Below are 139,326 nucleotides of genomic sequence, written 5' to 3'. Positions count from 1 at the left end.
ATATGGCAAAGTAGTTCTTTGTCTAGAAAAGTGTAGTTGATTGGAAAATCTGTGGGGATAAAGAAAAGAAAAGAAAAATAAACTTGTGCATCTGGACAAGACATGAAGAGACATGTCACATACTGCAAAACTGCACAGCTCTTAGATGACATTACTCTTAAGTGCAGACTGTGGATCAACTTAATAACCCCTTCACAACCTCAATAGCCTGTAAGGAAACATTAAAACTGGCTCAGGATCTGCTGTTAGGAAAAATGCTTCTCTGCACTGGGCCCCAGTGTTCACACCATCACATGACCACTCGGGCCAGCTAGTGGTTAGTGGGCTCTACTGCTTGGTAATTATGGGGTTGCAGTCCCCCGAGTGTATGCAAGAGAAAGACAGAGAGAAAGGAAGAAAAGACAGTAAGGGTGTGTTAATGTCTCTTACTCCAACTATGTTTGAGTATATTATTGTGTCATACAGTCTTTTTATATGCGTGTGTGTGTGTGTGTGTGTGACTGTGAGGAGCACATATGTGTAAGGTCTTAGGAAAAGTCTTGTGATTAGTCAGCTGGTGTGTCTACAAGATTTGTCCAGGCTGATCTTGTAGCAATTTTTGTGCATGCTGAACCTTTATAATCAAGGTCAGTATTAATCTAGAAATGAAAGAAAACATAAGCAACGCAGTCAACACTATTTTTGAAAAGTTATCTTTCAATAGTTGTGTCAGATATATCAAAATGCTGCTGTGTAAGATTGATAATCACATCCTTCCTGATGTTATTGTTGCTTAATAGAACATACAATGCCTACAACTTCTGTACAAACATGTGCTAAATATTATGCCAACATGCTGACATTACAGGTATGAGCTGAACAAGGACCATGAAACCGGACAAAGGAAAAGCAGATTAATGAAATTAGGGCTATGTCTAACAACACAAAGGTCTAACAAGCCCAAATGTCTGAGTCTGAGGCCTCAGTGCAGTCAGCGGCTTAATAAAACCATATAACCACAGCATGTATTGCACATACTGGCGGTCTGTCCAGGGTAAGCCATGCCTCTCATCCAGTGTCAGCTGGGATTGGCATCAGCGCCCTTCGACGGATGGATGGATGGATAGCCTTCTGGCCTCATTCTTGGGCTCAACATATAAAAATCTAAGGAGTAGTAATTGTCCAAGAGCTTGTCTACTAATCGTTTATCCAATCAACAGTTTTGTTGTCGGGTGTAATGGCCATTACGGCCTTGTCATGCTGTCAACATGGCTATAGATTTTATATCATGTAAAAATAGTAGCAAACAAATAGGTATAGTCAGAAGCCAATGCAAAAAGTGTTAAAAGTTATTTGTAAGACATTTTATGGCATGACATCTTGGAACACATAATCTCCTTTTTAAAACCTTTTTTATAGTCAACTCACACAAACAGACACTCACAGTGTGATGCTATAGCCAGAAATAGCACTAGAGTGGCTGCAGTCCCTCTGGCTATTAATACTCCACTTTTCTGAGGTCAGTGGCAACACACACCACCCTGCCCAAACTCTTCCTGACGTGTACTCTAACTCTTTTCTGCTTTGTCTGTGTGAGAGAATCCACATGAGGTTCAGGAGTGAGACTTTTAGTGGGAAACTAGTGAAAATAAAAGAATCACTAAAATCAGAATTATTTGAACGAATGGGCTCTAAATATTGGGGTTGGCTGTTTCCTGTGGTTTGTCTGTCTGGCCCCTAGGTGGACAGCTACACCTTGTGGGAGTGTGCGTGTGTGGTCTGGAAAAGAAAAGAGCTGCAAATGGATTTGAACTTGTGCTGGCATTTTACTACAGACTGACCTCCTATGGAACGACAGGTCACAGTGATATTTAAACAGGAAAGCACTCTGGTGTTGGTAAAGCCTTTGATCATACAAGCGACAACTTACAGCCTCCAAAGGTGAGGGAGAATGACCGAGCTAAGATCCTGTGGGACTTCCAGATACAGACCGACAAACTGGTGATGGCTAACCAACCGGACATAACAGTGGTGGACAAACAGCAGAAGAAAGCCGTAGTGGTAGATGTAGCAATCCCAAGTGACAGCAACATCAGAAAGAAGGAACATGAGAAGCTGGAGAAATACCAAGGGCTTAAAGAAGAGCTAGAAAAGATGTGGAAGGTGAAGGCAACAGTGGTTCCCGTGGTAATCGGCACCCTTGGGGCTGTGACCCCCAAACTGGGAGAGTGGCTCCAACAGATCCCAGGAACAACATCAGAGATCTCAGTCCAGAAGAGCGCAGTGCTAGGAACAGCTAAGATACTGCGAAGAACCCTCAAACTCCCAGGCCTCTGGTAGAGGACCCGAGATTGAGGAAGACACACACACACCACCCATAGGGGTGAGAAGGGGAATTGTTTTTATTTATATAAAAATCTGAACATGCATGGTAACTAAAGCTGTCAGATATGTCTAGTGGAGTAAAAACTACAATATTTCTTTTTGAATGTAGTATAAGTCATTAGTATACAGCAGTACTTCCACCAAACTGCACCTCTGCTCTACAAGTCTATTCCTTTAACTTCTTTTTCTTTCCACTTTTCCTTTCCTTTCCTCCTCTCTCTGTTTATCCATCCCAGTATCTCTTTCTCCATCCCTCCTGTCCAGAGCTCTGTAAAGTTAGCTACAGACAGACATGACAGGAAATACAGTGTGGCTCAGTTTGTCCCTAAAATAAAGTGTCTAGACAGACCCCCGTGAAAAGTCGCTTTATTGTGAAAATACCCACAGGAAGCGCTTTATGTTGACATTGCGTTGTCTCTGCCCCCGGTTTCCAGTGTGGATTTACATACCCTGATTTCCGTGGGACTGGGAAGCGAAAGAGGAGTGTGGTGAGTCTTTCAGGAACTGAGGAAACAGCGAAACACAACAAATTACCAACTTGTGGTCCCGTAGCGCCTCCTGGGCTCGGTCGGAGGGACGTGGACGCTGCTTTTCTGCGGCTCTGGATTATTTTTCTGCTCCGGAGCAGGGCTGGGACTTTTTCTCGGAGAAGCCGCTTGAGTTGAACCCGGTTGGAAGGGCTGTGGCCATGGCCGGGGGAGGTGCCGGCGGGGGGCTTTCTCCGTTGGGGCCCGCACCGCCGATGTGGTATCACCGGGACCTGAGTCGAGCGGCGGCCGAGGAGCTATTGGCCCGGGCCGGGAGAGACGGCAGCTTCCTGGTGCGGGATAGTGAGAGCGTCAACGGGGCTTACGCTCTGTGCGTACTGTAAGTAACTTCATGGCAGAAAAGACAAACTGTGAGCGGACTCATGCGTGTACAGCCTCGTTTTGCTTTGTTTAAATGCGCACATGTCCATTGGGAATATGGTTTTATCCTAAACTCACCCCCGGGTCTGTTATTATTCTGCCAAAATATATAAACTTAAAATTTGCACGTAGGCCTGAACTTTCCTGCAGCAGCGGTCGTGTTGTGCAGTGTGTGATTAAATGGTGCTGGTTGAAGCCTGCGTGCGCCAGTGTGTTAAACAAGGTTTCAGCCATTTGTTTACTTTCTCCTGGTCGGCAGAGACTGGGAGAGAGACGGTCTGTCTGTCCAGCACTGAAACTGCAGCATGGCACACAACTTTAGGGCTGTCCCTGCCTGCCTTGTGTCTGATGTGGTCGCCTGCAGCTCTGCTTTTACAGTCAGCCTGCGGGCTGTGAGCATAGGCATTACACTGAAGGCTGGTGGGGGTGAAATATAAGCATCTATGTGCTGGTGTGCTTTATTTAAGGCTCAGAAAAGATCAGCAGCTGGTTAGACATTATACCATGAAATGTTAATGTGTATGTCAGGGCAGCACAGGCCTTGTGTGTGTGTGTGTAGTCTGAGGACATGACATCCTTTAATGATGATGCACACTCCACTGACCTTTCCACCAACCATCCCTGTATTCATCAGGCATCAAACAGCCACACTATTTGTTGAGTTAGATAAATTAAACTACAATGTTTGATGGTCTGCTTGAGGAACAGATAATCCACCTTTAACACAGAGACAGCACTGCCAGCGTACACTTGACCACGACTACATCAAGTAAAATGAACCATGTTCAAGTTGAAAACAAAGGACCCTAATGACTCACATCCTCTACACAAAGTTAAACTAACGCATAGTTACTGATGTGCATATGCAGGAAATAAAAGGCCACGTGACACAGTTATGACATTGACTTATAACCTACAGTACATCCCTCATCTGATAGTTTATCCCATGCTGAGTTCAGTGTGTGCATGTAGACATGCACAGTCACAATACATATTTTATGTATTTGTGTAAATGTGCAAATACATCACTTTAAACTTTAGACCGTTGGCTACCAAAGCTGAAATTACTAGACAATGAACTGATTAGACGAAGCAACAGAAAATGTTTTATTATTTAAATGTACTTTTTTTTTTGTAATCACCCAGTTAAACCTTTACTAAAATATCCATCATTTGTTGCCCTTATGCCTGAACTGTGCTATAGTCTAAACTCCATATCATGCAAAAATTATACTGCTCTTCTCATGCACACTGTGAAATAAACATAAAGAGATTCATAAACACTGGTGACATTATCCACTTCTCATTCTTTGCTGGATGCACTAGTCATTCACTCTATGACCAACAACATTCCTCACATCCGTGCATCATCCGTTTCCGGATTTGTGTTCCCTGCCACCACCTCCCCCTTCCTCTACCGTTTTACCGCTCACATCATAGACTTTGTTTCATCTCAGAAAGTTTTTTTGTCATGACATCTCTAATTTGTTGTGAACAGATTTTACCCACTCTGCTTTACAAACACTGGTACTGCCTTTTACCCAGAGGTTTTTGCTGCCACATTGTAAACAGTATCTTAATAACATAACATGACATGAAAAATTGACTATTGACTGTTGCTTTGTTTTAAAAATCAATTGACACTGGATTATCTGTTTACTTTGTAATAATCATGGAGCAGGATTATGGCACTAACATGGACTCCAACTGCTATTAGTCTGTCTTTTAAAGACAAATATATTTATTTTATTATTATTTTTCTCTTGCACACCCATCATTTCCTGTTAGTGATTATACAGTAGTGGTGGTAGGATTCATGTAAAAATGTAGATTAAGACGAACGAAGACAAAATAAAATGCAAGCCCATTGTCAACTATTAGTTTTTTCTCTGCTGTTTAACGGGAAACATTTCAAAACAGAAATATAGTTTTTTTTTTTTTTTCAGTTCATAAAGTATATTTTATTATACCAATATCAGCAACAGAAAGAAGTAACATAATTTACCCATACACTTGCAGCCTATACATAACTCAATTTATGTGATTTTTAGAGTTGTTTATAGGGTAGTTGTTCAGCACCAAGATTTGTTCAGGGCACGTCTATAGTTATTCAATACTCTGTAATGCTCAGCAATCTAGGCTAAAGTCAGTGATTTGTGGGTTGTTAATAATCTATGCTGATTACTTTAAAAGAGGACACGTATGTGCATTGGTGAAGTGAAGGCTGTGACCGACTTTCCTGTACATTGTTCCATTTGCTGTGTTTTTCATAAAACCTTTGACTTTCTCTGGCCAGAGAGCCATACCTGTCATTAAAATAACATAAAATATCTGCAAAGGCTTTCAGAGTCACATATCAGGTTGTCTAGTTGAAGTTCATCACCCAAAGTCAAACCTTAACTGAAGGATTGAGCTTCACTGTTGTGAGTGTAACAGTTGGCACTTTTTGTAATTCAGAAATCTTTTTAGATATTTGACTAACACCATGTCTTCTAGTTTTATGCATCATGGGTCACAGTATAAAAAAATTGAAATACAATCAAAATTAGTAAAGAAATATCAAATGTATTGCCCAATATCACTGACCTATCATAGGTCATGTGAAACAATGTCCTGTCAGTTTGACAGAAACAAGCTGTCTTTCCTATTTGTACTGGTTCTTTAAGAACAGAGATGACACAGTATTTCCCAGCAACCATCAAGCAAAATATTGTATTATCAGACATCATATTCATTTTTCACCTTTGTGGGTTAAAAAAAAAAAAGAACACATGTTTCTGGGAAGTAAAATGTGAACCACCAGAGGCTTAAAATGGTTTCAGACAGCTGAATGGCAATAGTTTGTGATCATGGCCAAGTGCGACATCCTGGAGACTCAGGGTGTTTCTGTACAGCACGTCTTCTTGGTGTTGAATATTACGTCCTTTATCAGGGGAGGCCTTTTGCTTCCCCACTACACTATGAACTGAATCAAACAAACCTAAGAAATATCACCGTAAGTGTTTTCTAAAGGTTTTAAAGTATTTTCAAAACCCTTTTGAACGTTAGAAACGTTAAAAATGGGCATTTTTCATTTTGCAGTAAAAAGGGAAAATATTTGTTTAGGTAATTTCTAGTGAATGCACCTAGACTGTCTTTGTCCAGAGAAGAACTAACACACATACATCAACTTGGTGACTTAACATAGAAACTAGCTCATTTTAACTGCTCTACCAGATGACATCTTTTAGGTCTCTGCCCACAAAACTCATACAAGGCAGTATTGTATGTTTTTTTTTTTTTGTTTTTTTTTTAACCTGAACTTTGCAGATAAACTTTTTTGCTCTGGTAATTTACATACACGGTTACATGCACTTCCTTTTTTAAGGGGTTTTGGAGGCAGCAGTGTGTTTAGGAAGTGTTTCCACTCTGCTGTTGTCTGAGAATAGACTAATGTGACTTTACGGAAGCTGTAACAGCAGTGGGACTGTCTCCCTGGACATTTTATCTCAAAGCTTTTGCTTTTCACTTCCTCTTTCTGTACATTTTGGTCTGTGGACTTAGTGTTTTGTGTGCAGGTATAGAAATTATGAGGTAATAAGTCTGGTAGGAAGCAACCACTTTAAGCTGCTGACAATTTTGCAATGAATTGATGAGTGCTGTAAGTTTCTGCTGTTTTTGTTAATATGTAGCATGTTGCAGTATTGGAAAAACATCTTGCCAGCTAAAATGACAGCAGTCAGCACATTTCAAATGTTTTCAGCTGTAATGCCAGATTTTTATACCCTGATGAGAGAGATGCAAACCATCAGGGGAGGCCACATGCTAATAGACATTTGTATATGCATCTCTGGGCCACTGAGACACTGAATTGGTTTTTGTTTTTATTGTCAAGAAGATATACTGTAGTGTCAGTGCAGCACGTCTTAACATGTCAGGATTCAGGCCCCTCTGTGTTTATGTGTGTGTGTTTGAAACCTGAACGTTTCTGTGAAAACATTCCTCACCATCAAGGTGTGTGTGTGAGAGTGTATATATTGAATTGTGGAGGTTTTTTTTGTTTGTTTTGTTTTTACAATTTTTGCTTTTTTTTAAATGTAAAAACTGTCAAAATTTATTTGATTTTCTGGTTTGTTTTTTGTACTGGCATAATACACACAAAGATGATTTGCAGTATTATAGAAACATAATGTAGAAAGTGTTAGGATATAGAACCACATCCTCTTTCAGATTACACTTATGCCATCTATCATCAGTCTAAAAACCCTTCTGAAAATGACTACCGCTTCTCTTCTTCTTTAGATTTATTATCTCTGAATGGTAGTGTACTCACCTCATTAGAGATTTTTATAAAATGAGTTTAACCAATGTTTTGTGATTTTACTCTAATCTATACTTCATATTTAGACCCCCTTGCACTTTGATCAGTGGAGTAATGTGATGATCAGGACTGGACAACAGAGCTGGGCTTTAAGGAGGGGAGTTTACCTGTTGGTTGCTACCAGGTCAAGGTTTTGCAAATACAAACCACTAGGTGATCTTTGAAGAAGGAAATACTGTGTATGTGTATTACTGATTAGGTAGAAAAAGACAAAGTGATGGGGGACAGAAGGCATCAGTGGGGCAGTCATTATTCACAGCCCAGGCTATTGTTGACAGCACACACACACTCACACACAGTTTGAATCAATGTCTATCCTATAGACTGTATGGTCTATTCAGTAACAAACCCCTCTCCTTCTCTGTCATCCACCCCTTTTGCTGCTACTGAAACAATAGTATTTACTTGATGGGGCTGCAGAGAATCTCATCAGCTGCCAACAAGAACACACACTACTGTACACTGCAGTGAATCCTGTGTATGAATTATGCGCCACTGGGCATACTCACTGCACTGCGATTATAAGGTGACAGGATTAAATATGAATATTGTTATATAGACTTTACTGCTGGAGCTCTAGAGCCAGGAGGAAATATTTATCTGCTTTATATTGTTTGTGTGACCAATTGATGATACATGGAAGTTATCAATGAAAATGGTGTCTATACATCAGTTTAACATGGGAACTTCTGTTCTGTGTGTCCTGGGGGTTTAGCTTCAACAAGTCTCATATCATTTAACTTGGACACTCCATGTGCAGTCAGATAAAGAAAACAATGCCGAATAAAGAAACATGCAAAAACGCATATCTGATTTGCCCATTTTGGCAACAGAACTACGACAGCAGGCATTTGTGATAAGCAGCCTTTAAAAACATGATTGCCCTAAATTGAAAATAGTCTAAGGGTTTAAACACAGTGAGAACAAATTGTATGAAAACATACCATAATTAATTTCCAGTTGCACTAGAAACACTTTTAAATTGCCTGCCAGGCATTGACACAATTTTGTGGTGTACAAAAGTCCACATCAAATCTAGACAAATGTTAATTTCATTTTGTGATGTCATGCACAATTTAAAAGTGTTGGCCCACCCATAATGGAGGCTATGCAGGTTTATTCTATGCAACTGTGCATGACCAAAACACAAACTTGAATAATTTCTTATAATGCAGATTCAGACCAACTGAATAAAGTATGTCTAGTGCAGTTGTACCAGTATTTAGTATTTGGAAGAATAAAAATTAATCATGTTGTTTGTTATGGAAACGCGTTCATATTTTATTTCAGTTTTTGTCTTTGTTCCTGTGTGACACTGACCTAGAAAGACTGGAAAAACAGCTGAGTGGACAGAGCACAATGAATTCCCAACATGGATTTATCCTCATTATGTTTGTATAGTCCACATGCACTCGTACTGTAAAGAAGCACGGTATATGAGCAGAAGTAAGAACATTACTGAAGTGTTTTGCATAAGCTCCCAAAACCCTAACATCTGAACAGAAGCATCACCATGACACACACATAAATACACCAACAGACAACAACCACAACATTTGGTTGGCAAATTGAACATTTTGTATTCGGTCCACTGAGCAGACATGAAAATCATTCACCTCCAGCTTGTGGCTGTGACTGCAGTCACAATGTCATAGCATTGATCGACGATTGGCTTGAAAACAACACTCGCAGTTGAATAAAAAATGCAAGTCTTACTGTGAAGTTTGACACACAGTTGACTGAAATATACACATCACTAGGAGGATGTGAAAAAATGACTAGACCATTTTCTTTAATCTACATCCTATCTCTTAAATGTTTTTTTTTGTTTCATCATTTTGTAAGTATCACTGTAGCTTCACATTGTAAAAAAAACTTGCTACTGTAAGGATAAAGCCTGTTCACCATTGTGACAGACAGCAACAGGTTGAAGCTCTGTACAGCGGGTAACCCCCCTCACCAATACATACACACACCCCTGTCCACTGAGGTCAAGTGTGTATGTGTGAATGCCAGACATGAAATGTGTTTTTTGTTAAATCAAACAGTCTAAACATCTGTTTCTCATTATATTTTGTTCATGTTTCTGACCATCTTCTTATTTTTTCCCTTTGCTCTCTCATCATCTCCCCTTTATCTCTGTCTCTGCAGTTTTCAGAAGCATGTCCACACATACAGAATCCTCCCAGATGATGAAGGATTTCTGGCTGTACAGGTACAGAAAAGACAATAAGCACACATGCTACTGAGGTTAAGTGTGTGTGCAGCAAAAACTGTATTCACTTTAGTAGCAGCTGGCAGGCAGAGATGCTTTTGTTGGCGCTGAGCTATCTGAGTTACACACACACACACACACACACACACACACACTTATGCATACACATATATGCTCCAGCAGCAGTCTCTTTGTGCCTTGTGCCCAACAGCTGTGAAGTGCCCACCACCCCCAGCCAGACATACACACTCTGTCTCAGACTCACACACGACAACATGGTGCGTCAGGCGGTCGGTGTGGCCATAGCCCAGACATCTGTCTCTTTGCTGTTTGGTTTATTTGGAGGTCATAGCTGTGACATTGAAGAGAGTCTAAAGGTCTAATTTAGCTTCCCAGAACCAATTTGTTTGCAAGCAGCATTTACCAAAATACTTCTTCCTGATTTGATTTATATTTAGACTACTGGCTCATATTTGCTTACACAACATTAAATGTAGAACAATAGGGGCCAAGGAGTTTCAATGTAATTGTTATGTTCATACCATGTAGAAAATAACTTTCCTTCTCTTCCTGTGTCTCTCGGTGCATCCCTCCCTGTTTCCCTTCCTCCCCGTCTGCCTCAGACGTCCCAGGGTGTGCAGCCAAAGCGGTTTAAAACATTGCCAGAGTTGGTGTCATTGTACCTACAGCCCAGCCAGGGTCTGGTCACCACCCTGCTTTACCCTGTGGACAGAGAGGATACAGCTGTCAGTGATGACAGAGACTATTCAGGTATCTATAGAGTCACACACAGGCACACTTGCATGGTGGCATGTTTCAGTTGCCTGAATTGTATTCACGTTTTCCTCGCTTGTGTCTACTGTATGCTTGAAAATATTTAAGCAATTTTATGTATTTACAATGTGCTCAGATCAGACAAACTGTGTACAGTAAATGTACTTTGTACACAGGGATGAGTCACTCCTCACATGACTAAATGGAAATGATGCTAGAAACACAATTAATATGTGTGTCCCTTGGATGCTAAAATTATTCATGACACAGATTATAAGGAGAAACTGCATGCAGAAGAGAGCATTATTTCTAATGAAATACATTTTTTTTCTCTGGTATACAGATCCAGTATTTCTAACCAGATGGTGAATATCAAATAAAATTGACATGCTTTATTGATTCTCCTGAGTTGGTTCTGCTGTTTGTTCACCCTAGGATAAAAATGTAGTGGTGATGTGATGCGATTTCAGATTCAAACAATGAGCTGCAGCTTCCAATCAGATTTCCAATAAAAGGGCGTGTTAGACTGCTAAAATATTTCAGTGGAGGGTGATCTTATGTATCCTTTCAAGGCCTGTTCCTCAGACCAGGAACGAGAGTTTTAGGACAGGTGTCAATATCAAGGACCATAACAATTTATGGGTCATTTGAGAAACAATCAAAGAAGAGAATTGGGAAGTACCTACAGGAACAGTGGTTGTGTCACATGTTAACTGTTCTTTTCTGTGATTGGTAGATGGGGAGGACGAGAAGCCACCACTCCCTCCGCGCTCTTCCTCCACCTCCACTCCCCCTGGACCAGACATACCCACAGACAGGTGAGCACATTTTATTGTTTACATTTAAGTGCTGAGAATCCCATCACCAACTATGTACTGGCTGTCTTAACCAACGTGTTAACCATGTAACACGTTGGTTATGTGTGCATGTTGTTGCACACATAGACAAACACAGAAATGATCACATGCTTCACTGTGAACACACATATCTAAAACATAGTAAGTAGAAGAGTTACTAATGCTATGAACAAACACATCCAGGCACATTACATTTAAATATTGAATATAACAAACACTCATGTTCATTAGCAGGCAAAATACAGTAATACCCTCCCTTGCGTGCCCCTCTGTGGCTGAATAAAGGAGGAAAGCCACATCCTGTTGAAACCCACATTGTTCACAGATGATGCAAAGCTTTAGTGAAGTGGGGGTGTAGTTTGTGTGTGCATGTAGATGTGTGTGGATTCATACAAAGCCAGGTTCTATGCTCAGACTGCTGCACGCTCATTTTGAAGAAATCATTTTATTCATTATATTTCTCTTGCAGATCAAAGTAACTTTTTTTAAAAAAATACTTTTAGTTTGGGTTTTCCATGTTGCACCAAGCTGCCTAGCAGAATTTGATCAAACTGATGTAACTGTAACTTTTGTCACAGTGTTGACTGAAGGTGAAATCACTGAAGTAACATCCTCTTTTTGGTTTCTGAAGTTCACAGTTCTCACACTGATACTTTCTGGATGAGATTAATTTACTTTTTTTAAAACACAACATGAGCTCAAAATGCATCATATATTTTATCGGTCTCCTGGTGTGCAGACTTTGCATGTTAAAAATAAAGCACGGCAGGAAAATTTTCTTACTTGGCCTACTTGAAAGCCACAGTGTGGACCATATTAAATGATTGTAAAAGCAGATTTATGCAGATGCAGAAGTAATAGTTGCAGCACTTAAGACCAGAAGGTGTGTTTTATTTGGCCATATCAACAGTGTGTGCTGTCAGGAAAACAAAAATCTGCAAGCACTTGAATTGTCTGTCACCAGTGTTTCCCCTGAGGAAAGAGCAGTGTGGGATGTGTTGTGTAGTGGGTTTGTAAATTAAACAAGGTAGCAGCATTCCCTTCTGAGCTTAAACCATTTATAATTTTCAGGTCAGAATGAAATAGTGTTCTTAAAGCCATAATTCTGTGACAGCCACTCTGGTAGCTGACTTGGTGAGCGGAGTAAATGTGTTTTGTGTGTGTGAGACATAAATCAGCCTTCTGGTCTAAAGGAAGTGTGTGATTCTAAAAATCTTGACTGCACAGACACATATATACTTAACAGCAACTTTACACATATGGCTACTATGAAATTCTTCCAATAAAAGACCATGTATTTGTAATTTAAATTTTTAGCCAGTTGAAACAAAGATCCATGTATGGTTTTTGCTAGTAATAAAGTAGAAGTATTGAAGTATAGTAAATGAGAAAAATGTATGTAGGACTTAACAAATTTCCAGAGTCAAGTTATAGATGGTTATACCTTAAATGCTTATCACTTTGTTTGGATTAGTTGTAGCGCTCCAGCAGCTAATGGCCTGAGCACCATCTCCCATGAGTACCTAAAGGGCAGCTATGCTCTGGACCTGGAGGCCGTCAAACAGGGAGCCTGCTCCTTGCCTCACCTCAACAAGACACTAGTGGCCTCGTGCAAACGCCTCAATGGGTAAGACAGACTCTCCAGTTCACCTATGCCCCTTTTCCATTAACACAGTTTTAGCACTACTCGACTCGGTTTTGGTCATTTTCCACTACACTACAGTTGAGTACCACCTCAACGTGGGTGGGTCCGTCATGGCACAGCGGCACCAAGCTGCCGTGACACCACCAAGCACAGAAACATCCGCACCTCCTCTAGGACCACGGTGTTGTTTTGTGAGTAACGTCAGTCCTAACCTCGCTAAAGACATTAAAAATGGAAAAACAAGTAGTCGCTGTTGACGGTTTTTAAAAATGGCGGGTTTTTGATTCTCGTCGGACGTCGCGCTTATGACTCCTCTAGTGACGTCACTCCCTGTCCAATCAGTGGCCCGCAGCTTGTTGACGTCACATTTTAGTGTCGGACGGCGCGGTTCGCTTGGGACTGAAAAAAAGCTAAAGCTAGCTAAAAAAAAAAAAAAAAAAGATTACCAGCTACTCGAGCCGAGTAGAGCCGGGTAGTACTAGTGCAAAAAACCTACTACAGACACAAAATATAGACTCACAGTGGTATTCTTCGATGTATCTGCTCTTTTACAATATATGTTTGCAAGGATTTGTTTGGCAGCACATGAAGGGCTGCCAGTTGTCAAAAATGCAACAAACGATAACTGAATCATCTGTTGTTCACTGTGAAGCCATAAAAGTAGTAAAAAATCTGTTAGATCTGAATGAATGAAGAAGTCATTACTTAGACGAGGACTGTGAAGCTTGGGATGTCTTTGTTTTTTCTAATAGGGAGGTAGATAAGGTCCTGTCTGGTCTAGAGATCCTGTCCAAAGTCTTTGATCAGCAGAGTGCCTTCATGGTCTCCAGGATGATCCAACAGGTACAGCTCCTCATCTGTCTCTGTGTGTGGTCCTGCTGTATGTTGACCCCTCAGCATTACTCAAAAATGTCAAATGTAAATATATGTGGTCTGGATTAATGTCTAAGCTGTGAATTTGTCATTTTAAGTTTAAGTAAGAAAATGCACCTTCAAGGCCAAACCTGACCATGTAACACGTTGTTTACCATGTTTACTCTCAAAACAGCCCTGTCTCCTGTTCTCTAACAAGTGCACAATCTGTTGTAGTTGTTGTAAAGTTTTCCAGCATTTTTATTGCTCATTTTTATTGTTATGAATGTCACACATTAACTTTAATTCAGTCCAGGGTACTTTGTGTTTGTGTAGTAGAGGACGGCTTATTTGTAATGTTTCGTCATAATTGTGTGATGTGGTCGTACACGTTTGTTCTTAAAGAGACAAGAGTTTCATTCCTTAACAAACACAAATGGGTTGACCACTGCATTTTTAAAACATAACATTTCATCTTGCTGTCTTAGGGACATCCTATTCTTCTTTTCAAACTGCATCACTTACGTGAGTGTTTTTTTTTTTTTTTTTTTTCGCCATCAGTCAGTGAATCAAGGTGGAGACCAGGAACTGGAAAACCTCGTGACCAAGCTGGCAGTTCTCAAAGACCTGTTGTCCTCCATAGAGAAGAAGGTACACACATTTTCTGTAGTCAGTCATGTGTAGGTCTGCTGTCTTTCCATCCGTCTCTCCTTTCTGTGCATGTGTGGGTGTGTTTTTCTTGTTTTTTTTTTCTTTCCCTACTTGGTCACACAGCTCTTAGTTTAGATAACCCTCTCTGTATAACAAATTATCCACCCAGAAGCCCTACTGGCTGCATGTGTATGTGTAGCCCAGCATGAAGCCTCCAGCCTTGGGTGTATTTGAGAGGGGGAGAGAGGGCCCCTTCTCTTGACGGGGCCTTGACACACAACACATAAAAACAGACACGTGGAGTGGGATAGGGGGGATTTTGTGACTTTTCTGGACACAAAAGCCATTCATCTATTAACCCCTTAAAGGTCTATGCATGTGTAATACCCACAAAGCAAGAGAGGAAGGACAAAGTTACATTTTATTGTTGTGATTTTCTAACACAATAAACCTTGCCAATGAGATTCTATCCCTGACTTGTAAGTACAGTCTGAGCAGCTCTGTCATGGTAATAGGTGAGATTGTTTCTTCCTGGACTTTATTTGTAAAGAAGAGCTTCAGCTGGCTGGCAAGGAAATGGCTTCAGTCTAGTCAAGCTGCAGTATGTCTTGACTCGTGATGTCATGGGCTCCACCTTCTCCTTCTCCTGCTCCTGTTAGATCACATTCAGGAAATGGGAAACTGCTTCCTTGTTGACACCAACACTAATGTGGAAAACAATATAGTTTATCTCTCTCATTCTGTGTGGCTTTGTTTTACGTCCATGTCGCTTCCCCACTTTATCATCTTATTTATACTAATTGTTCCATGCCCACCCTCTCCTTCTCGCTTTTTCTCCCCTCAGGCTCTGAAAGCCCTCCAGGATATGAGTTCGACCTCTCCATGCTCCCCTCCTCCTCTCTCCATGCGTCACAGCAAATCTATCCCTGTGCAGGCCTTCGAGGTATGCATGCACACACGTGTACATACAGACACATACCACCCACACAGCTACACAGTGATTGTCTTTCTGGGAGTAAGTATTATTATATAAAAACATATATTTTTACCTGTAATTTAATCAGAGAAAGATGACATGAGAAATGTTGTATTTTAACAATCATCATGACATCAAGACCTGGTACATTCAAGCTCTAATTTATTATCAATTTAGGTATGAATGTTATTGTCAAAATCCTACATCTACCATCTTTCTTGTTTTATCACATGACAAGGAAACTCAGGAGCAGATAATTTTTCCTGATGTGATTTTAGGCAGGCCAACCTGAGATCTGTTTGATTTATTATATGTTACTATGAGGAAAATGTGGTTTTATTCTACAGAGGACAGACTAAACAGTAAAACAGACTGAGGTTGTGTATTCCTTAACATACTGCCAGAGGTTTGTCAGTAGAGCAGAGGCGATACCAAAGGAATGTTTGTTATGCACTTCTTGTAGCATCATCAGTGGCTTTGTCATACTGTGGTATTTATCACTTCTTATCATCATGTACTTCTAAGCACAACTTGTGTAGTGATTGTAAGATTAAAGTTGTTTACTTTTAGGGGTTTAATATGAATTTGGTGGAGAGCAGGGATCAACATTAATATGTCGGTGGAAGCAGACAGGGAAGGGAGCTGAGTCAGAAAGGGAAGAAGAAATGGATGATTTGAAATATTTGTTCTCAGCCTAGTCTGCATTTTCTGAGGTGATGTCCTCTCAGCAGCTTCCTGTTGCACAGGAACAAAAACGTTAGTACAATGAGGGGATAAGTTTAAGATGTGGTACCTGATGAACCGACTGACATACAGTCTCCCTTTATTGATGTTTTCCTGTATGTGTATGACTCAGAATGAGAGTTCATTTGTCTTTTGGTTAAACAGTTTTTCTGTGACGTTTTAAGTCTCACATTTCTTGGTGCAAGTCCTAGAGATTAAAAGAAAACGGACCCCTTTGTCAAAGAACTACTGACAACATGATTTAAATTCCTGCTTTTTATTTTTCTGATTCTGCTGTCTGTATATACCTGATGTAAATATAACTCTGTTAGTGCCAAACAACAGAGGGAGTGTTCAGGTCACCAGTTCTTTTACTTTGGAGACCCCTGGTGGCTTGAAGATTTTACATGCTGTATATATGTGTATTTAATTCTTCTCTGATCCTACAGGTAAAGCTGGATGTCTACCTAGCAGAGCTGACAAAGATAGGAAAGAGTCAGAAGTACACTCTGTCTGTTGATGTGGAGGGAGGACGACTGGTCGTGATGAAGAAAGTGAAGGACAGCCAGGAGGACTGGACCACATTCACGCATGATAAAAGTGAGAAATACACACAGACACACAGCATACACAATAAGCTCAGTATTTTCTAAATTGCGAGATGAGCAGAAATATGTGTGACAGAGGTAGTAAGGCACCCGGATTATGACTCATCTTGTGATCATTTTAGTTAGAGGATGGCTGTCCAAATAAGAGACTCATTCATTAAATAAATGGCTTTTTTATGGTCTGTATTTTTATGATGTTAGTGGGGGTCTTTAGTTGAGGGGGCTGTTTGCTTCAACACACTACAGGTAACCTTTAGCTGCATCCCAGCATGAAAATTGTTTTAAAGGATCTGGACTATTGTGATCAAATATATTTAATATAGAAGTATTTAGTAACTTAATACTTATCACAGTGTTTATTTGAAACACAGATTGAGACAAAAAATATAATATTGGAACTTGTCTTGTCTTGTCTTTGTTGTTCCTTGACTTTCTTTAATTCTCTCAATCTGTTCCTTGACCTTGTGATTCCTCCCTGCCTTTATCTCTAACCCTCTGTCTCCTGTCTGTCTATTTGTTCTGTCTGTTTCTCTCAGTCCGTCAGCTGATCAAGTCACAGAGGGTGCAGAATAAGTTGGGTATTGTTTTTGAGAAGGAGAAGGACAAGAGCCAGAGGAAAGACTTCATCTTTGCAAGTGCCAAGGTCTGCACAGACACACACAGACACACACACTCTTGCTGGTAATAGATTTTAGATGTATGAAAGCATAACCTTTTACAGTTTCTCCTTCATTTGAACATATAAACACCTACAGCTGAATACACTGCAGGTAGTATATGTATCCAAATTCAAACTAACGAATTGTTCTCCTATGTTGCATTTATTTGTCTATTCAGAATCAACTGAAGGAAACTAACAGGGTCACAAACTTGTGGCACAGACCCATACACAAATTTCTTTTTCTATGAATTCAATTTTTGCTTTTCCACTTAGGAACACAGTGCCCTTTTGTGGCAGCTTCCATTCACTGATGTTTGTGTGTTTCAGAAGCGGGAGGCATTTTGCCAGCTGCTGCAGCTGATGAAGAACAAGCATTCCAATCAAGACGAGCCAGACATGATTTCCATCTTCATAGGCACCTGGAATATGGGTTAGTCATATACATTATTCAGTATTTTCATATGTTACAGAGGAACACATATATATTTATATAGCAAGACATTAAAGTTTTTGATGTGCATGCACCATTTTGGGTTTTGTTTACAGGCTCAGTACCTTCACCCAAGTCTGTGGCCTCATGGGTGTTGTGTCGTGGCCTTGGGAAGACCCTGGACGAGATGACAGTCACCATCCCTCATGACCTTTATGTTTTTGGGACACAAGAAAACTCTGTGTGTGATCGGGAGTGGGTGGAGTCACTACGTGCCATGTTGAAAGAACAGACAGAGCTGGATTATAAACCGGTGAGGAAAGCAGGTGGAAACCATGACTTTAGCAAAATGTTTTAATTTCAAGGCAAAACTGAAGATGCTATTGAAAGGCTATTTTTGTTCAAAGTGAGTGCAGAAGTGATTATAAGGTTCTCATTGTGTGTTACTGTTCCTGTTTATAGATTGCAGTACAGACTTTGTGGAACATAAAGATTGCTGTGTTGGTGAAACCTGAACATGAGAACCGAATCAGCCATGTGGGAATGTCCAGTGTCAAGACAGGCATTGCCAACACACTGGGTAAAAACTGTGCTCTGTCTTCCTTCACACACTTTACTTCCTGGTCAAAATCTAGAGGAAAACTTTTTTTTTTTTTTTTTTTTTTTTTTTTGGAAAAACAAATAGCCAATTAAAGATGGTACTTGTATTTTATTACTTTATATCTTGATGAAAAATGTGATTTAAATTAAGAAGAAAGCATGTTGTATCTATATGATAAAATACTAAAAACACAAATTTAAACTCTTTAAAAAATGACCTTAAGAAGTAATGCTTTTCATCATTAGTTGCTATTAATTTCTGTGATATATTAATTTTGCAAATTTGTTTTGATGATTTTCTAGGTAACAAAGGAGCTGTGGGTGTGTCATTCATGTTTAATGGGACATCTTTTGGTTTTGTGAATTGTCACTTGACATCAGGGAATGAGAAGATTGCCAGGTACTAAAATCCTGTTTGAACATCATGTTCTGTACTTCAGAGGATGTTTATTTTGTTTTATTTTATTTTCACAGCCCTGTAGAAACTCATTTGAATTTCCTTTCCTTTTGGTTTTGGTGATATACTTTAATGTGCGTCAGAAAATATCACAAACACACACTAAACGCCTAACTCCTTTTTACCTCTGATTACCTATAATGCATTTAACCTCTGACTCCTGTAGGAGGAACCAGAACTACCTTGATATCCTGCGGCTGCTGTCACTAGGAGACAAACAGCTGAGCTCCTTTGACATCTCACTGCGCTTCACACACCTTTTCTGGCTGGGAGACCTCAACTACAGGCTGGATATGGACATACAGGTGAAGCAGAAATACACAGACATGAACAGGATGATGACATTTTGGAAACATAGCAAATCTGTGTGGCACCTCAATTGTGTAATCATGGCTTTTGTTGTGTCTGTTATCTAGGAGATTTTAAACTACATTAACAGAAAGGAGTTTGATCCGCTGCTGAAGGTGGACCAGCTCAACCTGGAGAGGGAGAAGAACAAAGTCTTTCTACGCTTTGGTCAGTATGACTGAACCAGTACTCATTGCTTCCTCCTGTTTTGTACAAGGACATACTTCTGAGATGTTCATGAGTGAGGGCAAGATAAAAAAGGATCATAGTATAAGACATTATTAACAGAAAGATGCAGTTCAGCCATTGTTTCTCCACATCCTTTCTTAGACCTTGTTTTATTTACAGGCAACACGTAAGACAGTGGTGACCCTCTGTTTCATTTCATTTGTATTTTTTTTATACTCGTAGCTCAAACACACAGGATGTGGCTGTTTGTCCAGATTCACCCTTTCTGTGTGGTTTTGCCATTTTTTTGCGTTGAGAAGGATTCGAAAACTCAAAATCAGCATTTTGGTGTCTCACCTTTTGCCATTTTGAGAAACTGGGAGCTTCCTCCTGTGTTGTCGCCATGTGAAGTTTAGTTTTAATACAACCAGCAGTCTAGAAAAATCTACAGTATGTTCATGTTTTAATACAACCATCTCAATAAATCAGATGTATTGATATTAAACAACGCTGCGTTTTTTGATTTTATACTTTCCTTCAAGAAGTTTTAAGAATATGTGTCTTTCTACAGCGGAGGAGGAGATCTCGTTCCCACCCACCTACCGTTATGAACGGGGCTCAAGAGACACATACGTCTGGCAGAAGCAGAAAGCCACGGGGGTATGTTTGATAACAATAATAAACAATATTCTAAATTATTCCCATCTTTATTTTGTCTTTTCCTTTTGTGTGAGTTGTCCTGGTAATGCTGCCGTGTCTTTTTCTGTCCCAGATGAGGACTAATGTTCCATCATGGTGTGACAGGATCCTGTGGAAGTCATACCCAGAAACACACATTGTCTGCAACTCCTATGGTGTGACCATCAGTGAAAAACAATCATTCAACACACATTTATTTCAATTCAGTCTCCAGTTCAGATGTTCTTTTTAGCAGTGTTACACAATTTGGCAGTGGTGATTTATGTGGTAATTTTGATTGATCAGCAAAGTGATTAAACAGTTTTTTTGTATGATAGGCTGTACAGACGATATAGTGACCAGTGATCATTCCCCTGTGTTTGCTACCTTCGAGGTGGGGGTGACCTCACAGTTTGTCTCCAAGAAAGGTACAGGTGGATTTACTTCTTCAGAAGATAAAATTTTAAATCTTTGTTTCTTTTGTTTGTTTCATTCTCTTGCCAAACTCTCCCTCCTCGTCTGACTTGCTTCTCTGCAGTAGCTTTGTGGCACATGTTTTCACATGGTATGAGCTTTGGATGTAGTTTGTACTTGTCAAGAAGAGCAAACGCAACAACTGAACACCACTTGTCAAAATGCACAATGTTTCACTTCTTCACATTCATGACCTGTAACATTTTTCTGGCTCACTCCTTGTGTTTTTTCGTTCACTGAGCAAAATGTCACAGTATGTTATGACTTATGTCCCTTCACCCTCCTACACCCCGACTCCCTCCTGTCCACCTGTTTCTCTCTAGGTCTGCCAAAGTCTTCAGAGCAGGCCTATATTGAGTTTGAGAGCATAGAGGCCATAGTGAAGACGGCGAGCAGAACCAAATTCTTTATTGAATTCTACTCCACATGTCTGGAAGGTGAGATCAACATGTCTGCATCCTTGGAGTGACTCATTCACACACATACAGCTTTTCCACAGTCTGAAAGGATTTCTCTAACACTAGCTGGATGTAATATCTGTTAATATACGTTTCCTGTTTTTGTGTTTTCCTCCCTCCTTCCCTACCTCAGGCAGTCAGTATACATTTAAACTAGAATCCATTTTGACTTGTGCAGCATGCTCACCTCCTGTCTGCTCTGTACTTTTGAATGAAATGCAATAGAAACATCTCCCTCTTCTTTCCTTGCCACCTCTTTCCCTTTGTCCTTTCTCCTATCCGCCCTGCCCTGTGTTTCTCTCTCTTACTCTCATCTGCAGAGTTTAAGAAGAGTTATGAGAACGACAGTCAGAGCAGCGACAATGTCAACTTTCTTCGTGTGGGGTGGTCCAACAAGCAGCTAACAACACTCAAACCTCTTCTCTCAGAGATCGAGTACCTGCAGGACCAACATCTGCTGCTAACAGTGAAATCACTGGATGGATATGAGTCCTATGGTACAAAAAGACTGTTCATGCTTATAGTGTGGCCATGCAACTCTTTGCTGTCGACAAACTGACCTTGTTTCTACAACCATGTGTTTTTGTACTCCTAGGAGAATGTGTGTTGGCTCTGAAGTCAATGATTGGCAGCACACCACAGCAGTTCCACACCTACCTGTCCCACCGTGGCGAGGAAACAGGAAATATCAGGGGGTCCATGAGAGTCAGAGTCCCCTCAGAAAGGATGGGAACCAGGGAGAGACTCTACGGTGAAGCTCTGCATATGAAACTGTGTGATGATAGCCTTGTAAACTACGCAGATAAATTAGATTACTATCAATGAAGTGGTTGAGAGTAATGAAACGCCTTTTTAAGTTTTAGGAATTTAAAGACATGAATTATCCCGATGATGCAGTTTGACGTAGAACATGCTTTAAGCGTCTCATGCAACTCTTTTTATTGTTGCATTTCAGAGTGGATCAGTGTGGACAAGGATGAGACAGGAGGACCTAAAGGGAAATTCTCAATGGTATCCAGAGTGGGACATGAATATGTCAAGTCAGTATACTTTTAATTTTACAGTTGATGTATTTTTATAGTAAAATGCTAAAAACTAAATATTTTATTAAAATGTGCTCATATTTTTCAGATGAAATTCTTTAATATATAGCATTTACCTGCTCTATATTCATATACAATACACTTGAGATCCCTATAAATTAAAATAAGATTAAAAAAATATTGTTGACCAGTTTAGCGATTTTGCTCGAGTGATGTTAACTTTACTCATATTCTGTTGTGCCCCCTTGCAGGCCGTCTGCTGTTCGTAAACCGCTAGGAGATCTGGGGAAGGTCAGTGAAGAGGGAGAAAGGTTGAGTAAGGAGGAAACTGCTGCGAGGTACGGACACCCTCATGAACATCACATACAGTAACCAGCAAACACACCCTCAGATCACACATGGACATTTGTGATATATGAACAGCTGGGAATGCAAATGCAACATAAAAACGTAAGAAATCAATTATTTTTTTCTGTTCCTATGTGTGTTGTGAAGACCTAAGCAGGACGCATCAGAGAGTGATCCATCCATCAGCAAGAACAGCTACAATAATCCCGCCTACTACATCCTGGAAGGTGTTCCCAACCAGTCGGCAGCTGCTCTTTCACCTGAGCTTCTCCCTTCTTCTACCTCCACAAACTCCCAGGCAGCTAAAGCCCATCCTCCCGCAGCTGGAGCTCGAACCAAACCTCCCTGTGCGACCTCAGGGCCATCTCACACGCGCAGACCTATGGTGGGACACCCAGTCCGTGCCATTAATGAGGAGGGATCCTCAGAAGATGATGGAGGTGTTTGTGTGTCAGGGGCTCAGGGAGGTACAGTTGGAAGCACCCTGAATCGTCCCCCTCCTGACTTCCCCCCTCCACCTCTCCCTAAGGGAGCCCTGGAGATGGTTGCAGAGCCCCCTTTCCACAAACCTCGGCCTCTTTACCCAGACCTGGCTGAGGTCAGAATCCCAGCAACCACTCCTGGTGCCCCGCTGGCCCTCGGAGAGGGTTTTAGGCGAGCAGGAGCAGGAGCAGGAGCAGGAGCAGGAGCAGGAGCAGGAGCAGGAGCAGGAGGGGCGCTGGACGACCAGTCGTGTTCTGTGCTGCAGATGGCAAAGACACTGAGTGAGAGTGAGTTTCCTGGACAGCCTCCACGTGCTCCCTCTGCACCGCCACCTATTAGAGGTCAGCCGATAGGTTTAGGCCTGGACGCTTGCCGCACCTTCCCACCCAGAAATCCCATAACAGAGAGCATCGCAGAGGACATGCCTGAAGAGGTATTTAAATTCTCAATGTGTCTTTTTACTATTCAGTGACGTTGTTAACATCAGTTCTGTAGCAGCTGTAGGGAGCTCCGACATTCCTGCAGCAGGTTTTGGATGATCTTGCATTATGCTTCTTCCATAAAGGCACTTTGGGGCAGCAGTAGTTCGTCTTTATCTGTCGGGGATTCTTCAGTGGGTGAGTGGCTGCAGAGACTTGGACTGGAGAGGTATGAGCAGGGTCTTCTACACAACGGCTGGGATGACCTGGAGTTCCTCAGGTATATACACTCACACATTTAGACATATTTAACTGCTGTGCCATTAGTGGGCAATATAAGAGAAAGGTTGGGCTAGTAAAATGTGATTTGAAGGTTCAATGTGTAATATTTAGAGCAATCTATCAGCAGAAATGGAGTATGGTATTCATAAAAATATTGTCATTAGTGTGTAATCACTAGAAAATACCAGTCGTTGCATTTTCTTAATCTTAGAATGAGCCTTTTAAATCTACTTAGGGAGCAGGTGTCCTTTCATGGAGGCAGCTGTGTTGTACCCCGAGTAGTCCAGAACGGACAAGCCAAACACTAGCTCTAGACAGGGAAAGGTTTTAAATGTTAGAGCCACTATATAATCTCTCACGCCTGGAAGTGGGGGGTGTGGTGTGAGGGCTGTTTAGAAGGTTGCATTCTGCAATCTCACCACTACAGGTTGCTAAATCTTTCACATTTTACACATTGTTTTTCCAGTGATATAACTGAGGAGGACCTGGAGGAGGCGGGAGTGCTCGACCCCACTCATAAGCGAATCCTGCTGGAGAGCCTCAGGCAGCAACAGCAACAGAAATGAACTGTACCAAACTGGTTAATGACTGGTCCAAAGTGACCTGGTACCACACCAGGTCCCTAGAGGCCAAATCTGAACTGAGCTGGAACGTGCCAGTTGATGCCAGACTGTGCCTTCTTAGGGAAATTGCACTCCATTTGTACTTTCTAAACACTTGTTGAACCAACGTCCTTTTTTACATGTACTGTATGTGTGTCATTGTCATAGAGGTGATCTTATTTAATGATAAACATTTCAGTCTTTCAAGCATCACTACATAACCCTCAGCTTTATATCTAGTGAGAAGATGCAGGATGAGATAATGTCATTTTTCTGGCCAGAGTTGGAGAGCAGCAGATGTATTAATGTTGATTCATCAGTTCTGACCTGCAACTTTGAGCTGGAGTTAAAGGTAAAGTTAAAAGTTACTTTCTCCTGAGAAAACTTAACTGAGGAGTGGCAGAGTTTCCTGTGAAGTGGAAAATTTCAGGCTTTTTAGTTTAAAGTTAGATGAGGGTTTTAGTGGGAATCCAGAGCCTTGAAAACACACTGCCTGTGTTGAGACTTTTTTAACAATGCTGTATTCCACTCACGGTCTCAGGTTTTCCCCCAATTAATGCTCACATTTAGGAAAGTATATGGGGAATTTTTACAGCACACTTTGAGTATTGTCAGCCCACCATCTTGGGCAGAGGAAGCCCCTCACTTCTGTGATGGAGGTTGACAGGTGGCAACAGGAGAGGAACTAGTCCTGAGACATGTCAGGCTGAAGTGACCTGTTTTTTTTTTTTTAACTGTTGTGATGATATCTGGGCCACTGTTATGGAAATAGTGGCATTTAATGTCTCAGTGTCTCTGCACATATTTATGTTTTTATGTATTTTACTGATAAAGGGAATATTGAACAAACCAACCAGACAAGTCCTGTTAGAGCTGGAAGTGCACATTTCACATTGGTACAGCATTTGACATCAACTGGCCCTGCTTGTGTGACTTGCACACATTCAACCTTTAAATTTCAGCTCATGTTCTGACTCTTGGGAAGGTAATTACAATAATAGACGGTAATTTATTTGCAGAAGCCTGTAGATATCCCTTAACATAAGTTGGAAGATGACACATATCTCCTTGGCACAGTCAGCATTTAGACAGTCTATAAAATCAATTAGATAAGGTAGTAAAATGTAAAGTATACAAGGGGTAGAAGATGCTGTACCAAAGTGAAATATGGCTTTAAAGATGTATGCATTATATTTATTATTCTCTCACATTAATTGTTTTAGATGGTAAAATTCAATTCACAAAAGACAATAAATCTTATAATATCATGATGTGACCCAGGCTTCATGTCACATCTTTTACTGATTTCATTTTAACCCGTAAATGTAGCAGTGGAAATTGGTTAACACAGCCGAATAGATTAACTCATGGTTATTCTCATGAAGGTTTACCAAGCTATGTTTTTTTTTTTTTTTTTTTTTGGAGGAACCATTTGTCACCAAACATTTAATTTTTTACTTGTAGTACTGAGATTTTTGTGATTATATTTGGTTGTTTCTTTTTAAGACGCAGCGTCTAGTTTAGGAAAGAGGTGCCACTTGTCATAGTACATTAAAATAGAAAAAGGGTTTCTGCAGGACACAGATGGTTTGAGGGCACTTTTTTGCTGATGTACCAGCAGGTGGTGCTGTTACACCATAAAACCTCATTAGTAGGCACTGACAGTGGAAAACAAGATGCAACTGGGCCACCTTCAGGAGTTGTTCTCTGCTCTCTGGTTTGTTTCTATGTTTTAAAATCTGAGTGTTAACTTACCTGTTAGTGCTCAGATGATCTTTTCTTGTTCTTAATTTAAATCCTGCCTGATACTAGAAGGGAAACTGAAAAGTCAACTTATTGTCAATTTAAAATGAGGATTTATTGCAACATACATGACCTTCATCAGGATGTATTGCTCCCAAGTATTTTTGTAACTTTGCTACTAATAATTTGTATTTAATAATATTTTGCCATGTCAAGGTCTCAAAAGTAGAACTAAATGAACTCACTGTTGCATAATTGGAACTAAATATAATGATGTTGTTAAGGATGTGAGTCTTAGTTTTTTTTAGTTTTATTCATGTCTGATTCACCTGTCGCCTTTTCTTTGTCACCCAAATACACATTTGAATTGTTTCCCTTATACAACTCAGCTATTCGCCTGTGTTATGTGTCGTATATAGTGTCTACATTTTTAACAGCCACACCACAATAATGCCATTGAGATGTGTTGAATCTTATGTCTTTTTAAATCTTTGGTCTTTCAATGTTCCCAGTGTGTGTGCGTGCCCGTGTGTGTGTGTGCGCACTGTTGAAAAAGAGACTTGCCTTTGTCGTTTTCTTCAACACACTCCATTTTATCTTGTTCCTTCATGTAGTCTTCTCTTTTGTTTGTGTTAAGTTAATGTAAGTTGTTCTCTCGTCTTTTTTTTTTTTTTGTTCAATTAAAATCTAATATCTTGCCTTATTTTATAGATTCACTCATTTTCTTGTTTTTTGTTGTCTACAGGGAAAGCTGAAAAGATGAAACAGCTATGGTCCGTGAGCCGTAGACCTGCTTCAGAAAGGGAAAGAGTAAAATGGTAAAATGGAAATAAGTGATTGACTTTAATTTTTTATTTAAGCTCAGACTTCAGTGTCTGAAAACAGCTTTGTGAGCTATTCTCACATAACACACAGCACTCATTTTGTCACACACAAGAACACAAATCATTAAGCTCATAAGGTAGTGCTTCCATAATGTAGATTTATTAGAATATTCAGAGTAGTGCTATAACTTCTCATTCACTAGAGCATCTGTCGATTCATAGTTTTCATGGTCATGTTGGTCTGTGAGGCAGATGCTCTGATGGTCAAATAAATCTGTAAAGCAATGTGAGAGAAATAAACCAAAGTCTACCTAATATTTATATTACTACTTACAGAATTTACAGTCACAAAAGTTCTTGGAGCATTTCAAAGACCTGTGGGGTTCTCACAGACAAAATAAAAAATATTAATAAATACATGTTTTTTTTTTCCCTCTTTTTCAGATTTCTGGAGGAAACGTTCCCAAAACAAAAAATCCACTCTGAAATCAGTCTTTTAGTGATTTGCAACAAAATTAGGAACAGGAACAAAGTCAGGGTATTAATGGACGTAGAGTAGAAAACTCCCTCTTGCAGAATATTGTTTGGCCAGCTTGCATTGTGTTTCTCTAAAAGAGCATGCCACATTTGTTTGCCATGGGTGACCTAAAGAAACTGATTAGAGTTGACGTGTGGTGAGTTTCAAGTCTGCTATAGTTCATACCACCAATTGAAGCACCGCCTGCACAACAAACTCATTTGTTTCCTTCTATTCAGCAGGAGAATCATCTGTCACTGTTCAGTCAGTGACAGAAGTGAGAACCCAGTTGTAGTATCATGACTGTAGTTATCAGACTGATAGATTTATAGCTACACTATAGCTACTGCTCTGGGTATAACTACAACTCCTCACCTCCCTCTACCCAGAAGAAGAGACCAGAAAACTGGAGCAAACACTTTAAACTCTCTTCTTACCCTTGCTGAATTTTAACAAAGTACCCACTGTTTGTTGGAGAAAGGCATGATGGGATAAAGAGAGGGAAGGAATAGAAACATAAAGCTTGGTGGGGTGGGGGTGGAGGTCACATTAAGGATGAGAATGTGGGAGTCGAGACTCAATACAGTAATGGAGGAGGAGGGGATGAATTGAACTGGGGAGGTGTCTGGTCTGGACCCAGCTGCTCTAATTGGATTTCTGGGTGCCCTGCTCTGCTCGGAAAAGAGATTTTGGGGGACCTTGTTTTTTCTGTTGGGAGTGTATGACTAAATGGGGGGGCTTAGAGGAAGTTGTGCTTGATGGTTGAAGTTTGTTTAGTTTCTTCAGCAGAGATTGGAGCGTGATGTTTAAATTTCTGCTTTAAATTCGTACCTGACTGCAATGCTCATCAGAGGTGCTGCTGCGGCTGTCTGCCTGTAACAGTGTGTGTTTGTGCGGTGTGAGTGTGTCTGTATGTGTATGTATATCAGATGTGTGTATGAATGAAAGAAAATACAGTGAAATGTCCTGTTGACATTGTGAAGGTTTAGTCAAGTAAGTAAAGAGAGTTTATTATTTAATAGAGCTAACAACACTGGAAGGTAAAATGTGCACCCTTGCACAATATTTTGGGGAGAGAGACGTGACCAGACCTTTTTTGAATCAGTTTGTCAGAACAGCTTTTTAGAGAAGAGGGCCTCATTGAGCTAGAGCAGACTACATCAGTAAATTCAGCATTAATATGGAAGGGAAAGTCCTGCCCTCAAAGCTAGAAACTCCTGGCTGTTCCAGTGGACCACATAATGTCTGTCTCTTCCTCTGTGCTTCAGAACAGGTTCGTCTTGATGGTGGGGTTGGGTTTTCTGTGGAAAGAGGACAGGACTCCCGCAAAAGGCCCGGTCATACTGTCTGCTGGCTGCCAGGCCTTCAGAATCTCCTGAGTCTGGGCAGCGGGCTGGGCCACAGCTGGGTTGGATGGACCCAGGCTGGACCAGCTTGGCGGCTTCAGACCCTGGAGAACCGGAGAACTGGAGGTGTTGGCGTAGACGCTGTTGGCAGGAGCAGGGCTGGGGCTCAGGCTGGCAGGGCTGCCTAAGTTTCCATTGGCTGAGCCCGGCAGGGAGGCCGTGCTGTCAGGTGTGGGGCTGCAGGTGGACTCTTTGGACTCATCATCATCTGATGAAGATCTCGGCTCTCCGCCCTTCTTCCCTCCAGAGCTGCTGCTGGTGGTGCTGCCTGTGGTGCCACCAGAGCTGTTGGCTTTGGCGTTGGCTGCACGCTCCTGCTTACGGAACTTGGCACGCCTGTTCTGAAACCACACCTGTTAGACACAGACAGAGATACAGGTAATAATTATAAATACGTAGGATGTCGATACAAACTGTAGCATTTCAAATAGATTTGATAGAATATTTAAAACTTGCTGACATTGTCTTCTTAATTATGTAGCTCTGTGTTATTATTTAGCACCATGATCTGAGAGGAAATTTGTGTATACACGGTTAAAATCACCATTAAAACACACCAAACAGCCGAGTTACTAATGACTCGGGTGTTTAGTGTGTGTACTTTATGTGACAAAGTCAAGCAAAAAGAAACAGGAGACCGTTGCTCTCACCTGTACCCGGGCTTCGGTCAGGTCTATCTTCAGTGCCAGCTCCTCTCGGGTGTAGATGTCTGGATAGTGTGTCTCCGCGAAGACTCGCTCCAGCTCCTTCAGCTGGGAGCTGGTGAAGGTGGTCCTGATGCGCCGCTGCTTCCTCTTCTCGTTCAGACCGGAGGGGTCCGAGAAAAATTTGTAAGGAACTGAAAGGAAAATGATATTATATTTACATATATTTATATTTGACGCACAGTTAGGCTAAAAGCGCATAATGTCCTCGCGTAAAAGGAGGATACAATTTAATAGTCTGATTTTTACATTAAATACGATATTGCCATGAAATCTGTTACGTGTCGTTAAATGATAATCAGATGTGAAGCAACAAGCGGTTATTTTTACACACTAGCTGCTGATTTATTTAAAGCAGGTTAATTGGTCGATGCACTGACTCCAGCATGTTCTTGACCAATTATTGACAGCGAGATGAGGAAATACGACCAAACCAGATGTAACACATGTCGGATTTTACAACAGGCTAAAGGCCTCAAAGGCCAAATTTATCACTAAATGTTGCATAAGCCTGCTCTAATCCATTCTCAGCTCATTAATAACTCTGTATTTCATCTGGAGTTTTATTATGGCGTTTTGTTTCATAACACTCAGCAAGAGCTCCTGGCCCTCTGTCATACATTATGGAAATAAAAATAGTTATAGTCTTAAAGGCAATGCCATTAGGGTATTTGTTTATCGAATTTGTAAAATGTTTTGCAATAAAAGTCCAGCCATTTTCACATGTACTTTAATCAATAGGAAGATTATTTAAACGTCTGCAACGAAATTTTATTTTGAAAAAACATAGACAAACCATATATGCAATCTTGTCAAAATCTACAGGACCTCAATTTAAAAGGAACAAAATTTCACATTTTAACAAAGTTTAACAAAAGAAAATTAATCAAATAAATATTGATCTTAAAATCTTGAATTTTATCCCAGTGTAGGAATAGGACAGCATTATGGTAACAGGTAAATAAAGAATGACCGCAGACCCAGGTAGGCCTAGATATGGACGTGTGTGTGTTGTGATTACGGCAAGATGCCAAACCTACATTGTTATTATTATAATAATTATTATTGCTTTAAAATAACAGTCTATTGATTTGTTAGCCTATTCATTTATAGACAAACTTGTCATTTAAAACACTTTCGGCCTGTATTCGTCGATAATGAAAAATACAGTTGAAATACTTCATTTTTCTCCTGTTTCCTTTCTGTTTATAGAAGCTGCAGAAGCGCCGTATGACAAGTTATGTAGCTTTTATAACTTTTTCTTTCCTCGCTTTTTAATAATAAAATGTAAATTCTTGCAGTACCTGAGGAGTAAGGTGTGGGCTGGTGCTCCCGCAGGGCTCCCAGGGTGCAGCTGGCCGTGCTGAGGGGAGTGCAGCCCGGGTTGGAGAAAGGGCCGCTCCGGATCGGGTTGTACTGGAATGAGCTGGCCTGGCTGCAGGAGCTGAAGTCCGCGTAGGCCGACGCTTCCATGGCCGCCATGCAGGAGTCATAGGAGTTCAGGTAGGAGTAATCCATCTTATACATGAAGGTCAGCCGGTGCAAACACCGGTCTGCAAACAGGGCGAGGGGGACTCAGAGAGACCTTAGATGTGTCTGGAGCTGCCTTTTATTTGAGGAGGTAGGGTGGAGGCTGTACACACTAGTCGAAGATGTTCAGAGTTGCGCTGCCTCTCCTGTATCTCCAAGAGCTGCTGGTTCGTCCGTCCGAGCCTCCTGACAGCTGCGTGGTTTGTATCTCACTCTCACGCGGCTGTTGTTCGTTTCTCGCGGTAAATAATCCAGATGTTTGTTATTTTTGAACTGTCTCTCTGTTTTCTCTCTCTCCTCCTCCTCTTTCTCCTGGTTTCCTCTCTGTGTGTCCGTTTCTTCGCGTTTTCTCCCCGCACTGCAGCTCACTCTGCGCTCGCGCTCCGTTTGACAGGGCGCTGCGGCTCGCGCGGTGTTTATAATAAACTTGGTAGAAGCGCGAGACAATAGCGAGGCGGTGGTCTAGTTTCCATGACAATGCCGCCAGTGAGTGAGCGTGGACACGGACGGCCCCCTCCCACCGCCCACTGCACCGCCCACGCGCTCCAGTGCTTCACGAGCACGCAGGTGGCATCAGACTTAAATTTTAAAAAAGCTCTTTTCATTTAAAACAGATGTAATGTCGGTGTTTCCTTTATCGGACGCTTGTAGAGCTGGTGAGCCCAACCTTCCCTCTGAGTTCAAATACGACCAGAACTGAGTGTTAGTGTCTTTTAGACACAAACACCATCAAACAGAGTTGAATCTGTTTAAGACAGGTGCTTTGCTTCTCCCTTTTCTTTTATTCTCCGCACTTTGAAGAAATGCTGAGCTATGACTCAAGCCAGGACTGAAACTTGGCCTAATAGAAACGTAAACCATTTTTTCCTCTTGGTTGTTTGTGCTGTTGAACCAGTTTTTGCATTGAGGCATGGAGCGTTGGGCTTTGCCTTTCAGGCAAAATGTCTCAAGACAGGCCTACAGCCTAAGGAGTTGTGTTTAAAAGCTGTCCCTCATCGCAAAAAATAGATTGATGTATTTGGGGTAAACGCTATGTAGTTTTTCTGTTAATATATGGCTAAGACGAGCAGGTGCAGGTTAAACACCAAATGCTGATATAAGTGTCGCTTCACTGCCCGTCAAATCACTGCAGCCGGGCCTCAGAAGTCTTTATGTGGGGGGAAACGTCCAGATGTGACGGTGATTGCTGAGATTAAAAGCTTTGATTTGATTCCGATCACTTTTACGGAGATGTCACCAGAGTGAGCGTCACTTTGATATATAGGACTAGAGAGGGAATTGGCTGCGGAGACAACTGAGGAACCGCGACAGGCTAACCATAAACGCATTGACGCTTCATAAATTGGTTTAAGTTTATTGTTCGGTGTCATACAATGTGATAAGTCATATCCCACACGGCCCCTAACACACACACACACACACACACACACACACACACACACACACACACACACACACACACACACACACACACACACATAGAGAGAGGGCTCGAGACAGACAGGCGCGCGCTCCAGGACGTTTCCAAACATGACGGCTGCCGTCGCTCCTATATTTCAGGCTCTGTTCAGGAAATTAACAGGCTTTTTATTAGTGGATAAATTCCACCAAATAATATAATCCACAAGCCAAAATTAGGTTGCACGCGAGAAATTAATTACGTTTGGCTCCTACGCGCGCGCATAAGATGTACATAAGTGCGCGCTCATATCTCTTCTGGACCAGAGGCTGTGTGATGATGCTCCTTAATGCCATTAACCCGCCACACAAGCGGGCGCATGCGTGCATTTGCTGCGGTGTACTCTCTTAAACTACAAATAGTATTAATGAGATTTGTTTCAAGCGTTTCTGTGTGCTGCTCGGGGTGGTACAGCTGTTTTTATCTTGTGTTTGGCTGTGACTGTCTCGGTTGATCTCGGTCATGTCTGTCCCTCCGCTGTAGAAAACACAGAGATGTGTATTCAAGAGTTAGAACATTTGGATCGCATAGTGTTAGCGCTCATGACGCGCCAGCAGCTGCTGTATGGATCTGAATTTGTTACCTGAGAAAGACTCCAGCCCCTGAAAGACTTTTACTTTGATGCTGCAGACTTCATGCTCCTGTCTTATCATTAATACGATTTTAATTCTGGCTTGATGTCGAGTTACCGTGTTTTAGAGGTTATATAATTATTTTTATGTGCAGCCAGGTGTTATGCTCTAAATTAGAAACATTGGTTTCATAGAATAACATAAAGATTGTGTCCCTTAAGACTATGACAGGGCCTATACTGTAGTGTTAATGAATTGACTGTATATTTTGATGCTTTAGGCCCAGAGAAAACCAGAATTTCTGCTGTCATTGTAATTTACAGACTCAGGATTTCAATTAGGTTCCTCCCTTAAAGACCTTTAAATTACCTTTGCGGTTGTGAAACATGCAAAACACGTTTTGTCCTTAGCTCGACTAATAAAAACTGCACACACATGAGTAGCCTGTATGTCAAACATTAAAATACCGCTCTGCTCTGTGTGGTTGTGATCGCACTGTATTCTCTAGGCCCCTTAAAATAAATATAGTTTATGGTTTTTAAACAACTTTTGATTTTATTGATTTCTTATTGCGTCCACGTTAACCGGTCAGCTGCCATGAAGGCCATAGCGTCTGTTGTGTGTCCAAGTCCCGTCTGGAGGGTTCAGAGGTGAGTTTACAGAGAAACTTAAACGGTTTCAAAGTTAAACTCTCCGGGTCGTTTCTGCTTCCTAAAAAGAGCAGCAAGGAGCGACCCTAGCTCTCCCGCTTTAAAGCATTTAAACTTTAATCCCTTCAAAGGGGGTCCGGTCTCTTCCAGGCCACTAATCCGCCCTATAGTGCTCCAGCGCAGGGGGAGACTTCTCATCTGCGGAGGCTTTAACTTTGGACTTTTACATTCATAGGGCGATTTGACGGAAACAGTAACGGGGTGCTTTGGCATTCATGACGTCTGAGTCAACAGAGGGGGGCACAATGGTCCCCTAGAGGCTCCTGAGGGCCCCTGAGAGAGGGACCCCGACTATAGGGATTATAGGCCTATGTAGAGGACTGGGTTATTAGGGAAAATTTATGGACGCTCAACATATGGCTGCCCCTGTCCGATCAGACTTGTAATTGAGTCAGCATGAATGGATCAATTCAGTCGTTTTGCGCCCATGATTAAAAAGCTATAGCAGCATGATCCGGTATCAAACCATTAGGTTGTGATGGCAGGAGACAAAACCTAAAAATTAAGGTAATTAGGCAATTAACCACGAGTTCATACAGTAGGAAAACACAGGCTTCTACAGCAGGTATGAAGCAAAAGTATAAAATCTGTAGTAAATATATTTTTAAATAAAACTAATATGAAACGTAATTTTATGTCCCTATTCAGAGTTAACGAATAAATATCCTTTCTATTAATAAGTGTAAAACGTAACCTAATACATAAACATTTTTGCTTAAAGACTTTCCATTTTTTTCCTGCGTTGTCATCTCAAAATATTTTATGTTAGGGGAAAAAACTGCACTGGGTCCTGCGTTTCTGCCATAACTCATTTCATACACGAACGGGGCAAGTTCTTTGGAGAAATCCTAATTAAATCCCCGATTCTTGTTTCTTCTCTGCTCACACAGACTAATTCCTGCTACTGTAATTATTTCTGAGAGACACTGACAGAGGCTGCATGCAGATTGGCCCTAACGAAGGAAGCGGTGGGAGAAGTTGTGTGTGGTGCAGTGAGGGGGGGGGGGGGGGGGGGGGGAGGGTGGAGAGACTGCTCTGTATGATAGATGGCTGGATGGTCTTGATAGAGAGATGGAGATGTGTATGGATAGAGACAAGGGATAAGGGATAACTAAAGGATGGGACAGTGGCGACACTGGTCTGAAGAAAAGCCACGCGGGAGGCCCAGCCCGGTATCTGTCCCGCGACACGCGGTGGTGGTCTGAAAATCCAAGTGAAGCTGTCAGTCAGAGAGAGGGCCAGGCAGGTCCATCCATCATGAAAACTCAAAGAACAGCATGTCATATGTGCCTCAAGTCGTTTTTCTGCTTCAGACTGAGGCAGCTATTGATTCACAATCCTTAATGAGTAATATCCTTTTTTGCAAAAGGCAAATTTCTTATTTCTTTTTTATTTCTTCTATTAAGAGTTAATTGCCACTAAAGTCATGCTGATTTTACGCACAGGTGATGGCTGATATAATCTAATTTAGCCTGTGAGACAAACAAACAACCCAGGCACATGCTTAGTGTAGAGTCTCCCGGTAATTAACCATCCACATTTTAGGTAAAGTCATTTTAACGAACAACCCACAGTCCAGCGTTTCAAAAATGCTTCTAATCCAGTAAAATTAGTTCTTAATAAGTAAAAATAGAACTTTATTAATGCAGCTACTGCTAATTATTTTTACTATATGAATATTATATTAATTAATTCTAATCTATAAATTAATGGTTTCAGTTGATTGTATTTGTAAAAATTAAAGGGTACGTGTGTGTATTTTCTCTATAGACCAACAGTACAGGATGCAGATAAAAAAACGTAGAAGTCAGTTGTGTTTTTTTTTTTTTTGGACTGCAACACATTATAAACAACTCCTCTAATGCTGATTTAACTGGCACCTTTGCGTCTATTGCTTGTGCGTAACATGCGCAGAAGCTGATTGAATTCTCTCTCCGTCTCTCTGACTGACTGACACACACCAATGTCTCAATAGATATTCCCTGCAAAGTGATATTATTCCTCGTATTAACATGAGTCCATAATTTACTGTGATGTTTTTAATGAAAATTGTGATTTCCTATAAATATTTTATTAACTAACCAGCTCTGCTTTTATAAACTTAGTATCGTTATAATTTAATAGGATACTTCTTTCATTTTTTGCAGCTTCAGCTCTGCCTAGTGTTTTAAAGTCAGCAGTGTGTTATCTCACACAGCTCTGCAGTGTCACTAAAATGTGTCGTGTCATCGCCCTTCTTACGAGCTGGATTTTATTGCGCATAAAAAAAAAAAATCACGATTCCTGCCGTTAACATCGGCCTGCGTCCCTTACAGCAGCTGTGGCAGGCCGAGTGCATTTGATTTGCCCCGTGATGGATGAGAGACGGTGCAGGAGGGAGAGGGTGACGGGGGGTCCCGTCGGTGCGCCTGTCCCCGCATTTCAATCCCCAATTACCGGAATGTACCATGACGCTTCGGCTCGAGACGATTGTGCGCATGTGACGGCGTTAGAGACGGAAACAACAGCACCAAGTGTTTTGTTCTGTAGGAGCCTTTAGTCAGGGAGTAATGATACATGATCAAAATCAGGCTGCACTGACTCTGCACTTTATGTCTCTAAGAAGAAAGCCAAATAAACAACCTACATATATATATATATATATATATATATATATGGAGAGCTAACGTTATTTTCTAATACTTTGGAGAAGGCAAGCATCCCCAAAACCTCAGAACATTAACAAGAATGCTTGAAATAAAATGAGCCTACTCTTTCATGCCTTTTAATATATTTCCATCGCACTGCCCCACTTTTGAGGGAAAAATGTTGACGTGTGTAAACAATATCCTCAAAATGATCTATCATCACTGGGACTTTTAAAACCGCCGAGCATTATATTTGATTCAACGCAGCTTAACGACTTAGCTCAATGTAAGTGTTGTCAAGAAATCCACAAATTGTACTCAGATGGGATCGACACCGTCAAAGGAGAGAAAATATTTGTCAAGCACAAAGGCTCATCAGGCTGACGTTTTGTCAAAGCTGCCTCAAAATGTAGCCATTCATTTTAACTCATCAAATCGCACTCATCCTAATTTAAGTCCACTCTAACATCAATTCAACATGCATTCATCAGCCAGAAAATGACGCAGGGCAGCTGCGGTTATTCACATGCTGCATACATCACTCCACTGCGGCACCAGACCTGTATTATACTAATGGACAACGGCATGTTACTTTAAAAAGAAGCTTTTTAGGATAAAAACCAGGTCCCGAGAGACCACAGCACACACACACACACACACACACACACACACACTAACACAAGCACACACACGCACACACACGCACACACGCACACCACAGCTGGAGCGGCGAGGGCTGGCCGCGCGCAGGAGAGCTTCTCCAAACACGCTAATTAGATCTCGAGCTCTGGCCCCGCGCTCTGAAAGCAGCCCAGCGGCGGGGCGCGCGGAGCTGTGGAAAGTTAATTGAATTAAATTCCCTCTAAACTAATTAGGCTGCAATCTGCCACGCGAGCTGTCCCTGAGCAAGGTTCGAATTAGGCGGAATGGATTTGTTCCTTTTCTGTAAAAGAAAAGAGGACAGACTGGTGTGTTCTTGGTGGGGTCCTTTATTTGTCTTTTATGCTAATTCTCCCAGGGGACTGTCACGTGATTGCCTTGCGGTAACCGGACGGCATCCGGTGTATCCGCCGGTCCATCCCCAAACCGCAACCAAAGCCAGTTCACTTAACTTCAGGCGTTAACGCAAAGTGCGAAGAGTCTCACTTTAACAAAGGTGCAAAACAAATATGAAATCCTAGTGGAGGCTGCTGTACGGCTGCATGAATGAGGGGCATCTTTAAACTAAGAGCGGAGTGGACTGAGATAATGGAGGTGAAATCGATCGCTTTCCTGGGGGAGTACAATGAGAGAAAGGGAGGGAGGGAGGGGGGAGCGGGGAAGGAAGGAGAGATGAGAGGAGTGCAGAGGGACACGGATGAAAATCCCCTGTTAAGAGCGGGGACAGATATGATAATGGGAGAGCCTCTAGTAGTCGTTCATCATTCAGCACCTTCACCTGGATGCTGCATCTCCCTGAGCTGCTGCTGCTGCTGCGTGAGCTGCACAGCAACTCTACAGAAATTAAACACACCCCAAAAGTCTTTTACCCAGGTATCTATTGAGAAACAGCAGGGCACCTGAGCCACATCTCAGGTACCCCAAAGTCTGGGGAGCGTGCAGTTCTGGACCCTGGGTGCTTTGTAGGTTTGCTTGTATCAAGAGGGTCTGGTCAAAGAAGCAGTTTTACTGTTAGACCTGGATAAACATATCACTGCCCTTCATCTGGGCTGTTTCTCTCTGTCATCATCCACATCCCGTAATAAATCCACTACTTGCAACTGAGTAGGAATATCTGTATTTATCTACACGGTCAGAGCTCCACTTGCCTTCAAGGAAAATATGTAATACAAAGTTGTCGTCTTTAATACAGATGTTTATGTGCTAATCACATCTGTGTGTAGACTCGCTTTCTCCAGTCTTCCGTGCACTCCTTCATCCCTTGTTTGACCTTTTACCCTTTTGCTCACTTCTGTTTTGCCTCTCACTTGTACCTTGAACTCTCTTCCATTTGTATGACAGGCAGAAGGTGGGAGAGAGCCATCAGGACAGAGACAGATGGACAGCAGAGGAAGAGGGACGAACTGAGAGAAAAAGGTAAAGCAGAGAGTGGAAGGGAGAGTGAACAGGAGGGAGAGAGGATGGGTAGATGGGGGGGGTGAGTGAACAAAATGCAGCGAGATAGAGGGAGAGGGAGGTTAGGACGATGGAGGGCCAGGTTTCTGTTTCTCCATAATCTAATCAGAGAAATGGCAGCAGTCAGAAATAGCCTGACGGACAGACTAAGAGCCTCTTCTCTTTCTCCTCCTCCTCTTATTCTTGTTTTCCTCCTCGGGAAGGGTAAATGGATACACACACACACACACACATACACACACACACACGCGCACACACACACATACACACATACACACATACACACACACAGTCATGCCAGCACGACTTCCTAAAACTATAAAGTGTAGACGTGTTTGAGGGTTATAGGAGATGGGAAAAGCCTCAAGGTATTACAGCAAAACCTGATCTACTGTCCAGATGCAGCCACTTCAAGAGTCCCACTTTTAAAAAGGTCTGCTGGTCTGTTGCTTCTTTCTCTGTGGGGAGTTTCCTCATCAGCTTCACATTTCAAGGATATGTCTGTGTTTCACAGTGGAAAACTACAAGCAATACAACCACAGAATTCTCAGATTCCTGAGTAGTTGGCAGATGAATATTTCCCTCTCTGGACTGATGAATGATAGGGAGGTGGGTGGTAAAGAAGAGAGAATATACAAGAATAACTGAGAATAACTGCACTTTCTCTGTTTTCATTTCCATAAAGCCCAACTAATGATCAGGCAAACTTTTTAGGTTTGCTGCATATTAAACAAACCACAGTGGCTGTTGTGCACTATTTTGCTGAGGTACACTGATGGAAGTGAACCTAGGTAGAAGCCACCACACCTTATTAATTTCAACTATTAAAACTATGCAAATCATGGCTGAGATCAAGAATTAAGGATTTTTCAGCTTTGATTCATTTGACTATTTCGCCAGATGTCTTCATTTTTTATGCAATGTTTAGAAAAGTGTAACTGGCAGAAAATCCGGGCTGCAACTACCTTTGATTTTTCTGTGTATCAAGTAATCGATTGACTAATTGTTTCAGCCCTCAAGAAGATTATTGCAGTGTTTTACTATACAAATACTGCAACAGGGAATGATTTATAGACACTACAGAGACACTTCCTCCCCCTACTCCCAGGAGACAACTGTGAATAAAATGGCCTGATTTGTTTGTGTTGTTTGGCGGGGGGGGGGGGGTCCAGGCAGAGACCAGCAAGAGTGAATGTGTCTTTTTTCTTGCATGCTAATTCTTCCCCTAGACATTCTTGTAGGACGTGAGAGAGAGAGAGAGATGCTTGATGCATCTTTACTGCACTGTTTTCCCTCCCACTGTCTGGCACAGAGCCCCACACAGAGCAGAATTCCAAGGAAATTCCTCTGTCATGTTGTTTCACAAGGTGGACAAGCATTATTGTTGCAGAATTCCCACCCAGGCACTGGTCTCTCTCTCTCTCTCTCTCTCTCTGTCTCACACACACACACACACACGCACACACACACACACTGTCCATCCATCAGGAGTGTCACAGCAGCACAAACAGAACAAAAAAACAGAGGAATTCCCTTTTTGTCAGGGTGACTTTATTTACACAGTGGAGGCTGGGATACAAGAGTGAAAAATGTCGCTCGATTACATTTGGCTCCTTGTCAGCATACTGTTCAAACATTTATGATACAACACTTGGAATATCGTTTCTTTATGACGCTAAATTTCTCTGTTAGACAGACTTGCCTGTACAGGCACGTACTGTCCTGTCATGACCGATGAGACTTCTTCACATTAACATGCATCAACAGAAGCAATTCACGTGGCAGTTATATTACCCATAAGTCAAACAGAGCGCTACACATTTCTAACATATTCTTTACTAAAATGAAATGAGTAAGCAGGTTGTGTTGACATACATTTATTAATGTTGTTCTGCTGGTGAGACTTTCTCAATAAGTGTGCCTTAAAGCGAAGACAGATAATGTCTGAACCATCTTTGGTCACTGAAGTTTTCTTTTCCTTCACAGCAACTGGACCAACAGTTGGCTACTTCAAACATAATGCAAGGAGTGTCACAGCTTCAACCACCAATCACCTGACGAGGTGTTTGATGTTCATGATGATGTCGAAGCACGCAGGCACATTGCTACTTGTACAGCCACATCTTAAACACATTTATTTGTCCAGTCCTAAATGATCTGTGCAGGGCTCTTGAATGGTCCAGAACAATGACTTACTCTATGTTGTTGTTTCCTGTACATGGCTGACAGAGACTGCATGTGTGTGATGTGTGTGTACTGAAACAAAGAGGCAGTGATGTTGTGTTTATCAGAGGTATGTTTATTAGGAATAACTATGAAGACCTATCCACTCTCCCGACACTCGATGATGATGATGATATAGTAGAAGATATTGTATGTCTGTGGTAAGTATACATACACATCTGTATATATCTTCTGTGCTTCCTCTTTGTTTTGCTCTTTCTTTGTTAGTGGTCAGGGTTGAGCGGTGGACGGATGTCTAGCATTCTTCGTGAGCTGTCCTCTCCTACCACCTCGAGGCGCAGGCTGGGCATGCTCCCCTCCTCCTGGCCCTCTGACTGGACAGACAGACGCAGGGTGCAGCCTTTGGGGAGCAGCTCCTGCTCGTATGCCGCGGCTAACTGGTTGACGACCCGACGTTCAACCTGGTGGATCAGTGGCAAGGTCAGTAGGAAGCCAGAGTCCAGTTTTGTAATTCCTCAAGAAATAGATTTTACCCACCACATTGATTGCTGAGATCTAGTGCAGTAATATGCAGTAATCCTACTACAAAAAACAGTTAATCACTATTACAGTCAGACACTAGTTTTACTATTTTATCTCAAACACATATGTGGAAGTTAAAATGAAAGCAAACATGCCTGTTGTAAACATGAACATAGTATGAACATTTCCAGCTTGTGGAAACTGTGTAGCTGCTTTTCTGATGATCTTTCAAAGCAAGTTAAAAAATAGTGGATAAAACTACAAAAACTGATCTGAGATATTGGAAAAAAAGAGGAATTTTCCTTTAATCATATTCAATAGCTTTTAGAGCTTAAAGAACAAATATGAATAATACAATTTCAAGCCTTTTAAACTTTTCAAACATCCTGGTGTGGCAGTATGTGTGTTGCAGAATCTGCATACCTCGTGTTTGATGGAGCGTGCTCCATAATGCATGTTATACCCGCCCGCTAACAGGTCCAGCACTGGGCGATCCCACTCAAGGGTGATGTCATGCCGCTGCTTAGCCTGTCGACAGGAAGAAGGGAGAAACAGAGATAAAGACGAGGAGGGGGAAAAAAAGGACAAGGATGAGAACTGCAGTATAAAAAGTTATCATTCACAGTCAAATCAGAAACAGAGGAAGGTGGTGGAGATAAAGCAGAGTAATGAGATGGAAAGAAAGAGACAAATACAGCTGCAGAGAGAAGATACTGTCAAGCAACATGTCTTCCAGCGCTAATCAACAAGCCCTTAATGTATTTTAATCAAACACCAGTCGATAACAGTGATCAGAGCTGCTCATTTAGCTCCTCATATTAACACTCCATGCAGTAAATGCAACACCATATTTTACTCCAGAGATATAAACATACCATATTACAAATAACAACACAATATCATTAAACATTTAATTTAATATAAGTGAGTGACAAACAGCTCATGAGGATTAGTAATAATGACATTTATGCTGTTAGTATCACTGCCACATACAGAGTCGAAGTTTTTACAAGAGAGGCACATGTTAAAACAAAACAAAACAGATACAAACACAAGAAAGTGCACACACAAACACACAAATATTTAAAAGACAGACAAATGGACAGTGAGTCCGGAGTCAGGACCCCATCAGCTGCCTGCAGGGCCCATGCTGGCTGCCAGGACACCAGCTGTAATATTAATAATTAAATATTGATGAAGGCTCCACATGTTAAACACTGTAATCACATTATAGTGAGTAGCACTGGCACATAATATTGATCTGCGCGTGTTCCTGCACAGCTCAGTGGCCGCAGGACCAAGTGACTGAGATCTTGCAGTCCCACTGGAGGACCCCCATGTTATAAAAGTAAGGGTGATGAGAAGACAGGCCTCTAAATGGCAAAACCTCCTTTTTGCTGTTACATACCTTCTTGGCCCAGAAGTTGAGCTCTTTGCTGACCAGCTGTAGCAGTTCTGAGTGACAGAAGGGTAAGAAGTATACAATTTCATTGATCCGACCGAGAAATTCATCCCTCCGGAAATGAGCCTGTAAAGGAACCAAAGAATTAACAATGACAGCTACAGGCCAGGACTCTCAGGTCAGCTACAGTAAAATGTAGTTAAAAAGCAGTTAAACAAGCGTTCTACCTTCAGGATTGGTCGAATCACAGATTCTTTAAAGTGTCTGGAGATTTCGATGTCATCGCTTTTCTGTACATCCTCTGAGAAAAGCACAGTATTAACAGTAATTTGACCTCTATTTTACTCACATGACATCCGGTGATCTCAGGGCTACAGTGGCAAAATGTGGGAACTTAATAAAAATTAATGTTGATGTTGTACATCAATGTGTTCACAAATGCGTAAACATGTTAGTGCGTTTCTCCTACCAAGGTTGTCGGCCAGCTTTCTGCGGCTGACCTCCTCAGCTTCCTGACGGAGCTGCAGTGCATGCTGGGCAATTTCCTCACTTGCAACATTAGATGTCATGATAAAGATGGCGTCTTTACATTCGATGGTCTTCCCCTTACCGTCTGTCAGACGACCCTGAGAGCAGAACAGCAGGAATGACAGTGTTACAAATGCAAATATGTTATCAAACAAAAACACAGAATGAATGTTAAGTCTGCTAAGGTGCGCCGTCATTCCTGTGGGTCTGTGTTTGTACACACACCTCATCAAAGAGCTGCAGCATGATAGTAAGAACATCTGGGTGGGCCTTATCCACTTCATCAAACAGGACGACAGCATTAGGACACGCCTTCAACAATTTGGTCAGCTGACCTCCTTCCTCATGACCCACATACCCAGGTGGTGAGCCAATGAACTTTGCCACCTGACAGTAAAGTAGAGAGAGGGAGCACAGTCAAAACGAGTTGAACAATGTAATGCAAAGAGACTGACCAGAGCAATGCAAAGAGACTGACCAGAGCAATGCAAATGTCTTTTTTCTGCAAACTACAAAAATGCCAAGAATAAATAATAAAACACTGAGCTGGAACGATTAGAACGTTCTTTAATGTCATCATGATGCAACTCTGATTCACAAATTAAAGGAATTCATCACTAAAACGTCACAAAGACGCAAAATGGCAAAAACAACATTAATTTTGGTTTATGCAGCCATTTTAAGTACATGCACAGAATTAATCCAACAAATCACTACCATGAATCTGCAACAGACCGATACAAGTCTAACAGGCTTACTCTTGTCTGAAATGAAAACAATCACACACTGGTAATGTTTATCCAGTGTATTTGTAATAGGTATTAATTATCTTACCTCATGTTTCTCCTGGAACTCAGACATGTCCATTCGGATGAAGCCCTGCAATCACATGAGGGATTAACCACACTCAAGACACTACTGCTGTGATACTGATGTGACTGTTCTTGGCTCTGGGATCCAACATTTTAATAAAGAGTAAGTAGCACTGCACTGGTGCACTGTATAAAGCCATAATGTATCAACAGAGTACACATGGTACTACAAAAATCCCCAGTGCCCCAACAAGCATTTGTCCCTTTAAACCACCAGTGTTACAGACATATGTAAAGTCGACACCCTGACATGGTCAGTTCTGATCGTTCCATTTTGTATTATGAATTTTTGAATCGATGGAGGATTTAAAACTGTCCCAGAACCCAAAGGTGAATTTTATTTTTGTGAGGCCAGCAGAGGAAACACTAATGTGCATTATGAAGTGTTGCATCTTTCTCCAAGCAGCTTGATGTTCCTGTAACCTTTCTGTGCTAATGTTAAGAAAGTTTTAAAGAGAAACATAAAAAACTAACTGGAGTTTGGTAAAATGCATGTTGACAAGTCACAGTGTTTCCTGGAGAATGTCCATTTGACAGATGAAACAAAATTGCCCTGTCTGTTTTACTTTATGTCTATGAGAAGAACCGTTTTCCACTTGAATCACAGGTGTGTAGTGCATGCAAAGGTGTGTGTATCTGAGGCTACATCACATACCTTTTTAATGTCCTTGTGCATGTAGCGAGCAACCTGTTTGGCCAACTCTGTCTTTCCTGTGACACACACCATCAAACCAGTCGGACAAAACAGAGATGTAATTTAATTAGTCAGTTTCAGACAAGAACAGCCCCTTGCCCCCATTTAATTATTATTATTTTTATTTAAAAACAATCCCTGCACTTTTTGAAGTACATCAGTATGCAGAGATTTCAGGAAGTCAGGAACACAAATTTACTAATTTCCGACTGAAAGACAATCTCCCCCCTCTCTAAGTGCTGGCCTAAATCCCAGTGCCTCCCCCTACGAAGCTTTCAATCATACCCAGCTCTCCAGAAGCACGCATTATGTTAGTCAGTAAAATATTCTGCATACAAATGCTCATATATGATATTGATGTCTTGTGTTTGGTATGCATATAGTTGTGATGATTTTGTGCATGCATGTGTGTGCATGTGTCTTGTTGCTGTGTTTAATATTGATGTCTCATGGCCACTGTTTGTCGCTGAAGGCAACAGAGAATATGAACACCGTCTCTCCTTCATCTATCTCTCTGGCCTGTCATTTCACTATCTCCCTCTTTTTCAGCCATCTATCTGGCCCATAATATCCCTCTGTCTCCCTGCTGCCCTGACTTTTAACACACAGACACACGCGCACACACACATACACAGACACTATTTCTTGCTGCTTGAGAACATCCAAGCTTTTTTGTAAAACAGAGATGTCCCAGTCGAGTTTTGGCCTTTAATATATTTTGACAGCTCAAAAGCTCATTAAAATACACCCCGTGTCTCAACTTTTCTTTAATATTTTGTATTGTGTCCTACTGGATATTTTATGATATCCATGAATAAAGGAGTGTCATTGTAGATTTGTTGCAGTAGAAAAGTCCAGAGTGGATTAAGACAGTCTCAATTCATCCTCACTCTCCCCAGTGGGTATCATTAATTGAAACTGCTAGCTGTCGTTGTTTTGTTAGCATTGCTCTAAGGTTTGTTCCCTCACAATGCTGTGTAGTAAGCTAGAAATTGGTTCCAGGGCTTTAAAGGGCAGCCAGAGGATTTTGAAATGAATGGGGGCTTTATAATTCAGATGGTGATCAATTAAAATACAATCTTGCAGACCCTCTCAAATCTAAACAATAATCCATTAGCATCTTTTTTCATAAATGTGTTTGTTTTTTTGACATTGCTCTTACTTAACATCCTGTACCCCTGCTGATGGCTGTGAGTCATGTAATAGTACTGTATGCGATAATATGCACATTAGTACCAGTTCTGTTTCAGACCTGTTCCAGACCTGTGTATCACAGCCTGCATCTGAGCTTTGGCATTGCTTTGGAGTTGCTCTGGTCAGTCTGTTTTCACAGTTGGACACAGACTGATTAACTTTGTTTTCTCTTGAGGGAAACTAAGAAATTAGTATATATAAGTAAGAATAATAAATTATGACTCTTTGGAGACAAAACTATTTATTGAATAGGATGTAGGATTCTTAATTTTGTATTTACATTTTAAAGTGTGACGTCCTTTTGCTGCTTTGTCCAGTTAGTTTCTTCTGACTTCAATAGTTTGACATCAGAAAAACACATGCACTCAACATACTTGGTTTTAATTGAATGTTCTGTTCATTTTGGCAGCTGCTTTTAGAGGACTGATGAGGATTTTTTGCCATCACTTCATGAGCTTAAAACACAGAAAACGAAAGATGAGAGAGATTTACCGATTCCTGATGAGCCAAGGAAGAGAAATACGAGAGGATGCTCTTCATCGTACCAACCATTCTCCTTCCTCCTGATGGCTAAACAGTGCACACAGAGGGAGAGAGAAAAGGAGGCTGTTATTTCAGTCATCTGCATTTGTTGCTTCTGTAAGTAAGTTTCATCCAACTGAACTGAGTTGACCTGAGGACAATGGGTATCCCAGAATGATTATGATTAAGGATTAGGATTAAGAATCAATTAACTATGATTAAGGAGTTAGAAATGAGAAAGTGGTCAGACATTTTGGTTGAAAAAAGGAGAATGAAGAGAGACAACACAGCAAGAGAGCAAGATGAGAGACCTCCAGAAAGCTACCCATGATACCACCATCCCCCACCCACGCCCCCCCTCTTAGTCAGTGGGGCCATTAGCCAGCAGTAATTCTGTTAGCCTCCCTGGCGCGGCTATGGCGAAATCAGTTTAGCATGGATCGTAGCCTCACACACACACACACACACACACACGCCTGTTTAAAGAGGAGTGCCTACCCTACCCTGCCATCACCCTGGCAACCACACTCACACACATACACAAGATGATGAGGTGGGTCAGATGGGAGTAAAGAGCGCATTTGGCCGCTTGACGAAGAAGCAGACAATAGTGCAAACTCATCCAAAATCTGAACATGTTGAGAGGCCGGGGCCAAACCCAGAGACATAGGTGAGCAGAGGTTTGCCGACAGGATCAAAGCAAGTTGGTGACACAGCGGCCCTGACGGGTGAGGACTGATGCCTTGAGCAAATAAGTTCTGGGTTCAAATCTAAACTCTAAAACTAGCAAACTCTAAATGGTTCTTAGAGTTAGTTTGTGTGTGTTGGCCCCTGTGTACCCTTCCTTCTGAAACTGAAAAGCTACAGATACAGACAATGGATGGATGCATCCTAACTGTCATTTAGGTAAGTCAGCACTTAGATCTTGACAAAGCTGCCACTAAAATGACCACAGCTCAAACCTCAAGACTGCTCAGTGCGGTTATTCAACACACAATACTCAACACAAATTGTCAATTTCTTGGCAGGGAGAGCCAGGAGAACGCTGTGGCCAAGTTCTTAAAGAGAACAAAGAGGAACCAAAAGTTTAATTTCCCTTTCTGCTACAGCCAAACTGTGTCTAATAACAGCTACAGATCATGTCCTATTAACATCATTTCACTTTTAATGAGACAATGAATCGTTCCCTGATCACTCTTTGTAACAACACACATTTGATTTGAGTGTTAAACTAGCCACTAATCGTAGTGAGGGAGGTACAGAGATGGAGAGATGACAAGTTAGAGAGAGACGCAGAGCAAAGATAAGGAGAGGAAAGAGGGCTAAGGATGCAGGAGATAAAGAGAGGAAGGAGAGTTAGGTGATGCAGATAAGGAGACAGAGAATGAGGCAGAGAAACAAACGAGTGTGTCAGAGATGTACACCGAGATGAACAGTGACAAGAGGGCCTCCAAAGCTCCATCTGCTTCATCAATGGCTGTGTGAATGACAGCGTAACCTTCTGTGTTTTAGCTGATTGAGACCGACTTTGACAGAAGGGCACACTGACATTTCTCAGAGGACCCTGACAACAACGAGCAAAGGAAGGAGACAAAACAAATGAAAGCTCACCGTACTCTCTCTCTCTCTCTCACATGAATGCACACACACAGTCACACACACACCAGCACTGATCTACACACTCAGGGTAGTGTGTATTGGGCAGGTCTGGTTGGCTCTAACATGATTACAGAGGGATGATTCTCTTCAATAACTCTTAGCCCTGAGAGCTAAACCGGGATCAATCTAACTTGCTTCCTGTGTGTGTGTGTGTGTGTGTGTGTGTGTGTGTGTGTGTGTATTTGTACTGTGTGTCTCTCTCTCTCTGTATCTTGCTGCAGGCCAGCTGTTTGTCATGAGGAGTTCAGGTGGAAACAGCAGTTTCAAAGGTATGACAACATATTAAATGTAAATATAAACACCAAACTTTTTTCTCATATTGTTTTTTACATTTTGGTCTGCAAAATTTTACTAAAACTATCCTTTCATCCGTCTGTCTGCCATAGAGTTGCACATATCACAGAATGGAGAGATAACTAATGTTGAATCAATTGTTAATCAGTACATTTGATAAGCAATTTCGGTAAAGAAAAATGCCATATGTTTTTAATTGTCCACATTTTTATCTGGTTCATATCATAAGTATCATAAGTAGAATATCTTTGGATCTTTGATTGTTGGTCAAAACAAGCAATTGTCACGACATTGCCATGGGCTTTGGAAATGATACGCTTTTTTGTCATTGCTGCTTTTTTGATGTCACTATGCTACAGAGACAGAAAACATGGAGAAAGGAGTGGTGATGTATGCAACAATCTTTTCTGGCTGGAAACAAACTGGGAACACTGCAGTCACTTGTAAGTGTCTTTAGCTAGCAGGATGCTCTGACAGATTAATTGATAATTTAAATTATCTTTAGTCTTATAACTTTATCATTATAATAACTCAAACTATAAAGTAAAAATATGCTACAGCACAGTACATTTAGTTATATAGCCTGGTCCTGTGTAACACCCCTTTCTTTATCCCTAAATCACTTTCTCATTTCTTGGTTCATCTTCTCATCTCTACTTCCCATCTGAGTTGGGATGATGTCTGCTCACTGGGTCTATATGATAAAAATTGACAAAACAGAACAACATATAAAAATGTGCAGTCGATCCATCCATCCATGTGTTATCTATTGCAGAGCCTTCCAATTCATGAGGTTGGGGGATGGAGCCAATCCCAGCTAACTCTGGGCGAGAGGCAGGGTACACACTGGACAGATCACCAGTCCGTCACAGGGCCTGCAGAGTAAATCTTTGCAGTGAGATAATCTATCCTTCTTTAGCCTGGATTCACACTGGTCAGACAGTGAGCTATAATCCAGCTGGAGAAGCAGATTTCTAAAGTTTGTTAGATGCCAAAATACAAAACAGCTGCTTGTAATGCTCACACACAGGGTTTTACAATACTGGAAAGTTCACATGACAGCAACACAAATAAAGATCTTGAGGTAAACAGCAAACTTTCTACATTAAAATAAAGAGCTGCATTTTTTTCATGCTCGATGAAAGTCTGTGTGAATGCAGCCCTTTGCAATCCCACATTCTTTCATTTTGTGTGTATGTGCGTGTGTGTGATATATTTACTGTAATACTTCTCAAAGATCAATAAGCTGTTTCTTTATCACCATGGCAATGTCTTCTATGGCTTTCAGGGCAATTCGCCATGATAACAACAATCATTCATCACCCTGCCAAAGACTACAGGTCCCATGATTCTTTCCTTCTTCTTCTTGGACTCGCTTATTCCCATCCTTACACTGAGATTTGTAACACTGCTCAAATACACATCGATGTCTTCTGGTTTGTATACAGCTCTGTAGTTTGTATGTACAGTTCTGTAGTTATGTGTAGTTTTTTGATGTAGCACTTTACATGCAAAGGTCTTGTGGAGGACAGGGTGGGGTGGGGGTGGGGGGTTATTCTCCTGTTGGTTATAAACTGCCGCTCAGTTTATATTTGCTCTTGCGAATATATTATGGATTATAATGTCCGCTTCTAGCTTTGGGAGCGAGTTGATTATTTTCACAAATCTAAATAGAAAAAAACGTTCAACATCATAAAAACAGCACACAGCCTCTTTCTTCACTGCTGAAACCCCTTCCTGAACACACACACTATCACTCTCTCATCTGCGGATCAATACATGGCCTCCATGGATGCCTGGTGTAATATCAGCTCTTTACTGTCTGCTGTGTTATTGTGCTCTAACTCATCCTCCCTTCTCTTCTCCATGTATTACACCCGCTCTCTTTGTCTTTCTGTCAGTGCTCCAAGCTTTCTGCTTCTCTGCTACTTCTCTGCTTTCTTCTCCCATCACCCTTCCTGTCTCGCCTCTATTTGTTTATCCCTTGTCATATCTGTTTTTATCTTCCTGTCTCCATCACTTTGCCTTACTCCTGTCCATCCCTGACTTGGTGCGTTTATCGAGATGGATGGCACAGCATGGAGGAATGATGACTCGTGAGGTACATGGAGACCACAGAGTTCAAGAATGAAAGGACAGAGGGGTGAAGAAGAGAGTGGGCATGTTGGAGATCGAGGGGGTATAAAGAGATAAAGATGGAAGGAGAAACGGGAGAGAAAGCCAAATGGGGAAAAGCGACAGAGTGGGGGAAAGCAGAAAGAGGAAGAGAAAACGGGAGGAGGGAAGCGTCTGTAGTATGTCTCCTCTCACTGTAATCGTGTTAACTGGCGGCTCCGAGCCTGGCCTCTTCAGCTGTCACACACAAACACATGCACACATGCACACAGCACCTGTGTATGCCTGACAGACAGCTCATTCATCACAATTAACCAATTACAGCCTCCACCGGTCTGTCTGAACCCGCCCACTGCTAGAGGGCAGGGAGGAGAGCAAGAGGAGGTAGAGAAGGGCAGCATAGAACAGAAACATACAGAAAAGACAGTGCCAGCAGAGAAAGAAAGACAAAGATACAGTTTGGAAACAAGGAGGAAGACAAGGCTACAATCTTAAAGTGTGGATGTATTTATTATCCACACGCATTCATTTAGCTCCATCTACAGTGTGCTATGTGTTTACCTGAGGCCACAGTGTTGATGGCTCCCTCCTGTCCAATGATGTGTTCCTTCAGCCTCCGCTCCAGAGGGAACCTCCTCCTCTCCTCTGCCTCTCGTCGAGCTTGTGCCTCCTTGAACTATGTGGAGGTTTAAAAATAAATAAATAAGACAACAATAAAGAAACCAGACGAGACATATAGTGAATCAGGGACAGAAGCCAAACATCTGGGGCAACAGGGAGGGATAACAGCAACAACAAAGAAATCAGCTCTCAAATGTAAGCGAATCAGTAGGGGTGCTTCACTATCTCTTCGTCATCACATTTTCTTTGCATCTTTGGCAGAGTCACAACTTGTCCTCACTTTCATGCATTTTAGCAGAAAAAAAGTTAGTGGCCAACCCTTGAGACAGGTTAGTATGGATTTATGTGCTTGACTGAGGAGTAGAAGAAAGCTATCATCTGGGGGTTTGTGACTGAACACCTCTAAGCATCACTGTAGACAGGCAGGAGATAATTTTTGTTACTTGGATTCATTGCTAAGTAAGGACATTATTCTGTCAGGTGATAAATGACAATGTTGGATTGTGTGTCACCTTTTTGATACTGTGGACTAAAATGTCAAATGGCTATCTTTCTTCCTGTAAAAAAAACAAAACAAACTCTATGCCTCACTAGCACTTTTAAAATTTCCATTTCCCAGCTTTCTGCTTCCTGTGTTCCTCCTCGAAAACACTCTACCTCTATCTGCATTTGCCTCCATTTCCTCTCCTCTGCTGATTTGATCTCTTTCCACTCTCTCTTCTCCTCCTCTCTCGTCTTTTCTCTCCATTTTCTCACACCTCCTTCTGCTTCACCCTGCGTTTCTCCTTGTCTTTTCTCTCTCTCACAGTCACACTCCGCCTCATTCATCCTCTCCTCTTTGTCTCCTCAGACTCTAGGTTTTCACCCTGCAGTGGAGGCAGGCTGTTTATTCTCTCTCTCCATCTTGCTTAGCTCCGGCCTGCTGTCAAGCTGGTGGATAACTACAGATAACTTTATTTAGGTTTATTCAAGAAAACAGCAGAGCTCACTCCTGCTACTATATACTTGTGAAATACCAAAAGCTAAACTGTAAGTTTACCCAGTCAGCTGTTTTATGCAGGTTTGTTCAGTAATTTCCTTCTTCCCAACATTTTTGTTCAGAAAAATGCACCTTATCCTATCTTTAAAAGCATTAGAAGATTGATTTCTTTAAACAGGTTTCATTTCACACCAAATACCCAGAGATAACTCTATATATTCAGTCAATATTTACATACAGTAAATATGTAGTCAAGGAGAACATGAGGATAGTTGGTGTGGGTGAGGAGGATACAGAGGATAGGGTTAAATGGAGGCAGATGATTCGCTGTGGCGACCCCTGAAGGGAGCAGCCGAAAGGAAAACATACAGTAAATGGCACTTAATACAAAGATTTATTAGCATTATAGGTAATGAATGATTACCTTTTACACTACAGTAAGGCTTTAAGAACAGAGAAAAGCAACATTTAGGCTAACGTAAAGTGGATCATAGTATTATAACCAGATTCCTGATTGTATTTTGTCTCTTGTCATGTGTTCTTTATCATTTACTGATAAGTCAGCTTTGTTCTACTGCAGGTTTTTAACCCTAGTTAACCTCTACCAGTCTCTATGTCTGTAACACTCTATAGCACCTGTCACTCAGTCACCAGACTGACACAGCACTTCTGAAGAGTGTGTGTGTGAGTGTGTGTGTGTGTCTGTCTGTGTGTGTGCGCGCATGATGATACAAATGTCTGCTGACTCACTCAGGCCAGACCACAGGAAACAATTACAGCAACTAACATTTGTATGCATGGAAACTAATGTTGGTTTAATTGCTTGCACACTGTATGGAAGTGAAAACAATATTAGTGTCCAAATGAACGTGTCTTACCTTGCCCTCCCACTCCTGCAGTATTGTGCTCACTTCTCCGTCCTTAGCATAGGCCCGTGGTGTGTGTCCCAGCGCATTGGTCTGCAGAGGGTTGGCACCTGCATGCATGTCAACAGACACAAATAAGCATTAAAAATTTAGAAAGCTTGTAGCAGCAAATGCAATGGTTCAAATTAACAGAAGTTTTTTATAAAATTGTTAGGAAAATTTCTTGCACCACAGCAGGGGTGTCAAACTGTCGATTGTGAGTGTGAAGCTGGGGGTGAGAGGTCACATGGGTTCAGAGGTCACTGAGGCTAACTGCAGTGAAGCAGGAGGGCCAAGCAATGACCCTGTAGGGGGTTTCATATCTGCAACTCATGCCAATAAGGCACACTCTGACCTCTACACCCGCACACTAACACTCTGGACTATTATAGGATCTATACACAAGGCAGGCTGCTGCAGGTTGGGAGCCACTGAAGCACACAAGCACACACACTTCCACACAGCAGGAGGGGTCAAACGGTGGAAAAATTCAGTGAACTATTTTTGTGGGACTGGAGTATAAATGGGAATAAACAATGTCTTGACATGTGTGAAGTGTGCCAGGCCTGGACAGTGGTGGGCTTGTCAGAGAGGATGGTTAGCAGTGCCTTCTGCCCTGACCTGTGCAACCACTCCCAGACTCATCCAAACACGTGCCTCCACATGAACAAGTGGATGGTTCCATCACATTCACTCCACCCAAGTGAAAATGAAAATGCAGTGAATAATAAAATGGATTCCTCTTTTTAGTTGCATATTTGGAACCACTCAGTTTTTAAGAGAGAACAACCGTGCCACATAAACACCAATGTGTACCTTAGGTCTCAAGCAGATTCAGCAGCAAACATGAGCCTGCTTGGTATCAAACCTCAATACTGGTCTCAGCCAACATGGATCCATACCTCCATGTATCAAAGATCATGTAACCTGTTAAAACCATGTAAAAAAAAACAAAACAAAAGAATGTAAATGAAGTGCAACAAGAAGTGAAAAATCAATGAAGCTCTGATTCCTATATAGTATAATAAAACTCTTCAGTATTTTATTGCTGACACCAACTATTCTGAGTGTTCATTTGTTTTCTTAATTACTTATTCTATGATCAGACTGGTATGACACAAAGTCCTACTCCCATTTCTACATATCTACTACAAAGGCTGAATTAATCCAAACTAGTTATTCTTTGGCCACCCATTCTGAGGCCTTAATATAATTTAGACACTACTGACATGAGACGAAATGTAGGAAAAGCAGTGCAAAACTCATTGGCATGACATTAAATATGCTAGTTGGCAGAAAATACATTGAAATCTGATTAAACTAAATCACTGACAAATTGTAAGTGACAATACTCCTTAAGGATACATCAAGGGTTTAGTAAGCTCCCCACTGTAGCCCTTCAGCTAATGGGTTGCTATTTCTACCAAATTTGAAAAAGGTGAATTCAAATACGGTAACAGAATCAGTAGCATATGTATCTGGAGCTGAATTGTGCACTAAGAGCCAGAATAGCCATCTAAAGTTTTTCTGTATAAACTGCACTCAGAAAAAACCTGTATGTAATCAATATAGTTGCCGCCTGCTCTCACTGCTCTGAGCACCGACTGCAGAGACTAATAATCACTGTGATGATTATCGATAAACTCCTAAATTTTGTGACCTGCTCACAAAGCTATCGATCCTGACAACAATACACCACTCACCCCCCCACACACACCCACCAGCCACCAAAAACATGAGGGAGGAAAGCAATAAAGTACCCACACACACACTGGACATAATAAATAGCATCATTTAGGGCTTTAATATCAGGCCAACCCTCTGGGCCATAGCACTTTATAACAGGATCAACACTAACGACACACAGACACACACAGATGCACGCATACACACCAGCTGAACATTCACACCCACACACACTTGCATACACAAGATACCTTCATTAGGAGTGCTTTAGTTATGCCTATTAGGAGTCCCCTCCTCTGTCCTATTTACTCCTCCCTCTCTTTCACTGCAGCTGGTGGGAGAGAGCCCCTGCTGGTCTTTGTGCATGTGTGTATCTGTATTGTGTGCGTCTGTGATCATGCGTGTTTCTTCTGGCCTCCTACCACCTACAGAGCCGGCCATTACTGAGTGCCCCTGGCTACAGGCCTGATGTGGAGCCTGGGGAGAACCTAGAGTGCCTCTGCAGGTAGAAGGGCGAAGAGAAGCCCCAGGGTGGGCCAGGAGACTGTGATGGATGAAGATGTGACTCGAGGGCCAGCTAAGGCCAAAAGAGCAAACCCACAGCAAGTAGAGTAACATGGATGCACACAAACACAGGGGAAATAACGAGGTATGGCACACACACAACTCCAAAAACACACGAGAGTTGCACATACGTGAAGGGAAGAGAACAAACACACCCAAATTCACACAGATGTCCCAAAGCTGTGATGCTTTATAAGATTTTTTGTCATGATGTAAACAAAGATAGATCGGAGGCTACAAGGAGGAAATGGATTCAAGGAAGAGAGGGAAGAAATGACAGAAGCTTTGTCAGGAATAATCAAACATTATAATTATAGTAATTATACAGTAATTATACACCGCTTCTCGCCCCAAAAAAACACACATGCAGGTCAGCAAAGTGTTTGGGATCGAGTGCATGATGTCATGATTGTTATTGGCTGTGATGGTGGCGCCAACCAACCAACGGCCGAGTCAGGCAAGCAACAACCACCCTCATCCTAATCTGATTGTCCTAAAACAAATGTCTCTGCTTTGTGAAATTTCTTACCTTTTTAATTCAAAAATGCGTCTGCACAACATTTGATTGAGTTAGACGAGGTGATTTGTTTAAGCGTACAGAGTTCTTACAGATGCGAGAGTGAGACCGGAGAGACAGGCAGACACGGCTTTGGATGCACCATCCATCATAAACATAAACAAGACATTAATACTAGCCAGTGTGCGTTTGAGTGTGTGTGTCTATGATGGTTGTGGTGTTTTATCCCCGCCCACCAAAAAAAGAAAGAAGTAATAATCTTGAACGCATCAGCCTAAAAAGCAACAACTCCAAATGTCAGCCAAGTTACGATTCAAAACAGCGGATACAAACTGAAGCATAACAAAAGGACAAAAGCACACATGAATATATGAATATTTTAATTAATGAAATGGAGATACAGATACACACACAAAGACGCACACATCCTGTGATCCTAGAGTTACCCCAAGGGCACGTTCTGTGCGGAGGTCACAGTTTAACTAGGCCTAGGTTGTTTAAGAGCTGCTCGCCTGGAAACTGAGGGGGGTACTCTGCCCCCAGGGCTTATGAGTGAGAGTGTGTGTGTATGTGTGTTTGAGAGAACTGGTGGAGCTGAGTCAACGACAGGTGCGAGTGTAATGGGGGTGAATGAAGAGGGGGTATGAACAAGTGATCAATTTCAAATGAGCTTTGTAATTCTGTTTATATTACTCGGGGGTGGAAGTGTTAAGATGGTGATACATGGAGAGCTTTTTAAAGCTGATGGAGACACAACCGGCCAAAGCTCCAGAGCAGCATGAGAGCTGGACATCAATGAGGCTCAAGAACAGGCAAAACTGTTACTCTTGATATAGTTATTTTTGAGCTTGAACTACTAAGTTTCCTAAAATAAATATTATCCTTGATTTTTTTATAATAAATGATCAATGTTACTGCACATGGATGTGAATTTAAAAAAAGTGTGTCAATCAGTTTAGGGAGTTAAATTTTATTTCTGTCTCACGGGTAAAACTGATGAGTGAAAATAAAAAGGACTCTCTAAATAACAACAAAAATGATCTTCCATGGCCTGTGCCTTGAGTTTGACATGTCAAGTAACAAAAACATATGAGACTGCAAACCTAACCTCATTGGAAGAGGTATTAGGAGAGAAAAGTAACTGTCTATTAAATACAGACTGAGCAGTACACATCCTCACAACATATAAAGGCTTTCTGTTAAACCATTGGGACTCCTTTCTGGCAGAAAATATAATTGAGGTCTGTCAGACTCTTTTAGCTGTAACTGACAGCAGTTTTCCCTCATGAAGGACAGACTTGGTCTCCATTTCTCTGTAATATACCTGGTCAAGATAAATACTTCACTAGCATAAATTAAGAACATGGATGTGAGCCATTGAAAGTTAAAAACTGTCCCTACGTTCATATCCTGATTAAATATTTTCATAATTTAGCTTGAAAATAAGAGTATGCGATCATCTCATTCATCATGACGTAACTTTGCATGTAAAACCTTTAATAGTCTGGACCCTCGATGGGTTTATGATGAGATAGGGTGTAACGTACCAGCCTCCAGGAGCATGCAGACAGCGCGTGGGTCATCAGCCAGTGTGGCATAGTGAAGCGCCGTGCAACCGCGGAAGCCAGCCCTGCTGCTGAGCCTGCTGCTGAATTCATCCTCCCTGGAAACCAGGACTGCAGGGAGGGACAGGCAGAAACACATGAGAACAGACATGACAGGGAAATGAGGGAAATGATTGCATTCTCAGAAAAACACACAAGAGGGTAGTTCACACATGAGGCAAAATTACAAGTTTAAATTTCTTCATGTCTGCCACAAATAATGAACAAAAACAAAGCCGGGCCTTTCAATACATTTGAATTCCTCAAAGATGGGAACAAGATACTGAGAGTATGACTCCAGTATAAAAAGCAAACAATATACTCCCTGGAGCTGAAGAAAATGTTTCTAATGAGTTAACATAAAACTTTAACTGTTAATGTATGAGCCTTTGAATCCAGAAGAACTTTCTTTAATCTATTCTCAGTCAATGTTAAGGCTCCAGAAAGTGTGACTATGATAACACAGCACACTACAAAATTGTCTTTCCTGTTTCCAGCTTTCAAAGAGTTGTTCATTTTCACAGATTTAAGCTCAACTGTCCAACATGATAGCAATAATGTGAGTTGTGTTTTAGGGTCTCGTTTGCTGCGCTCTTCACTAATAACAGACATAGTCTATCATTCTCTCCTTACTTCTCTTTTTCATAACAGCACTCATCTCGTGCCACTCCTCCTCACCCATTTTTATTTTTCCGCCTCCTTCCCCTTCTCCTCAGTATCCATCAGTTGCTTTCATCACTTGCGCCCTCTTCCTCCCTCCCCAATCCCTCTATCCCAATAACTTTGTCTCATCCATTTCCTGACTTCCTCTCCTCTCCCTCCCTCATCATCCCACCCATTTCCTTCAATCGCTCCTTCCCTTTATCACATCCACATCATCTTCCTTCTACTCATCCTCACACCACCCATTGCTGCTCACTACCTTCGACCCTTCCCCTCCCTTTCTTTCACTGCTTTCCTCTGTTTCTTCTTTGCTTCATCAGTCTTGCCCTCCCTCCATCCATCCCACTCTTTTTCTCTCTTTCTGACAGTCTCTCTCTGTGCAGTGTCTGTGTGTGTGTGTGTGTGTGTGGGAGAGAGAGACAGGGCGGGATAATCATAGCTAACCCAATAAAGCGTCGCACAGGGCCCCCTAGCCCATCCATCAGCGTGCGTCTGGGAAACGCTTCCCCACGCTACGCCGGCCCCACGTGGACCCAAACCTGACAGCCATATAAATGTCTGCAATATACATATCCCATATAAATATGTCTGCAGAAACCCAACACAGGATGGGGAGGGGGGCTGTGTGTGTGCGCCTGTGCCACCCTGTCATTGTGTTTGTGTGCGACTGTGTGTGCAGCCCAGGAGAAAAACAAATAAAACACACACTACTTGTCACAGAACATATAAAAAAAAATACACAAGAAATGAAACGTACATATATGCAAATCTGTGTGCAAATTCTAATATCTGGTTCTACAATTAGGGTGTGTAATACTGCAACCACAAAGAAACCACACAAATACATGCAGTGTGTGACAGTGATGTGTTTTTGTCTTTTACCTTCCAGTGAGTGGATGCCTTTCTCTCGTGAAGTGTCATAAACATTGTTGAAGTGATCTCCGGTGTTTGGGTCGGCCCCAGCTTCTAGCAGAACCTTCACCACACTGGAGATGAACAAAATCCACAGGCACACACATTTAAATACCGAATAATGCTGTATAGAGCACTCAAATACACACAGACCAGCACTGCACTTCCATAGCAGTAATTCAGTACTTGAAGTCAATGCTGCTTAACAACAGATCTTCCTTTTCCCTTTAGAAATAATGATATAATGGAATGGATGGTGTATTTGTTGCCAATGTATTACTGGCCAATATGAGAATATAATAATGGAATTTCAGTCAATGTTCAGAATAACAAATAAGGATATTACCATAACCCTGGTTCTGAATGTGGATTGGCTCTAAATAAGATCCAGAACCAGAATATTTTTAACATTAAATCACCTCAATTTAAAAAGTAAGATTAAAAGTTTGCATTTATTGTCCTTTGGCACATGCAGGAGGACATTCTCGGTTAGATAATCTGTCCTGAAACTCTGTATTAGTTGTGGTCAGAATCTTATGGCTTTCATGAAGCAAAAGTGTATACATGTAAAAGTGTATTCATCGTCTGAGGCAACCGAATTTGAAACTGGGGCTAGATATCAAACATAACGCAACCTTTTAACAAATAGTCGAGCTATAAAAAAATGAACACTGTATGCAGACGTAGGTGCAAATATCTAATTCCTCAGTTGTTAATGACTCTTTCACCTGATTCACTTGCATTTTTGGTCCGTCCCATTATGGTGAATAGACGCCAATGGCCGCCTCTCTCCTTTACTATACACTTATCTGCTTCGTAACATGTACGTATGAGTAGACAAGGGGCAAGGGTCAGGTCTGTTTCCGGCACTGTTGGGGGTCAGAGTGGGTGTTTGTATGTAGTCTTTCATTGGAGTGCACCGCCTTATTGAGCAAACACGAGTACCTCGGCAACACCAGTCACTGTGACCCAATGGACATTCCAGGTACTGTCTCTCTGTCTACAGAGCACATTTAACATTTAGGATACCACCACAAACATGAGCAATGGCTTTGACATTGAGACACAGACATGCATGTGAATGCACACAAACACACAAAAGCTAGTGAGCTAGTCTGTGCCGACAGGAAGAGAGAATGGGGGCGATGGCCGAAACATGAACTCTGCCAGTATGCTGCTGGCCGTCATTAAACCTGTGACTATGTAATGTGGCCTGGGAGGAAGTGATGGATCATTTTTAGCTAAATGGTTATGGCAGGGCCTGGAGGAGCTTAAATGAAGCAAAACGATAATTCATAAGAGGATGAGGAGGACTCTTTTTAGAGCAACTACACTTTACCACATTAACAGGCTACAGCTTCCCTTTAGAAGAGACAGTGCTCTTAAAAATGAATACTGATAGGAGATGTGACCTCAGAAATAATGGAGCAGCTCCATAAATTGACTGAGTATGTATCAGACTTAATTTGAAGTGGAAGTGTGAAATAAAAACAACTTGTTCATCTGTATCGGCAACAGGAAGAGTATTGATTTCTAGAAGGAAATCAGAAGATATTTAAACAGGACAAAAACAGCTTAAAAATATGAAATACTGTGGATCTGCCAACAGTTTAAAGCAATGATTATTTATCTAAGCATCTGTCAATAAAGGGAACTATGGGTGGAGCTAATGTTTTAGGACTAATTTCTTCTTTAAATATAAAAGAAAGAGAGAATTGGGAATTTTCAGAGCCCAAGGTTACACATTAATACTTCTTTATTTATTCGACCAACATCCGACCCCAAAGACACTTAGTCTATTATTACACAAGAAAGATAGATGTGTAAGGGTCAAGTCTTCACATTTAAAGAGCTAGAATCAACAATATTTTAGCATTTGTGCCTAAAACATGTCTAAAACTATAAATGGGTAATGAAAAGAGGATAAAAATTAGATGAATGTGTCCATCACCATTAACATTCAAATCTGACCAGACTTTGGTAGTTTGTGTCGTCACTACAGGAACATGTGTGTTCCTGTGGGAGAGTAGGGATGAGAACAGCCTGGCCAGGTCTTTGTGTCTGACCTTGCCAAGGAGGTATAAAGGACTATCGGGGGGTCCCCTTTTGTTACTGTATCACTGTGGCTGGGAGCAGCAGGGGGGCTGTGACCCACAGAGGGCTCTCCTCTCACCCTTGCAAGCACTTCTACAAACACATCGATGCATCTCTCCGAGACACATACAGACTCACACAAACTCAAACTATGGCTGGTCACACGAGGCTGGGCAGGACTGTGTGAAGAAATTAGATGGTCTGAAAAGGGTTAATGGCATCAGAAAGGTAAACACGAAAGAATAAACAAGAGGAAAACTGCAGAGAGGAGAGGGAGGAGGCGGAGGAATGGATGAAAGAAGCAAAGTGCAGCTACAAAGATGAAAGAGAAGGAGATTTAATTACACAGGATAGTGCCAAAAACTAATGAGCTTTTGAAAACTGTTTATAGTTTTACTAATCAACTGATGATCAAGTGCCTAACTTTATTTGGGACATTTAGGAAGAGAGTTGCAGCACTAATGTGAGCCCAAACTGAAAGCATGCAGAGGTTAATTAGGTTAAACTCCCATTTTAAAGGACTGGGCTAAAAGTTAAAATTACAGATTTCCTAAAGCAATTACCAAAACAATATTATGTGTTAATCACAACATTTATAACATAAATTAAGCCAAACTGTGCATTAGTTACATAAGCAGGAAGAGCTGCTGACTTTACACCCCTGTCTCCAACTTCTCTCCCAGTCTTGGGTCCACTGTCTTGATCTTCTCTGGCAGAAACATTCAAATTCTATCAAACTGTTACACCTGGTATTAAAATGACATTAATTTCTTATCCCCAAAGCTGCTGAAACAGCCAGTCATTTAACACGCGTATGCTCGGGCTGGCAGATTTAACCATCCAGCTCAGCCACAGACTTGCCAGCAGGTGACTGGTGTTGTTGTTGAGGGCTTGTGTTTGTTTCCTCTCATGCCCTGGAGGGAAGACAGGAAACAGACACTTCCGTCTCCCTTGTACTATAATAGACACCCGAGCCAAACTGCCCATCCATGTCTCTGACCACCTGGCCCACACGCTGGACCTTATTTGACCCCATCTCACCTGGTGCTGGTCATGTAGATGCCAGGAAGAGATTTTTAGTGTCTTTTCAAAAAATCTGACTGGTCTAAAATACAATGTCATCAGGGTGTGTTTTCTTCTAGCTATTTATTTTAGCAAATTCTAATATATATTCTGAGAACCTAAATGAGACATATTGTCAGCTTATAAACAAAATACACACTGCACTACGTTACTGTTAGAATAAAGAACTTAGAGGTAATGTATGTGTATTTAAACTAAATGTGCTATAATGACATAGCAAATTAAAAATGTATAATAATGTTTTGGTGTACATTTATGTAGAGCGCATTTTAGAATCAATGAGATCCCAAACCTGTCCAACTGATTCACTAGAACGATCTGTTTACCATCACAATCACCTTGTGTCTCGACTAAATGATGGTAATATTTCACAGTTATTAAAGCTCCAGTTAATCCCAGTCCCAAACCCATAATCTCACTACACATCACTCTCTAACTATTCTCTCTCTCTCTCTCTTGCTCTCTCTTTCCCAACAAGCCACTCATCCTCTGGTTCCATCATCCCTCGTCTCAGCCCCTCTCCCTCAAATCGAGTCACTTGCCCGACAGGTCAGAATGGTCAACAGGCGTTTCAGTCGGCTGAGCGTTTATTGTGCACGTGAATGCGGCAAGGGAGGGATGGAGGGACAGAAAGAGAGATGGAGATGGGTATTGTGTGTTAAAGAGTGCAAACAGTGGGCTAGGCCCTGCGCCTCCCTAATTTAGCCTTACATCAAAGCTAAGCAAGCAAACACCCTCGATGTCTTATCCTTAATTCGTGCACACACCCCTCTGCTCCACCCCTTGAGTCATGATTCACCCAGAGCCAACTCAACCCCTGGACACATGCGAAGCTTTCTGTTGAGCGCTACTTGTACAGTCGGAGGGCTACCACAGCTTCCACGGAAACTGACATGTTATCACTTCTGGTCCAAGAAAATACTGTATAAATACAGTGGGAGGGAGGGGTGGAATAATTCAACAATAACATCCATGCTGATGTTCTAGCCACAGGCTAGACCTTGTTCATGACTGATGTTCCCTGTGTTTTCACTTAACGGCTGCAAATAAAGTTGTGTGTGGCTGAGTAATAGGCATTTGGCCTGTAAGATATCTGGTATAAACTCTGTCTGTCTGCGTGCTTATGTGTGTATTCACACATGAATGTCACTTGTGTATGTGGATGTTTTGTGAGTGCGCGAGTGTGTGAGAGAGATGTGTGACTGATGTGTGTGAACCGATATTCTGTCTTCCCTGCAGCAGTGACGGCTCACTGGGGGGTTGGAAGACGGGATTAAACACAGAGGAGTGTCACTGGCTCACTGAGTTATAGCACTCATAACACACACACACACACACACACACACACACACACACACACACACACACACACACACACACACACACACAGCACAGTTATACACATAGAGAGTGCGTACAGATGCATACACACATACAACCAAATGTGTATCCAAAAACATTTGACACAGACATCACATCATTAAACATGTCAAATATGAACATGTCACACAACAAGAATTATTCAGCACGTCATGTAAATATATACTGCAGCTCTAATGTCACCCCAAAAAATAATGATTAAAGCATATGATCATATTTGTCTGAGGATGAGTGACAGACTAGACAGTGAACACAACAGAGCACAACTAAAAATGATTTTTTAACATTTAATGTTAATACATTTTAAGACGGATTATTATTATTTCCCCAAAAATGAAAGAAATTATGAACAATGCTCATCAAAATATCTAAAAGCCCAACATAATGTCTACCAATATTTATTTTTTCCAAAACTTAAAAATATACTATTTACTATCATGTAAAAGCAGCAAATTTTAATTTAAATTGATGAATGCCTGGCATTTTTTCTTGATTCCATAAATTTCAGCCAACTCTCTGTGGACTGAATAATTGATTATTCCCCCTTATAATAACTTTGCTTTTAATAATTACCTCTTATTTAAGTATTACAACCCATTGAAGAAACAGAATTGATAAATCTAAATTTTGAAGTTTAACAGAAATTAATAAAAAACCTAAAAGCTGAAAACACTGCTTTTCTTAGCAGCATCAACTTGAATTACCTTACAAACTCAATAAAGGAGTAACTTTAAAGTAAGTTCAGTTTAAGGTATTTCATATTCAAATTTCACTTTATGCTTCTCACTGGCTCATGAGGCCCTTGAACAAAAAAGTGACCACACAGTCCTGGCGGAGAACAAAAAAAAGAAAAGAGAAAGAAAAGCCTGTAAATTGGATTTGGCCTGGCCTTAACCTCTGCCCCTTTATGTTGTGTGTGTGTTCTGGGCTGCAGGAGGCTAATTTAATTTGTTGGACAGAGAGATGGGGGAATGGGTAAAGACCGTCTGTCAGTCTGAAAGTCGCACTTTGCACTTGTGAGGACCTACTGTAACAACTAGAGCAGGGACATGGATGACATATGCTCACACGGTAACTCATGCAGGCAGCTGCATGATCCCGTAACGCTACATTACCGTCATGCTCACCAGGGAGGGCCAATGAAGACCAGTGAAACAAACTGTTTGTCCAGTGGGTTTAGCTGGACGAAGCACACACACACCTGTGTTGTCGGTTCATTGCAGCCACCATGAGAGCGGTCCAGCCGAGACGGTGACGGTGGTTCGGGTCCACCCCTTCTTTTAACAGCCTGATAGAGGAAAAAACAGAATGGAATAATATTTAGACTTTACCGTCACCATAAACACAAGCCTATTTCTAGTTCTATCTATATGCTGGAGTGTCACTGAGATATAACACACACTGGCATATATACTTGTTCATACTTAATCAGGGAAAAACAGACGTCTTCATGTGAAAACAGATATGACCAGCCAGCTGCTGTGTGACTGCATCAAAGACTTGTCTTTTAGAGCCATGAAACTAGCACATGATGTCTTTGTCTCTAGCTGAAGCCACACACTTGCTCCTTGACCAGTTAATGTGTCTGTGAGTGTGTAAGCCAGGTGTCTGTTGAGTTTTCTGCCTGAGGGTATGACATAAAGTGCCACAGAGTGACAGAGTCCTTATAAGTGTGTGTGTGTAAATGATCTATTTGTCGTCTCTTGCGCTGAGCAGGCAGACAGTGAGTGTGTTTACAGTCAACACAGTCTAGTCTGCACTGAGTTGTGATGCTCCCTGGCTGTTTTCACTGCCTGCCTGCAGAAGGTTTGGGCAGGGAAACGATTCAACACTAGTCCATTACAGAATGGGCTTCAGTCAAGCAAGTCAACAACTACATGAGCTGCTGCTTGTAAAGGTAACACAGATCATCAGCCTTCACACAGGAGTCTCCTTTAAGACAGCACATCAGCATCATAGAGCATCGTAGATTTTTATAAAGACTATGTAAAAATGAGGCCTCTACTCTCCCGACTGCCTGTCAGCAGACACACCCTGACACTCTACCGCTCCCATAACTGAACCAAAGCACTTAACACATCTGTGGCCTGGTGACTGTCTCACCTCACTCTCACCTACACCATCTGCCACATGGGCACAGGTAACCCAAGCCTGCAAATGGAGGCACACATGGATAAGCACATGTATGTACACTCAAAACACATGGATTTGGACACCCAATACCTTTCAAGACACAGCAAGCAACAATTGTCAATGTAACGCAATTAAAATAGATATAAATGTTAATCTGATTCATTCCAGTTGTGTACTTCACATATCCAAAAGTACTGGAATTGTACATAGTACATTCTTTGGTATTTTGTTGTCACGAAGAGATTTCCTCAACAAAGTTCACGTTCATGAGCTGGTGCATTTATCTGACTACAGACTGAACATACCTGTGTTGTTCTTCATATTCTGTAGTCAGGTTTTATAACGTGATATCAGCAGGACAGATGGCACCAAGAGCTACTACAGGCTTGTTAAGCTGCTCACATACACAGAGTGAGTGAGTTGTAATAGATCTGTAGAGGTAATGCAACAAAGCATCTGCATGTCACATCCATCCTCCACCTGGCACACATTTACAGTAACAGGTGGTCCTCTTCTTCCATCTAGTGTTTACTGTTGGAACTACAGCCACAGGAGACATAACTGCAGATGATCCTATCTGTTCAGTCAATGGGGTGAAGGCTTTGAGATCATTACTAATGAGCAGCAAATATACGTGGTTTACAGGAGTGATGATATTAGTGATGTTATTTCAATATTCCACAGCCCTGCTGACCAACCAAAATATAGAGATATGAGGAAATACTTTAAAAGGTAGTAAGAATAAATACACCCAGGAGCAGGATCAGTATGAATACTACGACTACATCCCCAATGAGCATTATTATTATGTTTATTTTTTTTTAACTGAATTGAACAATGAACAGATGGTACACTGACTCCCATGGTGTTATGTCATAGTGCAATGTTATGTGTATAATACCTGGCCACATCGTCACAATTATTGGTCCTCGCTGCCTCCAGAAGAGCATCACCTTATTATTAAAAAAAAAACAAAACAGTTTTTATATTTTCTATATAAAATATTACACAAGAAGAACAAGGAAAACCTTGTACAGTCAAATTTAATGCCATAGTATTTTCTTAACTCTGTTGATCACTTAGATCTTTATATGCATTTTGTAAAAATGTGCAAAAATGACAGACCCTAGTCTATTTGATGTCTTCTATACAAAGGCAGTCTGGGACTAATCTCTAAAAGGCAAAATAATTATAAAAAGTCAGACAATACAGTGAGGGCTGTCTACCTTTGTTATCTGAGTCTTTTCTTAGGCAGAAGGCCACGGCTGCAGCAGACAGCACACCGACAGAGGCCACTCCTGCCCGGCTGGCTCCTCCACCTGCTCCCTGGCCGCTCTCCTCCCAGTACTGGTTGTTGTTGCGCCCTCTGCTGGCCAGCGCCGCCCAGGAGCTGCGGCGGTTCTCCAGGTTGGACAGCCATCTAGGGGCGAGGTGGTGGTACTGCACCGACGGGTTCACGTTGGTACCGGCCGTCTCTTCAGTCAAAATGCCCCTTCTGGAGACCCGGGAGGTGGACACGATGGGGTTGCGGTTGGACTCCGTGGGTGTCTCATGGATGCTCTGGCACACGGCCCCGTTTGCGCTGGTCTGGAGCACGCGGCTGCAGGGTGACAGGCTGCGCGACCTTCGCGCAAACAGCCTGGTGGGAACAGATGATAACATCGCGATAAACTCACCGAAAACCCTCAATCTTGACGGTACCTTCAGGGGGAAAGTGACACCATGCAGACCGGAGATACCCCGTTAATTCTGATGTAACACTCTCTGACTCTTCCACTACCTTCACCTAATCACAACTAGCGCGACGAAAACAACCGGTTTACCTCATCACAGCATGGATGTCACCAGAAACCGTGGTGCATTCTGGGAAATGTTGTTTTACCATGCATGTGTGGCTTTATTTATCTGCACATACTTCGTTTAAATGAAGTGAACTTGCAGTGAATCGCACAGGCGTCCGTGGGTTTGATGAGCTGGTTCATGATTTCTACGTGCTATTTTTGGATGAATGTCCTGTTTTGCCTGTTTTTGATTATTTAACACAATATAAAAGAGCAATGAGTGGACTGTTGCCCCGTGTTAAAATATGAGGTGACATGACAACTGACTGGGGCTTCACATTTGTTTTATTATTATTATATCAGAATAAAAGGACATAGTCGTTTCTGGGGCTTTGATTTACATTCTCTTTGTATGAGTAGATCTAGTGTTATTGTCAAATGGACAATCACTGTGATGAACATGTGATGAGACAAGCTGTTGCTTTGTCTACAATGCATCGCCACCGCCAGGTGGCGTCAACACCGCAGCCAGTTTTAGGTAATTGCAGGCAAATGTCAATATATGAGGACAATCCAGTTTATTATGATCATTTTGAACACACCTGGAAAGCCACTGTGTAATTGTCACGACCAATACAGTCACAACTTTTTTACTGTTTTACTGCAGCCAAATTTCCTTACACATATAAATAAAGTGCCGTCAACCTGAACATGAATAGTGTTTTACATGTTAGTGATACACCGGCTGCCTTTCTCTCCAGTAATATGGATTTTGTTTCTACTTGCTTTGTTGTGATGCAAAAGAAAAGACAGGATAAAAGATCTGTAATTGTGGAAAATACAATGAATTTTAAATTAGTTTAATGGTTCTAGTATCAGGAAGAAATAAAAGTTGTCACACATGCAGACACATACACACAAAGAGATGCCAAAAAAAAAAAACAGCTATTCCTTTATCTCAAAGTGGAGGTGAGACACTGCATGATCTACATCCTGCACAAGAGGCTAGATAGATATGCCTGATAATATTTGTTTGTCTTTAAGGTTACACTGAAACCACATTGTTCAGTGTATCTTCTCAGGTTTATTTTGGTTTTTCCTGTTGAAATGTGATGCTGCAGCAGAAAGATACTGCATCTTTAAAATTTTAAAGCAACAGTAAATCATTTTGTTTTCATTAAAAAGGACGTGACCCGAACTGTTCTGACATATACAAGAGTGGGATGGTTATTATTATTATATGAGTATGTTGTGCATTGCATTTGGTTTTACTGTGGCTCAGCAGACATGAATCATAGAGGGCATCATGTTCTGCCATCATAGATCCACCAGTCATCCCATCAAATGTTCCAGCAGGAGTGTTGGAATAGGTTTACTACTGCAGGCAGCTGACAAGACATTTATTCTCACCAACAAACACTAACTAAAGTTACACACACTAACTACTGACCTTGGCAATAAAACCTGTGTATGCTTTTCCAGTATGCACAGCGGCAGAGCCCTCAAACTAATTCATTTAAATAGAATACAGCTATTACTGATTGGTAGTGATGTTAGTAAGTTCCTGCTATTACATGCCAAATAGCCTGCAATAAAAAAATGGACACATCTATATTTTAGTTATGACTTAAGCAAAAATAAGAATAACCAATTAATCTTATTCCTCATTAAGAACATTACAAAAGCACAAGGGTCTCTTGCTACATTGAGAGTAAACTCATGAACAACTCATATTTAAGATCTGGGCAGTTTCAAGCTCGATTGTGAAACAGGCCTATTCACATTTAGCCTCAATCCTGCATTTCCTCTCTGGACATATGTTTTACCCTCTTTAGTGAACCCCAAATTTGGAAACTGGACAACTTAGTAGTCCTTACTTAATTATTTTTTGATTTGGTAACAGCCTCACTTGCCTGTGTCAACACATCAAGGTTCACAGTTAGAAACAGAAAGCCTGGAGCTATTATAGAGTTTTGTTTACAGACAGTTTGGCAAAGTTATTGCTTGGCAATAAAGTGGCTAATGTGAAAGGTGAAAGGTAGTTTTCAGAAATTAAATGATGATTTGCTCCCTTGAAAAGCAAGAGTCATTGCTTTTTTTTACGGCATTAGACTTAAATTGCAGTCTTTCTTTGATATGTAGAGTTACGTACAGGTAGTGGTAACAGGTGGACACGGTGTAGAGTATATTTGAGGTCAATAATAAGTATATGGCAGGCCAGGGTGGTAATCTTTGGCTACACTTCAGTACCTGTCAAACACCATAAAATGAAACACATGTCATAGCCCAACCTTGTTTTATATATTGACACAACTATGATTCAGAGAAGAAGATGCAATGCAATTATTTGGGTTTCTAGATGTCGTGAGAACACCCACAGATTAAACTGAGTCAAGGATGGGTTTCCAAGGTGCAAGAAGGAGACTGATGAAAGAGAAAAAGACACAACAGACTGAGTGAAAGATGAAAATGGGGAAGCGGTGTGAGGGATTACAACAGAGACCATAACACATTTAAAATACTGGATTCTGTGAGATGTAATTAATTTAATATGTGTACGTTCTCAGTACTGGAAGCTCTAAATGACAATTGTAGCGATGAACAGTGTGACAGAAAGACAGGTGAAGACTCCCCAAGGCCCTTTACATGTCAGCCAACAGGAGCCAAGCGTGTACCAGGTTCTCCCTGAACTAACTACTTTACAAAAAAATGTGCATGTATGGTGTGGTAACGCATGCTGCCTTCAGTTCCTGTAGGGAATTTAAAAGGATTAACTAACAGGGTCACTATCTATGTACATAGGAATGCCTACATATTAAGCTGTAAAAATCAACCATGCCAAAACTTTATTATATCATTTATAAAGTTGTTCTCAAAGACTTTATTGGTAATGAAGATGATACAGGTCCCACTTTCTCTGAGCTGTTCACAGTACTGCCAGTTTTACACTGCACAAGTCTTGTGACCTTAAAGAAACTAAACCCCTCTTCTGCGCAGCTTAATTGCAATTCCAGGTTCAACGTCTAGGCTGTTTTAAGGGATATATTTCATACACCACAATCATGTTGGTGTTAGTGCAGATACTCTTTTCACATTAACAAAACTGGCTTAGCAGCCAAACAGCAGATTTAGCACAGGGGCTAAATGTATTGGCTATAAGGCTAAAAGCATTTATCAAGAAACTTACACAAGGCACAAACCATAAACATACATATACAGTAGGCCGTAGCCATAGGTGGCTTTAAGTTTTACTCAAAGTATGCTTTTACCTAAATTAATGTGAATACTCTGTTTTTTTCTTTGTTTACCAGTGTTAAGCCAATAGTCTGAGGCTACTCACTGGATGTCACTGCAATAAAATTACTAACAATAGCTTCTGACATTTTGAAAGTGAAAGTTAAGACCCCATAAATTTAATTTGTTTTGAGCTGCAGTTTTAGTTTTGTTTCAAATAAATTCCACTGGAGTTTGAGTTTGGAAGTAAAAATTTGGGAACCACTTCTGTATTTAGGGATTTAAGATACTATGACTTTTAAATATGCTACAATTAAATACATCAATAACTTTGAGCATATATAGTACTACTGAGTGCAAATTATTATTGGGCTACAGTGTTACAGTGATGAAAATCAGTGTTTCAAAACAGAAGGTCTGAATCAAAACAAAGGGCAACTCTTCTTTAGCTTACTTCCCTTAATAAACTGTCTTTGTGGCAGAGTGGAGAGGTTTACGAGCAGCACCTAAATGCAACACGGGGAGGCGTTTCCGTTGTGGAAGTCGCTGCGTCGCCGTTCAGCCTCCTCCTCTCCCTCACCATCTCCTCCACCTCCTCTTCCTCTTATTTCTCACCGCATCTCCTCTGCCACCTGCCACAGCGGCGACACAGCGATGGAAAGCTGCTGCAAATGATTAGAAGCTCAGGACGAGGGAAAAGAGAAGCCAAGACGCGCGGGGGAAAGAGAGAGGGACAAACGGAAGCACAACCATATGGTTTGTCTGAAGTGCGGTTGTTTCTGAGGACTGCTGGACCCGGCTCAAACTTAATCCAGCCACCGTGACCAACTACAAGGCGCGTTTCATTCGTCCCCTTCATATTTCTTTGACACTTCTTCGCCTTCGCTCGCTGTCGGTGCGGTGTTTTACACCTCTGTTTGGTTAGTTTGTGCGGGGCGGGTTGCGGTTGTTGTGCCTCCCTGTGAACGTGTGTGCACGCACAGATCAGCACAAACCGCCGGTGCAGCGCACAAACGCTGCTTTCAAGGATTAAATCGAATCAGACAAGTTATTCCCACTGAAGGGGGGGGGCGGGAGTGGTTAGCTTTTCGTCTTTTCCTTTGCCTCACCCGCTCACCGTGTCTCCTCCGGGCCCACCAGGACTCCCCCCTCACACCCCTCTCCTCCCGGTAACGAGCCATGTCTGGACAGACTGTGACCATCCCGGACGACCAGGCGTTCGCCAGCTTCAAGGCCGAGTGTCTGTGCGAGGAAGGATGGACTATGACCTACAGCAAGGGGGGCATCACGGTGTGGAGCCAGGCTCTGGAGGAGGGGAAGTCTGTCCACAAAATGAAGGTGAGACAGCTTCAGCCCACAGGTCAGAAATATGTCAAAGCCAGAGTGCAACTTTAAAAAATACAAGTAAAAACATCCAATTTGCTCATCACAGTGTGAGTTCAACAGAGTTCTCTAACAGATATTTTAAGATAAATACCCAAACACTGTGCACATATACACTTAGGCCATACATAAATATACTCGAGTAAATATAGAAGATTCAAAAGCCGAATAATGTGAATAATGTGTATCTAACATCTGGCCACAGGTTTAGCAGCATTCAGGACCATAGCCTACTGGAAATGATTCAAATCTATCAAAACATTGGAAGAAAAAAAAAAGTTCTTAAAACCTCCAGGAGTAAGAGAAAGTAGTGATCATGTGGAGAACAGGAAGAACACAAAGGGAATGGGAACAATAATAAAACCCAGCACTATAATCCAGTTGGCAGGGGAGGTGTTCTTTCTAAATTCCCATATGATTCAAACTGCTGACTTGCTTTATGCGCTGCCTTTTTGCTGCACGCCATTGTAGTTGCCGAAGCTTCTCCAACTCACGAACAGTAGATTTCTGATGATAAAGCAAACTGTGTGTTGTCCATTTGTAAGCACATAAACAAATGGGTTGAGAAAATGTGATAACAGTAGCACTGCAACTGTAAACTTGCTCAGGAACATTTTTTTTTTTTAATCACTGACTGCTGAATGTTATAATGTGTTAGATTCACTGATCTATTAATAACTGTGTACGGTGGAGTTGTGAATTTATGGCTGATATAGATTATAAGAAACTCCCCATACTAAAGAGAACTGAGAGCAGGAGGCAGCCTCAGGAGGCAGGTTGAATTCTCCAGAGACATATTACCCTCTGCTAGTGAAACTATTTTCAGGTCTCTACCCACCAGCACATTAGGTAGTGAATTTAATGTGTCATCTTACTTTGAGTTCAGTGGAATTAGATTAGCATACACACTGTCACCCATTTAACACTCAGGGAAATGAGCAAGCTGAACTACCATAATAGAGCTGACAACTAAAATAACAGCCACAAGGTAAGGAAATAAACTTTTAGTCTGTGGGTTTGGTCTTAAATTTAGATTTAGACTTAGGTTTCTTAAATTTAGTCATCATTTCTCAGTTTCATATTATTCTGAATTTATTCAGATGCAGTTCCTAGACACTATTTTGACCTGTGGTAATAGGTTATGGTCACATGTCAGTGTCTGTAGACATTTTATGATCCCTCTGGTATAGACTTACAGCTGTGTACATTTTAACATTAACAACAGTGAAATTGTAGTAGTTTCTGATCATTGTTTAGGAAAGCAACACTGTGACAGACATGTGAAAGTGCTTAATGAAAAAACTATCTCCTCAGCAATCATGGCTATTTGCCTCAAGAGTGTTTGTCTAGGGAGTCGATATGCAGACGTCATCAGGACAGCGACGCCACTTTAAGCCATGGAAAATCTGTTGTGTACCATCCAGCACATTATAATTGACCACAGTCATTATTAATGCTCTTGTATGTGTTCTGGGAAAGAGAGACAGAGGAACAAACTAATTCAGACAATGTCTTTACAACACACTTGTGGCAAACATGGGCTTCTCTCTGAATAGGAATACGCGATTACATAAGTAATTAGAATTTATCTCGCTATCAAGACACAAAGTGAAATTCTAAAAAAAAATGTATGAATTGTTTTTAAAAACACCATTGAAATGTTCAAATATATTGTTTGTTGGATGAGATGACCTGTCTCACATTTGACTGGCTAAAGCTTCCTGTTGATATTTGAATACATTGTTGAAGAACTGAATCCAAACAATGTGGACAGTGTGGCATCTTTAATATCTGGCCACAGTTATAACCAAATCCAGCAGGAACCACAGCCCACTAGAATTTGTAAAAATCGATCAAGAAGTTGGGAAAATTGTATTATATCACAGTTACACTTCTGGTTCACTTTGTCACTGCGCACTCTCCACTCATCCTCAAATGCTGACCTGCAACCTGACTGACCTGAGTTGTAATTTAGTGCTTAACTGCCTCAAAGCCTGTAGTGTTGTCAGTTTCACTTTGAGACAGGTTTGGCTTCACAGCTGACAGTTTTTGGAAGGTTGTGTCCCTATTTCCAACCTTTATGGTTCTTATTGTTTTGAACAAACCTGAATTAAAATCCAGTTAGTTCCTCATGGACATATTTTCCTCTCATTTTGAGAAATTCAACAGTTTCTGCTCTATGTAAATATGTGTGTGCTTTTCTGCTGGTGTATCCAGGTGTGAGGAGCATGATTGAGCCATTGGGTGTTTACTTTGTTAAATAAAGTGGTGTGTGTGCTCATGGGAGTGTTATCTTAATGTGCAGGAGCCACAACAGCAGAGAACCTTTCCCAGCCCCCTATACCTGTGTACCTGTGAGGCATACTTTTTGTGTGTGTGTTTGTGTAGTGTAGTGACTGGGCCAGTCAGGTTTTTGTGGATCAGCCTTATTTGCCTATGTGATTTCCTAAGGGTATGTCCTGTGTATGTAGGAGGAGAGGGGTATTTGTTTGCATCAGCAGGGAATGATGTGTGTGTTCAAGTGTTTGTGTGTTGCAGCAGTGGGTAAAGTTTTGCTTATTCATGCTTTTTCATACAAGACAGGTACGTTTCATCACAGCAGCTCTACAAACAGTAGGAGGAAGTACACACACACACACACACACACACACACACTTTTTGGAGTTTGGGTGGTGCTATTATCTGTACTTTAACCGCCTTTTACAGTTACATGAACGTATTTGCATGGCACACACGTTTTTTCCCAGTCTCACACATTAATGAACTTAATTGAGGTGTGAGTAGATATCATAGTTGATGTATGATGCTCATAGGTGAGTGTTTGTGGGTAAGGGTAGGGGTGTTCAACTAGCACGCATTGTTGCATATTGAATGGGTAATGTAAGTGCTGAGACTTAATGATTGTTTTACAACCACTCTGCCTCTGTTAGTTTCCTTTGTGTAGCATTAATAGAAATAAAGGGAAAAATATGTGTACTCTCATTTGAGAGTGAGAGCGAAACAGATTGGCAATCATCATTATCATTAGCCGTCTAATTATCATCACTCTCATTATCATAATCATCATCACTGCCATATTCATCAACAATTACTTTTTATATCACTTTTCAATCACAAATGTAAGCACTCACATGACCATCATCATGATACCATTTGTCAGCACATGACTCGACACACAATGTGTGTATTTGCTAGTGTGTAGTTGGCTTTGTTTATTTTATGACGACAAACTGTCAGATGGCAGTCTGCTCCTCCTGCCTCTCTGCTACACACACACAGACAGACACTGCTAATTTTGCCTTCTCCCTTGTTGCCACAGAGGGAAGCCCGGCTATGAATCAAACAAACACATAACCTCTTTGTTGTGTTTTTTTTTTTTTTTTTTTTTTTTTTTCATAATTGTCTTCCACACATGTATCAGCATCCAGGGGAGCAACTGATGAAAGCCTTGAGACAAAGAGAATGAAGATAGTGGAAAGGGGAGAACAACAATGAGAAGTGGGCGGAGTGGGATGTGCTGATGCCTGAGGTCCATGGTTATTCTGATTGGGCAGTGGGCAGAGTGGGCACAGGCATGAAGAAAAGTCACAAAACCACTCACACACACCTATGGTTTGCAGATCTACTTGTCTGCCTGTTTGTGTCTCTGTTTTTATCTTTCTGGACTCTCTTTCACCCACTTCTTTTCTGTCTCTCTCTCCCCCATTCTCCACTCCCATCTCCTTGCTTCATCTATTAAGTTTACTGAATTAGTATCTAATAGAATTACAGACCTGTGTACTTTGCTGGCTGTATGTTTTTATTCTGTAGTACTGGACAGCTTGCCTTCTTCCTCCTACTCCAACTGCTCTATTTTAACATGGAAGTGTCAGATAAATAGAGTAAAAGGACAAAGATACATAAAATGGAAATACTGAGATCAAGTTTAATATAAGGGCAAAATTGTACTAAATGGACTTAGTTCTTTTCCACCACTGCTTAGTCATCTTGTTGCTACAAATGTTCCAGTCACTTTCACAAATGATTTTGTATTTCATCGTGCTACTCAAAAATGATTCAGGAACAGAAATAAATTTGGAAATATATATCCTTTATGATATTTCACTATTGCCTCTGACTGGCTGCCACAGTGTACTCCAGTGTCTCACTGCATTAAGGTCCTGCATGTGAGTCTAAGCTCTGCACCTTTCAGCGTGGATTGTACTTGTCCTCTGTGTTTGTGTGGGTTTCCTGCAACAGTCCAGACTCCAAACACATACAGACCAGGTCGATTGGAAACCTCTACGTTGCCCTTAAGTTGGACTATGGACTTCAATGTATCTGTTTATTTTATCTCTGTGTTGCAACCAGTTAATGATCTTTGTTTTTGCTTTTCTCTGCACATTATGGTGCATTCTTTAGTCGTCTGTATTCACATTTTGCTCAGTGATGTGACCACTCCAATGCCGTAGCATGTGACTGTATTTGGCTTACGTGACTAAAGTCTGTTTGTCTGTCATCAAATCTTTTGAACTGACTTGCAACTGCTGCCCATTGACTGCAGCCCAAGTGACTAAGCCAATCCTGTGTATGAATTACTGGGGTCTAACAGGACATTTTCAGATTTTTTTAGTCTGTCATATTATGAGCAATTGAGCCCAAATGATGACTTCATCTACCTCCTGAACAGAAATTAGTTCACATGATGTTCTTGATAAAATCTAATGATAAGGTCTGTGCCACATTCATACATTTCTGTCTTCCTATTTATTTGATGTGTCTTGTTATTTTGTTGTCAGTCCATATTTAACTGTTCTCTGAATTTCCTTGCTCTGAGTAGGGGTTCAGCGTTTGGGGATGTCATCTCAATTTTGCATGTTTGGCTTCTTTTGTTTCACAGCGTAGCTGTTGTGAAGCCCTGTGAGACTGTGTTAGTGAAGTTCATTTAAGCAGGAGTGGCAACAAATGAACATAGCTCTTCTACTGTTACCAGAGTGTGAATAATGGGACATTAATAGTTACAGTGATATTTGGTTCTGAGATAAGCTAGCTTCAGTTAATCTTAGTCTTTGTCCAAAGAAGTTTTCCGAAACAGAGACTTTTTGTTGGTTCTTCATGTGACATTGTTCCCCATCATCATCTGTCACTTCCTGTATGTATGTGTGTCTGCTAATATGTGTGTGTCTGTGTGTTAATAGCTATCTGCTGTAGGTTTTAGGGATGGTGGTGTTTGGGGTTTTTGCAACAGCATAGTAAAAAATAGTATGCTACACAGTACACTAAGATGAAAGATATGGTAAATAGTATACCTCCTAAATAACAGCAAGTGAAGCAACTTCCAAAACAGTTTAGCATGTCAATGTTAGTGTTTAAAGCTTTAATGTGTAATATCTAGGGTTGTTTTTTTTTTTTAATAAAAATGGAGTATAGTTTTCATAAATATGTGTAATCACTAATGAGAACATAGAATGAGCCTTTTGAATCTACATAGGGAGCAGGTCTCCTTTCATGGAGGCACCCATGGTGGTTTGCCATTTTTCTGCAGTAGGCAAAAATGGACAAACCAAACACTGGCTCCAGACAGGGAATCATCTTCAGTTTTAAAGGTGACGGTCACCGTAACCTAACCTTTGAATGAATGTGTTAAATGAGTGATGAATGAATCACACCTTGAAATGGGTGTAAGGGTGCTCAGGAAACTGCATTGTGCAATCTCACCTCTTGATGTTGCTAAATCTTTCACGTTACACATTGCACATTTAAATTTACCTGTACGCGAGTTATTTAACACCTTCATAGACAAAATTGTATCTAAAAGCTTTTTGCAGAGCCAAATCTGAATTAGCACCATAGATTTAAATGACCAGTGCGTACTTTGAGCTATTACACCAGAAATGGGCACATAACATTTCAGCAGTCATTATTCTACACTGAGTGGAGACCCCCGTTATTTAAACAGCTGATAAACCAAATGTAGAGTTGAGTTGATCAGTTTCTTAAATGAAGCCTCAGGGAAGAAGGAAGGGGAGACTTCCAGGACTGATTCCTAATCTCCTGGGAGAGACAACCATCCTTGGCACACTTCTTTCTCATTCAGTCTAAACCCCCTCTGCCCCCCCTTTTTTATGTCTCTCCCATCTCTTCTTGTGTTGTTATTATTCAGGTGAAATCCCCCTGAAAATTGTAACTGTAGTAACAACTTTACTCTGGGGCTGCACACCTCTCTTTACATGGGGGTGTATGTGTCTACTCCAAACCTGACACAGTCACGAGTCCCACTGGTTTCACTAATAAGCTGTGACACAAAGTGCTTCCATACTTGTAACAAAGAGGTACAGACATATACAACCACTCACTTATCCTTCCTTTAGCAGGGAGCAGTGAATATGTATGCCCTCTAAAAATCTAGCATTCAAACCCCCTGCCACCTCTTTACTCCGTGTGTGTCTGTCTCTGTCTTCTATTGAAAGTGTTGTTATGCATTTAAAAGCTCACGTCGTCATTTGTGGATTAGCTAGTTAGTACTCTAATTTTGTTGATGATTTCACATGATCCTGGATCTACTGATTCTTCCAAAGTCATATTGAGATTGTTGTCCTGGCAAAACATCTGCAATATCAAACCTGCTTGGGAACATCTCAGATATAACCAAAGTTGGACTAGTATGTTCATTCAACTATGCTTGCCCCATTTTTGTGATCCATAAACAATAGGGTGCCTATAATAAGACACGCATTTAGAATACAGAGTGCTGCATGATCAGCAGGACCCTCTGGCTCATCCAGCCTGTTCCTCATAGAAAGAATTAGTCGAGGGGGCATCATCTACTCAAGTGCTTTTTCAGTTCCTCATCGTCAATGCCAAACTAAGAGTAGTGCATTACTTCTTCGAAAGTGGCAGTTACCTTTGAAGATTCAGTGATACAGAACATTTAGGGAAAACTCCTGTGTACCTGGCTCTTAAACATTTCCTCTGGGTTTTCATCATTTTCCCTAATCACCTGCGTGGGTAATCCATGAAGGAGGCTTTTTATGCCATTGCAGGCATTAATTTTATGTATGCAAATCAGAACCAGACTTAAATTTTCTCCCTCATTTTATGGTTTTCCTAATGTGATAGAGCATTGGACTGCAAGTGACATTAAAAGCACCAGCAGGGCCAAGTGAAGGGGACTATATCAGTTTCTGTCTGCCTTCTTTCTGTATCCTTTAAAGACAATGGGAATTTATTTATGAACTGAATTGATGTATTTATTATAAATAATGTTTGTATAGCTAAACACAGTCCTTTGTAGAATATTTTTGTATTTTACTTTCACTTGTTCCAAGGTTCTAGTTGTGCTTGTCCTTGCTTTGTAGAATGCAGAGAATTTATATATAGAATTTTATTCTGTTGTCATATCTGATTATAAATATTGAATGTTATCTTTGGTGTTTTCACCAGTATATATATATATTTTTTTTTTTTTTTTCCACACACACCTCTTTTTTCCAGCCTGAACAATGTTGAACCTTGTAGCTCTCTTCAACAATTAGATGGCACTTCACTATGAATTTATGGGATACAGCATCATAAAAACCTAATGGACTTTCCTGTTGCATAGATTGCATTTTATACATGCTGAATATAAGTTCAGTAAAAATTATTTACCATAGCCTGTGAATTCTTTTTCTGTACTCCCTGTCTAAAAAGAAAATGAACACTCTCTGTCTCGCAGTGTCGGATGGTTTGTGAGGATGTGTCAGCTGAGACCATGTATGACGTTCTTCATGACATTGAATACAGACGGAAATGGGACACAAACGTCATCGAGACCTTTGATATCGGAAAACTCACGGTCAATGCAGATGTTGGTTACTACTCATGTAAGTTGCACACTCGCATGTGAACATATGGTGTTGACAATAAGCATCAGAACTCATTTGTCACTAATTTGATTTGGGACTGTGACAGAAAGCAGATACACAACAAAAAGTACACAGTGATCTACAGTGTTTAGTTCTTCACATTTATCTTGTTTATCCAGGGAAGTGTCCAAAACCTCTTCGAAACCGAGATGTCATCACTCTTCGCTCCTGGCTGCCAATAGGAAAAGATTTCATCATCATGAACTACTCTGTCAAACATGTCGTGAGTATACACACATAGACATGCATGCATGCTTGTCTTTCTATAGTTGAGGGGACATACATTGATATTATGCATTGCTAGCTCCTGACTTTAATCAAAACCTAATTCTCACCTGAATGCTAACACTAAGTTTGATGATATGAAAATTAAAAAAACATATCGAAATAAAATTTGTCCTAAAGACAATAAAAATACATACCCATATACAGGCTCAGCTGAGGCCCTGCTCATCCCTAGTGAAGTAAATGCAGTTTCTTTCCAAAGAGGAAACACTCCCATACCTCCCGTCCTTTATGCATTTACCTCAGAGAATGATTCAGTAGATGTATTGTGTCCTGGCACTGCAGGCAGAACTAACTGAATATATTTGTGTTTTTAGCTCAGTCTTCAGTTGTGCTTTTTAAGAACTTGAGCAATTTAAATACCAAAGTCCAGTAAAACAAAAACTGATTAGGGAGCGCTGTGACCATGTAAGTGACTTTCACTTTGGAATCGGGCCAGAAATCTCAGCCTTAGCTGGGCTCAGTTTCTGTGTTTCTTGTCCAACTCAAAGAAAAGCATAAAAAGATAGAGAGGCTTAGGGTCAGAGGTTAGAGGAGTGTAAAATCGTGTACTCATCAACCCTCTGTAGAAGAACAATAGCTTATTTACATGAATGATTGATCTCTAAAATGTTGTAAAATAGTGAAAACTGACGTTCATAATATCCTAAACAGCTTGCAGCATCCAATTAACAGTCTAAAACTAAAGTATATTTAGTTTCCTTGTCTTGAAGCAAAGAAAAGTTGCATATACACAAAATCAAAATTGGAATTCATGACCAGTTATTAAAGATGTTTCTTATTCAGTCAATTAACCAAGTAAGTCTTTTGACCTTCCTCTCACTGTCTGTCTGTCTTTTCTCTCTCTCCCTTTATGCAGAATTTTCTTTTTCTTCAGTTTTTCTTGCTTTGGTCTTTCATTTCTGTTTCTCATTCCCGGTTTCGTTCGCTACTGTTTACAAAAGGATAAGACTTCTCATGTGACAGTTAGTTGTTGACTTCCACCTCGCCTTCCGCATTCCTGCATTAATAAGTGGTTACGAACATAATAGACAGTGTGTGTGGGTGTGTTTTTCTACCACATGTGTGTGTAATTAACCAAGGTCACTCCTGATAATCTGTAGAATTTAAGAGCTTGACTTCTAGAGTGCAGCTTAAGGGGATATTTAGCAGAGGGCTGAGTTTGTGCATCCTCTACTAGGAGTCAGTCCACTTGAACTGTATTCATATTTACTCTTTACTCTCTTCGCAAAATAAAGCATTTATCTGAAATTCTTCGATAACAGTTTTACAGTTAACTGTTGTCCCATGTGCTTCTTACGTTTTCGGCACCGTGCCTGTCCAAGTTAGTGCTGACTACCCTGTACCATCATGAATAATAATCTTAGATTTCCAGCAGTGGAATAGTGATCTTTACTGATGTGATATTCATAGAGTGTTGTGGACTGGATTTGCATCAGAATGATGACTTGAAGCAGAGAATCAGATTTACTGGGAGCTAAAACAAAAAAAAAGACAACAAAGGAAAAACATCCTACTTATCCTGCTGACTTACATTATTTGATGGATAGTCTCAAAGAGCTAAAAGCAAAGGTTTTCAGATTTTTACTTAAACATGAGAAAATACTGCAGGTATATAGCAGTTATTTCTGAGCATGTCAGCTTATAAAAGCTTGTATGTGTTTGCATTTTTTGATGAAGGATTGATTTAGTTTGAGTGTAGCTATACAAGATAAATAAATGAAAAAATCGGCAATTCAGGTAGCACTTTGATATGGAGCCTTGAAAAACTGCTGACTGGGTTCCTCTGTACCATTCAAGGATGCTATGACATAACACAAGGCTGTCTGTACATGCGTTGAATAAGAATAGCGTGTGTCTGTGTCTGTCTGTGTCATCCCCACAGAAATACCCTCCTAAAAAGGACATGGTGCGAGCTGTGTCCATTCAGACTGGGTACATGATCCAGAGCCAGGGAGCCAACTGCTGTACCCTTACTTACATGGCCCAGGTAGATCCACGAGGTAAGGTCTTAACCTTTAAACAGCACTTTGAACCTGAGGACTGCTCTAAGTGCCCTTACTTTCCCAAAGTGTCCTCACTCCTATGGTGTAGAAACCAAACTGGTCCTCATATATAACACACACGTGAACACACACACACACACACACTCACTCACACAGGTGCCTAATGCTTGGTCCATGAATGATTCATTCCTGTGCCTTTATGTCAAAACAAGTTGTCATAGTAACCATATGAAGGACGCTCCCACCTGTTTCTCTCTTTCTATTCATTACTCCCTCTTATTAGCACTTTAATTCACTTATTCACTGACTCTCTTGCATGCAAGTGCTAATTGTGTAAACCTCTTCATCCCTGTGTGTGTGTGTGTGTGCGTGTGCGCGTGCATGCGTGCGTGTGTGCTCTACTTTTTGGAAAACAAGGACGACATAAAACTAACAAGATTCATTTTTAACCTCCGTAAAAAATAATATGAACAATATGAGTTATTTTTTTTAAAATTTTATTTCCCTTGAATAATTTGAATGTGAATTATCTTAGAAATTATCACATTCACATATTGAAACATGAGTTAGATGGTATCCAATAGCAACCACTATGTCAAGTACAAGTACACAGTACACACTGCAAAGAAGCAAGATCAACACGTCCATCACAAATCTCACATAGTGGAAGCGATAGAGAATACACTACCTAAGACTTTTTACCACAGTGTCCTTCAGGAACAGCTAAGGAATGCGATGAAGGTAGTGAAGCAAGGCTCACCAGGAGTCAAACTGAGGGCAGAGTCCACCTGGATGTCCAGGAGGATTTCCTAGCCGACTTCCTTGATGAGAAGTAGCAGATGCATAAGATAATCTGTCAGCTAAAAGCTCTGCTAGAAGAAGCTGAGGCAAAAGTGAACTCTTCAGAGTCACATTATAAAATTGGAAGATGAGTTAAAGACCAGGGGTAGAGAGCAGCACACCAACAACATCCAGGACATGCAGAGCAAATTAACATTTGTCAGTGAACAAAAAGAACTGGAATCAGTAAACTCAGAAGCAGCAAGAGCCCAAGCCTCCTACCAAGATCAGGAGGAGAGAAACAGAGAGCAGGCCAGCAGGATTGCAGCTATCCTTAGAAGAACAGAACACCTCTGTCTGATGAAGGAGCAAATGAAATATGCACCCACTATCAAGCTTCCCTGATTGAAAGAAGAAAACATCAACCTCCTGACTGCTCTAAACAATGAGCGTGTCCAGTGGCAGCATGAGAAAACCTCCCTGCTGGAGGAGCTGGAGAAACTCAAAGCCTCCAGTCTGACTCACCTGCAGGAGGCCAGACTGACTGCTGCTCTGAAGGGAGCAGAACAAGAGATAAAGACCAAACGTACCCAATGGGAGGAGGACAGACTGGAACTTGAGGTAGATGTGACAATCAATAAAAACCGTTATCTTTCCCAACTGAAGATCTATAAACAGGACAGAACCAAGTTTCAGACTGCTCTAAAAACAGCCAGTGACCAGATGCAGAGTGAACGTCTTCAGTGGCAGCAAGAGAAAACCTCCCTGCATGAGGAGCTGGAAAAGTTCAGAATATCACATCTGGAAGAGCTTAAACATATTTGAAAAGAAAAAAACATGCTCCTGGATGCACTCAATCAAACAAGCTCAAAAGGAGTCACATAATGTGTCTAATGTATCTGTGGCAAAAACAAATGTCCTCTGTCATGCAGCAGCTGGAGAATACCGAAGCCACCAATCTGGCTCTCTTGAATGACAAAAATATGATGATTGCTGCTCAAGAGGAGATGTTTGGACAAGAGAAGACCAAGTTTTAGACTGCTCTCAAAACAACCAGCGCTCAGCTGGAGAGTGAACGTCTGCTGACTCTAAATTAATCTCGTCTGTGGAGAGCGGATCTCTCTGAATTGTTTTTCCCAAGGTTTTTTCCTGTGTCCCTTCAGCTGTTCTAAGGGTCATGGGTAGTTTTTCCTCATCTTCTTAGAGAGCTTGGGCTGGTTATTGCTGATCTGGATCCCAATTGAAACATCAATTTCATTTCGGCATTTCAGATCGAACTAAATTCAATCCAAATAAGTCAAATTTCTATATTAAAAAAAATAAAATAGAAAATAACGTAATTTGGTCATTTTTTTGTTGAAGTGTAGGTTTCATCAGTGATTATATGCTTTGTTTGATGTATAAATGACAGAACAAGCTGAATTTAATTTTTAATTGAATTTAGTTGAATTTTTCATTTCAAATTATAAATACTCAAAATTACACAAAGTTTATACCTATTGAAAAACTATAGCCCATCTGTAATATATACCTATAAATACAGTGCACAACATACACTAAAGTGTCATCTGTTGGAGGAAACAGTTCTTCCAAAACAGTCCCTCATTGTGTTCACCACTTCTTCATACTCATTAAGCCATTAGGTAACACAAATGATCACTCACCCAGCATGTTCTGGTTAAACTGACTTCAGTGTCAGGAATTGATGATTATCTTTTAGACAAAACAAGACGTTTGAGGTCACCGCCTTTAACTCTGGAGAGTCAAAATGGGCATTTTCCCTGAATTTTTTTTTTTTTTTTAACATTTGTTCGTTAAGATTTCAAACAAGCAGATGTTGCTGAATTCAGCAGTAAAGGTGCTTTTAAAGACCAGTGTCAAGAGTGCTGCCTAGAAATTTTTCCTATTTTGAGATTTGCTAAGTGACTGTGGCAGCTATAGGAACCACATAGAGACCTATGGATAAAGTTAATCAATATCCATGGCATCAGTTTCAACCTTGACTTAATCCTTTAAAAAAAAAAAAGTGTGTATGTATATGTGTGTGTGTGTGTATGTATGTATGTATATATATATATATATATATATATATATATATATATATATATATATATATTTAGTTTTTCTTAAATTCAAAAGCAGCCTCCCACCCAGTGTGAAGTTAGCATAAGATTTCTTGATCACAGGATAGAGAATGGCAAGAGTTATTGGTTTCCCATTGGCATATTTTTTGTAAAACCAAATATAAATGTATTTGTCTGTAAAATGTATGTGAGAGAGAAAGGTATCTGGTTTCAGGGAGTTAAAAAGCTTCACTTTGGTCCTGGGCGGCATGACACCTTCCTCTTCTCTCTGTACTCTGATTCTCTCTCAGTATCATACTTTGTGTCTCACTCATTCTCTTATTTCTCATGCTCAATGTGTCTCTCTTTGCAGGTTCATTACCCAAGTGGGTTGTCAACAAGTCTTCCCACTTCCTTGCTCCTCGTGTAAGTAATCTGCAGATAAACACTGATTCTGTGAATGTGCTACGTTTGTCAACATCTTAATCCACTGTGCACTGAGGTTGCATTGAGCAGAGTCCCACATTGCTTTTGTACCTTTGGTACTGTGAGTAATGTGTGAAGTACCTAATAATCTGGCACTGACATCTACACAGCACTTAAATTTATTCATGCATGTAACTGTACACATTATCACTTCCTATTATCATTTTCCTGTCTTCACTACCTCTTTTTTCATCACTGTACTTATCTCAGTTTATCTCATGACTTTTCTTCTATTGCTTCAACTCTTTGCTTCTGTTGTACTACTTGTCCTCTGTCTGTGTTCTTCAGCTAAGTTCTGTCCAGTCTGCCTTATGTCAGTGTTGCATATTATCTACAGATTCATTCATTTTGTGTTTGGTTACTGACATTAAGCATTATTACAAATCTATAAAAAATCAACTGCTTCTGTCTTTATGTATTATTTTCCCTAGGCAATGAAGAAGATCAACAAAGCCTGTTTGAAGTATTTTGATTGGAAGCAGAGACACAACCCTGGCTACAAGCCCTGGCTCTACCCTGAACAGACTACATTACCCAGCATCCCACTCTCTGAGCTCAGCATCCAGCGTGCTGAAAGCCTGGAGAATATTGATGAGAGCACTCTTGCTGAGACGCATGACAGAGAAGACAGCGACTAACACACGCACACGCACGCACACACGCACGCGCGCGCACACACACACGCACGCACGCACGCGCGCACGCGCGCACGCACGCACGCACGCACGCAGGCAGGCAGGCAGGCAGGCAGGCAGGCATGTATTCATATACAAACAATAAAGCAGGGATACATGTATGCCTGATGTACATCTATGACCACACATATGTAGATGTGATTCTAGATGTATGTTATTTTGTGCTTCTGTGTGTGTATATACATACATATACATGCACACACATACTTGCATACATACATACATTCAGTTGCAAATGAAGACATACTGACAGACATGTTTGTAGGCATTTGTGCACACAAACTCTTACTTGACCAACTCAATCCCATACATGATGTGTAAAAACCTGCAACACACACACAGAAACATACCTGTTCATAAGGGGCTGCAAAACAACTTTTTTACAAGTCATGAAAATAAAATTAATATTTAACATCGTAAAAAGATGCCTGTAAATGTAATTTTTCATGGCTATTGACATCATGGCTATTGATATCAAGGTTTTCTAATCAGAACCTATGCAGATTATCATAGTGACATATATTTTCAGTAAGATTTACCGTACTGTTTAGAGACTAACCTGACAGTGTTCATCCTTCTATTATTCAAAATATGAACAATAGGTTTCAAAATTATAGGCTACTATCCTTTTACCTATAATTTATTTTTATGTGCCCAGCGGAAAAACACTGGTACAAACCCCAATGATCATGTATACAATAAATACATACCTAATGAATAGCATGTTTTTGCAGTCTGATATGTACATACTGAGTTTGTATCATTCTGCCCATGTCACTCATTATGTGTCTCCATCCCATTTTGTAAGCTTGTAACATGTACACAGGTGTGCAGAAGCCAGCTGGAACCCTGAACCTAACCTGCAACTCTTTCTCTCACATTTACACACAATCACACATCAAGAATTGACACTCACATGTACTGTCTACTCCTCTATTTGAGAGATGTATGAATGTATGTAGAGTTTAAAAATTAAATACAAATTCTTACAAAGGCTTTCAAAGTTCACCGGTATTCTGAGAATTTTATTTTCTGTGTTTTCAATGTGTCAGTGCATTTGCTTACATTGATGTCTGATCCTGCCTGCAGATTTGCATGGCTGTGCTGATGCTAATATAGGTATAAAAATTGACCTGATTAGCAGTTTGATCTGTGCTGATTCACACATTGCTTCAATGATATAAACCATTGATTTTAAAATTGTACTATGATGGTTAGCGCATGAAAACACCATGACATGCATACTACTGCTAACCTGTTTCTTTTGTCTCTGTATTTATTGACATTTGTGATTTCATTGCATACACCCATGTAGTTGCCTCTGTGTAGCATATGTGTGAGCAGTGGCCTGGATCAGAATTAGGAGTCCCTCAATCTGTTGGCATGGCAGATTGACTCAGCCCCAAAGAGAGATGGATAGTGAGATGAGAGTTGGCATGTCATAGAGGAAGTAACCTTCTCATATAGTATAAAAAAGTATATACAACATGTCTGTGGAGATTTTCAGTCGTCCAGGTGAAGTTATCTAGAGGTTGAATCGTGGAAACTGGTCTTCTAGTTTTTGGGTCAAAACATTTCACTACTCATCCGAGAAGCTTCATCAGCCTGTACAGTATGTACAACAGCTACAGTTTCTGTTGAGCTGTGGTACGACAAACACACTTGACAGAAACTGTAATATGGCCAAACATTACAAAGCTGAGAGAATGATGCATGTTTGAGAGTGCCTCAATAAGGGGAACTTAACATTATACTCATCTAATTATCTGCATGTCATCTTTTCTCTTCCTTTTTTACAGCATCTGCTTTTGCATATGCACCATCCTAATAAAGTATGAATGATGAAGGAAAGCGCATGCAAGAGATGAAAAAGACATGAGGTGCATGCAGCATTTATGTTCTTCCTACAGCTGCACTGATCATTTGTCCCTGTCTTTTGATATAATCATCCATCTATCTAATGAGGCTTCTCGCTTGGCTGTCGTTGTTCTGTTTGTTGGTGTGTGTCACAGGAATGGGATGCATGTGTGCTGGTGTGTGAACTCTGTTTCCCAGTGGCATCCCCATATTGTCTTCCAGCCGCCTCCACAGCAGGAGGAGACATATAAGCAGCGTGATGGCCAGCATCCCTATGTGTGTGTGTTTCTGCATATGTGTCACACTGCCACCCCCACAGCAACCCTGATAGCCTGGTGATGACTCATCACGAGCCCACCTCCTCCTCTCTTCTCCCTACACTCATCTTCTTGTATTCTCACCCTACTCTGTTTCTGCTCCTGATCCTTTTCTCAATTTAGTGCCTTCTCATCCCTTTCTGATGTTCTTCCACTCCTCGTCTCAGTCTCATGCATCCATTGATCCACTTCTAATCCAGTCCTCTGTGCTTCATTTATTTCCTCTTCTTTTCCTCTTTTCATCTCTTCCTGTGTCACTCTTATCTTTTGCTCACCTCCCTTTCCCTTTCCTTAAACAATTTGTTCTTCCTCATTTATTCCTACTTTGTGCCATTTTATCTCCAGTTTGTTTATTTATTGCTGCTTTTTTCTTGCACGGACCCCCCCCCCCTTCCTATTTTAAGATCTTTACTCCTTCATTAATCCCCTTTCTTCAACTTCATGTCATCTTCCCATTATTTCCTTTCTTCTATTCTTCTTTATTTATTTTCCTTTCCAAAAGTGAATTTTTGTGGCCCAGCTCATCAACTTGTTAACTATATTGTTTAAAATATTAATAAGGAAACAATTGCTAAAATATTACTCTTGTACTCATTTGGTGTTTGGGGTGACAGGCCCCCTGACTAAGACATGAAGGAATACAACAGACTGAATTGGATATGTAAAATACATATATACTAATGGCAAAATAGGCGCATTTCCCCTTTAGTTCTCTAAAACATGATAGACATTAAAGGTTTGAAAAACACACTGACAAATGTGATGCATTTTCATTTATGTAAACTCACAAGTTAGATATATTTAGTCCATGAATGTTTTATGTTTGGAGTCTCCTGGTACACGATGATGTATGAAGTGATTGTTAGGTTAGAGTTCCAGTTTGGTGTAGCTTATGACATTTATTGCATCCCAGCCTCCCAATCTTGCAGTTGTTTTCATTTTTCTGACTTCACTGTGACTGAAATGCAATCAAATGAATCCTCATTAATAATTGAAGATGAATTTGTATGCAGAATTCATTTTCTACTGTAAATGTAGGGTTAATTTATTGCTTTTTCTTTTAACTTGAAGCTTTTTGAAACCCATCTACATGACTCAGTGTCTGGATGGTAAGTGGTCGCCCTCTTCTGGTTCCTATGGGACTGTACAAATAACAAATTAGCAGCCTGTCTGATCTGAATGCCACATCAAGTTATTTGTTCAATATTATTTTTGTTCATGGTTTCAACACACTAGCTTTTGCAATGCAATGCAAATATGCAATTATATATTGTGAATTGGCTTATAGGCCTATACAGTAACTGGAGTTCTCTGCAATAAGTTTTCTTAATGAGACACCTCATTGAGTTTGTGATTGAGTCAATGATTAACCCAGGGAACATTTTTTTTAATAGATTTATTTTGTTTTAATTTTGTATGTTATAATATAGATTAACACTATTAATCCCAAAAGGGAAGTTGGGTGTATGTTTTGCATGTTAGCTACTGCTAAGAAGCCCCACAACCTGAATTGTGTCATTTTTACAAACTGATTTAAGAATTTATTTATTGGTGCTAAGTATTTTTACATACACACTTGAAGTATATGTCAAAATGTGATATAGACAAAATGCCATTAACATGTAGACCTACTAAATAAATGGTTGTAGGCATACTGGCTTCCCCTTACTGTTTGACCAACATTACCATGAAAATGTATAAAATTTAATTTTCTCTTGTATTAATATGTTGCTTAGGGTGTGACAACAGAGTTCATAATGACATTATCTGTAAATCTTCTGTGACATTTGCAATGGTTTGTAACACAAGGCATAATAAGTTATAAAAGGTCCACATTCGTTAAGCATACGTAATTAAAGACAATTTGCATGACAATAGACTGAGTTGTCCAGTCTTTTGCAGTGGTCACATGACGGCCTTACGGAAGTTTTTAACAATTTTACCTAGTCAAATTAGCCACAACTATCAAGCCAAAGACTACTACACACACTCATAGGTGTAAATATAAAACGTTACAGGTTTAAATGTCAACCTATGCTTTTATTTTGAAATACAAAACAGGAAATGGTGCACTCCCCGACTGAACACTTGAGGGGGGAGCAGTTGCTGCTGCTGCTTTTCAGCCGTGAGAAAAATGTTGGCGACTCATAGCTTTAGTCACAAATTCTACTCCCCTAAACAAAACGGCAGCATATTTCAGTGACTCGGACACTTGTAGTAACTGGAAGAGGTAAGTGTAAGATCAAAAATGTACAAGTTTTTTTTTTCAAAGAGAAACTTTACCGGAACAGATGGTTAGAATCTAAGTTAAGAGCCTAAAACCGCAGACAGAAATGTGTTGTCTTGGTTACGTTCATGCGCTGACCGTTAAGTAACGTCAGCTAACTAGATATGCCGCGGCAGAAATAACGGTAACGCTAGGTCAATTTCAACACCATAAAACACTAGATAGTTCATGAATCAAGTTCTGCTTTTGCTGATTAACTAACAACAAAAAAAAAAATGGTAAAATATCTGCCTTCGTTTGGTTAGGTACTGTTTCTGGTTGTCTTCCTCACCTGCCACTGGCTGCACTATTCTTTGGTAAATAAAAGCCTAAAACGGGGGTTGTTTATCCCCAGTGGAATTCATTGTTTTTAATCTGGTTGCATGGATGAGATAATGATTAAATCGGGGTTTTTATCTGGCTAAACTAATCTATGGAGGAAATTGGACAGTTTATCGTTATAATTTTCCTTATTTGTAACAGGTGGTCATTCAGCCGAAGCATTTCATACTTTATGCATGGACTTGTACGCTCTTTATGTAGTAGGAACCTTGCATACCACAACAGCCTCCAGCACCAGATTTCATGAACTCATTTAGCTGCACATGACTGTTTTTCAGCTGCTTATTTCTGCTTTTCGTAAACCAGGACAGGACTCCTTTGCGTTCACTTTTTGAGTACAGACATCGATGTGATAAGGTCTGATCAGCAGTGAAAGTGTAAAAAAGCTGCTTTTTTAATTTTGATTAACAGTGGAAAATGTGTTTTTCCTGTGTCTTTGCAGTTGTTTCCTTATTAATACGTGTATGCTCAGTCAGTGAGGATGACCTTTTGTTTGTGGGTTAACCTAAGGCTTAAAAGTAGTCTGCACTTCACATTACTGGCCTGTTCAATAGACCCTTAACTACATTAAGTGAATAGAAGAGTAAGTTAACCTTTTGCTGTTCTTAAAAAACAAAGCTCCTGAACCATTAAAATAATACTCCTGGCAATTGGGATTAAACAAATACTCTGCTGTCGCAGATGCACAGCTTTGTGGTATGAAACTCATTGGCACAAAGCTAGTGACAGAGCAGAGGACTTGTCAGATGTGTTAATGCTTTGACGCAACTGCTCATGTTTTTTTGTTAATCGCACTAAAGGCCAACAGAAAAATTGCCTACATGTGGGGAAAGAGCACCATGGCCCTATGGACCTTGTTTTGTTCTGAAGTAGAAACTAGTAATGAGTAAGCCTGTGACTGTTTTGGGCTTTCAAGTACACACTGAGAACCATATATTGCAGTGTTAGAGGATGCTGTTTATCAAGATATAAGTATGTCTGTACCTCTCAACTTGTGATTTTTATATTTTCCGTAACAAATGCACAGTCTGCTTAGTTGTGCTAATTCAAATTAATAATCTTGATGTGGATGGGTAGCACTTCTACCAAGGATGTAAGCTCTGAATTATTGATATCAAGTTGCAGCTGAAATCTTTGTCATGTAATAATGTAATAAAAACCTATTACATAACACACGCTTGAGGTTAAATTGCTACCTGAAACGGGTTTGTTTACCTTACTTTTTTGTAAATTTCTTTCAGTTCACCTCAACTGTACATTGTCATGTTTTTTATGTAAATGTAATATCAAAATAACACACTGCACTTTGCCTGAGGAATTAGCTTCCCTTTTTCCAAGGTGATTGAAGTTTGAATATTTATTTGTTTAAAAAATAATTGTCTGTCCATCCTTCTATGACCACACAATAATTTACATTTCACTGTTACAACTCACAGCAGTGTGTGTAACTTAGGGGACAACTTGCATTGGGTAGAAAATCTTCCTATTGATTTGCAACCAGAAGTTGTGTTTGTAATATTTTCACCTTTTGGCTATCAACTTCATATCCTACACAGTTTAATATGGTACCTTTCACATTTACCTTCATTTTTATCTGGAAATATCCAAGGATAGACTGGGTGTTCCCACCGCAGCGTTTCATGCTTTTATGAATGTTAGTCACTGAATTTGCACATTCCTCCGACTTCCTTTTTCATGTGCGTCACTAAATTATTACCCCTCTTTCGGACGCTATAATTAGTGCCTCTTTGCCCCAAGATCAGTCTGTGGCCTTAGAGTTAATCTATAGTGTTAGCTTAGTGCAAACCTTTGACAGGACTGAATATGTTTGAGCAATATCTGGGGCTGATGCCCCGAATGATTATGCCAAACAATCCCACTGGTCTGATCCTACACTGTTAGAATTTTGAAGTAGGAACCGTTTGTACTTGCAGTAATATCAAACAATCATCTTCTCTTATTTTTTGGTCAAGGTCTGATTATTTTGGTCCCATTGAGGGACTGTTAGACCGGTTGGTGGTTTGCAGTGTGTTAACAGTAGAAACATCCTGTGAAATGTTACACCTGGAAGGGTTAAGAGAATAGTTACAGGCAGGCTTTTTCACTAGAGGACATTGTTTGGATGCATTTCTTTACTGGCAGGACTGAGTCACTATTCAGTTTTAAATGAAAGTGGGCTGAAAGCAGCAGTGTGTCTGGTGGTGGGTATATGAATCATGTCCCCTCTGTGGATGTGTGTGTATGTGTTTTTCAGCAGTCCTTATAAGGACAAGGCATTGATAAAAATCTCGGTTGTACAAAAATTACTGTACAGGGCCTACCCAACATGTCCTATTGAAGCATAAAGTGAAATGTAACGAGAATGTCGAAAACATTGCAATGATTTCAGTGTGTCAAACATATTTATGACATTTCTGTACTGCTATTTCTTGTTACTTATTGGCAATTACACAGATACCAGTACATCTGTCTGATGTAAATATTGGCAGATTGAGTAGCTTGGTCAATTTGGTGATTTGGCTTTAGTAAATAGGTAATTGTTTTGTAACACCAGCCATAGCCATAGTAACTTAAGACAGATGTTTTGATGTAGAAATTGATCTTACTCTGTATTATTAATCTTGGTCTAGTAACTACAATAATAAACCTGTGTGTACTTGTTTACTCACAAAATTTCAGCAGATTGTGTGTAGTTCAAGGCTCTGAATAAGAATTGCCAAGACAAAAATGATATTCGCTTTTTCAAAACAGCTTCAGTAGTGATGTTTGCATGTCAGAGTATGATGTGACAAACCGGTCGAGCTAGGTGAGGCAAGAGAAATGACTGTCATGCAATGAATGTCCCCTAGCCAGAAATCGAACAATGCATGTTGCATTTATGTGGTGAATCTTTTTCAACACACTCACACACACATATGCACACAGTCATGTCTCACCGTAGTTGGGTTAACACCTTTCTTATTTGATTGTGTGAACACACTTAAACAGTGGGCCTCCACCAGGCGCTTCCGTCCTTCTTGTCAGAGTGTGTGTACTTGCTGGGGCAACAGAATGCCCCATTGTGGCAGCACAGAGACAGCATAGAGACCCTGTTATTGCCAGCTTTTGAGGGGCAGGGAGCACAGAGAAGGACGGAGGGAGATGCAGAGGACCAGGGAGGGGGAGATAAATGAATTGAAAGTGAAGAGCATGGTGCTCGGAAGCTGTAGAAAATGAAATAAAAACCTAGGAAAAAGGACATCAGCAGTTGATTAGCAGTTATACTAACTGCACAGGACCTACAGTTAAGCCTAAAATAATGTAAGTTTAGCCAATTGATTTCTAAAGTGAAAGGAGAACATCAACAGTTTTATAAATGTGCTTGTTTACTGTCATATTGACAGTCAGATTATTCAGAGAATTACAATTTCATCATTCTACATTTCAAGCACAAACAGATACAGGTCATATATACCTGAGTGAAGTAAAAACACAACAGACACTCTGTCAAAAGTGTAAAATTAAACTGCTCAAAAAAAAAAAAAAAGGGAACAGTTAATCATAATAGTATAAAACCAAGCCAAAAAAAGAATGGTTTTGCATAATGGCCAGACAAATGCTCTCTCCTTCCTGTCTGATTCTTCTCAAGTTTTTTGTCTTGCTGGTCTCTGTCACTACTGGTAGCATGAGGCAGTACCTGAAGCACAGGTAGTCCAGTTACTCCAAGATGGTATATCTGTACATGGGCAACAACCCAGTAGCAGGACTGGTATATGTTCCTTTGTGCGAGGAGGAACAGGAGGAACACTGCAAGAGCTCTACAGAATAACTTCCAGCAGGCTACTGATCCTGACCAAATTGTCAGAAACACGCTCCCTGAGGGGGGCATGACAGCCCGTTGTCCTCCAGTACGATCCTTCTCCTCGCAGCTCAGTATAATGCAGCTCGATTGGCATTCGCCAGAGAACACCAGAATTAGCAGGTCCTTCATTGGTGCTCATTGGCATTCCATTCTCAGATGAGTGCATACAGACATGCTGGGGGCCATACACACTTTTGAGTCACATTATGAGTTGCCATGACATTAGTGCAACTTGAATGAGCCTGTGTGTCCAATTTTTCTCTCTGATTTTTAGTGTGATTTTGAATACAGCCCCACATTGATTCATGATTTTTATTCAAAATGACTGTCAAAATGTAATTTTGTTTTGAACAAATTATGCAGTGTACATTAGTAAAGATTTTCAACTTGAATAATTTGTTCATCAAGACCCGATGTGTGAGTGAAGTGTTCGCTTAATTTTTTGTGAGCAGCATAGTTCTGGGGATGCAGAAGTCCTAAAAAGGTGTTTCAATTGTGATGAAAAAACTGATGTATGTGCTCCCACAACTATGGAAAAAATGAGTTGAAAGGATAATACCTCGAGATTTTCTGCTTACAGTCTTTTACCTAAGCTACTGTAGGAGAAACATGACCTGTGTATGACAGGACCCTTTATATTTATACTGGATTCTTAGAGATAAAATAGACATCAATCTTCTTATTTAACATTGGATATGATAGCAGACAAGCGTAGTGTTGTCTTATCTGAACATTCATTTCAAACTCTGGAGTAGGCAGAGACAAGCAAGAAGAATATTTACACCACTACTAAATATTGTATTGATGCTCAGCAGGTCTAGAAATGAAATGGCATGAAAATCTTATATACGGTAGTATTAAAATGTGCTTTTAAATACATGTTTGTGTGTCTGTGTCATTGTACATCAGCCATTACTGCCTGCTGCATGCCCACTCTGTAAAGAATGGAATATATGAATGTATATTATTATTATTATCATTGTTGTTGTTACATTATTATAACAAAAACACTTCAGTTTACTTTAGTAACAAGCTGTTAGCAGGTTTGACAAACTTTTATCCCTATTCCAGAGTCCCCATATCATGCATTGAGCTAAAAATTAACTTGAATTTGCAAAGTGTTGGCCCCTTTTGTAGCAACTTTCTTTCTGTATGTGCTGCAATCAAGTTTTGCTCAGCACTTTTATAAAAGCTGAAAAACAATGACCACACTTCAAGTTTAGTCCTCTTTGAAAGCTGAAAAATCTCATTAGTGTTGTCACCATCTTCTGCCATGTTTTCAGTGACACCCTGTGCCTGCACACTTGCCTCTGGGACATTTTTGCTAACTTCATGTAATGCTAGGAAGTATTTAATCCTTTGGCATCAGAGTGTTTTAAATGATGATTAAAATTTTAAACTTGAATTGCCTAATTGCTAGTCAGATCATTACTCCCACCTCACCTTGTGTCTCTGTGGAAAGTGATGCTGACTGAAAACGCTTATATTCAAAGAAGGTGTCATCACTAAGATGTATTTCCCACACAGGGCTACTTTGACTTGTTTTTCCCCGTTAACCTGGCTGAACTTGTGTCCTAAATAGGTTTTTCCTCAAATAGGACCTGTAGGAAATTCTGTCTGTATTTACAGCTATAATTCCTGTGTTCCCAAACATGGCAGACATTTTAACTGATATGCTGATGATGCACAGATAAACCTTCTGCCTGTGTCCGGTCAATTAAGTTGTTTACATGATCATTCTTTCATTCATCCATCTATTATCTATACACGCTTATTCTTATTTAGCGCCATGGGGATCTGCTGGAGCCTTTCCCAGCCCTGTTTGGGTGAAAGGCAGGGGTACACCCTGGACAGGTCACCAGTCCATCACAGAGCTACACATAGACAGACAACCACATACGCTCACACTCACCCACTAGAGTACCTGGAGAAAACCCACACAAGTGCAGGGAGAACATGTAAACTCCACACAGTAAGGCTCTTGCCGGGTTTTGAATCAGGAATCTTCTTGCTGTGAGACTGTTCACAGGATTAATTGTTCAAATATATCTTTTCACCAGAGATATATTTATATATATAATTTTTGGAGACACAGAGACTATCTGACAAGTCTTTGTCTTGTAATGTTTGGATTGTCGTAACTGTTTGCAGGCTTTTAAATAGCTCAAGCTGTTGTTTGTTTTCACACCCCATTTCTTTATATCGTTCTTTAAAGACACACAAACACACAAAGCTAATCAAAGTCTTTTCTAGACCAAAGTGCTGAGGTAAGAAACTGCCTGGTCAAAGATGCTGACTGTAATTCTTAGATTGTAATTCACTGCATTGAATGTTATTCGTTTCGAAATAGGAACCATGTTTCATCAGAGGCATGCGCAAACTTCACACTGTCCTTGTGCCCTGTGGTCGCTGCCTTGTTAGAGGAAACATTTGACAGGAGGGGAAGTACACTCATTTCAACACGTTCACTCACTGGTGAATAGACACTGTTCGTTCAATCCCCACAGTTCTCACTTCCAGTCAACAAACTGAATCAGGTTAATATAGTGTTTTGAAATCTTTTCTGTTTTGTACATTTAGCTCTGGCGCGTGCACATGTATTTGTGGGCCTGTTTGAGAAACCAGCAGGTTCCATCCTAGAGTAGATGGTATGTGAAGTGAGTGCTAATGGAAGCTGATATTGAATCTACTTAAACCCTGCAGCATTCAAATGTGTGTTAGAGAGATGTATAGAGAATTGAGTGATCCTGTGTGAACATGATGTGTGTGCCAATACATGCTTTGTCAATTACACTTCCTCTCATAGTGGTCTGTTGTGAGACAGTGCTGCAGTACTCACTTTTGCCTGCTCAAAAACAAAACGTTTTAAGTTAAATACCTATAAATATTCAGTTTTTTCACTGATACAACCTTGCAAGATTGGTCATATATATATTTGATAATCAGAAGGCCTTGTATGTGTTGTACATCTTGGAAAATGAATACATATCTAACAGCAGTAAATGAAGTGAAAACAAATATGATCATCTTACCACAGCAGTGACCTGAGTGGTTTCTAAATGCAAAATTCACAATTTGTTTTAGATTTGTTTATTGTTCTGTGTACAGCCACTAAAGTGAGTCAAGATGCTGTTGTATATGCCAAACTGCTAGGGGAGCTCACTGCTGGGGCGTTAAGACAACTTCCTCTTTAACTGAGGTGATGAACTGCAAAGTTTATCACAAACACTGTCACGTCTGTTTTAAGCAGCTGAGTTGTTGAATTCACACCATTACAGTCTTGAGTCTTTCAAGAAGCAAGTAGAGTATTGCACTTTGGTTTTATAGCACATTTCCTAATGCACAGTTTAATCAAAAATAGTGTAATATGTAGGAAGTGTTATTCCTAATCTGACCTATCAAACAAATATGACAAGCAGTGATACATGTTAGGAACTAAAAGAGGTCTAAATAAGGGCGGAAAGTATTGATTTAAACTACATATATACATTTCCTGAAATATATGCAGTGCTGTTTGTTACATTGTAAATGTTTTTCTTTTTTTTTACTCTTCCACAGGTAAACCATGTGTTAAACTCGGCATTTTCTTTGTGGCTGTGGACTGCCCTCACACGTGTTGCATTCAGACGCATCAGTTATGTCTCAGTCTGAATTACCCTGTATGAATGTGTGTGATTGGTTATGTATGCTTCATCTGGAGCAATATTCTGAGGCATTTCAGAGTGCTGGGCTAACAACGTTACAACAATGCTGTAACCTCACAGCAGATCAGCTGGAGCGAATGGGCATCATCCTGCCAGGTCACCAGAGACGCATCCTGGCTAGCCTGAACAAAACACATGGCAATCGTGATGCAAAGTCTGACACACAATCTCACCATGTACAGTCTGAGAGAGATCAGAGATCTGAGGAAACAGAACATGTTCAAGTTTTGCACAGAGAGAGACCCATGCCTGTCCCAGTGGAAGAAAAACCTGTTGTTAAGCAAAGGGAGAAAAGAGATGGAGAGACACTGAGACCTACACCCAGGGAAAGGCAGAAACCTGTTCCCAGAGAGAGACAGGTGTCCAGGGTGAAGGAAGAAAGTGGAGGAGAAAATAAGGCAATTCCTCAACAAAGGCAAGAGAGGAACAGAGGAATAGATGGAGAGAGGGAGAAGCCTGTGCCCAAAGAGAGGACTAGATTTCGCCCAAATACTCCAGTGGACTGTCCCTCCACCCTCCTTGTCTCTCTGACTTCTGACACCTCTTTACCCCCTGTGCCCCCACGGAGCACCCCTAACTGCCCTCCACAGCCCTTTACCTCTGGCCTGAGCCCCTCATCTCCCATTCAAACCCATGGCTCCCCTAAACTGGAAAGACATATAGTCAGAGACCCAGCTGTACAGAACAGACCAGTAGTTCCCTCTACTGCCCCTACAATTACTACTACACAAACTCGACCTCAGACGCTAGACATTCAGCCACCTGCCCAACATCTGGGTAGTAATGGAGGAAGAAAAACCTCACCCATCTCCCCCACTGCTTTCGTAATTGATGACAAAAATGCGCCACCTCTCCCTCCAAAAGTCGGGGGAAGACCTAAAAGCCCTGTACTGATCCCACAATGCACTCCTGCACAGTCTCCCAAAACTCTCAGGTAAGGCTGTTTTTTAATGGTTTTTAAGGAGTATGCTGTTTTGTCTTTTCTTTAAGAATGGTTCAATACCAGCATGCTCTCAGAGTTGATTTTAATACATATCAATATTTCACTTGTTGATCTTGTGGCATCTGTGCTAGCAAGAACAGAGACAAGTGGTATGACAGTCACTTGCATATTATTGTTAATCTAAAAATGTCACTGTTTTCCTCTCGCAGTGACTATATCATTTATAAAATTATATAGAACACATAACAGAACAACTTGAAATAGCTTTGTTGTGGTTAGGTTTTAAATGAATTTAGGATTTAAGGATTGTTTTTTAGTAATATACAGTTCCTCTGATACTGTGTCATTTTCCATTTATATAACACCCTTAATGAATAATGACACGGCTTTGTACTGATAAAAATGTATTTGAAAAATGATCAATAATATCACCCATGTGAAATTGTTATATAATGATGGTGTCATCTAGTGGACAAGAGAGTAAATGCATATCTTTGTCAAATTTAGTTACAGTTTAGACACAACACAAAAAAAAAGTTACCGGTTACTTCTAAACACTTCCTCAAATTAAATTTAGACACTTCCCGAAACTAAGAGGCTGAGGCACATCGACTGACTGGGTGTACTGTTGAGTGTGCATTTATAAGACGAAGCCTATCTTTGAGGCTGATTGCAGCCTGTTTTGTGGTTGTTCATACTTGACCACTTATTTGCATATATGTGTGTGCGTGTGTTAAAGCCTTTGTTGTTGTGTTTGTCTTAACTAACATTATAATATACATTTATGCAGGGTTTAAATTTATGTTTTGTTTGTTTTTTGCATATTTGTGCTCGTTGATGTGTAAATATAATGAAAAAGCAATTGGTGTGTTTTTAAGTTTAATTTCTGGCTCCTTCTATTTTGTGTGTTTCAGCATCAGTGAAAGGGAAATACTCTTAAACATTGTGTCAGGCTTTGGTATACACCTACTATGAGTAACATGCTTGTTTTCTGCCATTGTTTCAAAGGGAAACTCGTACAGAGTGGGAGGAACTACAGAGAAGAACAATGTAGAACAGTTTAAAACTCTCCTCCTCATTAGTCCCTGTGAATGAAACAAGGAGAAAAAGAGAGTGAGAAATAGAGTAAGAAAAATACTAGTTGGTTTTCAGGAACTGCCTTCAAAAGTCTTTATAGCTTCTACCAGTACACATTCTCACGCTCTGTTGTTACTCTCTTGTTTCCTTGTGATCTTTATTGCACCCTCCCATCTTCTGGTTAGCTGGTTATTTCCTCCTGCTTTTTTTCTTCTCTCCCTCGGGTTGTGTGTGTTTACGATTTTTGTATCACCATGGAAGAGGACTCCTTTTGAACGTGTTGAGACAGGTAATACAACGATACAAATTTTATTTCAACTCATCTCTTCTTTGTCTCTACTTGTCTTTAGCGCGTGCTCACTCCTCCTCTCTCTTCACTCTGTTCTGTGCTACTGTTTCAAACAAGGAAGCCTGTCTTTCTTAGTGTGTTAATGTTTTCTCTTGGGTAGTTGCTGTGTTGCAACAATTTTAGTGAATCGAAAATTAGGAGATAGTGAGACTTCTGTGTGTAGGACTATTGTGTAATTTGTTGGTTTTACGTTGACCAGAGTAAAGTAGTTTAATTTTTAAATGATGCTGGATGAGACCTGCCTTGTTCTGGGGCTGTGCAAGTTCAGAGAACTGACATTGGTACGTTACCAGTATCTTGTAACAATCTGGTGTTTTCAGTGAGAAATGTGCTCTTAGCATTACTGCATTCCCTACTAATCAATCACCAAGAATGGTTTTTAAACATTTAGTCATTATGAATGTACATATGATAATATGAACTCTTTGCTCTTCCTCTGAGATCAAGGATAAGCTGTGTCAACAGGGCAGTTATCCATAATTTTAGATCACGTGTATGGTTTTCTGGTGTATGATAAACTAATGATTAGCTCTTATATTAAGAGTGTAAAATTTAATTTAGAGATACTTCATAAATTTGTGTATAATGAATCAATGTAATTTATCCAGAAGAGTCTGTGGACCAGGACCTAAGTTAAGTATCATATAAATGTATTATAAGTGACCATTTGATTTTTGCGTAACCTCCTGTATAACTGCCAGCATGTCAAAGCTGAGCCTGTAATTACCAAACACTGAGTAGCCTGTCAAAGAAAGAAAGAAAGTAAATTACATTACATTTTTGGTGCTGTTCTATTGTTCTATTGCTACTGTCCTAGTTTGTAGAATAGGTTTTAAAAAACACAATGTAACTATGTTGTGTAACTAATATTGCTTATGTTCTTGCAAGAATAAATGGCTGTAGTGCAAAAGAAATTCACAGCAGAGGGAGGAATAAAGAGGAACTTTCACAATAGTGAATGGATAGAAACCAGGCCTGTTTGCTCACTCTTGACTTTCCCGTCAGTCTGGAACTAATGTTCAATATACGTTGTACAACATTGTATAAATTAATTAATTGCACAATTTTGGGGTTTATGGGTCTTTATATATAGTCCAGTCATAGGATTAACAAAAGAGATATGAAAAGTAAGAAAGAAAGTCGGCTAAAAAACAAGTGTTCAAATAATTATTCTTTATTGTGGTTATAGAATGTCATACAGTGTACTCTTGCCTATGTATTTATAATAATTTATGTTCTAACATTAAATGTGCCTTTGCATTAGGAATAAAGTGAGGATCATAAATATCCCACTATTAATTGCCAAAATACAAACAGATGTTTTAAAAGATGCTTGAACAACCAAATATATAGTTCATGGCGCTGTGTTTATTTGTATTGTCTTATATTTATATTCACGTTTTTAATAAGGGGCTTTTACCCTGTCTGTGTTGGATTGAAAAAATCCAACCAGGAGGAGTTAAAGTGTTTCAAAGTGGTAATATCAGTGTTATTGCAATATTCCTGAAATACTATTAGTGTCTAAACCATCATAACAAGACTTCATACCATTCTTACCTTGGGTTTAATTATGAGCTGTATTACTCCGCTTAGACGCACTCTGCAAATAAATTAGCATCAGATACAATAAAACCCAAAAAGGCTAGTTTCTGATTTATTTTGAACCAACCTACCTGTCTGTAAGACTTTCTGTAGTGCACTAACTTTGTATTGCTTCCTGCTGTGTATTAATAGTTAAAAGGCAGAACATTAATAATAGTGATGTGCAAACAGTTATAAAGGCCATTAGCACCACCTATTACTCTCCTTCAGTGGGTATTAGAAATCAGCATCCAGAAGCTGACTGTTCTTCAGTGGCTTTGCATAGCAAGTGATGGATAACATTGTTTTGAAATAGAGTGACCTGGTAAAAGGCATTCTATAGTGATTTATCCAAATAGAAATGAAAGGGCAGCTGTGTCCTCTCTTCTTCACTTTGTGTTTGTTTACTGCAGGTCCAGAAGTGTGCTCTGTTTGCATGACGATGGTATCTTGCAAATGAGGCGGGTTCAGGCATGCTGTTAAAACCAGAAGTAGCGAGGAAAAACTTTGCAGTCAGGAAAGGAGTAGTGAGATGCTGCTTTTCAACAGTTTTTTAAATCAGTTTTCACACCACTAAAGAAGCCTCAAGCTTAAGAGCAACAGCCTGTAGTAAAATTACAAATGGAATTATTGTAGTTTTCACTATGGAATGACAAGAGAGCAGACTGCAGGGGGTTACCTAAAGGAGAAGGGCTTTCTTAACAGAGGATGTACAGAATTACCCGTCTGCGTTCGATATTCACCCGATCTCAGATTAAAATGCCTGAGGACTCGTCCCCTGATGTCAAAACCTCTGTTCACCTGTCATATACTCCTTTATGCCCCAGCACCTCTCCCTCCAACCTGGTCGCTGATGAGATGCAGAAAGACCAAGCTCCACAGGTCCCACCTCGAATCAGGGAACCACAACCTCAAGATAACACACATGGCTTGAGTCAACTGGACACTCAACCAGCTAAACCTGCTAGGACGGTCGCCCAGCCTCCTTGTGAATTCAGTAAGTAGTATATTAGCATCTGATACTTTTTTTTAAAATGATAACTTTATGCCTTTATTAGATTCCAATCGTAGAGAGGAGGTCTGAAATGAATACAAGAGACAATGTACTGTACATATGGATTCTTTACTGGATTTAAGCTGGTGACATTGTGGTTAAAGCCTGTGTCTTCACCCCTAGGCCACCGGGCGTTATTACTGCACTTGTACGTACTACCCTGCTTCCAATTAGGCTATTTTTCAAAGGCTTAAGGCTTAACAATTGACACCATCTTCCAAGCAGATCTCAACTCTGTGTTCAAAAGTTTTTCCTCAGCATTTCCTCTTTATTTGTCGGCTTAAATAGTTCAGTGAGTGAAAGTCAAACTGCAGAGCATCACAGAATTTGGCATTAACGCTGCAGTTGATGTAACTAAAATACAGAGCTGAGAGTCAAATCAGTCTAAAGTCTCTGCATAGCATTTTATTTCAAATATGTGTTTACTGTATAAATGTATTTTAAATCTTTATTATTAGGCTTTCATTTGAATAGTAGCCTACATTGCTTTAGCTTTCTTTGCTATTACTTGAGTACTGGCATTTGTATTTTAAAAGCAAATACCGGTAGATCATTTTGACCTATGGCTATAGCCTCATAGTGAAAGTAGCATTTTCACTCTCATTTCACATGCCATGTAATTTAAATTGAAGAATTGAAACGGACACAGAAAAATGCTGTTTTTTTTTTGTTTTTTTTAAGTAAAAGGAGGGCAGACAACCAGTATCAAATTTTCACTTATTATGCCCCTTTGCAAGTGATCTAGCTTTATGTCACAACTTTACACACAACTGTTTTAACCTGATGAATTTGGATTTAGGAAAACCGTGCATGGCTAATCATTAGTAGTCAAGAGAGAGCGAGTCACAAAGCTTGGATGCTCATATGCTTGAGGGAACAATTTCCCCATTCTTGCTCTGTTTGACTTCTTGTTGACCAAGAATTTGACTGCAACTCACTGCATGGCTCCTACATTCCTTCTTATGAGAGAAAGAAGTATATAAATATATTGAGTTTATTTAAGGGTTGTATGTGACCTGAATACGTAATGTGAGATTCAGCATGGATGTTCAGCATTACCCATTTTCCTGTCCTGACCATATGCTCAGTTTTGATTACTTGTGCAATTGAAAGTTAAAAAACAGAAGGCAGGAACTGCAAATGTTACTCTGTTTATTACGTATACAGGTAGTAAAGCCCCTTGCACCCAACATGCAAATTTGTCTCTGATCCTTACTGAACAATTCAATTCATTTTAATTCAATTCAATGTATTTGTATAGTGCCAAATCACAATACAAATCATCTCAAGGCACTTTACAAAAAAAAACAAAAAAAACCCCCCAACAAATCCCTTATGAGCAAGCACTTGGTGACAGTGGAGAGGAAAAACTCCTGTTAACGGAAGAAAAAACCTCCAGCAGAACCGGCCATTTGCCTTGACCAGTTGGGGTGAGTAGATAGAGGAGAGAGAAAAGAACAGCAAGTGGACATCAGCAATATACATCTCCAGGACCGGGGACACCTGCAGAAGGTACAGAGAGAGAGAGAGAACAGAGAGAGAGGGAGAGAGCATAAACTAGGGGAGAGAGAGAGCACAAAGTTGACATTCAATGGTGGAATATACAAGTGAGGAGAGGGGAAGGAAAGGGAGGGGACGGTTAGAGTAGGGGAGCTCAGTGCACCGATGGTCCTCAGGCAGTCTAGGCCTATAGCACCATAACTAAGGGATGGTTCAGGGTTACCTGAAACCAGCCCTAACTATACGGTTTGTCAAAAAGGAAGGTTTTAAGTCTAGCCTTAAAAATACAGAGAGTGTCTGCCTCCTGAACCCAGAATGGGAGCTGGTTCCACAGGAAGTGAGCTTGAGAGCTAAAGGCTCTGTCTCCCATTCTTTGGAAACTCTGGGAACCACAAGTAGACCTGCACTCTGAAAGCGAAGTGCTCTATTGGGATAATATGGTACTATGTGGTCTTTAAGGTATGAAGGAGCTTGATCTTCTCATTTGTATGTGAGAAGAAGGATTTTAAATTCTATTCTGTATTTTATTGAAGATTGCCAGAGAAGCTTAAGAGAAGCTAATATAGGAGAAATATGATCACTCTTGCTTGTTCCTGTCAGGCTGCAGCATTCTGGATTAACTGGAGGCTTTTTATGGAGATACTGGGACATCCAGATAGTAATGAGTTACAGTAACCTAGCCTTGAGGTAACAAATGCATGGACTAGTTTTTCATTTGTCATTTTGAGACAGGATGTTCCTAATTTTGGCAATGTTGTGCAAGTGAAAGAAGGCATTTCTAGAGATTTGTTTTGTGTGAGTTAAAGGACATGTCCTGGTCAAAAATAACTCCAAGGTTTTTCACAGTAGTGCTGGAGGCCAGGGCCATGCCATCTAAAGTAGCTATAATTTTAGAAAAGCTATTTCTGAGGTTTTTAGTTCAAAGTGCAATAACTTCTGTTTTCTCTGAATTTAAAAGTAGAAAGTTACTGGTCATCCAGGCCTTTATGTCAGTTAGACATGCTTGAAGTCTGGTTAACTGGTTTGTGTTAACAGGTTTCATAGATAGATACAGCTGAGTGTCATCTGCATAGCAGTGGTAATTAATAGAGTGCTTCCTAATGACATTGCCTACAGGAAGCATGTACAGGCATGTACCCTGATAAATTTACCAAGTCTAATAAATATGAGTTAATGGCAGGGTGTCTTTAAGCAGTCTAGTCAGGATGGGGTCTAAGAGAGACATTCATGATTTAGATGAAGCAACTACTGATGTAAATTCAGAGAGCTCTATGGGAGAGAAGCAGTCTAAACATAACTAAGATCTTGCAGATGATTCAAGAGCTACTGTAGTAGAAGAAGAACACAAATCTGATTGGTGGTACAGCCCTATGACGGTGAGAAAAAAATAGGCTTCCTAGAACTGTGTGCATTCAATGCATTCATTATTCTACAGTGTGTATGTTCTTTTGACAGTTGTGTCACTAGGTTTTCTTGCAAGCCAGACAGTGCCACTATTACTGTCAAACTTCATTTATTCTCATCTTGTACTCTTACCCTCAGGGTTGGACCCCCTTGATAATTCTGATGACTATGAGGATCCAGAGTTATTTTACCCTGGTGTTCATTGTATGAATACACAAGAGAGGGTAAGACAGTGTAGAGTGAGTGAAAATATTTCAATCTTCTTCCTCCTTTTCCCTGTATACTGTGAATGATGCCTGTATCCTCTAACAGGATATGTCTTTGCAAGTTCCCAGTCAGGCGAAAGGGCGTTACAGTTCTTTGTGCAGTGATGATGATCAGTTGGATGAAGATGAGTGAGTCATGCATCAACACATGAACAAACCATTTACTCAGGAACACACAATTAGGTTGTTCAATATTTAAACCAGCGAGCAACCACAAAGATAAGTTTGACTTTTATTGTCAATACATCACTGAACTGAACATATAGCTGGATTTAAAAGTAGTTAGATATGTTAAACATTCAAATTGCTCTCATCCCTTTTTGTATATTTTTTCACTGCTCTAAAGCTGTTTGTAAATGTAATTTGCAATCTGTGTATAGTATAGTGTATAGTATAGTGTATTGTTCAGGTTCATAAACTGAACTATCTTGGACATTGTGACATTGTAATCAAGCTGCTGAATGTGATTATGGAAAGAAAGATTATGGGAGAACATGTAGCCCTGCGATGGACTGACGACCTGTCCAGGGTGTACCCCTGCCTTTCACCCAAAGAGTGCTGGGATAGGCTCCAGCAGATCCCTGTGACCACAAATAGGAATAAGGGGATATATATAATAGATGATGGATGGGAGAACGTGGTGATGTGAAAAAGTGAATCAAGACAAAGCTTACTTACATTACATGTTGTAATAGGTAGAAGTGCTACACTGTCCCTTGGAGTTCCCACTATCCATTTCATTCTCAAGTCATTACGTGCATTCTTGGATTTGTGCTCATGTACATTACCTGGTAGGTTATGTAAATTGTGGAAAATTCAGAGCTATTCCAGGGCAACTCAAAGCAAAAATTTTGCTCCAAATTCTTTACTCTAAACTTAAGTTAAGCCATTCTTTATTCACACGTCTTGGTCTCATCCATTAGTGTATAGTGACTATGTGCAAATACACTCATCTCTTTGTACTGTGTAGTTGTAAATACATAAAGCAGATTAATTTTAAATTTAAATAGAAATACCCTTTATTCATTACATTTTTCAGTTTTATGCCTCTGGCTAGTGTTAAAAGTAGTACCTGTTGAAACATACAGTATTTTGTATTGCTTTTGACCACAAAAAGGCTAACCCTTGTTTCTTTGGGGACTTAAACCTTATTCTTTGATAGATAGATTGAGATTTTCCTGTTTAGATGAAGCATAATTTATTATACAAACATTCATTTTAGATTTCTTTCTGTTATTATTGCATAACATATATGCATCTGTTTGCAAGGTGTTTGCTTGGAAACAGCAGCCTCCACAGTAGTGTCTACCTGCCCAATAGTGGCAGACTGCCTACAGGCCCTAAAGAAGACAGCTCTCAGCTTGTTGCTGTCATCAAGAGCGGCTGGCTTGACAAGAATCCACCTCAAGGGTATGAATAACAACATAAACACACATACAAGTGATGGATCAACTGATAAACAGGTTTTGCATGAACCTAAAGTCTTCCATTAATAATACCATTGAAACAATTATTTAAAAAAATTAGGTCAGCAAAATACAATCCAGGTTGCTAATGCAATGCAACTATTCCAGTTCCTCTTGTATTACGGTAAGCGGGAGCAGTTCTTTTTAAAATATGTGACTGCATGTTTGTGTCCTCCTGCATAGTGCACTTTATTACCAGAGACGATGGGTAAAACTGGATGTTGACTACCTGAGATACTTTGACAATGATAAGGTAACAAAACATGCAGAAAATTTCACATTCCTACATGGACAGATTCATTGAGGCTTATTTTGATACATACTTAAACTATAATACACGCTATCTACATGCAGTTCATAATCATACAATGCTAAGCACACACACAAGCTGCATGCTAAATTGTTGATATGGATCTGTAACACTGTAGTTATTGCTGTGTGATGCTTTGTAGGAGGTGTATTCTAAGGGCATCATTTCAACAGCCTTCATCACTAGTGTGACCAGCGCAGGAGAGCTCAAGTTTGAAGTCGCCACAAGTAATCGCACATTTATCTTCAGGGCTGAAAGTGAAGGTCTGTTTGTCCGGTTATCTACAGTTTGTGAGCATTTTCCACGCATACACATATTCCTGTCTATTCCATGTGCATAAGTCATATGCATGCACAAATACGCATGTATCCTATACATTGCTCTATGCATATTTTAAACACGTTAATTCATGTGCAGTGGAGCGAAACGACTGGGTGACTGTACTACAGGATTGCACCAGAGGGCGCCAACAGCACAGCACCATGAACCCCGGTTCACCTTTGACCCCATACTATCAGGGCTATCTGGAGCTCAAAGGCTTACGCTCCAAACTTTATACCGTTGTCGCCTCAGATAAGGTCTTCCTCTATAAAAACATGGATGTAAGAACCCTCTTGTGTGTGATTGCAGAGATATACAGCATGTTCAACTCACATCATACTGTATATAAAGCTATTTTACTTCATTGTGTATTTTGTTTTGCTTATTTTGCAAAATAATATAAAGAAGAAATCTGAGCAATAATAATGAAAGCTATTGTCAGTTTTTTAACTGCACCAAATGATAGTATTACACTTACTGCTGATTAATAATGAAACAAAAAAACTAACAGAAAAATATTTACTCTTGCCCTGTTTTTCTTCCAGGACTATCGTATTGGAGTTGGTATCACATCAATTGACATGAATGTAGGAAATGTTAAAGATACAGATCGTCGTAGCTTTGATCTCACAACTCCTTACCGCATATTCAGGTACTGTATATTCACTCACATATGTACACATTACACTTAAACCCTGACCTGAATGTGTGCTGTGTTGTACCCATCTCGCATAAGTATCATGGGCATATGCTGACTGATTATTACTTCTCCCATCTCAGCGATGCATGTCTGTTGTTTTTTCAAAAGGATTATAGTACAAAGATAATCATTCTTCATTGTAAGTCAGTGGCTGAGTAGGTTTTGGTGCTAGGATACTCAGGGGAAATTAGATCATGTTGTTTTCCTGAGAACTCCCACCATCTATCTATCCTCAGAGTCCTCAGCTGGACATCTTCCGAGAACATGAAAGGCCCATTGTATGAGAGTGTTTTGGTGTGAAGAAAAGTGAGGGATATGTGTGTGCACAAGTGCATGTGTTGGTGTGTGTGCTCTTTTGGATGACAGTGCACAGCCTACAGTGCAAGAACTCAGCTTGACAGGATGGGGAAATGTGAAGTGGCTTGTGTATTTGTATAAGACTTGGATTGTTTGTCAGTGTGTGTTTTGGTCTAAGTGTACGTATAGTGTATCTATGTGATAGTTTCTGTGTGTGGTAAATCTACATGAGGAGAAGTTTCAGGAAGGAGACCTAGAATATGTGTGTTGTTGAGGCATATGTTTTTAGACAGTTTAGTGACTAGTCATTTGGAAAGTGTATGTATATTGTAGGGACAGAGAGAGCCACCTTTTTGGTGAATAAGAAGAGGAAGGATTCAGACATGAGACTGTTTCCAGTCTTTGACTCAAGTATATTTAGCAAAACAAGAGCAGAGTAAGAGTCAGTTCTTACTAACTGCAGGCTTGTGAGCTTTCTCATTTGACTCCAGTTTTGACACCGTCATGTCAGCATTAACACTTGGCCGTGTATTTGTCTCTCTCCGCAGTTTCATAGCAGACTCAGAGCAGCTAAAAGAGCAGTGGGTGGACGCCATGCAAGTTGCCATTGGTGAAGCATTATCTAATAGCGAGGTGGCGGAGCAGATCTGGTCAGAGCCTAGCAACAGTCTCTGTGCCGACTGTGGGGCTCCTAAACCGGAATGGGCAGCCATCAACTTGTGTGTGGTGGTCTGCAAACGATGCGCAGGTTTGTGTGTGTGGTTTTTCATTTGTTTGGATTTTTTTTTTATTGCTACAGCATTTCCATTAAAATTTTTTTGTGTTATTATACATGGCATATGTTGATTTTGGTTTTCTTTTTGCTGTGTTTTGCTGTGATGTTAAATTCCAAATATTAATTAGTCCAGTGTAAAATTTCTTGTTAGAGTATTTGTGTCTAGTTTGTTTTTTCACACTAGTGAAAATTACATCTAATTTATCTCCAAAGCGTGTGTGCATGTGTGTGCATTTGTGTGTCTCTCCTAGGAGAGCATAGAGGACTGGGTCCTAGCATCTCGAAGGTTCGAAGTCTGAAGATGGACAGGAAAGTCTGGACAGAGGAGCTTATACAGGTACACAAACACACAGAAAATAGATCAGAAAACTGTAAAGACTTGAAATATACAGTCTTTAGCAAAAAAATAATATAAGATGCTATAAGAGGCATGAAATGAAAGATATGAACTATTTATTCATGACCAACCCTGCTTAAGAAAGAGATGCAGTTTTATAGATCGTAAGGTAGGTTTACTTACGCACTGGTAGCTCTGCAGTTAATCTTTGCAACATTTAACAGTGTTTGTCTGTATGTTTGTGTGCTATGTGACACTTTGGGGTTTGAGTTCAACACTGGATTACTGTCAGTGGTTGTTGTTAGAAGTGGTGGACTGCATTGCATTCATTTACACACATATAGGTAGAGAATATTAGCAACTTAATGGTAGTTGGATATAATGCAGTGAAAACAAAACAATAAAATGTACAAACATACCTAATAAACTGCACAGAGTATATTATTAAAACATAACATAATGATCACTCATGCCTCTGCTGCTTCATAAGTACTTCTACCTGTGTTGCAGGTGTTCCTGTTGCTAGGCAACGAACGGGTAAACAGTTTCTGGGCAGCTAACGTCCCCCCAAGTGAAGCTTTGACACCGTCTAGCTGCAGTGAAGAGAGACGGTGTTTCATCACGAACAAATACCGCCAGGGCAAATACAGAAAGTATCACCCACTGTATGGAAACCAAAGGGAGCTCAACAATGTAAGCAGAACTAGACTGTCTGTGTTACCCTCATGTTTGAATTGGAACCCAACAATACATTTTCTGTAAATGTATTCAATTACTTTCTAACACCCATTGCTGCTTAATTTAGTGTTGACTGTTCCCATTGCGTCACAGTGCAGTGCCTCCCTTAAAATGTTTTTGCAGCAGCTGTGTGCATACAGCGTGTCTCATGATGCATAAACAAATGCATACATCATACACCATACATCTACACCCTTACTCCTCAGAGAATGATTAAGATCCCAAGAATGAAGAAGCAACAATATTTTCTGCCTTAGGCCTTTTAGTGTTGTACTGACCTATTTCATAGATTGACTGAGAGACATCAAAAATATTATGAACAGCTAAAAATAGCACGAAAGATGAGGGTGTCCCTTGGTGTAAACAGTTTTTAAAAGACCTATTTGGCAAAAACAATTATAATTAAAAGTATTTATTCTGTAACATTTTTAAGATAACAAATTCAGTAGCCAGTCTATATTTAAAGCTTCAATGTGTAATATTTAGAGCAATCTACTAACTGAAATGTATTATAGGATCCATGAACATATTGTCATTGGTGTGTAATTATCAGAAAATACTAACTGTTGCATTTTCTTAATCTTGGAATGAACCTTTTAAATCTACGTAGGGAGCAGGTCTCCTTTCACAGAGTCAGACATGTTGTGCCTCCATGTTTCTACAGTAGCCCAGAATGGACAAACCAAATATTGGCTCTAAACAAGGAAATGGAGGGGTAGTGTGTGAGGGGTGCTCAGATTTTACCCAATGCACCTTTAACTCTATTCAGTGATTACTTTTTTCTGATTTCAGACAAGCCTCATTTGTCATTTTATTCCATAATGGGGCATTGAGGGACTTGTAAACTCACTGTAACTGGAGTCAAAGGCAGGTTCCTAGATTGCAGAAGCTGATTAAGTTGAAGATGTAATGAATAGTTGGCTTGCTTCATCAGTGCTTACAAGACTTTTAAGATCAGGAAAGACATTTAGTGTGGTCCAGGAATTATCTGTAGATAACAACCCTTGAAAGAGAGAAATCCTTGTGTTTTCGCCAGGAGTACAGAAATGTTATTCCTGTGCCTCCTCATTATGATATATTTGGTCAGTAAAAGTTAGAAGAAGGACATTTTGGAATAGTTTGGGAATGGCTAGAGTTGAGGGTTTTATATTGTGCCATTGCGGTGCTCTGCTGTGTGCAGTAAATAACTTGGTGTTTTCGACCCAGCTGGATCATTCATTAGCTGCTTAACCCACTTACCGCAAACAATGTGGATTGCTCAAAGACTCGCTGAGTGTGTGAGTGAGTCACATTTATCACCTGACAGTGAGTTCTATTTTATTCTCTCTCAAGCATTTCAGCTTGTCTGCGTCTGTGTGAGTGTGTGTGAGTCACTTTGCTGTGATGTGCAGAGGGAGATAAAGGAACGTTTCTTATTCTCACATACATATACATGCACATATACACACATTTGTGCACACTGGTCATTGCTTGTTTTGGTTAAAACTGTTCAGCTGCTGGTCCGCCAGTCTTCATTCAATCCTCCCCCATGATAGCTATCTCTCTTTCCTGTTACTACTTTTTTTTCCCATTTGCTCTTTCAGTTGATTTGATCTTTTTGAGTTCCCCTCCTTTCAGACATTTGAAAAGTTTCCTTTGAAATGTCTGTCATTTGAAATGATTGCTATTCTGTTTTTTGTCTTTTCTTGCTCATAATATTTAACATTTTTAAGCTATGTGCTTATGTTTCCACTTGGGTGTGTCTTAAGAAATATTAGACCAAGCACTGTGTCAAATGCAGTTACATTATGTCACAATGTACAGACAGTAAGTTTTATAAGTAAGGCACTGTGTGTAAGTGTGAAATGGAGAGAAAAACATCAGTTTGTATATTTTGATCACAACATTTACACCTTGTTGATCTAGCCCTGGCTATGCTCACATTTCCATTTAATTTTTTCCCCCTTTTTCTGAATATGACATCATTACTCTGCTTTAGTTGGAATGTGCCATAACTCCGCCTCTCCTGCTCTTCTCTCCCTTCCATTCCTCCTCCTGTCCTCCTGACTGTTTGGCAAGTACTGCTGAAGAAAGTTGATCTCTTTGCTCTTGGCTCTTTTTATTTGAAAGTAGCTAGTGTTCACCTAATGTTCTGTCAGTTTATAGCATTGCAAAGTCTGCTTCTATTTGTAACTTTGCATTTCTGTCAGCTGACATTTAAAAAGAGGAGTTATTGAAAGGAACTGAAAACCTACAGGTAAGATTGTGTGTTATCTAAACTGTAGGAATGGGTAGTGAAAGTTGTGTGTCTACATCTGTATGTTCTTGTAGATTTGTGATTCAAACGTGTGTGAATTAGGATTTTAATGGTGGTAGGTTAGTGCGAGTGTAGGAATGTCAGTGGGCTATGGATTTCTGACAGCATATGATTTCAGTGCAGTTGAACAGTTTCCTTCTTGCTCTTTTTTCTGTGTGTGCACCCAAGTGTGTACTGTGTGGTGTAGGTCATGGGCTCACCTCAGTCAATGGACATCATTGTCTTTCTCTCTCCCATCCTGCTTTGCCCTCTCACTGTTTTGCGCCTGTTTTTTTTGCATCAGGTGATCAACTGTTGAACTCTTTGACTCATTAGCTGGGTTTCAGTGTTCTGATTGAGCACTCAACTTTTATACTCTGGATGCATACTGAATCGCAGTGTCTAAGCCTCATTACACTGTTAACTTTTTTTTCAAAAGCTTTTGACTGACACATCCAGATGCTTGAAATGATTTGCTGTTTGGTGGTTTCGTTCGTGTTTAACGAGAGAATGAAGAAAGCACTAACCTCTGGATGCTTGACAGATAAATGCACAGAATGACATTGAGTTGTGCAACCCAGAGAGAAGTGTTTGACATTTTGACAGTATGTGTGTGTGTACTGCCATTTCCTCATTCACTCTGTAAAAATTTTGGTCCTAAATTCTTTTAATTTCTATAGGGAAACAGCTTGAATATAACAGAAATGTTATATTCATTCTTCTCTTCTCTTCCCCGCCTTCATTTGTCTGGATTTTTACCTCCACCTCCTTCTCCATCTCTCTCCCTCTGTAATGATGAAACATATGTGGATAGCTGTTCCTTCTCATCTGGTTTTAATATATGAACGTACATCCACGCAAATATAAATGTGGTTGTAGTTTTGGTTGGATGTTCAGCATATGCTGAAATGGACTAAATGCAATCAGCTTCATGTGTTTGTGTTTGTGCAGTTATACATACAGAAAGGGGTTGATGCGTATTATATTGAGTTTTTAGCCAAGTATAATCAGTCTTTGATTAATGTACCTCACTAAAATGCTTTCATCTTCCTCTCGCAATATTTCCCTTTCTTATGTTTCTTTCATCTCTTTCGTTTCCTCCAATTCTGTCCCATATTGCTGCAGAGGCACATGAAGGCCTGAGATTTTAAGACACACCCAGATAATATCTTGCTCTGTCTCCTTCTCTCTGGGGAATCTGGCTAAAATTCTTGAATTCCCTTCACTTCTGCGTGTGTGTTATTCCATTACTCCCTGTTTCATAGGCTGCAGATGTTGGAGGGCGTGAGGTCTTCAGACACTCAAACAACCCATTTCCTCACTGTGCTTTATTTTCATTGGTTCACTTCCCTTGGTCAGATGGAACATGGTGGCCTACTGATACACACATACATACATACAGCACTTTCACTGGCACAGAGGGCTGGTATTGTTCTGTTTTCCTGGAATATATGCATATGCAGGTATTAGGTTTGTTATCTGTACTACGTTGTGTCGTTAGTCATACTAAAGTGTATTGTGTCTTTGCTTGGCATATAGCATGGTGATTAATGTTAACCTATAAGGTATTGACTTATCTGGCTTGTAGCTTCAACCTGTACAGCTACTCAAGGTGAGTTTCATGTGATTGGTTAAAAATCAGACGAAGAACAGACTAAACCTATGGTTATTTGCAGCCTTTGTGTTTTTGTCATTTCCAGTGATATTTGTTTCTATGTAAAGTCTTGAGATGATTTTCATTGTGAGTTGGTGGTATAAAAATACAGTTTAATTAAATTGATTATTTTTTGATGAAAATCTCAGTTTAAATGAGCTCAGTTTATTTTTGTGGTAGAGGAGGTAGTGTAAAGCCTAAAGTCACAAGGGGCTTGGGTCATCTGGGTAACCCTTCACATTTAGGTTCTGAGGTAAATGACAAACAGAAGCGAAAGACTACAAGAGTACAATTTATAATAATGCGATAATGTGAGAGACATATATACAGGGAATTGTTTCCCGGACAAAGGAGAACAGAAAGTACAGTACTAAATCTAAGCAGAAAAACGTTAAGATAAAAAATGTCAATCATACCCACTCTGGTGGGGATCAGTACTCTGTCTAACACATGGTTTCCAAGGGATCAATTTTTCCAAGCTGATGCTGCAGTGATCCTTTCCAAAACATCTTTTCTTTTATACATTAATTATTCATTTATGATTTAAACAAAATTATTGAAAGAAGTCAAAAAGGCAGTGATTATTTAATTTTAACAACCCTTCAACCTTCAACATCCATAAGATTGGTAAACAAAAAGCCTGAGTGTGTTTCCTTGTCAAGCAAAGAACAAATGTGTTTTTAAAAATACAACAATTCAGATTTGCTGTTCTCTAAACAATATTTGCCCTAAGAAACATGAACATTCTTTGTTCTTAGTGTCTGCCTTTAAAGTTTGTTATTATCACAGTGTATTTGATATGACGTTTTACTATCGGCTTTTCGGGAGTTATTTCAGTATTGCTTTTCAAGTTGTGGTTTGACCACTGAAATACCGAGAATGGTGTTTGAAATGACTATATATATATATAAGACTGTTGTAGTGTACAGTGTGTGCATGTGAATTCGTTCCACTGCAGATGGTACAGCTCTTTGTTCAGCTGTTTTTAGTCGTGTTTGAGACATGCAGTTTATATCTGTCTTGTTTGTGCTAAATTTCTTGTGCAATTTAAATCTTTGTTAATTGGTTTGTTTTTCTGTCTGTTTTTAGAGGCTCAATAGTGCTTAAATAAAGGAGGGGTTCTGTCTTTATATGTGACAAAGTGCTGTGGAATTTCTCAATCAGATTGAAAAGACTTTGCTGGTTTTAGGAGAAGACAGATGGGTTTATGTGTGTCTGTGTGTATTACATTATGGGAACTGAGACTGGTTGCACGCTTGCATTGTGGGGCAAATTTTGAATGATAAGGTGATGTTAAGGTTAGGATAGGCGTCCGGGAACTAAATGTAAGTGAATGTAATTTCCCCATGAAGCAAACATGCATGTGTGTTTGCAGTCTCAGTGGAGTTCCTTAGCTGTAAAAATATACACTGCATCATCAATGCATCAGTCATAACATCTTTCCTATTCTGTCCCCCGCACTTCCTCTGTTTTAAATTTGCGTTTACATAATTTTGATACTTCAGTTCATGTTTGTATTACCCAGCCTACAGTGTCAGTTATCATTACTGTGGCCTTTTTTTATAAAAAGTATTACTTTGTTGACTTATGGTAAAGCTGTAGTCTGAAGACAACACTGTGGTGTGACCCATGGGGTTGTTGTCAGGTACAAAAATCTGTATTTGTTTGTTATCAGCATCTTATCTCAAAAATAACAATAATAACAATCATGACAGTAAAACTGTAGTAAAACTGTAGTTCTGTGTTCTGAGGATAAAAAGTGTGTTTTATGTTGACGGTTTGACATAAACATCTTTCAACAAGTGATTGTATGAGATTCCACCAAATCTGTGTGTATTTTCATATTTGTTTTTTCTCACGTGTTCCCATGTTGCCCATTCGGAGGCTGTAATTAGTGCAAATTTCTTAGTGAGGTCCTTCATTGAAATAGAGAATAAAAGCAGTAAATCACTTCAGTACCACTATAAAAATATAACATTACTCTACAAATAATTGTGCAACCATACAGACAAACGTCTCTTGACAGTTAGCTACATAAGTCTCCCACTAAAATGACTTTTTCTGCACTGATTCATTTCGACTGACACATTCTTCCTGCTACATCCTGAATTCTGTAAAGTAGAGCAAGTCAATTTGGTGATTATTTATCAAATAATTTACTAATATGAGAACAGTCCACATCTGACTCAATTATATAATTTAGGTGGTTGGGGAAGCAGGCACAGTCTCTATGGTGTTTGGGGTGGGGAGACAGCATAATAATAACTTTGACGAAAATGCTGAATAATCACTTGAATTTTTTATTGACAGTACAGTAGATTTGGATTTCAACAAAAAGAGCAGAGATACTTAATTTGCTTCTTCTTGGTGTAACTTTGTTGACAGGTCTCGGTCTATGAAATGCAGTCAGAAAGCTTATTACACTGTTTGTGGTTGTGAATTAGGAGTTAATTTTTAATTTTTGAAAAAAACTTGCTTTTATAATTATTAAGAATTATTCTTTATTAATAATTATTAATATATAAAAATAAATATATATAAATAAATAAAATTATATATATTCTCTAGTCATGTATTTTGTTTAGGCAGACTGGTCGTTTACAGTGCTTAGCAAATTTACTGTTATTATACACAGTACATTTCTTATAGTTTATGTTGTTATATATTTTGGTTGTCTAGTCATTCACAAATGAACATTTAATTTGGTTTAAATTGGTTCTTATATTAGTTACTACTGTATGTGAAATATCCACAGCATACAAAAAGTTTGTTTACCTATACAGTTTTCTTTAGGTTACAGCTTGAGGCCATTGTTGCTTATGCTAAAAAGTAATACATTGTCTCCATTGGTTATTTTGTTTACTCATTTGTTGTTCTTTTTGTTTCTACCTCTCTCCTTCTCCCTAGGCTCTCTGTATAAATGTGCAGAGCAGTGATTTGCTGGAGACCTTAAGCCTAATTTTCTGTGGTGCAGATGTGAACTGTTCAACTGGTATGACAAGTTGGCCCTCCCCTCTCTCCCTGGCCAACGCACACTCACAGCCCTTACAGGCTGAGTTAATTAGCCATAATCTCAACACAGGTATGTTGTAGCTGTACATGCACAGGACCATTTGGTAGTAGCTTTGTTTTTACAGATGTTTAGATTATGGTTGAGCAGTTTTCTTGGACTCAGTGATGTATGACACTATCTGGATTGTCAACCAGCCTGTCCACTTTACATATAGATCAAAAGTAAACAAAACAAAACAGAATAAGTAGCCTGATAGTGTCTATGTGCATAGCCATGTGACGTCAGACTGGTTATGTGGAGAACTTAATGGATTATCCTGATACTTTCATGACATTTGTTTTCCAACAACGATGACATTTCTAAATGTCACATAGACAAGTGCACATTCCTGTCACACCCAGGATGTTTTGCGTGTTTTCCGCTTGACATTACCAAATGTATTTTTCCTATTTGATTCAGACTCCCAGTATATGACAACATTAATGGTTATTGTGCATTTGTTTGTTTTTCTGCAGAACTGCCACAGTCAGAGGTGGGTGGGGTCATGGACGTGGTACCTTACTCAGCACCACCTTGTGTCTCTTACAGTGGCTTCCTTTTCAAAACTGCATCTATGACTCGCGCTATCACAGAGCGCAAGACCAGAGAGGGTATTGACTAACACCATGCAACACTAGCACTCTTACATGCTATGCACTCCACCTCACAGTAATAAAGAGGGCTAATAGTAACTACATATTGTATTTGTAAAGCCATTTTCTATACCAAGTCATGTAATACCTGAAGTTTTGTCAACATAATACACTAAGCATACAAAACCACAGTATCTAAACATGTATTATTGTGAAATATTGTGCTTTGTAAATCTTCGTTTTGTTCTTCCATGTAGAGTTCAGTCGTCGCTGGTGCACACTGAATGATGGAACTTTCAGCTACTATGAGAATGACAAGAATTCAAACCCCAATGGAGTTCTGAAGTCTTCAGAGATTGTCTGCTTGGCTATAGACACGGCAGAGAAACATGGGTATACACTCACACACAATGATCCATTTGCTCCTCATTTTGCTTAAAATGCTAACAGTGATACTATATGTGGCTAATGAATATAGTGAATATAATATATGGCGATGGACTGACAACCTGTCCAAGGTTGCTAGTCCAGCCTTGTCCAAAGGCTGCTTTTTGTCTGAAGGGATAGGCTCCTGAAGATCTGCATGACCCTAAATAGGAATAAGCGGGGATAGATAATGAATGAATGGATGGATAGAAATAATATATACATTTTAAAACCCTGTATGTTATTTTTTTGAGTTAGTGAAATATACCTACTGCAAGTCTGGATGTATGAATTCAACTTTTTGGCACAAAATACCTTCTTATGCTCCTTTTAGCATATCTCACTTCCTCCTAACCTCTTTTTCTAATGCTCAGGTATAACAATACCTTTGAACTCTACTCAGAGTCAGAACGTCTCTACCTGTTTGGCACTGATGACCCAGATAGCCACAAGGAATGGGTAAAGTCTATTGCCAAGGTAAGCACTGAATAGATACTGGAATCTAGAAACACAAACTTTCTCCTCAGGTAGTACTTTAAAGAGGGAAGAGTTTACTTACTGTAATAACTGATCAGTGGAACTGAAGATGTCTGATAAGGGGAAGGTTTGCAGTTCCAGCTATGCTCTGGCAGGAAATGGTACTCAGTGGTCAGGACAGGAATAGCTAATGTGTCATTTATTTTCCTTCAGTGCAACACTCTTTACAACTGAGATAATGCTGCATGACGCTGTGAAAAGAAGCAACAGTTTGTAGCTTAATCCTCATTAAATAGAAGGGAAATGAAGGTCTAATGTCCAGTGTATTACAAAGCCATAAGGTCCTCCTTTTTATTTGTAGAGCTTTATCCCAGCTACCGCAGAGCCACTACTAAGGTTGGGTTTTGAGCGGATTGGACGGCTCAAGTGTAAAGACGGCTTGAACCTACAGACATCCAAGGTTGGTTGGTTTGCTCTGGTGGGCTCCACACTTCACACCTTTCTGGACGACGCCCAGGGGGAGGAGATCCATCTGCGCAAACTCAATGAACTCTGTGAGTGTGACATGAAAACAACAAGGCTTTGTCATGATACCTGGTTTTACACATAAACTGCACTGTTATTGCACACATACAGTGGGTACGGAAAGTATTCAGACCCCTTTAAATTTTTCACTCTTTGTGTCATTGCAGCCATTTGCCAAAATCAAAAAAGTTCTTTTTATTTCTCATTAATGTACACTCAGCACCCCATCTTGACAGAAAAAAACAGAAATGTAGAAATTTTTGCAAATTTATTAAAAAAGAAAAACTGAAATATCACATGGTCATAAGTATTCAGACCCTTTGCAGTGACACTCATATTTAACTCACATGCTGTCCATTTCTTCTGATCCTCCTTGAGATGGTTCTGCTCCTTCATTGGAGTCCAGCTGTGTTTAATTAAACTGATTGGACTTGATTAGGAAAGGCACACCCCTGTCTATATAAGACCTTACAGCTCACAGTGCATGTCAGAGCAAATGAGAATCATGAGGTCGAAGGAACGGCCCAAGGAGCTCAGAGACAGAATTGTGGCAAGGCACAGATCTGGCCAAGGTTACAAAAGAATTTCTGCAGCACTCAAGGTTCCTAAGAGCACAGTGGCCTCCATAATCCTCAAATGGAAAAAGTTTGGGACGACCAGGACTCTTCCTAGACCTGGCCGTCCAGCCAAACTGAGCAATCGTGGGAGAAGAGCCTTGGTGTGAGAGGTAAAGAAGAACCCAAAGATCACTGTGGCTGAGCTCCAGAGATGCAGTAGGGAGATGGGAGAAAGTTCCACAAAGTCAACTATCACTGCAGTCCTCCACCAGTCGGGGCTTTATGGCAGAGTGGCCCGACAGAAGCCTCTCCTCAGTGCAAGACACATGAAAGCCCTCATAGAGTTTGCCAAAAAACACATGAAGGACTCCCAGACTATGAGAAATAAGATTCTCTGGTCTGATGAGACCAAGATTGAACTTTTTGGCGTTAATTCTAAGCGGTATGTGTGGAGAAAACCAGGCACTGCTCATCACCTGCCCAATACAATCCCTAAAGTGAAACATGGTGGTGGGAGCATCATGTTGTGGGGGTGTTTTTCAGCTGCAGGGACAGGACGACTGGTTGCAATTGAAGGAAAGATGAATGCGGCCAAGTACAGAGATATCCTGGAAGAAAACTTCTTCCAGAGTGCTCAGGACCTCAGACTGGGCCGAAGGTTCACCTTTCAACAGGACAATGACCCTAAGCACACAGCTAAAATAACAAAGGAGTGGCTTCGGAACAACTCTGTGACCGTTCTTGACTGGCCCAGCCAGAGTCCTGACCTAAACCCAATTGATCATCTCTGGAGAGACCTGAAAATGGCTGTCCACCAACGTTCACCATCCAACCTGACAGAACTGGAGAGGATCTGCAAGGAAGAATGGTAGAGGATCCCCAAATCCAGGTGTGAAAAACTTGCTGCATCATTCCCAAGAAGACTCATGGCTGTACTAGCTCAAAAGGGTGCTTCTACTTAATACTGAGCACAGGGTCTGAATACTTACGACCATTTGCAAAAATTTCTAAATTTCTGTTTTTTTCTGTCAAGATGGGGTGCTGAGTGTACATTAATGAGAAATAAAATGAACTTTTTTGATTTTCGACAATGGCTGCAATGACACAAAGAGTGAAAAATTTAAAGGGGTCTGAATACTTTCCGTACCCACTGTACATGGACAGTGCACTAACATCCTAAAAATTAGCAGAAGAGTTATTTTGAAAGAAACTTGAAATAAATGCATCACTATGAATGGAATAATGTGATTGCCACATTTTTTTAACAGCAATTCAACAAGACAATGTACTGGTTCTGGTCGAGAGAGGCAGGTGAGGGAGAGATATGTACTTTTTTTTATACATCCATGATGTTTTTCCATTTCCTATTCATTGTTGAGTGTTATTGTCCCTCTTTAACAGTTCACTTCTGTCCCTTGTGTCCGTCTCTCGGCTTAGAACTCTATACATAGAGGGAGAGAGGAAGTTGGATTTTTCTGGCTGGTGCAGTTCCATCCAGGCAGCAGCACGCAGTGGAGGAGACGCACTGAACCAACAGCAGCTCACAGAGACAGACATACCCATCATTGTTCATAGCTGCATTGGCTACATCACACAGTGTGGTAAGAGACTCGCGGAGATGCACACAAACAGATTTAAAAAGTCACCGCATTTCCTTCCTCACACTGTGTGGCCATACATAAGCACACACATATTTCATAAGGGTTAGGGTTCAGTTATTTGTTCAGTTATGCTCCTCATCTCTGCCACATATAATGTATATGCCTGCATCTACATCATAGGAGCTGTCACACAGTCTGTATTGCTGGTTGTGACTGTGGTCTTTCTCACTGTTACTGTGTGTGTCCACACTTGACATTTTCTGTGTGTGTCCTCATGTGACCATAATAGCAGGAGTTCTCTGGTTCTCTGAGTCTCTTCGGTCTCTGAGTGAGACCTAACGGATCGCAAGGCAACAAAACAACTCTGTTCCACCTCCATTTGTTCCTGCACTCCCCCCTTGGTGCTTTTCTTTCTCTCTCTTTTATAGATTCTTCTTTATCCCTGACTCTTCATTCTTCCTCCCACCCTCCACCAGTTGTCCTGCAATTTCTTGCATTCTGACAAATTTTTTGTCTCATTTCTGGCAACTTCTTCCCTTTGATCGTCCCCTCCTTTCTCTCCTTAGTATTTTATTTTCCTCCATTTACTGAATGTGCTTGTGTTGCCATATGTGTATAAGTGTGTATAGGTCTGTGTGGGAAAATGACAATGTTACTCTTTCTCTTTAGTCAGTTTTCTGGGAAATCATTGAAATGTCCTGCCTTGTTGTTGATATGTATTGGTCAAGTACCAGATTTTTCAAATCTTTTGATAAAGTGCAGCAGCTTCTTAAGGACTTCTAAAGTTTGGAGCCATATGAAGAGACCTGGGATTTCTGATCCTGACATGTGGTTAAAGTCTTAATAAAACTGTATCAGGCCTCACTTCAGAAATGTAACACTTCAAGTTTATACAGAATTTTAATCATAAAGCAATACCATCAGAAGCAGCTAATACGAGAACAGAAAAAAAAAAGAAACCAATAATTGAATTTTTGATGGCACTCTACTGGACAGAACTTGCCCAGGGCTTTTTGAGCAATGTTTCACATACCTTGTTTTCTGAATACATTTAAGGCAGTTTTGCATGAATTCACAGTGTAAAAACCTATAACTGTCAACACTGCACTGTTAAAACTTTCAAACATGTTGTTGTCCTTTTAGCTCCACCAATCAGTGATGCTGCATCAGACTTATTGCTTTTTGCTGTCTTTCACAGTACTGATTGACATGATCAAATGTGCAAGCTGTCTGAACATTTTAGCCTTTAGAGAGCAAATTAATAAAATGTATACTCTACAAAAAAACTAAATTATAGAATACCTAAAATTGATATTCACATATTATGTTCTTATAATCATGCTCTAATTTTGCATCAAAATGGGTAATTGATCTCCTTAAATCACCATCATCATTAAAATTCCAATGACTTTTTCTATAAAATTAATGTAGAATTTAGCTGGACTACAATGCATTTTACACCCTTGATAATGGAGTTTTTAAAGACTTGACTACAGTTGAATCTATACTGATTTTACATTATATTCTTTTTAGCAGTTACACCACTGTATGTACTGTATCTTTACTGTGCTTGTCACATTATATTGAGTGTGTGGTTTTGTTAATGTTTTTGTCTAGGCTTGACGTCTGAAGGGATATATCGCAAAAGCGGTGTGAACTCCCGTGTGGCAGCTCTGTTGGAGAGATTTCGGCGTGATGCTCGTAGTCTTTGTCTCAAGGACAGTGAGCACCAGGTGGATGATGTCTCCAACACACTCAAACGCTTCTTCAGAGAATTAGCAGAGGGACTATTCACGTCACAGGATGCCAGCACCTGGCTCACTACTGCAGGTAGAATTCACTGGTTGCTTTGCTCTGCTTTATGGTCAAGCAGTAGTTTAACGATGAATCACTCAAAACACAGCAGACAAATTTTTCCTCTTACAACTAATGATATCTAGCTTTCCAAGCAGTTTCATTTTTATTTTTTGAGATACTGTAGTACCATATTGTACTACCATTTTTTCCTTCTGTCTAATGCAGAAGGAAAAAAGGAAAATGTCCATTTTTTCTGAATAATGCAGGAGCAATTTTGGGTGAAGTAACTGTGGAACGGATGGTTTGGAGATCAGTCAAACCTTCAAGTTTTACCATGTATATTACAATGAAAATATAATGGACAGACATATAAGTTCACAAGTAAATTTGGCCTTTGATTCAGAGCACAGTAAATCTTTGTTTGGAGCTAATCGATTTAGACTTTTTAAAAAGTATCTTAATTTGCCTTTTACTGAACACATTCACTATTTCACTATTTCATCAATCTCCTTCTTTGCTCTCTGTCATCCTGTGCATGGCACTGTGATCTAGCTACTCAATATTCCATCTGTATTCATTGTTTTCTCTTTCTCGTCCTCTCTATTTCCTACTACAGCCATTCAAGATGAAAGTATAAAAATCTCCCAGTATAAGCAGCTGTTGACCAGACTCCCTCGTGTCAACAAGGCTACACTACAAGCCCTTATCAACCACCTCTATTGGTGAGAAACATGTACAAACTGGAATCCTGAGGCATGTCTGTGTATGTCTGCACATACCCATGTATGTTGTCCCTGCATGTGTTTCAGCGTGCAGTGTTATTCAGAGCTGAACCAGATGAACATCCATAACTTGGCTATAGTGTTTGGCCCCACACTGTTCCAGACTGATGGGAAGGACTACACTGCTGGCCGTGCCATAGAGGACCTCATACAGCACTACACACTCATCTTTGAGGTCAGACTATTAGTAATGATGGAAAATGGCAAACACAACACAGTATGCATAGCCTTGAAGGTTTCATGTCAAGGAGTATAGTGTACAACATCAAACCCTAAGATAGATTAGAAACATGCACAGAAAATATTTCCTGTAGTATTTAAATGTGTCACTATCATCTTATGTGCATGTGCATCTCTCGTGTTTTTTGAGCATGTGTAGCGATTCAGTGATGTTATTACAGTGCCTTCAGTTTCTTTATTGAAAAAAAGAAAGAAATTCAGAAGGAAATTAGGGTGAGAGGAAGAAAATGCTTTGTGATTGGATTTCTTTTCATGAGCTTAGAATGATGTTCCTGCAGTCATTATCAGGAATTACTCTTCATGAATGATGACCTTTAAACAACATGATGCCCTATCTTATGTAAAATCAACTCTCATGCTAGTGGCATTAAGTCACAAGGACACAAAGATCTGATTTCCCAGTGGTTTACCCACAACAGTAAGGTTTGAAGTGCTTATGTCTGATTTCAGATTGAGATCTAAGACTGAACTGGTTCTGTAAAGGTGTGATAGTTGTGTGTGTGAGTGAATAAATATGTGCCACTTGTTTGCAGGTGGATGAGCAGCAGCTAAAGAAGCAGCTAAAAGAGATTGATATTATCATCTGTATGCGAAACAAACTCAACACAAAGTTTCCTGTGAGTCTCACACAGTCACACACAGTGATCCTATTTAACAAGCAAGTTTAATGTGCTGCTTCTCTGTGGAATAGCAGTGTGGTTCATGTCCATCATGTCGGATGATTTCTTTCATTGGTGTTTTCCAATTTTCTGTGTGTCGGAGTCTTTGAACTGGTAAAGTGTAATCACTGAATAAAAAGTACCGGACATTTTCAGAGACTACCAGGACACAGTGTGTCCAAACTTTTGACAGAATAGAATAGAATAGAATAATATATATGACTGTTTGCAATATGAAACATGTATCTTAGTGTTGGTGTATGGTTACGTTCATGCAATTGTGCATTATGCTGTTATTTTTGTTATTATCTTGTTATTTATTTTCTTTCTGTCTTGACTTCTGTCTGTGTGTGCACGTGTGTGTCCTGGGCAATTCAGAGTACTGAACCAGGAGGGCACTTCATATGCACAGTTTACCTGGAAGAAAAGAAGGACACAACAGAGCAACATGTCAAGGTCTGCTTGACCTCATAGTAACATGAAGAAATAATATGAAAGCACCTTGTTAAATTGGAGGTGAAATGATTAGTAAATTAACTGATTAGTCATTGGACAGTTAGATTAATTAATTTGAATGCCAAACATTTGCAAGTTCAATATATCTGGCTACGTTAGTATGAGGCCACATCACCAAAGTCTGGTGTGATTGTGTTACTTGTTGCTTTAGATACCTGGTTCCATGACTGCAGCAGAACTAACGTGTGAGGTTTTGGACCTGCGCAACATCTCAGCTAAAGACAAAGATTACTGGAGCTGCTGGGAAGTCTGTGACAAGGAGGGAATGGGTGAGACAGATGGGAAATATCTTATCTGAAATGTTTACAGTAAATGTTCATTCGTTTTTTGGAAGTACAGTTACACTCTTTTTATTACTCTTAGTTATGACATGGTTCACATGACCCATTGCAAACTATGTCAAATAAACATGAAAGATAAAAGCGCTCAGAGGAATACAAAAACAAGGACACAAAACCTGTGAAGTGCTCTCCTCTCATCCTGTAGCATAAATTAAGCAATGTGACACACAAACTCCAGGGGCAGAAAGAGCATTCTCAGCATTGTGACAGGTTGACAAGGGTTTAAGCCTGGTATGTTGGTCATCTGGTTCTCCACCACAATATTGCCAGTAACACCGAAGAGATTTGGCAGATTACCCTTGACTGACCAGAAAAACAACCTGCTATTTCCGGGAGACATGCAGGACTCGTAACTAATAAAGAGTGTGACTGATGAGAGCAGAAGGAAGTCTGTCAGTCAAAAATTAGTGTTATAGTACCAGGAGCTATTTTTGAGTTTAGTAAGCATAAAAGTTTGCATCGCATTGTTTGCCAAAATAGAAGAAAACATTTTATAATTGCTAAAAATATTCCATATTGTCTGTCATGCTGTCAAGAGCTGACACTTATTCTTTCTCTTTTTTAAATAAAAGTGCAGAGGTTCTTCTAGCTCATGTAAACTAACTCATTAGAGGTTACTTAATATTCTGTCATATAACCTTATATTGTGAATCACTGTGTTTCTCCTAGAACGTCCACTGCACTATCAGGAACGAGTCTTACCCATCCTTCACTCCTTTGGCACAGACTCCCATTTGATCATTAAGAAGCACATTGCTATGGAGGCGCTGATTGCCTTCCTGGGTAACACAAAAAACAGATATCAGCAACATATTGCTCTAAATCACTGTATTGCTTTGCCTCCACATTTTTAGACTGCTATTGATTTGCCATGTTCCTCTCCAGCCAGTAAAATGGATGCATCCAAACATGGGCTGATAAAATTCAGAGAGGAGCGGGGCAAATTGGGATTGGGACTGACCTCTGGAAACTTCCATGACCGATATTTCATCCTCAGTTCCAATTCACTCAGAATGTACAAGGATGTCAGAGTAAGATTGACAGGCACAAAAACTCACATAGTCTTTGTGGTGCTTTAGTCGGTCACAGACTCATTTGCTCTGTTTCTATCTGTGTCTGATTGTCAGAGTAACCGCCCAGAACGGGATTGGACAGTGAAGAACCTAAAGGTGTACCTAGGTATCAAGAAGAAACTCCGTCCTCCTACATGGTGAGTATTGCAGCCACTGTGTTTGCAGAGGTATAGGGAGTACCCTTCATGTGAGTTACAATGATCCTCATAACTACTGAGTGGCAAAGCAGCAGATGGCTGCTGTGATGTACACTGCCTGATGCTGTGATGCACAGAAGGAAGACAGAAAAATAAAAGGCCACTGGAATCATTAATGGTCAATCACTATTCACTGTAAAACACTTTTTTTTGTGGCTGTGGGTATTGAGAACATACATCTTTCAGTATAAAAGCAAATAAGAAAAAGTCCTCAATGCCTTTTAATGATGACAAGCTATACATACAAATACAGTCATAAATATTTCAGTGAATATTTCATATTAATCAAGCATGGTTAAATAATGCAAATAAATGCCAGAAAGAATCCAAGGTGTATTAAGAAAGAATAACTTTTCAGACTTTGTTGTATTTTTAATGAACATCTTCATTCAGTTCTTTTTTTTTTTTTTTTTTTTTTTTATTTTTATAATTTTTTTTTTTATTTGAGCCAAATCTGTCAGTATGTCTGAGCAGGTATTAATCAGTATAAAATTGTGCACAGACTGAGAACCAGTTCTGTTTACCTGTTTTTTCTTTATCATTATCATTTAAGTGAATAATTAATTGCTAAACCTAAATAATTCATATTCTAATATGCTATAATTAAATTATTTGCAATAGCTGGTGTGCTCTTGTATAGAAAGTAACCACCTGGGGGCAGAATAAGCCCATATTTGTACTTGTGCTGTTAAACTCATTTTCTGTTTTGTCTCTTTCTGATTTCAGCTGGGGACTCACACTGGTGCATGAGAGCAAGAAACAAGAAAAGCTAGAAAAACAACAGTGGTGAGTAGCGGTTCAGGGTTGTATGTACAGAATGCACACTGTTTATATGCAGTAGATAGCTGGCAGCCTGAAGCACTCACAGCTCAGGGCAGTTCTGCTCATACTGCCAGTTTTAACAAGCATGTATCATTTACTCCAGGTTTTTCACTAAAATTAAACTTGGTGCAGAGGACTGTTCTCCAAACACTATAGCTGCGTAAAATCAAATGAATATTTATATGTTGAAATCATATCAAATTACTGTATTACTTTAGACCAGTTTGCACCTTACATAAAGATTCAGTCCTTAGGCATAGTTTGTGTCTATATTAGTACTGTACATGTTGTTTACCTATACCATGCAAGACTACAGTGCTGCTTTTGCATAATAAGTCTGTAGCTTTTATTGTCAAGTTATTTAGTCATTCTGACAATTATGCTGTCCTTATGTTTGGCAGGCAGTAGCATTTTTCCTTTATTGGGAGTGTGATCACATTTTTATGTGCACTTAAACATGACCAATGTTAGAGAAAGCTGCAGGCAGAGGAAAAAAAGGTCAGATCCCTGCATGAGAATTTGGAGAAGGAGGCATGTAAAAGGTCAGCTCGACCTAGGGGGGCAACACACGAGTACACCTGTAACCGTGCTTTTATTCGAATCTAGCCTGTTCAGAGACAGTACATCTCTTTGTGTATGTGTGCATCAGGTGAACATGTGTGTGTGTCCATGGGCATGCTCTGTGTTACTGTGTTTGTGTCATAAAGAGCTCTCCACTGTCAACAACAGTTGACATCAGCACAGCTGTAATCAGAGCGTTGTTCTCGTCACACTGTGGCCAGCATCATCTCATCGTCATGTCCCTCACAGCTAAAAATGCACCTGAGAGGGAGACACCGAGAGGGAGGGAGTGTGGAAGTAAGATAAAGGAAGAAGAGAAAGTGGAAGATAGAGAGGGAGAGTGTCATGCTGAAGGGTACAATCTGTATACTAAGATAAAAAAAATTTGCATTTACTGCAGATAAAAAAAGGTTTGTGAGGGGAAGTCTGTTTAGAAACAAGAAGGGATAAATATAAAAAAATGAATGGCTGATGAGGTGCGAGTGTGATGGATGTTGTGCTGAATTGCTCTCTCCCCATCTTACTTAACCACCTGCACCTAATGTCATTGCTTCTGTTATTTCTTCTATCCTCTCAAACCTCTTAACACTTGGTCATTTTCTCTATTTGTTGCACTATTATATCACCATGTTATCGTAGTCACTGTACTTAAGCTGACAGTGACACTGGTATGTTTTTGGCATATGATGTAAATTTTGTCCTGTTGTTTCATGGAAATCCAAGATGATAAATGAGCAGTTAATAATGATAATATTAGCAGCACATTTAACTGCACAGAAAAACAAAATGTATTCTAGGAGGTTGCCATGTACTGTATTATACTGTTAGTATGCATGCTAAAATAATATAACCATCCTCTGCATTAATGAATACTATATACTGCTTTGTTCTAAAGTCTGTACTAGTGTTTTGTTGTGTCTCAGTCGAGACACTTGTAGTCTGTTGTCATAGTCTAAATCTGTTCTTATAACAGTTATAAAACAGCCTGTTTATTCATTGCCAAAGCAATGCTGATGACTCAGAAGGCTATGTGGTGGTGACCTGATTTGCGTAAAATATGCACGTGTACACAGACATTGCTGAGACACAGATACACACATTGGATGCTGAAGGTCCTAATCAGTCTTTCTCTTTGTTGGGAGTTTAAATTAGGAATCACTGTGTTTATGCTTGTGGCACTACCACTGGGCACCATAAGAGACAATATGTCAATTTCACTTAATATCTTTGACTACCTCTGTCTCTTTCTTCTAGATTTCATTCCAAATTTCACTTCATCTCTGAATGCACCTCAGTCTGACTTCTTTTATTCCAAAGACCACAGACCTACGCACACCCTAACCTCCTGTGTTTTGTTTACCTGCCTCTTTTTTTACAATTTCTTTCTCACTTTGTCTCACTATTTATATGCAGGTATCTTTGCTGTGAGACCCAGTCAGAATTGCGGGAGTGGTACGCTACTTTTCTCAGTATCCAGGTGCGGTCTGACACACACATAAAATAGCTGACAGCTGATGAGCTTTAACACATATTAATTTATAGACACCCAATCATTCTAAATGTATGAATCTTGACATTTTGCTGCTTGTTTCTGCAGGGTAGGTATCTTTAAGGCTAGTAAAAACCAAATAGTTTTAGAAATGATCTTAAGCATTAGTGATAACACAGTGCAATTTGAATACCATTATTTATTCTGTAATTTTCCCATCACTTAAAAAAATATGGTGCCCTACTTTCAAATTTTTCTTAAGCCTGCTGATAGTTGTTATATGCTTGTATTTGTGAAAGTACTATGTAAAATCTCTTCCTGCTCCCCTGTCACCATCTCTGTCCCTGTCTGCTCCTCATTAAAGCATGATGGCAACGTGTGGCCTCAGGATGGACTCCTGCAGACACGAGTGAGCCGCGTATTGCCGGATATGCGTCATGGTAACGTGTCACTGATACCATTGCGTGGAAGTGAAAATGAGATGCGGAACAGCGTAGCAGCTTTCAGCCAAGGTCCGCTTGCTGTGAGTCGACCTTCCAATCACTGGGACTAATCTAGAACAAACCAGGCAGTTCAGTCTAAGGCTGCCGGCCAATCAGAGACATTCATGCTGAACAGGTGGTCCAGACCCTCAACCTTGATCCTCACCAAATTTGCTCTATACAAGTTGTGCAATATGTATTTAACATTCAGCGTACTCAGTCTTACTGTATTCAGAATTATGGTACTTCATAAGACATAAGATGGATGGTGTATTAAAATCTCTTTCTGTTGTTTGCTGCTGACAAAAAGAGGACACTAGTTGAGGGTTGTACCTGTGCAGGATGAATAATCTCTGTTCCATAATTTATCTTTGATTAAGTCATTATAACAGAATCTGGGTTCTTAAACTGTGGATTTGGACCAGAAATAAAACATGGGGCTCTTTCTTTCTTGAAACACAAGTGTATTTTCAGGAACCTGGATTCCAGGCCAAGATAAGAAGTTACTAATTTGTGTTGAGGCCACAGAAATTTTTAAGAATCCAGATGATGTGAAGCGGAGCAGACAGCTGCATCTTCATATTGGAAGAGATTTGGACTAAGAACTAACATGACAGAATTATAGCAAGAGTTATTCTGGAGAGGCTCTGCCAAAGCTCACTCCCAAACACCAAGGAAACAACAGACAAAGAAAAACACATTTGAGCTGAACTCATGCCTACAGGCAAACTACAGTTAACTCTGTGTTTCACGGTGCTGCTGCCACATCAGCTCACAGAGCTTTAAACTTGGCAAGAATTTCACAAGCATCATTACTGACATTAAACCATACCTGTTCAACAATAGCAGTATCGCCCTCTCTATCTGTTCATTTTTCATAGAAAAATTGAGTGCAACCATCCAAAACAATTCACTCTACATAGTCTTGGAGCTGTGGGAGCAAATGTCCATAATATGATGATGCCGATGTCTCCTCCTGCTGTTTCGGGCAATCACCTACCTCTCATTAGTTTGCTGCAGACTGCAGCAGCACATGAAAATTCAACTTAGTCTGCCGTTACTTCAATTGGCTATAACCTGATTCCAGTTTATTTCCTCTTACAGTGATTCTCGCCTGTTGAGTATATTGATTTGATGAAACTTTTTGTTACAAGTGTGAGAGGAGGTGCAATTGTTTTGGTAATGGGACAGCAGCAGCCGCTGGGTAATGCAGGATGTTTGTATATGTGGAGGTGGTGTAGAGTCACTACATATTGATGTGTCCAATTCATAATGTGAAGTGAAAGAGTGAATGTAGTAAACTGACCACTGGCACTTCAGGTGACTCACTGACAGCTTGATCTTGTGTGTGTGTGCGTGTGTGTGTGCGCACGCGCGCGCGAAAGACAGGATGGATAAAAACTCCTCTTTATTACTCCAAGTGAATCCAATGATGTTTGGTGTGATGTTTGAATGTTAATACCAAGTAAACTGAACTCATCTCTTTCTGTTTTTTCTGTTGCACTTTTTCTTCAGACTTGTCCACAGTATTTGAATAAATACACGCACACGCACACACACGCATGCGCGCTCGCGCGCACACACACACACACACACACACACACACACACATAGTTTATATAGTAGTTTCTTCGTCTGTCCACGGCTTGTCATACCTGCTCTGTTGTTTATCTTTCAGCTCTTTAGAGACATTTGATAATCATATCTGCAAGAACGGTAAGTTGGGTAACACACATTCTAGATGTACTGAGATTCTTTTGGATTTGTATGTCAGCTGTCTATTTTATAGTTTCACAAAGTTTCATTAATGGTCCTCGCTGCAAATTCATTTTCATAAAACCTCACAACTCATCACTCAAACCATCAGCTGAATTATTCACTTTTCTTTAATACAGCCCAAGTACACACCCACACACATACACAAATACACATAACTATGCATGCACGCACACAAATGCTGACTCTGACTGGGTCAGTGTAAAAATGAGTGCTCAATGATAAAACATTTACTCATGATCACATTGCACTAGGTTATAGTATATTGCAATTGCCTAGTGTTTGTTCTGACAGTTGTGCACATAACTCATCACTGAAATACACAACTAACATTGCAGTGAATGAATGACTGAGTATTATATAGTGATTTGTGAATTTGTTCTTGAAGTGGGAGGATGTGCTGCTTTAGTCAAATATTTAATGGATAAAAAATATTGCAACTTTTTTATTAATGGAGCCAATTGTGAGATACAGCCCTAATAGTATATGCAGATTTTACTGAATTGTACAAAAACAAGGATTCACTGAAATGGACACATCATAAGGTTTGACTGAGAGATAAATTATGTCTCAGTAAAGGTTGCTGTTTTGAGTCTGTTGGTTTATTTGTGAGGCTGTTTATGGAGTCCACATTCTGTCACCAGCCTCCTACCTAGTAGCCGTGGCTCAGTAGCCTGGATGAAAATTTTAAGCTTGACCTCTGAGAAAATTTCGAGAATTTATGTGAAACTGAGTTTTAGAAATAAAAGCTGCATGTCGGCGCCACTAAATACGAGTGTTTATCATTTAATTTGTAAATATATGAATGTTTATTTTTTAAAGGGTGGGTGCTTCAGCTCATCGGATGACCTCTGAACATCTCAGTGACATCATATTTCTGTGACCGTGTGGCCCGGAGGGATAGACACTGAGAAGGCGCAGACATTCATACCATAAGTGAAGAATGGCCTTTTTCTGCCGTCTGCCCCTTTAACAATCAACTGGACCAAAAGTCAAGGGACAATAGGATCACGTGTAAATTGTAACCTACATTGGCTTCCCTGCAAAAGTGGATTTTACTTGATGTACAGCAGAAGAAGGTGTGGCATTAAAATGAAGGAGAGACAGTTTGATCAACTACAATCACTCTAAAGTTTTTCCAAATCACCTCCACTTCAACATGCAGCGAGTTTTCACTCAATCTTTCGTTGCTTCCATGGGGCAGTGGGATTTGGCTCAGTCACTGCAATACATCATGGGACAGGAGCATGATGAATATGTGGATCCTAAACCTTAGTCAGGTTGTTCTAGGCACTAGGATTGTGCGCTTAGCAAGTTTTTTTTTAAATAGATAATATAAGTTAATGACATGCAGTTGTAGCCAATTTTTAACTTTGTGTTGTTTTACTTTCCTTTTGTACTATTGCTCAATGAATTGTTGCAACATTTCTTAACCTAAAAACCGAATAATCACTATTGTAAACAAAACTGATGTTATCTCATACTGGCCTAGTTTTGATTGGTCACAATGTAGTTTGTTCCATAGGGTCCAGGACTGGGAGACTGAGTGACAGGTGAGAGGTGATGGATGACTGTTACTCCACAGGGCATTTGCCAGTACAGTGCAAAATCTTTAGCTAGAGCTGCATATTTGTGCTTGTCATTTTACCATTTTCTCTGCATGCGTGCACTAGTATCCATACAGTATGTAAGTTGTATTGGACAGGTTTAATCTTGTATAAAATTGGTATGTTTTATGGGAAACAGAAAGAAGAGACTAAATAGAAAAGTGACTTTCATTAAGATTAGAACACAGGTGAGGGCAAGAATCTGTTATTATATGATTAAAAGAAGAGAAGTACTCTGCTTGTTTCATTTTTGTCCCTTATTCTGAATCAAATAAACTCAGTGCAACTTACATAGGGCAAGTTTTAAAGTTTATTTACTTGCTTGAAATAGTGTTTTGCCCTGGCCTGATCATTGGTCTTCAGCACTGCCATGTGTTTGTATGGCCCTTTTCTAAAGCCTCTAATACACAAGGGGAGCTTAGACATAATACACAGATGGGATGTTTTGTCATTAACCGGCGGTATTTATGAAGTTTGAGGCTATGAATTAGTCATATTAGTGTCTATTTTTTATTATGCTCAAAATATAATCTTTGTTTTTTTTTGTTTTTTTTTTTTTTTTGGTTGTACATCAAAACCTCAACTGGGGCACAGATGTTACACTGAAGAATCTGTGAGCACAAAAAAACTTCCATGCATCAGCTCCTCTTGGGTCCAAATGTCTGAAGGATTAACCTGTCAGCAGATGTTCAGCTGCACTGAACATTGCTCATCCTCATGACCCTGTAGTGTTGTTGCTTTGTGGCACTTATAGGTTTTCTTTATTGTGAAGTTTGTTTTTTTTTAATTTATTTGGACAGCAGAGGACGCTAGATGCTGCACTCTACAATGTGTTTGCACAACTTCTGTTGGTGAGACAGGATATTCAGCTAAATGTTCATTTTAAACATCGTGTGTGTGTGTGCATGAGTGTGTGTGGTATTAGCTGCCCTCCAGCTCAGACCTCAGCAGGAGTCGAGAGAAGACTTCACTGTGTAGTAATGTAATTACACTGTATATAGGAAGAACTGTATTCACCTCCCAGTGACTTTTCATATTTTCTTCACGGTGAATGTACTATAATAATTTTTTAATGACACAGATCATCAGCTCTATAGTAACAAACATTAAACTCATGTTTATACATGAGTTCATGTCTCCTTATACTTTTTCATCCCTTCAAGTCATTAAGTTTTGTGAAGTTGTGTGGACAATGTGATGTCTTGTGATGTGCCATATTTGACATATAGCAGTTACAGTTTCAAGCACAGTATGATGGTCAAAAAACCTAACTTTGGTCTTGTCATGCTGCAGTCTTATGATCTGATCTCCTTTATGTCTTCTTATTTTAGGTTATAAGTTCTTGCAACAGCCATACAGCAGCACAGTCTCTCCTATTGCAGTCCCCATAGGCTTTTGGTGCCTTCATACATGCTCTGTCCATTGTTCTAGGCAGATCTAAACTTGTGCTGTTTTATTTCCAGTTTTATAACATGAATCATACTCTAATTTGAGAAATATTTGATTTTCATAATTTACATCTTTCCCTTGAATGGTACTTTTTATCTAGGTTGCTGATTTGTTTGGAACAATCACTTTTAACAGCTTTTAGCACGAATTTGACACAGCGGTTGAATGTTTCAAATATGGTGTATTAAACCAAGTTACTTTTCACACCTGAATTACCCACAAATGATCCCTTTTGACTTATTTGACTTCTGAACATACCCAGTCACAGCTGTGATGAGTGTATTGGTTCGTTTCTATTTTATATAACACATTTGGACACATCTGTAGACTTTAATGAGGTGCTTTTTATGTCAGTTGCTGTCTTAACTTTATTACTTCCACTGTGGTTCAGTGTTTCAATATATTGTCAGCGTAAAAGTATTAAGGTCCAAAAGGGAGTGGTGAATACTTTTTATAAGCATTGTACATTCTTTCTCCTTTTTCTTGTTCTACTTGTTTTACTGATTATGCGTCTTTGTAACTCTAATAAACACATTCAGCTGATCATGTCTGTGTTTTTGTGTGTAAATTAAATCTTTCTGAACATGTAATTATAGTAAACTTTGTTTTTTGCTTTTTTATAAAAGGTTAATATCCATCAACTCTACCTTGTCCTCATGGCAATCTGCTTTTTATTCACTGCTTTTATGAAATTAATGTACACACACAAGCTTTAATCTTCAGCACAGGGTAACTATAAAAAGACAGGCCAGGTCACAAATATGTACACAGCACATTATATAATTATGCATACTTTAAACACAAATATGTATGCAAGGAAAGAAACTTTTGCAAGGCCTGTTGTTGTCATGTGATGCTATGGCCATAAACTTGAAGCCTATACAAATGTGCTTTGAGGAAATGACTACGTTAAGTACTGCAGGTGTTTCTTTGACATGGTGGCTGTGTTGGTATAACGATCATAGGGAGCCCGGAGGAGGTTTCCTGCGTGTGTCTGTTTGTATGAGTCACGGTGGTCAACCAGCTCTGCGTTCATTCTTCTAAGCAGAACTGACACATCAGGGTCATTTTGTACCTCGAGACACACACCGGAGATCCCCACAAGGCCCTCACACACAGGAGACCTTCACTACATTTTTTACACACACACTGGAGACCCATCAGGGAAGAACACACACACGCTAAAATGGCCTTTATTATATGGGTCATAGCTGCAGTTTCGTAAAGCAGAGGGATGGAGACAGATGAGTGCGGTTCAGAGAAAGGCCACGATTGGAAGACGGAGATAAAGTCAAAACTGAGGAGCTTCAGAGAACACCTACAGGGTTGTAGGGCGTACCAACTGCCAGGACCCACCAGCACACCTGTCAGTTCCTAAAAATAAAATTTAAATTTTCATTGAGCACAGTGTGCCACATGCCCTGAAATAGACAAACAATAGGAGGGACGACAGCAGCCACCAGACTCCCACAGCAATCTGGACATCCACCTGTGTGAACCAATTTTCTTCATTTCCACTCAGCAACAGGAACAGCATGAGTGAGTGACACTTGAATTAGCTCCCACCACATGCTGTGCTGCATCAGCACATGTGGAAGTGACTTTTATTTGAAGTCCAGCCTGAACTGAGTCAGCAGTTGAAAGCCTTTGTGGGTTTGCATCCATAATGCCATTGTTTTTCTCTATGCAAGAACTTGGACCTGAGATTCAGAGCAGCTCACTAACACCTACAGTACAACACCTGAGACACTCTCCCCAACCCTTCTGAGGCAACATACAAACAATGAAGCAACAGAATACTAATAAATAAGTTAACTAGCTTTTATTGCAGTCCAGTTTTCATTGTTTAGAAATTTTTGTACAGTATTTGTACAAGATTAGGATTCAGACAGGAAAAGATTACAGCCAAATATAGCGGCAACATATAATTACAGTGTCTTCTCTCCAGTTCATTCTCACAGTGTTTTGAAAACTCAGCTGTGTAATCTGTACTTCTTTGAAACTGTCATCTAGGAGGACATTTGAGGGATTCGGGGCATTCTTGGCCACTAGCATGATTATTTAATCAGACAGCAAATCCTTGTCGGTTTCAACAGATTCCCACTAAACTTGCCGATTTGAATTTGGGTTACTTTTTCTCAGGACATGTTTAGAAATACTCTGCTGTTCAGCAACTGCTGATTTAAAAGGCAAATCATTTCAAAGTCATGATTTTTAAAATGGATTCTCATGCAGCTTTGTTCACACTCACTATCATATCAGGTCAATTTGAAGTGACAGGTTTGTATTGTTATGATGATTGTTGTCCTTTAGGCTGTTTGTGCCTCCAATAATGTTTGTACCAGAAGTATCTTGTGAAAGTATCTTTAATTTGATGTCCTTTCTAAAAGTATCATTCAGTGGTCTTTAACACCCTGACCTGCAGTAGCAATGGGTTGGTTGCTTACATGGTTTATTAATCCAATACTACTATACTGTAGAATACTGTATACTGTAGAATTTAATCTACCAGTCCTAACCTACATATATTTATCTGTCACACCTTGTGTCCTTCATTAGACCTTCTACACTCACTTGCAGTGTGACGCTGCATGAGGCATCAGTCCAGATTTG

At 40.1% G+C, this 139,326-nt stretch overlaps 5 protein-coding genes across 11 annotated transcripts; 3 read left to right on the top strand and 2 right to left on the bottom strand.

Annotated features, from left to right (window-relative positions):
* Positions 1-2,780: 2,780 nt before the first annotated feature.
* On the top strand, positions 2,781-26,410 carry inppl1a (inositol polyphosphate phosphatase-like 1a). The gene is made up of 27 exons (XM_026294652.1): positions 2,781-3,231; positions 9,784-9,847; positions 10,471-10,618; positions 11,358-11,439; positions 12,953-13,105; positions 13,876-13,966; positions 14,537-14,626; positions 15,471-15,569; positions 16,775-16,925; positions 17,470-17,576; positions 17,922-18,024; positions 18,141-18,337; positions 18,487-18,604; positions 18,928-19,024; positions 19,248-19,386; positions 19,498-19,597; positions 20,169-20,257; positions 20,370-20,451; positions 20,614-20,703; positions 21,073-21,186; positions 21,528-21,704; positions 21,803-21,958; positions 22,163-22,247; positions 22,502-22,588; positions 22,746-23,514; positions 23,647-23,780; positions 24,249-26,410. Exons 1-27 carry the CDS (start codon positions 3,053-3,055, stop codon positions 24,346-24,348), a joined length of 3,801 nt encoding a protein of 1,266 aa, XP_026150437.1. The 5' UTR covers positions 2,781-3,052; the 3' UTR covers positions 24,349-26,410.
* A 2,322-nt stretch (positions 26,411-28,732) lies between these two features.
* Positions 28,733-31,105, bottom strand: phox2a (paired like homeobox 2A). The gene is made up of 3 exons (XM_026298580.1): positions 30,883-31,105; positions 29,525-29,712; positions 28,733-29,227 (listed from the first exon to the last, which is right to left on the bottom strand). The coding sequence occupies exons 1-3, from the start codon at positions 31,103-31,105 to the stop codon at positions 28,733-28,735; spliced, it is 906 nt and encodes a 301-aa protein (XP_026154365.1).
* Positions 31,106-40,131: 9,026 nt separating this feature from the next.
* clpb (ClpB family mitochondrial disaggregase) lies at positions 40,132-67,557 on the bottom strand. 3 transcript variants are annotated; one of them, XM_026298666.1, is made up of 17 exons: positions 66,945-67,557; positions 66,620-66,671; positions 64,787-64,873; positions 58,999-59,102; positions 57,397-57,525; positions 53,056-53,153; positions 51,139-51,253; positions 46,480-46,557; positions 44,755-44,810; positions 44,062-44,106; positions 43,453-43,614; positions 43,169-43,325; positions 42,927-43,000; positions 42,706-42,825; positions 41,721-41,825; positions 41,313-41,357; positions 41,098-41,236 (listed from the first exon to the last, which is right to left on the bottom strand). In XM_026298666.1, the coding sequence occupies exons 1-16, from the start codon at positions 67,378-67,380 to the stop codon at positions 41,355-41,357; spliced, it is 1,821 nt and encodes a 606-aa protein (XP_026154451.1). In that variant the 5' UTR covers positions 67,381-67,557; the 3' UTR covers positions 41,098-41,236; positions 41,313-41,354. The 3 variants fall into 3 exon arrangements, with proteins under 3 accessions (XP_026154449.1, XP_026154451.1, XP_026154450.1); XM_026298664.1 differs by lacking the exon at positions 41,313-41,357 and having other exon boundaries at positions 40,132-41,236; XM_026298665.1 differs by lacking the exons at positions 41,098-41,236; positions 41,313-41,357; positions 41,721-41,825 and adding an exon at positions 41,850-42,466.
* A 3,727-nt stretch (positions 67,558-71,284) lies between these two features.
* stard10 (StAR related lipid transfer domain containing 10) lies at positions 71,285-87,325 on the top strand. The gene is made up of 7 exons (XM_026299234.2): positions 71,285-71,568; positions 71,874-72,071; positions 79,813-79,960; positions 80,122-80,225; positions 82,173-82,290; positions 85,510-85,562; positions 86,054-87,325. Exons 2-7 carry the CDS (start codon positions 71,913-71,915, stop codon positions 86,258-86,260), a joined length of 789 nt encoding a protein of 262 aa, XP_026155019.1. The 5' UTR covers positions 71,285-71,568; positions 71,874-71,912; the 3' UTR covers positions 86,261-87,325.
* A 3,261-nt stretch (positions 87,326-90,586) lies between these two features.
* On the top strand, positions 90,587-137,257 carry arap1 (ArfGAP with RhoGAP domain, ankyrin repeat and PH domain 1). 5 transcript variants are annotated; one of them, XM_026298869.1, is made up of 34 exons: positions 90,587-90,721; positions 98,499-99,578; positions 103,422-103,591; positions 106,691-106,776; positions 106,865-106,947; positions 108,088-108,228; positions 108,468-108,537; positions 108,737-108,857; positions 109,012-109,196; positions 109,461-109,567; positions 110,461-110,660; positions 110,939-111,024; positions 111,535-111,717; positions 118,599-118,773; positions 119,220-119,354; positions 119,594-119,729; positions 120,137-120,239; positions 120,601-120,793; positions 122,590-122,632; positions 122,759-122,922; positions 124,540-124,752; positions 125,336-125,441; positions 125,529-125,676; positions 126,275-126,358; positions 126,779-126,856; positions 127,068-127,185; positions 127,927-128,040; positions 128,143-128,288; positions 128,385-128,467; positions 129,254-129,313; positions 131,324-131,387; positions 131,764-131,839; positions 133,560-133,597; positions 134,480-137,257. In XM_026298869.1, exons 2-33 carry the CDS (start codon positions 98,578-98,580, stop codon positions 133,565-133,567), a joined length of 4,680 nt encoding a protein of 1,559 aa, XP_026154654.1. In that variant the 5' UTR covers positions 90,587-90,721; positions 98,499-98,577; the 3' UTR covers positions 133,568-133,597; positions 134,480-137,257. The 5 variants fall into 5 exon arrangements, with proteins under 5 accessions (XP_026154654.1, XP_026154653.1, XP_026154652.1 ...); XM_026298868.1 differs by having other exon boundaries at positions 131,764-131,911; XM_026298867.1 differs by having other exon boundaries at positions 131,764-131,922.
* Positions 137,258-139,326: the final 2,069 nt, after the last annotated feature.

The sequence above is a fragment of the Mastacembelus armatus genome, chromosome 13, assembly GCF_900324485.2.
Source record: "Mastacembelus armatus chromosome 13, fMasArm1.2, whole genome shotgun sequence".
NCBI lineage: Eukaryota > Metazoa > Chordata > Actinopteri > Synbranchiformes > Mastacembelidae > Mastacembelus > Mastacembelus armatus.
This window is presented reverse-complemented; position numbering and strand designations above follow the sequence as displayed.

What these genes read in the sequence shown, in the direction of transcription:
- inppl1a (XM_026294652.1), top strand. Translation starts at nt 3,053, where the DNA reads ATGGCCGGGGGAGGTGCCGGCGGGGGGCTTTCTCCGTTGGGGCCCGCA. An exon ending in TCGTGCAAACGCCTCAATGG is followed by an intron (nt 13,106 to 13,875) that starts GTAAGACAGACT and finishes TTTTTCTAATAG; the next exon opens with GGAGGTAGATAAGGTCCTGT. An exon ending in ACAGTTTGTCTCCAAGAAAG is followed by an intron (nt 20,704 to 21,072) that starts GTACAGGTGGAT and finishes GTTTCTCTCTAG; the next exon opens with GTCTGCCAAAGTCTTCAGAG.
- stard10 (XM_026299234.2), top strand. Translation starts at nt 71,913, where the DNA reads ATGTCTGGACAGACTGTGACCATCCCGGACGACCAGGCGTTCGCCAGC. An exon ending in ACTACTCTGTCAAACATGTC is followed by an intron (nt 80,226 to 82,172) that starts GTGAGTATACAC and finishes TCATCCCCACAG; the next exon opens with AAATACCCTCCTAAAAAGGA. An exon ending in GGCCCAGGTAGATCCACGAG is followed by an intron (nt 82,291 to 85,509) that starts GTAAGGTCTTAA and finishes CTCTCTTTGCAG; the next exon opens with GTTCATTACCCAAGTGGGTT.
- phox2a (XM_026298580.1), bottom strand. Translation starts at nt 31,105, where the DNA reads ATGTATAAGATGGATTACTCCTACCTGAACTCCTATGACTCCTGCATG. An exon ending in GCCCACACCTTACTCCTCAG is followed by an intron (nt 29,713 to 30,882) that starts GTACTGCAAGAA and finishes TTTTCCTTTCAG; the next exon opens with TTCCTTACAAATTTTTCTCG. An exon ending in TGACCGAAGCCCGGGTACAG is followed by an intron (nt 29,228 to 29,524) that starts GTGAGAGCAACG and finishes TGTGTCTAACAG; the next exon opens with GTGTGGTTTCAGAACAGGCG.
- arap1 (XM_026298866.1), top strand. Translation starts at nt 98,578, where the DNA reads ATGTCTCAGTCTGAATTACCCTGTATGAATGTGTGTGATTGGTTATGT. An exon ending in GATACTTTGACAATGATAAG is followed by an intron (nt 108,538 to 108,736) that starts GTAACAAAACAT and finishes GATGCTTTGTAG; the next exon opens with GAGGTGTATTCTAAGGGCAT. An exon ending in AAGCTAGAAAAACAACAGTG is followed by an intron (nt 129,314 to 131,323) that starts GTGAGTAGCGGT and finishes ATTTATATGCAG; the next exon opens with GTATCTTTGCTGTGAGACCC.
- clpb (XM_026298664.1), bottom strand. Translation starts at nt 67,380, where the DNA reads ATGTTATCATCTGTTCCCACCAGGCTGTTTGCGCGAAGGTCGCGCAGC. An exon ending in TGATTCGACCAATCCTGAAG is followed by an intron (nt 42,826 to 42,926) that starts GTAGAACGCTTG and finishes GTTCCTTTACAG; the next exon opens with GCTCATTTCCGGAGGGATGA. An exon ending in TCAACTTCTGGGCCAAGAAG is followed by an intron (nt 41,826 to 42,705) that starts GTATGTAACAGC and finishes TCCTGTCGACAG; the next exon opens with GCTAAGCAGCGGCATGACAT.